Source organism: Trachurus trachurus (genome assembly GCF_905171665.1).
Source record: "Trachurus trachurus genome assembly, chromosome: 23".
NCBI classification, from domain to species: Eukaryota; Metazoa; Chordata; class Actinopteri; order Carangiformes; family Carangidae; genus Trachurus; species Trachurus trachurus.
The window spans coordinates 20,323,625-20,467,803 of NC_139912.1; the positions used below are offsets into that span (position 1 = coordinate 20,323,625).

The 144,179-nt window shown below is 41.5% G+C and overlaps 3 protein-coding genes and 1 pseudogene across 4 annotated transcripts; 3 read left to right on the top strand and 1 right to left on the bottom strand.

Moving 5' to 3' along the window:
• Window positions 1-13,541: 13,541 nt before the first annotated feature.
• glt8d2 (glycosyltransferase 8 domain containing 2) lies at window positions 13,542-22,613 on the bottom strand (the record flags this gene model as incomplete). The annotated part of the gene is made up of 10 exons (XM_083999154.1): window positions 22,500-22,613; window positions 19,565-19,608; window positions 17,858-17,950; window positions 17,509-17,698; window positions 16,733-16,850; window positions 16,554-16,638; window positions 16,018-16,130; window positions 15,188-15,354; window positions 14,132-14,244; window positions 13,542-13,720 (listed from the first exon to the last, which is right to left on the bottom strand). Exons 2-10 carry the CDS (start codon window positions 19,581-19,583, stop codon window positions 13,542-13,544), a joined length of 1,077 nt encoding a protein of 358 aa, XP_083855280.1. The 5' UTR covers window positions 19,584-19,608; window positions 22,500-22,613.
• A 1,580-nt stretch (window positions 22,614-24,193) lies between these two features.
• ankrd16 (ankyrin repeat domain 16) lies at window positions 24,194-30,660 on the top strand. Its single transcript, XM_083999295.1, is given in 8 exon segments — window positions 24,194-24,493; window positions 24,495-24,647; window positions 25,486-25,706; window positions 25,883-25,925; window positions 26,821-26,929; window positions 27,022-27,183; window positions 28,066-28,144; window positions 29,662-30,660. Coding segments are annotated over 8 exon segments (1,101 nt in total). The 5' UTR covers window positions 24,194-24,311; the 3' UTR covers window positions 29,814-30,660.
• A 724-nt stretch (window positions 30,661-31,384) lies between these two features.
• Window positions 31,385-42,610, top strand: gdi2 (GDP dissociation inhibitor 2). Its single transcript, XM_083999188.1, has 10 exons — window positions 31,385-31,530; window positions 37,327-37,434; window positions 37,774-37,873; window positions 38,197-38,331; window positions 38,479-38,677; window positions 38,784-38,915; window positions 39,162-39,261; window positions 40,351-40,522; window positions 40,692-40,891; window positions 42,111-42,610. The coding sequence occupies exons 1-10, from the start codon at window positions 31,486-31,488 to the stop codon at window positions 42,261-42,263; spliced, it is 1,344 nt and encodes a 447-aa protein (XP_083855314.1). The 5' UTR covers window positions 31,385-31,485; the 3' UTR covers window positions 42,264-42,610.
• A 1,938-nt stretch (window positions 42,611-44,548) lies between these two features.
• Window positions 44,549-58,452, top strand: LOC311006592 (annotated as a pseudogene). Its single transcript, XR_014596508.1, has 12 exons — window positions 44,549-44,661; window positions 45,777-45,964; window positions 48,585-48,957; window positions 49,673-49,864; window positions 49,964-50,127; window positions 50,719-50,752; window positions 50,838-50,918; window positions 52,991-53,178; window positions 53,284-53,440; window positions 54,237-54,371; window positions 55,640-55,831; window positions 56,951-58,452. The product of XR_014596508.1 is annotated as an uncharacterized misc_RNA (transcript).
• The last annotated feature ends 85,727 nt before the right edge of the window (window positions 58,453-144,179 follow it).

Below are 144,179 nucleotides of genomic sequence, written 5' to 3' on the forward strand. Positions count from 1 at the left end.
TTAATTAGCTTCATTCAAGGTCATTCTCAAACTTTGCCCTGATTCAGAGAGTAACAGCTGATTTCACAGGCTGGGAATTGATTGTGCTCACATGATAAGTGAACATGTAGAATTACTGAACTCAGCTTCTCGCATAACAGTTCACAAGATCAGTTTTTATATCTTCAAAAAAAAAGGAGGAGAAGTAAAGGTTAGGAGTCAAATGAGATGCTGTGAATGCAGCTGTGCAGGCAGCACAGTGTGTGACCTCCACAGCAGCTACAATAGTTACAGTGCTGCTGAAACACACTGTTACTGCTGTCTATCAGCAGCCCGCAAGGATAACAGGGCAAACACACAACTAAGTGAAATTTATTTTGACTATGACTGAGTGATCCAAAGGGACAAGACTGTAGCTTGTCAGTTAGCTACGGTTTGATACACTGTCTGTACCAAATAGGACAAACTCGCTCACTGCAGATTTACAGAACAGTGTGCGTAGTGGTTATCTGTCAGCTGACAATAATTTGGGCTGTAACGCTGAGATAAGTGAAGAACCAGAGATTGGTTTCAAGGCTGTATAGGGCCTGGTTCTTCTCAGCTTCCAGAGTGTAATTTATGTGGTCTGCACTGATTTACAACGTGTGGGGCACCATCATATGGCTGCTGGTGAACCTTGACATACTGTAGTTATAATAAAGCAGTGTTTGTAGCTGTAAGAGTTTTACTACTTCTGCAGTTTACATTTTTAGCATTTCGAGGAAAATTCCAGCCTCGGGTACTTTAAAGTTGTCATTATGGTGAACATCTGAACTAGAATATGTATTTTGCTCTATCTACTTTCTCTCAGCACCTCCTTGTGTGAATCCTTGCAACCACTGGCAAACCCAGTATTGGATTCATAAGCCTACTCATCAGTGGAAAAGTTGTAAATGATGGTGAAAGAAACTAAATTTCTTATGTCTGCATCAAGCTTTCTGAGTATTGGGGTCAAATCAGACCTGCAGTTTGATTCTAAGGGCTAGACAGTGTTTACACTCACACTTTGGATAACTAAGAATTTCTGCAATCGACCTCAATTGTCCCAGTGTGGGAAGTATTCAGGTGTGACGTCACTTTGACCGCACTACAAAATTTATCTACTGAAATACCACAAAACCAGCCTAGAAACCCAAACACTGCATTCATCTCCCCACGGGATTCGGCCACAGCAGACAGGATACCCTTTTATGGGCTGATTCACCTACAGTAAATTACACAACATATTTTCTCATTTACCTAAGGAATCCAGCGATCTAGAGGATTTAGGTGTTTTTGAACTCTGCATAATGGAGGTGTATGGGAGGTGCACACAGCATAAAGAATGCATGAAAAGATGAACAGCCATGTCTTTATCCAGAATGAGACTTTAAGACCTATTTACTTAGAGACTGAGTTTGAAAGGAATTCATTTGCATTTTATTAAAATATACCACATAGTCAGCATTATTATTATTATTACATTTGGAGGAAAAGGTGCTTAATTTGCTAGGAGCTGTCTCAGGGTGCTTTCACACAAGCAGTGTTTAGGTCGACCCAGTTGAACTTTGGGCCAGTACAGTGTGGGTGGGTCAGTGTGAACACAACCAAAACGGCTGCACTGAGACCAACCTGCAGGGGTAGTCTCGATGCAGCTGCAGTCGAACTGTGGTGCAGTACGTTTGTTGTGCAAAAGTGGCGACACCTCGGTCTGCACCAACTGCCTATTAGCATACGCCATAAGTTTGAGCTAAAATGGCTCCCGTAGTTTGCTCCCGCAGCCCTGCTTCATTTTCAAAATCTATTATTTGCAGAGAGCGGTAAATACAAAGGATATCAAGGAAATGACCAGTGCTACAACCCTCGTATTTGTGTACTGCATACATGTGTCTCAATTGTTAGAGTTTAGCATTACTTCTCAGTGTTTCATTTTACAATCAGGACTCATGTCTACCACGCGTCTTTTCCCACTCAGTCGTCACGAAAACATGACGTACACACGGTTTGCCAGTGGTGCGGCGTTTGGACCTAAATGAAAACAAACATGTATTACCGTAGCCTACTAATTGAAAAATGAAACTATGTATCATTTTTGCTTCTGGTGTACACCCATAGTCCACACCAGCATGTGTGAAAACACCCTCAGAGGACAAGCAACTTGTTACATGCTAACAAGCTAGCCGCAGTCTGGTTAGACATCTTGTCATTTTCCGATAGCGAGTCAGTGTAGCATACAAGCTACTACCCAGATGAAGGGCAGTATTGTGGATGGGAATATGTGATGGGTGAAACTGCCAAGACTAGCGAATAAGCATTTGCGCACAACTTGCACCAGAGTTAATAACAGGAGGTTATGGTGTTTCATTCTCTCCTCTCTATGACGCCTAGTCTAATCACATACCACAACAACGGGTCGCAACAATGAACGTCGCAACAATGGGTTTAATATGGTCGGAACAATGGGATGTCGAAACATTGAGATTTCGGAGCGATGGGTAATTTTCAGAATAATGGGATGTCGGAATTATGAGCGACATAGCTGATCTTAGCATTAACATTAAAGCTGTACAGAAAAGAAAATTTAATTTGAGCCCACTGTGGGTCCTAACATTAGTGTAATAACGCATCTATCAGACAATGTAGCCCAAACTTTGTGCAAAATTCTATTTTTGAGTAAATCAGGGATTAAAGTGTGGTATCTTTTTTCACATAATGCAGGCGCACAAATTATGCGTCACACTGCTCACGATTCACCAGCCACTGATATTGGATCCGTCATCCGTCAATCAAACGTCTGAGACACACACCGAGCTCGGTCTCGCCCCAAGCATTGAATATCCCGCCCACTCGATAACGACCAATCAAATTCGTTTTCCTTACTCAGGTAAACTCGTGCGGCAACTTGTGGAAACTTGGCCATTTCTGAACACCTTTAAATATCGTTCCAAGAGCTTTAGTCATCGTGTTGATGTGTAAAGGAATTAAATTTGATGCTGAACTCAAAATGTTTGTTCTAGACTAGTCAAAGTAAAGTTTTTGAAACAGTTGGTAATGCTAATGTATAGACCATTTAGCCCCTTATTTCTCAAAGTTTTAGTTGCTGGAGTGGTTCAAACAAACAGTGGCGTACTTTACATATTTTTCTGTTGCATTGGTTAGTAAACAAAAGAAGTAAAAGTAAAAACCCCACAATCTAGTTGCATTTTTTCATCTCTCCAGACTAACCTTTATGCCCTTTGGCCTAGTTAAACTGTGGCTCTGCTTCCAGGCATCACGTTGGGTAGTTATCTGGTGTCAGGTGGTTTTCGCTGAGACAGAAATATGGCAGTGAGTCACCGACTTGAGCAAGAAGTGTTATTACTACAAAGGAGGAAGGGCACGTATTTGAAGAGAGAGGTTAGTATCCTGGGTAATCCACAGTGAAATTACACTGATCCATGCAAAGCCTCACACACCTACGGAGAATGTCAGACAGAAGAATTCAGAATGTCATAAGCAGTGGAAAAGAAAACTCAAAGAGGATCACACTGGGAGTCTTCCTGTCATTTTTCATTTGCTTTGAATGTATACAGACAGAGAACAGACGGCGGCTGCCACAGGAGACATACATTTTGGTTGCTATGAGCATAAACATCATTTACCTCCAGTGATCACTGTTTTAAACTTGGATGTGTGGGGTGGAAACAAATATGGGATGTAAGTCACACGTTCCCACCGGGAGGACATCTGAGACAGCTCATGTTAGGGAAAAGTAGACATGACACTGCAATCACATGTCCAGGCAAACATAGCTTGCGTGATTTAAAAGAGTTGTCTGCCTGGCCCACATCGCAGCAGCTTCACAGTGATTGACTGTAATAGTGTGGTGTAAATTTAGACATTGTGTAGGTTAACAGGTTTTCAGGGTCCGGGAGAACTCAGCATTCTGAGGTCGTATATCACAGCCTGCCAGAATGGCTGCATTACATAACACATAATAGGAAAACCATGAGAGAATGTATACTCAGGGAATATATGGAAGAACATCAAGTTATTGTACAGTAAGGTCTGTGTTCCTCTTTATGTTGAGGAATGCAAAACGATAAAGATGAGACAGATGTTATTCTATATTTTTCCTATTGTCAGCAAATTCCACAAAAAGATGAAAACCAGCAACAGGTTTGTTCCCTATTAATGTTGACTGACTCCTGCTCCCTGTCTGAGGGACTCGGCTCAGCTTGTATTTTCCAGATGAAAGAAGTAGGTTACAATTTTATATTTTCCTTTTTAAAAAGGAAAATGGTTGACACAACTAATCATGTTAATTAGCTTGCATCCCAGACTTGTATCTTGGCAATGTGCAATGTGCAGAATTGTGTCAAGTCGGCAGTCATATAACTATTCCCACCTTGAATGTGTCTAGTCCATTATAGCCACCAATCAATGTAGTGATTGATGAGTGAAACAATTGACAATCATGGAGTAAGTAGGCAAGTAGGCACCCCCACTCTGCTCTGAGTGTGATATTCTTTAGCAACTTTCTGCACACAAAACATATTTTCTGACCCTGATCTTACTAAACCTAACCCTAACTAGTTATGTATGCCCATGTAAGAGTTTTTTTGTGATGTAGTATCTATTCAGGTTTTATGTCTCTATGCAACACATTTCAGAAGCTGAAAGAAATGTGTTCATAGATAGCCCGTTTGGTTATGCTGGGACACTCACAGGGTTATGGCTGGGGAGAGAGGATCATGGTCTTGGTCTGAAGGCCGTAACACACAAGGAGGTGTTACAGTGAAATGACACCGACTTTGCAGGTCTGGTTGTAGTTGACTCTCAGTCAAGAAACTAATACTTTTTGCTGGAATAGCTGTTAACTTCCTTCTTGTCACCATTACTCACTTAGAAGTTAATGAGTAGGGAAACTAATTGGACAACGAGTCCCACATTGCAAAAGACATTTAAATCCAATTGATTCCTGTCTCATCTGTCTGCATGAGTCATGTGGAGCAGTTGCACCTCTGTTAATGATAGCTTCCTGTGCTTTAGACTGTCTGGCCCTTTGTCCCCTAAAGACCTTTACTGCAGGCCACAACCAAATATTTTAAAGAAGCACAAAAATGCAGTGTTATTACTGACGGCTATACCGTTGCTTTATGAGTACCTGATATGATTTTGCCATTTTCTTGTGATTTAATTTAGAAGTTCATTACTGGATAAATCAAGCATTTGAGAGAGAGAGAGATGACCTGAGTCCTGACGGCTCCGTTTCTGAATAAAGGCTGTGTGCGTTTCTCTGTGGACTGAAGCTTTGAGACTTTCACAGTATTAATATAGAACCTAAACCTGCTTCATGATCTGTTTTTACAGAATGGGACCTTTAACTGTTGTCTGACCGATACTGAAAGCTGAGTTTGGGAAATATGCAAATTGTATCGGACTTTATAGTACAAGAGTAACTGGTGCAAGTGGTGATTTGCAGTATCAATAAGCATTTACATTTTACCATTGGGCCAGGTGTGCACATACAGTATGTGCATGTCACCTAAATTTGGTTGAAAAGTCAGGATGCACTCAAGAGTTATGCAAATGTATCTGAATTAGGCCACTTTATTGACCAATAATACATCAAATGCAAAGTAATGACTCTGTTCCTGGCAGCCCATCAATTTCTACTCTATAGTAAATCACATGGTGTCTGTGAATGGACTTTGTGGCAGAGCAAGGGAACTGGATCTGTGGAAAACCCATCAAAGAAGCAGTGATGTCACCCAATCTGTAGACTCCATGAGCCAAAGGTAAACGTGACTCCATGCACATACACACGCCACACACACACTCATCCTCTGCTGCTGCTGCCCCGTCAGCCAGCTGTATCAGCATACGTGCAGTCTGACACATAGACTCCTCTCAGGCCACAACCCTGCTGCTCTCACACTAGTTCCTCACACAAGACTTGGATGACTCCACACTCTGCTGGTCTCCATGGTGATGGTGTGAAATACAGATGTCATGTCACTATCATGGACTCGTTATCACTGCACAAGTTCAAGAGGACAAAGTTTTCCCTCAGTTTCTCTTTCGTTTTAGACTTTTGTCCCTTTTTTATTCCAACATCAAATTATTTGCATTAGACTCTGGGAGTATTCAGCATAATGTGACATGGGTGTTAGTGTGCTTAGGAGTGGCAGTACACACCTCTGACTATTACACACCAGAGATGCTGGGTACATGTGATAACACTGAGTGAACGTGCTCATATAGCCAACCCATGGTGGCTGCAATATGTAGAACACAAGCAATCTGTACTGACCTTCCGCCTGCACTGTGACAAGTCATTATGTAGATAAAGTGCCTTACTGATCTCTAGGAAGACTCTACATAACAGCAGTCATATGACACATATTCTGGAAAAAAAACAGCATATGGATTGAATTATCAAAAGAAAACTAACAAACCAGACATATAAATATATATAAATAAATCAGCAACACTCATACATACAGCTCCTCTTAAAACTGCCAAAAAAAAACAAAAAAAAATAAAACGACCCCTCAAACTTCAACATGCTGATCAGATAAAATACTAACAATCATAACTCAATTTATAGCTATTCCAGAAAATCAAAGTGAAATGAAAAGTGCTCAATAATCCCCCCCCCCCCCCCCCCCTTTTTTTTAGGGTGGGGGTTAGTTCCCAGAGTTTCTCTTGGCAGACTCTCCACTGGACTCCAGGAAGTCCCTGCACCTGGCCAAGAAACAGTCTACCACAGAACTCTCAGTAAAACAACAACTTTCTGTTTTCTTTTTACACTTTTACACACAAGCAAAATATAAATGTCGAACGTTGACCTGCAGGGGGGGTGACAGATGCTCTGAGCAGTCAGTCCCAGTCTGACTCCCAGCTGGCCAGACTCAGTTTCCTGTCTCTCTACACGGTCCTGTCAAATAAAGGCATATCAAGGTGCTGGGAGGTGGCTGCTGTTGCCTTTGGGAAATGGCAGTAGGAGTAGGTGAACTAACACAGGTTCATTTATTTGCCTCAGTGGGCAGTTCAGAGAGTGAATTTTGAAAGTCTTCAATGTCAGGAGTTGTGAAGTTCAGTAAACACTGAGTCATTGGTATTGATCACTTATATCAATAGTCAGTTTGCACCGTGGGACAGAAAAACCAACAATTTGCCAAAGATGTTGAATTGTAATGTAGATTTAAAACTGTCCCGATGATAACTAAACTTGGACCCATCGGTTTTCAGGCTGCTGAAGTGGTGTGTGTAAGGGTCCAGCAGCTGCGCAACAACCTAAACTGACGTCTCTCACACACACGTTTGTATGGCTATCTTTGTGAGGACACTCATTGACCTAATGTTTTCCCTAGCCCCTTACCCTAATCTTAACCATCCAAAACAAATGCCTAACCTTAACTATTACTGTTAACCTAACTTAAACCTAATTATAATAACCTAGAAAGTGAGGACCGGCCAAAATGTCCTCACTTTCCCAAAATGTCCTCACTTTGATGGTTTAGAACTAAAACGGGTCCTCACATGTATAGCTGTACAAGTACACACACACACAAACATGCGTGCACACACATACACACTCATCTCCACCTCTGATGCATGCCAGCATCAGCTCCCACTGTACAACACGCTTTAACAGATTCCAACAGGGAGAGACGGGAGTAAGGCTTTAAACACACACACACACACACACGTTTGTATGGCTATCTTTGTGAGGACACTCATTCACCTAATGTTTTCCCTAGCCCCTTACCCTAACCTTAACCATCCAAAACAAATGCCTAACCTTAACCATTACTTAACCTAACTTAAACCTAATTATATAACCTAAAGTGAGGACTGGCCAAAATGTCCTCACTTTACCAAAATGTCCTCACTTTCCCAAAATGTCCTCACTTTGATGGTTTAGAACTAAAACTGGTCCTCACATGTATAGCTGTACAAGTACACACACACAAACACGCATGCACACACATACACACACCTCTCCACCTCTGATGCATGCCAGCATCAGCTCCCACTGTACAACACGCTTTAACAGATTCCAACAGACGGGAGTAGGGCTTCACACACACACACACACACACACACACACACACACACACACACACACACACACACACACACACACACACACACACACACACACACACACACACACACACACACACACACACACACACACACACACACACACACACACACACACACACACCTGTGACCTTAACTCCAGATTGATAGATGTTCAAAACAGTTTGACCATGACGCAGCGCTCGAATAACATCATTCCTGAAATATATAAACATGAGCACATCAGCTCTTTAAACTAATGAGCAAATCGCAATAATATGTGTAACTACCTCTCTACATGTACATATAATTTGTGGATCTAGGCACATTCCCAGGCAATTTTAGTTGTTGTCTTTTCAGGCAAGAAAGCAAAACATTGAAATAAATCTGAGGATTTAAAACAGTAATCTGTGACGTCAGAGAGAGAGAGAATTTCTTGAACTGACAGAAGATCAGAGAGCATGAGTCCCATAGTTTCTCTTTAGGTATGAACGGTATTTCCTTCTGAAATACAGTTTTACCATTTACCATTTATTTGATCATTAATGTCAGTTCTATGGTTTCATTTAAAAGAAAAATGGAACAGTCAATATCAATTCAATGACACTGAAGCTTTACTGTTACTCACCCTTGTGGGCACAAAATCCATATGCATAAAAATGACATTATCATGGTAAAATAGCGACAAATACACAAAATTATAGAAACTAAATATACAAAGTGAATAAATTAGTTGAAAGAGTCAGTAAAACCTGAGTCACATGAATAGTTGTGATTTGATTTCACCATTTCATAGTGAAAGTTTTGGTGATTTCATCATGTGTTATTTTGCAGTCTTGGCCCACAGAGAATTCCTGACTTTGCCCACAGATGGATTGAATTATCCAAAGTGAACTCCAAAACATAATGTAGAGTTTGCAATTCTGAATAAGGGAAATGATTGTGTGTGGTTTTCTTTTCATTTTCCTGCAAATTAAATTAAAACTAGAAAAAGCATTTCCAAGAATGGAAATGGTGTGACTGCTGATAGCAACTGAATGCTGTTGCAGAATTAGCAAATAGTGCAAGCAGTGATCACCATACAAATGTTTGACCAAGGTCGGAATCAAACCCACAACCTCATGGTCATTAGACTTCCATTCTACCTCTAGGCCACGGTGCACACACAGTTGCAGAGACTGTTGTCTGTTAATGATCTGCACACTGTCAACATCAAGAAAGCTTGAGAGTCAAGCTTGAATGACTTAGAATGAAAATTTCTGTGAATTTCAGGCTGAGAGCAGCAGTTTCAACATGAAGCAAGTTATCAGAAGTCAACAGAGGACAACTGGGAAAATAATTCACTATAATTGTTGTTGAGGCAAGATGTGAACCAGCAACCTTCAAGTCTCCAGACCAGCAAGCTAACCACTAGGCTACAGACAGAGACAGTATTTGAGGGGTAAAGAAAACGCTGTTGCAGAATTAGCAAATAGTGCAAGCAGTGATCACCATACAAATGGTTGACCAAGGTAGGTATCGAACCCACAACCTCATGGTCAGCAGACTTTCACTCTGCCTCTAGGCCACAGTGTACACACAGTTGCAGAGACTGTTGTCTGTTGATGAACTGCACTCTGTCACACTCTGAAGTTAACAAGCCCAAAGCTGTAGTTCCAGTGCAAATCAATCTTAGTGCAGTGGTATAAACAAGAAACACAAACCAAGATTAGGTGGGGGTGCATATGCATTATCAAGTTTGATCTTGTGACCAGACCAAATGGTATTGGTTAAAGGTCAAAGTGGCTGACACACTAACAAGACTGCTCAGGTGGGATTTGAACCTGTGACCTTGTGATTGGATGGCAGGAACCTTATCCACTAGGCCATTCCAACACTTCTGATGAAGTAGAGGTTGAGAGTTTGATGAATGTGAAATTTTTCAATGATGCTTAAAGTCCCACTCCCGCGACCCTTTTCGGCCATTTTAAAACCAGCTCATTAGCCATGCATATTAGCAATTCACCTCTGGGGGGTGGGCGGAGACTGCGCTGTTTTGCACCCGCCCAGCCACCTCCTCGCACCCCACCCCCCGGTTGCTGACAGCTGGACATTGTATAATTACAGATTCAGCGCATTTAGACTGGAGCATAGTCCTTGCTCACAGTGCAAGCTGCTCTACCAGGTGAGCTAAACCTATTATACCTTGACAGCTACACCGAGATGCCAAGCCTTTCACCTCTGAGCCAGATGAAGAACGGGGCGGGAGCTTGTAGCACTAGTGCCCTCCCCTGGAGCTGTGACACGTCAGCTCCAGTCTCCCTGAAACTGCCAGTTTGAGTCTGCCATTGGTTCACAGCAGTTTGAAGGCAGAAAAACTCAGAAATGCAATTTTGCACTTCCTTTTCTGCTGATATGTGCTCTAACACAAGAAAAATGCCACAGGAACATGTGAAAAGCTCAAAAAACACGATTTTCACGGGAGTGGGTCTTTATAAAAGCATCATAAATGAGCCATTAGAAGTTTGTCTACAAATCAGAATTTGAATGAAGTCTCTAGCAGAAAGTACAACATGAATGAGGCAGGAATTGAACCCATGACCTCATGATCAGTAAACCTTTACTCTGCCACTTCGCCACAGAGAGCACAAACATAAGCATGTTGCCATTGTAATGTGATGATGTGCTGCAAACGGTGGCACTAGCAATTAACGCGTCTCTTAACGACCACCTGTAACCAATTGAGGGTGATGGAGGGGAGCAGAATTCAACATAACATAACAAGAGTGCTGAACCTGGATTTGAACCAGTGACCTTGGGGTTGGCAAGCAAGCACCTTACCAACTGGACTACAGACAGAGTTGTGAAGATGAGAGGTTGAGACTTTGATGAATGTGAGATTTTTCAATGATGCTTAAAATAAAGAGAAATGAGTATAGATTAGCCACACCAAGTAAGAAGAGGACTTTTTTGTGACCTGTGACTATTTTTTGGTGAATTAAAATGATTTAAAAAGCACTTAACAGCAAGTTACAAAGTTGAGCTCCTTCTCCTGCTGCTGTGAAAAAAATGCATTGAGCTGGATGAGAGCAGAGAGCTCCCTGGCTGCATTTAAAAAATATTTTAAATTATTATCTAAGTCTCTTTGCATTTTTGACCAGAATTTTAGCCAGAAGACAAGTGTGGCTACAAAACTGGAGAAAATAATTTGTCTAGAGTTTAATTTGTGGCCGTGCTGACAGTTTAGCCAGAAAAACTCTAGAATGTTTTTTTGCCTCTATCCACTCTGACACCACTCTGGCTCTGCTCGTTAGACGCAACACACACACATTATAAAGCTGAAAAAAATCAGAAAAAGTTAAATATTTTAAAAAGTATAAATAGTTAAAAAGAGAAAAGTAATGCCAATAAAGTTCAAAAAAAGCTGCACGTTTTGATATATGAATTGTTGAAATAGCACAAAGTATGAAGAACTAGAAGAAGACCGTAAAAAGGCGGAAGAAAATGGCCAAACAGAAGAACAATAGTGTGACTGCTTCAGCAGTCACACTAATTAGAAACAAAACATCAAAATTCTTTGGAGCAGCTTTTGCAGCTCGTGAACCTTCAGCCACTGCAGCAGTGAAACCTCAGTGGCTCCACTGAGGATCTTTACTTCTGCTCTGGCGCTCCCCAGTGGAGCAGGACCGACACCGCACACTCACCCTCCGGAGACAAATGGACTCTGAAGTGGTTCTGTCAAGATGAAGTCAACAAATGAAGTCTTTCAAAAATAACATTTAGTGTATCTGAATGAGCTAATGGTTGTTCTGTACTCAGTGAGCACTTATGACAGAGTCTAGAAACAATTAATCCGCACAGAGCTCGTATCACTGTTACAAGGCAACAAAAAAAAATGTCAGTGAAGTTACAGTCAGTAAAGAAGTATGTCTGTCTTGTTTTGTTTAAAGCAGAAGTAAGCGATATTTTTGTGTTAATATAAGTCTTAAATAGTTATATCATCCGACAGCAATCACTTACATAGAGTGTTTGGACCGAAACACGGGTCTCTCAGTCACTCTGCTCTGCTCTGAGCCGAGGAGAAAACTTTTCTCGTATCCTACAATTTTTATCCAATGAGGAGAGAGAACGGCATGAAGGGCTGTGTGTGCAGCCAAGGGATGCGCCTGAATGTGGTGACGTAGGGACGAGGACCAATAGATCCATGACGAGGGCGGGGGCTGCTAACTCCATCGGCTGACAAGAAGTTATGGTGCGTTCAGGGCAGCCCGTAATTCGTGTTTTTCCGTCCTGTGAAGTGGTACCAGTTCGATCTGGTGCGAGTTCACGGGTTGGAAGTTACGAGTGGCAGTTATAGTGAACTTTCACAGGTAAAACAGGTCGGAAAAACACGAGTTGCGGGTTGCCTGGAACGCTACAAAGTCGTAAGTTGTGACTTGAAGCTGTAACTTACGGTTTCAAAAGCCTGCCTGGAACGCAGCATTAGCCAAAACGACCGGATCGCTTACTTCTGCTTTAATTTGAATCATGTATGTAAAGCACTTTGGTCAACATCTGTTGTTTTTAAATGTGCTGTAGAAATAAATATCACTTAACTTGACTTGACAATAGATAATATGGCTGTTTCAGGATTCAAAGTCAAATCTGCTGGATACACAACCAGTGGTCAGTCCCAACCAGTTCAAATCTGAATTTAAAGAGAGCAAACAATCTGCACATAACGAAATGGATGTTCCATGCATCTAAACCAATGAGCTAAAACAGACCTATTTGATTCAGTGTGTGTAAACCTAAGAGTCTAAAGCAATGCGAGCAGCTAAATACTGCTGCAGTACTCCACTCAACAGTTAATGTTAACCACATTTAGTTTAGCATGTAAGGCAGTAATTTCAGCTTTAACTTGAACGGCGCTGAATAGACAACCTACGTCATTTTTGACATTTTAACCGCAGTCTGCTGCCATTCTGGCTGTAAAGTGGCAACTGTAGCTAACTGTAACCAAACAGGAGCCTGTACTTAGTCTTTATAGTGATGTAGGCCTAAGTGTAGCAGTATCATATCTTATCATAGACAGTATCATATGTTATTACAGAATACATTTGAAGTAAGAATGTTCAAAAAATAAAGACAACAAAAGTTGAGTTGTGAAAATGTATTTTAAGTTACCATGAAAACACAGTTTCTGTAGTTTACCCCTTTGTTATTCAAAGACAAAGATCTTTGACTCAATCTGAATACATGACTGATATTCTAAAGTCTTCACAGGTGTCTGTCAGAAACAGATTTGTCACATTTTCTTGCCGTTAGCAACACACAGATCACCGACTCTACCAACACTGACTCTCATGTAATGTTCAACAGGCTTTCAGCTTCAACAACGTTCCTCAGTATGACATTCACTGCATGGTTCCTATTATCCCCTTCCCCCCTTTTGTCCAAGTAGGTCCTCAACTTCACATACTTCATGTGCCCCTCCGGCGCAGCGGCTGACATCAGCTTTCACTATCAGGTCGTACCAAGGAGAACCGCTGAGAGGGGTCAGGGATGAACCACCGCTCCCACAGATCCAAGTGAACAGCAGGATAATTCCAGGGTTTGAAGGGGCCGTTCCAGTGCAGCAGCCGAGCCTCCTGCAGGAAGCTGTCTGAGTAGCGGGCATCTGGACTCCAGCCTGGAAAACAGGAAAGCTTTTTGAAATTGATCTGTGGGTCACACTGAGACATTATAGTTTACAATGTAGGACAGATAATGAATGCACTGTCTGTGCTTTGAATAGCTGTAATTGACTGATTTCTTATAGAAGATTTAAAACACCTGAATGAAAACTGAGACAGAAATGAAGTGAAATGTGATACACACTTATTCTTGTGCATTTGCCATATAATGACAGCTAGTTAGCCTTTTGTTTAAATAATTGAATGAATGGCTGTTGGTTTGATATCAAATCACAAGACAGAAACCAAAAGCAAAGGTCACAACAGGTTTCTGTCATACCAGGGCATGATTGTACTAACTATGTATGTTTTAATTATGTTTTTTTGTGTTGTGTTTTTCTGTGTAATGTTTAGAGTGAGGGTCTCACCGAGGTGTCTGACGTGCCACAGTGGGTCCAGTGTTGTGTATTTGTCATGAAAAACTATCAGCATGGGTGGAGTGGCCACACCTCCTGCCATGGCACTGCTGTATATGTTCTGCCTGGTGGAGAGAGAAAGAGGAGGAGGGGGTTTCTGATGAGTCGGTCTTTACATTAGTCTTCAATAGGACATACTTTTTCATGCCACATGCATTAACAATGGTACTGATAGAGGACAGTACCTCTTCATATCACCTCATTTAATCTTGTTTTGTACTGTTGCTCTCAGCGTTAGCTAAACTTAATTTGGTTGTATGCCCATAATGGCGGAAAAAAAAAAATCTCCTGTCTTATATTTGCAATGTTTACAAATCCAAAGTAATGTATTTTCATATTTACTTGATAAGGAAGCTATTTTAAAGATTTACAATTGCTACCTAGACAATGTTAGCATGATTAGCCTACTAATTATGTTTGGCAAGAGAAGTGCTAGGCTATTTATGAGCAGCACTTCAACAGGGCAGCTAACTAGTTAGCATGCTTATTTATATAGTATAAACATAGTATTAAAAAAAAGAAAGACATGGCAGAAAAAGAAACAAAACAAGAGTTAAAGTAGCACTATCGCAAATACAGCAATAATAGCAATAAAAAAACTGAAATATGCAATAAATAGGTCCAGGGGAGCCATAACTATCTGTACACAAAATATAGCCAACGTTGTAGTGCCTGTGGAGCAAATGCAGAATTCCTTTTTGTTATGAGACAAGCCGGCCTGGCGCTTGATGTTTATATCTGATACGCTGCACCACCGGCCCCATCTAGTGGCCGAAAAAAGTACTGGAATTTGCCATAGTGCTACTTTAATAAGTACTGTTATTGGTCCATAAAGTATTTAAGAGACCCAGATGAGGTCAATGTAAATATTTTCTTCTCATCACAGATGATCACAAACAGTATATTGAGTGGTTCTAAAACACAATGTCCAAACAGGGTCTGGACATTTTGCACTTACAGTTTTCTACTTACTGTCCAGTTAGTGAGTGATTCTTCACCAGAGCCTACCTGAAATTCTCCTCCATCCATTTCTCCAGCTGTTTGGTGATCTTTTGTTTCTTCCACTCACTGATGTCGGCCACAAACACTCCAGGGTTGAAGGAGCAGTCTCTGGGGTTGATACCCAGGTCTCTAACTTCCTGTTTCCTGTAGTCCAGGAAGCCCATGTAGGTTGTCTAGGGGACGAGCTCAGAAAGACAGGACACTACATTTCAGGCTTTATAAAAGACTCCTGTCAGAGGTCAACTGAGACAGATGAGCATCAGTCTCGAGTGAAAAATTAATGATTCATTTCTGATGAATGACAGCGTCTCCTTCAGGTTTAAGATAATGCACATCATGGCTTAAAGGAGACATATTATGGGCATATTATGTCTCCTTTAAGCCATTTTCCACAAATTAAAATAGTTCCCAGGTGTCTTAAAGACATGTCTGTGACATGCTGTTATCAAAATACTCCAAGGATCAAACATCACAGCTCTTTTCATCCACTCAAAACAGCCCTGTTCAGAACGGCTGGTTTCAGTGCCTGTCCCTTTAAATGCAAATGAACTACTGCTTGCCCCGTCCCACCCCTTCTACCGGTCCCAGGTAGGGGTGGGATTATGCAAATTCGAAAACTAATGACATCATTGGAAGACAACTGAGGAAACAGTTAATAAAACCACATGGATTTTAATCTAGGGAGCCTGCAAACTACAGATTATTTTGTCAATTCTCACATTTTGGGGGCCGAAAGACAAAATAAATATATGTTAAAGAGCCTTCAAAAAGTGATATTTCCATAATATGTCCCCTTTAACACACAAAACAGTAAGACATATGAAATCAAAATCCACCTGCATGCCAATGCTGCGCACCATCTCATGAGTGGAGGGCAGGTCACAGTCGGTGGCGAACGCAGCAGCGTGTCCTGGCTTCAGTTTGATGTTATACAGCTCCTTGATGTCACCTTGAAATCATTAAAAACCTTTATGTGGTGTACTACAGCCAACACACACACTCTCAACTCTATTCATCATCTGTTTCTCTTATCTAATTATCTTTTCATTTATGCCGTTACATTAATTTAGGCTAATTGAAGTTAGTTTATTAGACTTTAATTAAGCATTTTTCACTTTTATTTATCATATATAACCATTCAAATTGAACTTGTCATCTGCAGCTGCTGCTCTGACTCACTAGGCAGGATTTGGTTATATATCTACAATGACAAAATGCCTTGTGTCAGCAATATTTTCCATATGCAGACATTTTTGTGCTATACTCCCATCAGACCCAAACTATTTTTCCAAACACAGACTCTTTATGTGCCTTTAAACACAGCTGGATGGGATCATGAACTTTACTGGATTCCCTGATCACACATACATACCCTGCACGATGACATCATCATCTAAGTATATCACCCTCTTGTGGTTGATGTCGAGCAGAGGTAAGTAAAAGCGCACAAAGTTGAGCTGCAAGATAAAAGCAGAACTATATGTGAGACCCACATTCAGTTGGAACTTTATGTACACTTCTTTGTAACGCTGCTTGAAGAGCAGAACTCACTGGATGTAACAGCTCCGGTCGAGCTGAGTCTGGCTTCACTTTTCCTCTGAGAACCATGGGGTTAAACTCCAGGATCTTGTACTGGATGCCTTTCAGTTTAGTTCTCTCAATGTACTGCCTGAGAGAGTAAGATTAGATATAAGAACATGAATGTCACCATGATGAGCAGTAATACCGGGTTGCTGTGACCCTTTCGTATCACTGAAGACTAATACATTCACAGTGTAAGAGCACACCTCAGCTGTAATATGAATTCATTATTTAAAGGGATAGTTCAACATTTTGGCAAATTGACCCATTGCCATAATCCCTATAGTTTTAGGAGTAGGTTCGTTACCTTTACAGTAATTGTCGGTGCAAGCTATTTTTAGAACGGCGGAGCAGAGACGCAAGCTGCTCAGAGCTACACTACGGAGGCTCATGGGATTTCTTGGTTTCCCTCATCAAACTCATCAAATACACAATCCAACAACTTCAAAACGCTCTCGTGGACAAGTTGTGTTCTCTATCGTGGACAAGTTGTGATCTGCACATTCACCACGGTATGAGATAATAAAGGAACTTTACGAGACAGAGTTGTTTTCGAGGTAAATTCATGCAAAACCGCTGATGTGCGTTCCCGTTGTCTGCTCCGCCGTTCTAAAAATAGCTTGCACCGACAATTAAAGGTAATGAACCTACTCCTAAAACTATAGGGATTATGGCAATGGGCCAAAATGTTGAATTATCCCTTTAATGCACTCTAATGTGGTTCACAGTAGAAAACAGCGACAAACCTTGTCAGTTTCACAGCATCGCGAAAAGTAACAATATAGAAGAAGACATCAGCATCCGTGTTGCTATGGATGCTGTTGATGGTCGCCATGGTTCCACCCATTCGCTCCTCAGATGCACAGATGATGACAGGGATGACATTATCCACCGCTGCAGGAGCTCGAGGAGCACTTCCAGGGCTCTTCCTGTGATCTGAGAGTTCGAGGTGGACACTGGCATCAATATTATGATGATGACACCCACAGGTTACACAACTTGTTACAAGATAAGAAGATTGATCTATTTTGCAGCCATCAAGTTAAATAAAAAGACCAAAAAAGACATGGGTGACACCTGTGTGGATGTACGTACCTGAGAGTTTGTGCCGGGTGGAGGTTCTGAGCAGTGTGTTGTGAATGAGCAGACACAACATGAGCAGCAGCAGCACAAGGAGGATTTGATTAACTGCAACACAGGGAGAGACAGAGGATGATACTCATTGTCTGTACGGCACGCACATAAACTTTTCTACTGGATGTAAGAGATTTTGCGCGTTTGATTTTTTGAGAGAAATTGAAAGAAGTTTTTTCTTTTTCACTTTGTTGATATCATGTCTTACATGTTTTTGAAGCCAAAATTAAAACGGATAAATCTTTTCAAGTTTTTCTTGAGAGACTCTCTTTCACAGAAATGCATTTTTCTCAGCTTTCTAGAAAAAAAATAGTCTTTTTGGTGCAACCAGGCTCTATTCAACTTAAGATAAATCAAGAATGGAACAAGGTACAAACAAATGTTTTTTTCCCTAGTTAAATAGAGAGTCTCCTCTTTCCTTTGAGCTGTTTGGTGTTTTCAGAGTCATAGTACAAAATATTCTGTGGGTCTTGAAAAATACCCCAAAACGCTGGCACATGGCACTGACCATTTTATAAAAGGGCTGGCACTCAATGAGTTAACATGGCATTCATAGCCATTTGAAGCAGCTGGCTTCACTTGTATTTGAAAAAATATATACCACTTACCTCTAATCCTGGCTAATAATTGACATGTGGTATTTCTACTTACAGTAAGTGCATATAAAACAAATGAAATACAATGTGGCAATTAAAGCACTTCCACTTCTTTGAGTGCTAAGCCACGCTAATTGCCTCCAGGCTCCATAAATATACAGCCACAAGAACGTACTATTTAAACTCACAGCTTGAACAATAATGGCTTAATTCCTAATGATAAATGTTGATGATTAAGTATTATTTGATGAGCTGTTGAATTATTTCAGTGCTTAACATCAGCTGAGTGAACCAGGCTGTTGTCACACACTGCTGCTCGCTGGTTTTTTACTGTGTGTGGAGAGTTTCCATCAGCTGCCAGGCAGAATCAAATACCCATCTGAAAGCAGTTACAACACACTGCTATCATTTTCAGCTGCTCAGCCAGGTACCATGACTGATTCTGGACAATGTTACAATATTAATTTCAAGAGATTTCTCCATTATTTCTGTTTTTTTTTCTCCCTACCATAAATGTTTAACCAGCTAAAACTTACTGTGTCGTCAGGTGAAATTAAACATGAAACTCTTTTTTTATGTGAATATGTTCTGTTCTGTTGCCAATATTAAAATGTGCATCAATTTTTGGCACAGTTTCCACTTTTGGAGAAATGCAAGTCTGCAAGTATTTGTCTTCAGGGCCAAGCTGCTGTTCACACACTGCATGGAATCATACACTTTAACTCCTTACAGCTTGTCGTCTGGTTACCTCATCATACCCTCCCCCAGCACACACACACATTTGGTGCACATGCATGAAGGCTGGATATTTTCCTCTTACTATCCCTGAAGAGAAATGTAGGGGCCCTTCACTTACTTGCAATGCAACCAACTACACCCTAACACACCCAACACAAAGCAAAGCAAAGCAACATAAATGACCCAGCAATTGAGCCTCTTATTAAATTCCGTCTAAAAGGACCAGAAGACACAATTGAACATTTTTCTTTATTTTCTCTCTCGTGTTAATATGTGTCATCTGAGACTATAAATCAGTCATATTACATTCATATCAGGCTTTATTTTCACTTACTTTTTCTCAGGAGAGGCATATTTCATGTTTGGTTCCAGCGACATCTGCAAACAGACACACAGAGAGAAGAGAAATAGAGAGCTATTAGGTCACTAAGAAGAAGTTAACTCTCAGAAAGATAAAGATGAAGTACTTCTTGGCAGATTTAGCTGTTCCCTGAGTGCAGTATTAACCTGCCAACACAGCTGAAGGTGGTTTAAAAACGGTTTCATATTATAAAGTTGACGTTTGATCAAACTTCTAAAAATCACATTCAGTTTCCAAAGCAGTAACTTAAAGGTCCTGTATTTACACTGACACAGTATCTGGTTTGATGTTTGATCTGGAATTAGATCTATTTGTGATTTTAAGAACCAAAAACAATCTCAGGGTAGTTTTACATCTCCTCACTTGGCTGACGGTTTTCTGTGCGATTGAATGAAAATATAGCAGATTTCAGGTAAAACAAGTTTTGATGGTGCGTCCAGGTGGGCAGGACTTGGAGCATGGCAGAAAGTGCGGACTGCTTTTTGTGACATCACAATGTTACAGAAGTATTAACCTCAGTTTTAGAATACAGGCTGTATGCATTTCTCCGCGGACTGAGGCTTTGATAATTTGTACTTTGTTTATGATGAAAAAAGATGTGGAAATATGAGTATGCGAGTACTTGTTGCTGGTAAAACTATAATAATCTGATACCTCTGTTAAAAATAATAGTCTGGTTGTGGTTAGTTGTGGTTTTGTGGATGAATGTGAATAACAATAACTTATAAAGTCAAAAAAACAGAAACAGAAAATTGTAAAAGTGCAATAGGAGAAACATAGACAACTTTTATCTGCCATTTTATCAATTCTCAGTCAGGTATTGTTCAGCCAGACCTAGCTACATATTTATAATTTATTTCTTGGTTTATTCATCATCCTGATGTTTCATTTGAACCTTACCTTACCGTACCTGCTGGATTTCATACAGTGTGGTTGGCTGATTGGTTAATATTTGAGTAAACAGGTGTACCTATAAGAAAATGCTTGGTGGCTATATATGAGGAGGGTTGGCTGCTGATGCCCTAAAGCTGTGATCACGTTTAAACTAAACAATGAAAGAACTCAGACGGATTTTGAGACTGTGACAAATGGCCAGTGTGACCTGACCTGCAGTAAACTCACTGAGCCTCAAAGCCAGAAGACACTGGAAAACACATATGGCTGCATTTTGTCCCAAACCTTCCACCATTTCCTTCCTTCCTTCCTGATGCCAGGGCTTTATCCACGCATCTGTTATCCTGCCAGTTTTTTAAACTTTTATATAACCATATTAATAAAAATAACAAAACGTACATCCCAACTGTCGCAGAATCTAAACAACGTATTGCCTCATTGTGATCAACATGAACTAAATAGAATCTGTACGACGTAACCTTCTTCCTCATTAGATTAAGTGTGACACTGTCCCGTTTTGGTTCTTCTCACAAATCTGGAGTCTCAAACTGATCTACAACAGTTTACTTTGTTTGTCCCTGCACTTTAAAACATCTGGAACTAATTAGATTCAGATACACCCCTCACAGAAGGCAGAGCAGCTGAACATGCTGCCCCCGGCCTGCACTTTAACGATCTGTAATGGTGTCAAGACGTATTACAAATGATCTGCTTAGCATATCATATGGCCACCAGTCCCATTGCATTTACAGATATATAATCAGTACTTTACAGATTTGTCCCACTAAACATGAACGCTCATTTTGTTTAATTTGTTCATTTTGTTCTCTGTTTTTTGGATTTTTTTTTTTTTTTTGCGCTTGTCAAATAAAGTCCACTGTGAGTGTTTTTTTCATTACTTTCCTCAAATGGATTTTTCAGCGCACCAGGGACAATGCTACATGAATCATTTTTGATTACGCAGCAGCCAGCTGTCATCCAGAAAACCAGTCTTTAGCTCATCAAAGAAGCTCATAGGAGTTTGGCAAATAATTGTGTGTGTGTCAGTTTGTAGCCCTCATAAATCTGTTAACACAGTCACACTGCGAGGACTCTGTGTTCTTCTGGGGACAGGAAGAAAATTTTCTTTAATGATGTCAATCATCAAATTTTAGCAAGTGAAGAGTGAAGACTTCGTTAGGATTAGTTGAAGTTATGGTTGGAGTTAGAGTTAAGCCAGAGTGATTTTACTTAGGGCGAGGGTAACTTTCCAGGAAATGAATGGCAGTCAATGTAAGTCATGTAACGTTCGCTGAAGTGATGGAAACACAGCTGTGTATATGTGTATGTGTGTGTGTGTGTGTGTGTGTGTGTGTGTGTGTGTGTGTGTGTGTGTGTGTGTGTGTATATTTGTGAGAATGAGTGTGGGGGATGGGGGTCCAAACCAAACCAAACCAAACCACATAAGTCATCACGCTCCAAAAAACACTACCTTGGACAAAGTGGTAACTTTTTCATGACTAATATATATTCCTATAAACTTTTTCTTTTTAGACAAAGGAGAAAAACTGGAGAAGAAAATCTCTAAAAGTCTGAAACAAGCTAAAAGGGAGTAGATCTTAATCTGTGTAAGTTGCAGATTTCTACAATTATCTGACACTTATCTCTAGAATAATATAACATTTGGTTGAAAATAAGTGAAACTGAGTCATGCATCATGCATTTCACTAGTAAACTAATTTGTTCTTAATGATAACATGGGATTAGACAGACTTTTAAAGATAGATTTTTTTTTTAGTGTGTGAGGACAAAAAGTTCTCTTCTCTTTTTCACACCCCAACAGAGTTGCATAAAAGAAAGTCACAAAGTACAAGAAACACATTTCACAAAACACAACAAACATTGCTGCAAAATTAGATTAGGCTATCTAAGAAAATATACGTTTTAGGCGACAGGGACGATAGGAGGGGGTGTGTCACTGTCCTGTAGCTTTATTTAAAGCACGTTAATTAAAAAGTGCTTGAAATGTACTCACCAGAAAAAGAGGGTGGTGGTTACACACAGTTTCATCCCCGGTGTTCGTGGTCCATGTTGTAAAATCTCGGAGGACTAGACTCACCCTCACCAACAGCCCCGCTTTTCTTCTCCCCCACCTCTTTTTCTCCGTCTTCCCTCCAGATGTGACTCATCCTGTTCACCAGCGCTCTGACACCGAGCCAGACTCTGGATCAGCTCGGCCCATTTCACAGAATCACAGCAGTGACACTGAGATTGATATCAGAACAGACAGAGCAGATGTGCTGCTGATGCTTTTTAACTTTAGCAACGATATAAGAAACAAAACAAACAAATAGCCTAATGACCATCAGTAGAAATTATAAATAGGCTATGTCGCCTTATTGTAACCATGATAACAAACAGACATCTACCTATTCATCATGTTAATACACGGTGAATTACTATTGATAACACATCTGTGATAACTAGCCTACATGATCAAAAACACTCCTATATAAGCCCTATGATCAAGCCGTAGCGCATGTCCCCACAAAAACTACATTTCCCATAATGCCTGCGGTCTCACTCTGCTGCAAAGGACAACTAAAGTTTATCCCTAGTTCAAGTTTGGCTCATCACATAATCTTGGATGAGGTCATGGGCACTTTGGTGTGCAGTGAATTTTCTGATATTGATCGATAAGTTCATAAATGATCTGATGATAATAGAGTATTTTTCCAATCAGTAACTTGTTTCATTAAATGAGTTTCATAAATACAAAAAGGATATCATTATCACAGCTGTCCAGTCATGTTTAGCCACTCAATAATAATTATAGGTAATAAAGATGATGATCAGTGTTGGGCACATCACTTAAAAAAAGTAATCTGTTACTAGTTACCTGCTTAGTAACTGAATTACTAGCCTACATTATAAAAGTAACTAATTACAAGTAAAAGTAACTATTGCGTTTTTATAAAATGCTCAAATATGTCAAATTACTTGGACTTGCCCCCCTAACCCTCTAACCATAACCCCAAGTTTCCGTTTATCTGGAACTAACCAACTCACTTCCTCTGCACAGACAGGCTCCGCGACGAGTAGGTTAGTTCCAGACAGCTTTTTTTCAAACTAGTTGATGGACTGAAAAAGGTGTAGGATATAACACTGATGTAGCCTATTATATTGTGATGGGACTTCTTGAGTCAAATAAGTAACAGCGCATTTTATTGTCTGTAACGGCATTATAACAGGGGAACAGTAGCCTAACTTAAATGATTTTGTTACTGAAAAAAGTAGCGCGTTAGTAGCTAACGCTGTTATTCCTGTCACTGATGATGATAAAAACCATCTTTCCTATTTTCAGTGTTTTATGCCTCTCTGCAGCGGCGCTTCTAGACATTGTGGAGGCCCCAGGCAAGAGGCACCTTGGAGGCCTCCCACCATCCCCACCATCCCCACCCCGCAGCCAAAAGAATTAACTGTTATCCAAAACCATTGGTGATTAGGCCTACTTTTTATTTTTATTTTACAACATCATGTTGTCATTGATATAGAGACTAATGTCAGCTGCCTCTGGGCCCCCCTTCCAGTTCGGGGCCCTAGGGGAAAGTCTGAGTTGCCTGCCCTGTTGCAACGCCTCTGCCTCATATCGCTCTATGACACAGTGTAAGGTCATGGTTGGCCAGTTAATTTTTTTGACAACTCCACGGGAAAACAAACCAGCAAGCGCTTGTTTCCAGCAGCAGCAGCATGTCTTCAAACAACTGAGAGGAACTGCTCTCTGTGAATGAGGCCGGTCTCTCTGTGACTCTGTGCCCCACAAACAGCCTTCAAACTGCGGCTCAGCATGGACAACGGCCGCCTGAAGCTGCTGGTGAAGCTGACCCAGGACGGACAGCTCGGCTCTCTGCAGGAGCAGCTCTCGTCCGGCGGCTCAGAGGCGCTACACGCCGTCAGCAGCAAACACTTCGGCCGGTCTGGAGACACACTGCTGCACTACGCCGCCAGACACGGACACTTGGACATCGTGGTATCTTATCAAGAGTGTAGGCGTGGACGTGGAGGTGTACAACAACGACTACAAGAGGCCGCTGCATGAAGCTGCATCCATGGGTCACCTGGCCTGTGTGAGCCACCTGCTCCGGGAAGGAGCCGCGGTGGACAGCCTGAAGAAGGCGGACTGGTGAGAGACAGGGGCTCGGTGTTGACCTATTTATGATAATTAGCACAGAAATGAACTCAGGGCGCCCTCTGTTGGTTTTAAAACGTCACTATCAGCCATGTGATTTCAGCTCCCTTCGATAGCTCAGTTGGTAGAGCGGAGGACTGTAGTGGCTTTACGCTGAAATCCTTAGGTCGCTGGTTCGAATCCGGCTCGAAGGAGACATACTTTTCGACCTGCGAAGTGAGAGTGAACCGAAAGCTCAGGGGATAGAGCCGTGTTGAATATATAGGATATAGAGCGAAATAACGACAAAAAAAGGCGAATCAGCGGTAAAGCGTCTCTTTGCCTTCACTCGCTCATGTTGTCATTTTCCTTCATTTCATTCAGCGCGACGTGTTTATTTCCCTGAGCTGTGGGTAAACAGGTTTTCAGTCCTTTGTGTGTTCTCATCGCTGGTGCGCGATGTGCAATGTCCCACCTTGATATAATGATATCAAGAAAGATATCAAATTAAATCAAGAATAAATTGCCTCATGTTTAATTCTTCTATACTTGGGTACATGATTGAGTTGTAAATAGTACTGTTTCAAAAATGAAGGCTGTTTCATAACAAATAGGATTTTAGATTTCTTTTCTGTTTTCTATACTTTGTATGAACATGAATAAAAATATTTAAGGCAACAAGTGCCTACAACTTTTACTTTTGTACATTATTGTAAAAATTGCTTCAAAATATATTTTCCATATAACTAGAAATACAAATTTGTATTTTCTCTTATGCGTGTAATGTTAATGCCAGGAGATGCTGCTTGGTTGGGGCTTACAGGTGACAGTGTTTCCTCTTGTGTCTCCTCAGGACTCCCCTGATGATGGCCTGCACTCGGAGGAACCTCGACGTGATCCAGGAGCTGCTGTGTCACGGTGCCGACCCGGCGCTGAGAAACAAGGACGGCTGGAACTCGTTCCACATCGCCTGCAGGGAGGGAGACCCCCTGGTCGTACAGCACCTGCTGCTCACCACACCAGATGTCTGGAGGACAGAGAGCAAGACGCGCAGGACGCCGCTGCACACTGCAGGTGAAGGACCCCCGCTTCGTCCATATGGATGGATGTGTGACATGTGATATGTGGGAGGACACCCCCAGGATTTGTATTGATATCCTCCAAGATCTAATAGCATTGAGTGGGTTAAATATTCAATAATGTGTTCAAAAATCTAATTATAACTCCGGCTCTCTCTGTTGATCCGACAGCAATGCACGGTTGTGAGGAGGTCGTCAGGGTCCTGCTGGAGAGGTGGGTAGAAGTTTCATATGAGGAATGCTCCCAAAAACAAATCATATCAAAGTCAAAATAAAACTAAGATTCTTAAACGTACCTCTGTAATGTGTTTTTAAATGATCCCAGTTGGAGGCTCAGAACACCCTAAAATAGTAGGAACGGAGGAATAACTCTCAGTTGTGACCGAGGGTTCAATCCCTGGCCTGGCAGAATAAATCTGGACTGGGAAAAAGTGGAAGGACTTAATCCTCTCTCACAGCCAAAGAAGAGGTGCCTTTGAGAAAGGTCAACTACTCCAAAGGAGGCACTCCGACTTGCAGCTTAAAGGGATAGTTCAACATTTTGGCAAATTGGCCCGTTGCCATAATCCCTATAGATTTAGAACTACGGAGGCTCATGGAATTTCTTGGTTTCCCTCATCAAATTCATCAATCCAACAACTCCAAAACACTCTCGTGGACAAGTTGTGACCTGCACATTCACCATGCTATGAGATAATAACACAACATTATGAGACAGAGTTGTTTTCGAGGTAAATGCAGAGACTGCTTGCCGAAAAACTGCCCCTAACAAGAATGCGCATCAGTGGTTTTTCATGAATTTACCTCAAAAACAACTCTGTCTCGTAACGTTCTGTATTATCTCATAGCGTGGTGAATGTGCAGGTCACAACTTGTCCACCAGAGCATTTTGGAGTTGCTGGGATTGTGTATTTGATGAGTTTGATGAGGGAAACCAAGAAATCCCATTAGCCGCCGTAGCGTAGCTCTGAGCAGCTCGCGGCTCTGCTCCGCCGTTCTACAAATAGCTTGCACCGACAATTAAAGGTAACAAACCTACTGTTAAGACAATTTGCCAAAATGTTGAACTATTCCTTTAAATCTAACTGACTGACTGGCCTTTCCTCCAGCTGTGACTACACCCCAGACAGCACCGACAGCTGTGGAGTAACTCCTTTGATGGACGCCGTCAGGAATGGGCACATCCCCGTGGCCAGGCTGCTTTTAGACAGTCACCAGGTAGAGTACGTGTGAAATCACTAACTTCTCAGCGCTGATGGGACAATTCTGATATTTATCTGTAGTCACGACCTGACGTGTGTCCTCTGCAGGCGTCTCCGACAGCTGCTGACAAACTCGGGGCTCAGCTGGTGCATCAGGTTGCTGTCACCGGCCAGGAGGAGGCCCTGAGGTTCCTGGTGCAAGAGCTCAATATAGACGTGAACCAGAGAGCCACTAACATCCAGCTCACGGCACTGCATTATGCTGCAAAGGTTAGACCATCCTCCATCCGAGAATGAGTAAAATGTATACATGTGTAAATTGAAAAATATATCAGCTGTAACACACAAGAGCAATAAGCTGAATAAATAAGTGAAGGGATGAACATTTTAAGTAGTTATTTAAACATAATGGAGAAACACGATACATAGTTATAAGTAGGGATAAAAATATTAACTGATTAAAGGGATAGTAGCATTTCTTTTAAAGTGGGGTTGTATGATCTCCAAATAGCCCCTGAGTACTTTAATTGCAGTAGAAGACTCTCTGCACTCCTCCCGTTAGCAACGCCAGCCCATAGCCCTGCCCAGAGATTTACAACATACAGTGTTGTGAACAGACCCAAAGAAACGGCCTATTTTCGCGGCCTAAAAGAGGTTTTACCTGAAAAAAAATACAGAGTTCCTTTGTTCGCTATAATATAATTTTTTCCAGCCCCTCAAAGTGCAGGAATAACACAGTTTTTATTTGGACCTAACCAACTCACGTATCCCTCCGCCCAAGGTTAGTGCCCACCGATCAGCAAAACAAAAAACATTCCACTGATATCTGCTTTAATGAGTTGCAATTTTACACTTATCTGTGTCCTTCTATTGGAAGATCATTGCTAAAATAATGAACATCAACTGAATCATGAGTTAGTCATGAATCATCTCAAGTCAAGTTCATTCATATAGTGTTTTACTGTCTGTGCCACAAACAAGACCCTCAACTCTGAAAGGGAAAAACAAAGACACAAGTGCTACTCCAAGATCAATGGACATGATGAATACATCAATACCGAGTAGACAAAAGCAGCTGGTGTAGAATTATTCATGTAGCCACACACCCAGTAAATTACTGTATGCAAATAAACTCTGCTCTGTCGTGTTCAGGAGGGCCACACGTCCATTATAAAAACACTGCTGGAGCTGGGAGCAGATCTTCATGTCCGGGACACAAAGGGAAGAACAGGTGAGCAGGTGTGACGTGTGTCGTAGCTTCAGCTGGTGAACTGGTGCTGACATCATTACACAAACAACACCTCCACTGTCCATCGGCACATTTTGAACCCTGATTGGTGCTAATGTACATAGTGAGATCCCTCTTCTCTCAAGACCAGTGAGAATAGAACAGACACAACTTTCCAAACCTGTTGTAGCTTTGGCAGAAAATAGTGTGATACTGTAATGTTGAGGAGATAGGTCCTATTCACCGTGTTTTGGAGATTTAAAGGAGACATATTATCCCCCTTTTCCACAAATTAAAATAGTTCCCAGGTGTCTTAAAGACATGTCTGTGACATTCTGTTATCAAAATCCCCCAAGGATCAAACATCACAGCTCTTTTCATCCTCTCAAAACAGCCCTGTTCAGAACATCTGGTTTCAGTGTCTGTCCCTTTAAATGCAAATCAGCCACTGCTTGCCCCGCCCCACCCCTTCTACTGGTACCAGCCAGGTAAAGGTGGTAGTAGTACGCAAATTCGAAAACTAGTTGCATCACTGGAAGACAACTGAGGGAACGGCTCATAAAACCACATGGATTTCAACCTAGGGAGCCTGAAAATTCTCGATTCTGACAAAAAAGCAAGACAAACACCCGAATATGCAATACCTGTCCAAAAAAAAAGTCACACACTCTAATATTTTGTTGGACCGCCTTTAGCCTTGATTACGGTCTGGACTGTGTGTTCACATTGGACCACATTTCTTCCTTGAAGATGATGGTTCCCCACCATCCTTCCAGTTTTGAATAATGTGTTGGACAGTTCTGAACCCAATTTTAGTAGCAATCTCCTTAGATGTTTTATTTGCTTGATGCCAATTATTTGACTCTTTTGAAACAGATTTACATCTTCTCCACGGCCACACGATGTGTCTTCTGACATGGTTGTTTAAGAAATGAGACTGCATCAGTTAGAGTTAAATAAGTTGTTGCCAGCTGAAACATAATAATCCATGCAGTAATTATTCAGTTACCTATTAATTTAGTTAAATCCAAGTGGTGACTTTTTTTCTGGATGGGCAGTGTATGTTAAAGAGCCTTCAAAAAGTCATATTTCCATAATATGTCCCCTTTAATGTCATTGGCTGCTGTTCATTTTAGAAACTAGCAGGGGTATGAAACCTGCTGCAGACAGATTGTGAACCACTGAACGGTATTTTAGTCTTTCAATGTGTGATCAGAAAACAAAACCACAAGAAAAAATATCTTAAAAAAAAAAAAGAGGTTGTCACCAGCTGAGTGTCAAACTTTAGATGTGGGATCTTCTTCCTTTTGAATGCACCAAAAAGCAGAGAATCACTTTTTCTTTGCTGCATCACCTCTTTCACGTTCTGAATCTTTGCACACTAACTAAAGATCAGCTATTGCAACAGTGACAGTAAATAGATATACACAGACTGTAAAAGGAAATGTCACTGCTCAGTATCTTATAAAAGGAATCAGTTAATATGGTGTTAACCAACCTCCTGTCTCCTCTCTCCTCAGCTCTTCATATGGCCTGCATCGGGCAGCACGCTGGAGCAGCTAGGACGCTTCTGCAGCTCGGACTCAAAGATTCAGAGGACGCTACAGGCGCAACAGCACGGCAGTTCGCCAGGAAACCAGACGTAGTGCGAGTGTTTGAATGTGAATCGTGAATGAAATGCTTTAGGACATATTTTCAGTTGGTTCAGTTAATTTAAGCAAAGAAAACACCCAGAAACATTAAATGCGATTGAAGCCAACCACTTATGGTTGTGTGGATCACATTAAACCTTTAACTGCATCGTGTTGTTCAGTGTGTAGACTTTAGGACTGCAGGCGTAATATTATTATTAGTCACAGGACTTGAATTGAAAGAGTTAGATGGATGTTTTTGCTGTTGTTACATAAGCAGCATTAGCATTAACAGCTGTTTACTTACCAGTGTAGAGTAAATGTTGGGAGCATCAAACCTGTCAGGATTTACATCCAGTGGCAGATCACTACTGATATTAGCATGCTAAACAGCTATGCTACATGATCTGGCCTGTCTTTCTGATAACCATTAATCCAGGCTCTATTGGAACCCCCATGCCTTGTAAATGCATTGATGCCTGAAACAAACATTCAGATACAGAGGAAACCTACGTACAGTGACAGTATATCCCACTTATAGTCTTGATGATGTTTTTGCCAGAGGGCCAACCACACAGCCACAGGAGAATAAGCACTATGTGTGGAAATGCAGCGAGGTTTCGACATGATTGGACACGTTTAAGATAAGCGTATAATGTTTATGTGGGATTCGGTGTGATTGTATTTTGATATCATCATAAACCCTCTGGCCTGCCAGCGCAGCTGCTGGGATGTCTGACAGAGCATAACATAAGCCTTAAACATCAATAACCACATCTGTTAGTTTGCAGTCTTCGTGGCTGGCTGGTGTGTTACTGCATATAAACACTGTGTATGTGTGTAAATGTGTATGAAATCAATGTATCCAGTGAACATAAAGAATTATGTTGCAAGGAAACCTTTTGGAGAGATTTTCTTAACTTGAGGTTTTAGCTTTGCCTTGATCCTCTTAATGAATTTGGACTCCTCTTGTAGCTATTCCAAAGAGTGAACTCTTTGGAATAGCTGCACCACAGTTACCATTAGTTCATTTGTCTAGTTTTATGGCCCATAACCAATCCTACGCAGACCGACGTGGGACTTGGGTGAATTATGCTCCATGTTTGATTACTTAACAGGCGTGTCCATGCTTCCAGTGCAAACAGTGAAGTGAGACTACGTTGCACTGGAGGTCATTACTCTTCCATTGTTAGTGGAAATCTTAATCTGAAATGATGAGTTCCTGATAGAATAGTATTTTTTTCATTTGGAAGTTTATCTCAGATATTTGAGTGTATTCAACAGCAACAACAAAAACCATGTAAATACATAACTTTGAATAATACTTGCCATTATAGACCATATGGTTGAAGCAAACCAATACAAATTTTAAAATGCCTCTTCAGAAAATGTAAACTAATGGTAGTGTGAGCCCTGACGCAAATGGTTTTCAAATCTTGTAATATTCTAGCTGGCTGTGCATGGTCTCTCTTTATTATAAATCTATGCAGGAGACCAGGAATAGTAAGAAACCAATCTGTAGTATTTTACTTCACGTACAAAGCCGAGCTGTCAACCGAACGCTTAGCACCGCCTCTCCCAAGTGACTGACAGCGGAGAAGCCCCGCCCCCGAGGCGCCTGACGCTGAACCGCAGCCCCTTCTCATTTCCACTCCCGCAGGTCTCCATTTTCTTTCCCGATATTCTGAAGCCGAGGAGAAAAGATTTGGAAAAATGAATGAAGAATACGACGTTATCGTCCTGGGCACCGGACTCACGGTGAGAAACAGTCGAAACGTTGCGGGCGGCGGCGCGGGGGCGATTTGCAACCTGTTAACCGACGCAGTTAGCGCTTGACAGCCTGCGCTCCGGGGCTAACTGGGCCTAATCAGCAGGACTGGCGCTAAGTAGCTAGCTTAGCCCGCTAACCCAGAAGCAGCGTTACTTAATGGAAACTGTGAAGCAGCGGACGCTAACTGTTAGCTTTGTGCTACCTGCAGCCTGCTATCAATGCCCGGAAAGGTCCGCGGTACCGACTGTTAACTCAGACCAGAGTTAAAGCCCTCTGTCTGTAGCCGTGGTTAGTGAGCACCGTGTCGGCCGCGGACGCAGTTAAACCCGGCTACTCAGCCGGTTACTCGGAGGTTGAGCGCCAAATCGAGCAGCTTTTCTCTGTCAAGATAAGATTATAACGCGGATGATTACCGTAGTCCGCTAACGTTAGCCGACCTAAATGAAGCTAACTAACGAGCCTGTAAAAGAGCCTGTAACGACGTGTCACCGCTTCATCGGTGAATCCTTTATTCACTGGGTCTGTAGACGTGGTTGCAGACTGAATGTGTATTTTTAGGTGGGGGGAACCACAAAGCAGCGACCTAACTCGCTCTGTGTTCAGTTTACGTTTAGGCTGACGGGTTGAATTGTTGCACACAGGCTTAATGTAGCTACTGTCGCAAAGCTGAAGAAGCCTCGGCTCTGTAGTTTCCCTTAACAGCGAGGCATTTTGGGAAAAGCACGGACTGGCTGTGTGACAGTAGACTCTGAATAGCTGCACTCATGTGGACGACGATGCAACTGGTCTTCACAAACTTCAGCAATAAATTATTGACCCGTAACTTGAAGTTGAACTTCATCGCACCGTTTCAACTGAACGCTGAAAAGTAAATGGTCGGTGGCGGTGTGATATGAGGTGTGTTCACTGTGCAGTGTTTGAGCTGTTTCCCCGTGAATGTAACGTTTTGTTTACCCGGAAATTAATGTCGTCAGCGTGAATCATGCCACAGCCTCACAAACAAAAAGCATACTTCCCAACAGGCCTCCTGACTGTCAACTCTACATGGCTGAACCGTGTCGTGGTAGTCCCGTGATGACTTTTATTGCAGGCCACTGGTCAGCTTCCTGTCAGCTCTCAGGGACTAGATTCTCTGCAGTTTTTGAATTTCTCATATTATGTGGAGCATTGATACACTTTTAAAATGAAAAAACCGCCTGCAGCTCAGGTGTAATTTATTCTATCTAGAGAGCAAACATTGTTAAGTGTAAAGTGCTAGGCGCAGGCAATGGAAAGGTAGCAGGGTAAAAACAGCACAAAAAAAGGAAAGAAAGAAAGGGGGTTGGTTAAAAATTTGGTGGGCCGGGTGTTGATGTAGCTCACATTTGGGTGTGGTTCCACCAAGACTGAGGAACCGAAAGTACAGTCCGGACATACACTGCAAAGCGAGCCAGAGCTAGACTGACTGGCTGCCAGTTTGAAAAGCCCCGCACACAGAGGCTGAGGTGTTGTAGTTTACCCTTCACATGGTTTTAGTTCCCTGATGCAAATCAGTGACTTCGCTTCTGTAAGTCTGACAACTTCCCCATTCATCTTTCACTACAACACGAGCGTTGCGATGTCACCACACTACACTAACAAAACAGATGACACATCTATAACACCACTGTTCCAGCGTAATATGTGTGAGCGCTATTATTCACATAGATCATACTCTGAGGTGACATCCACTCATTTTGTCTCCTTTTTTATCTTATACTGAATATAATCCAGAAGTAGTGACAAGGTACCACCTCTTTTTAAAATGCATCCCTCTTCCTTCTGTATAGTAGACTATTAGCCCATCCTTTGTTTAAGCTGATGAAGAACAAGCGAGTATGGCAGCATTTCAACAGATGTGCTGACAGTTGAGTATCAATCACAACAACTGCAGTACTAGAAGGAAATCAGAACGGATGCTCAATGTAGTGGTAATGTGAAGATGAAGGTGATGTCATTGACATTTGTAAAGGGAACATGGTTTTTTTCTAACAGGAAAAAACTGCAGTGCGATAATATTCTACCAAATGTATAATTTCTGTTTTTACAACCACTCTAACCGTAACAGTCTGTTAATTGATTAGCTGATCTCCAGAAAAATGTTATAGGCAACCGTCAATAATTGATAAACCCTGAAATAATTTATGAAGCATGGAGGACTTTTTACCTCTCTTTATGTTATGTGATATTAAATTGATGATCTTGGGGGGGGGGGTTAGATCTCTGGTGGTCAGACAAACCCCCCCCCCCCCCCCCCCACTGTTTTCAAGTTTTCTACATCAAATGATAAATCAAGAACATAGCTACTGCTGGCTTTGTGCCCATCAAAAGGAGGAAGCGGCGTTAAGGACAATAGGAACGAAGCTTGCCTTTTCAAAACAGAACAAATAACAAAGGGCAGTATGTATAGAAACTGAAATCGCCCACTGAAATACATTCATGATACAGTCATAAAAAAACAACTCTAGAAGCCAGACAGTTCTTGAGTGCCACAACAGATAAATGCAGTGACAACAGTACAGTACAGTTAAACTGCACAAATCACAAAATACAGATATTTGATCATAGCCTCGCAAGTTAAATCTGTATTTACGCATTCAAATTGTTTTTTTCATGTTGAAACAAGTGACAGTTTTCTAGATATTGACGCTGATGTCTGCAGGGAGACACTGATGAATGATGACTCATCAGTCAATTAATTCTTCCTCTCATTGCTGCGCTTTTGATTTCAAATAACGTCTTGCTCTGGTGGGTTTGGTGCTTTGAAAGCAAACACATTAGAAGAATAGTCCTCACTGAGGTGAGGGCTAATGGGGACCCATAATAAAACATTCTTGTGACCTGAAACACTCAAGAAACAAGTCTGTTGGAGATTTTAGTTAAAGCTCATATCGTCATGCTGTGATTGTGATGTCTTATCATGTGACTGTGATCCTTTTGAACTGCGGAGACCCATCCAGCTGTGGCTCTGTGCGTTGGACTTTGCCGCCTCTCAGATTTTTTTATGGGTCTTATGTGTTAAAAATTGAACAGGGCCTTTGCCTCTGCTCCTAATTTGGCTTAATTTTCTGCCTGAGTGTATCCTGGATCAGTTTGTTTTCCTCTCCGTCAGCATGGCTACTACCATCTGGCTGAGGTAGTGATGACTAGGCTGCCCCCGGCTCTGTGTCCAAGCCCGTATTTATATAAGCAGCAGCAGCAGCAGCAGCAGCAGGCCAGTTTGTCACATGTCAACCACAAGGAGCGACAGTGACACATCAGGACAGCTCCGTCTTCCACCGAGACTCGTCCGTAGCCATACTGTGCGTCCTTCAAGAGGCTGCTATTGCAGCGTCATACAGTGGATGAAGCATTTACAGACAGACGTGATCAGGTTTCACTGCAGTGCGTTATTTTTGGGACAGCACCTATGTAGATGTTAGCTCTGAGGTTCACAGGGCCACGTCCTGTCAACTGTGAGATCACGTTGAGAATGCAGCAAAACCATAAACAGGCTTCCTGAGCCGAGGCTCTTGTGCATTGGGTGTAAACGTAAATACAAGAGGATGACAGGGTGAAGCCGGCCTTGAGAGCACAACATGATTCCATTGAAATTGGATGATAGTGCCATAGCAACACGACCACAGTGAGAAATATTTACTTAATTAACTGACATAATGATATTTTTAAGTGGGAACATTGATGTTCAGACCAAGCTTTGTGACGGATGTGACTTCCCATTTCTCCTCTGTACGGATGTCGTGTGAAGACGAGAGCTGCTCTAAAGACTGATGACGAATGGTTGGGGTTGACAGGAAGGTTTACTCTGCCTGGAAATGCAGCATATACACAAATTGTGCAACACACGGTTTCTGTGGTAAACAACAGCTCTGACAGTGCCCAGGTGTTGGCTTCCTAGTGTCTACTTGTCTGTTGCTTAAACTCTTTTCAGTTCTTCCAGAAAAATGTGATTATGCAAATTCAACGCATAATCAGCCAAAGTCCGCACATTTACACATAAGAGCAGCCATTTTCCTGTTGCTTTGGGGACGTTATGATGTGACGTCATGGGAAAGCTGCAAACCCCGTAAAGAAGACATGATGAAGTCTGCAAATCAGAAAAGTCAATCATTTGCCAACAAAAATAGACCAAGCAAATAGCTACTTCTGTAAAACAGGAAGCACACGTTCAATTTTATTGTTTAATTTATTCATTTTTACAGAAGTTGTAGCGTATTCTTATTGTAAAGCTACAGAACTTGTTTGAGAAATGTTTTGTTTTTCATTAGAAATGACTCTTCACATTAAGGTAGTAGCCTAGTGAGAACAGAGTGTTGGGGGAATCACTTTTTTTTTCTTATTCATCAAACTGCAATTTTTGGAAATTCCTGCAATTTCATTGCATTTTTTAAGAAAACATGGCGCATAATCAAGGATTTTTGCCGGCAACAATCACAAAAAAACATTTTTCTGGGAGGACTGTCTTTTCTCTGTGTCCAGTTTACCGTTTTCTACATCAGTTTGTGGTCATGACTGGTTGATTTAATGGTTGAGGTGAGAGTGGAAAGTTTATGAATCAGGATTGTGTTGTCTGTAACGCAGCTGCTGCTCTTAAAGCTCACGGTCAGCAGTTGACATTGAGCCTTTAACTCATAGTATAATAGCTGTGGAAACAAACAGATGTGAAGAACCACATCACTTCCTGTTAGAACATATAGGCCGAGCCACGTTGACCTTTGAATAGTAAGATGCTTTGTTGTTAGTTTTTTGTCATGTGAGGAACAAGTTACACCACATACTGTCAGGAAGTATAAGCTGCTATTCAAGTAGTAAAAGTTTTAAAGTCCACACACAGTCACATGACACAGCCGGCGTTTCTCGCATCCACAAACTCACGGGATTGTAATCGGATTAAGGCCTTTGACCGCTGGGAATTCCAGACTCTGGCAAACATGCCGATTTTTCCCGATCATTACCGAGCCTCTGGAACCTGAACTGTTTGATCATCCTCAGCTCCTCTGAAACATGGCTGAGTGGGTGTGTCAGACCTCAGTTCATAGCTCCTGCTCCTTTATATAAAATAATAGTGATAAGGCCTTAACTCAACCATATCCATATAGTCTGATGATGCTGATCTAGTGTTAAACTGTTGGTCAAAACCTACAATGTAGATGTCTACAGTAGATAATTCCTTGTGAGTATAAATCCAGTTTTGTGTGGTTCTGTTGGCTAAGAACAGATAACCATGTCTGCTTGTGGCTAATCCAGTGAGTTAAATACTTGATTTTTTTTGCAGTGTATTATCTGCATTGGACTGTCTGTGTTATAGAAAGACATAGGACACAAGGGGAGAGAGACGGCTCTAGTGGGATAGTCGTATCTGTAATGTTTAACAGAGATGAGCTGCTGACGGAAACAGTATTCTGTGACTGTCTGCAGAGGACTTTGCACAACAGTAGTTGCTCCAGTGATCTGTTCCAACTGGACCGAGCCCACCGAGGACAAAACTTTTCATCCATACAGATGAGAGGATTAAACGGCACAGGCGCGCCAGACGGGGGATCACGGCGGTCCAGTTGTTTGGATGTGGTGGACGTGGCGATGAGTGGACTGGAATGAGTTGAATGCATCTAATCGCAGGAACAAAACCTAGACTATTGAAAAAAAATCTGCCCGGTGTTTAATCATAGAAAGAGATGACTTGCCATACCAGTGGGATGCAGGAGAGGCAGACTTTGATAACCCGTTGATCTTTGTCTTGTTCTCCGCGTGTCTTCTCCCAACAGGAATGCATTCTCTCGGGCATTATGTCGGTGAAGGGGAAGAAGGTTCTGCACATGGACCGCAACTCCTACTACGGAGCTGAGAGTGCATCCATCACACCGTTGGAAGACGTGAGTTCACCTCTTAACACCCTCTGCTTTGGACTTAACACATTAACTATTAAATGATAAAGTATATATATATTTTTTTAGGAATAAAAAGGTACTTTATTTGTCACATATACAGCTAGTACAGTGAAATTCTTTCTCTGCATTTGAATAAACACGATCCATAACTTTTATTAACATGATGGTTTATTCTTGAGCAGCCTTGTGCTGGAAGACCATACATGGACCTTGACCATGAGCTTAGTTAAACATTTTTGCGAAATGTTATTTCCTGAAAAAGTGCTGATTTAGTGCAGTAAGCCCAACTCTAACGGTTATCTCTATCTTTATGTCTCCCTGCAGCTCTACAAGCGCTTCAACATTCCTGGCAGCCCTCCTGACTCAATGGGAAAAGGCCGGGACTGGAACGTGGATCTCATCCCTAAATTTCTTATGGCCAATGGTAAACCGACATCACCCACCTGTATATCACACGCAGCTTGTGACCCAGATCTCAGATCTTTAGCCAAAAAGGGCGCCATGCAAAGTGTCAACCAAATATGTGCAAAATGATCTGTGAGTTTTAGCCCAGTTGGTTGTGTATGTTGTTGATTCTTTACATCTGATGTATCATAGTACAATCAGGAATCACAAGTGGCTCTTAACTGCAGCCAGAAAAGATCAGTAAAGGAGTAAAAATGAAAAGGATGTTAATGTTTTGATAAATAGTTTCAGGATTTCATTTTTTTTGGACAAGTACAGATGATGTTTGTGTGTGTCTCTCAGGTCAGCTGGTCCGCATGCTGCTGATTACACAGGTGACTCGCTACCTGGACTTCAAAGTGATCGAAGGCAGTTATGTGTACAAGGGAGGCAAAATCTACAAAGTCCCCTCCACTGAGACTGAGGCTCTGGCATCCAGTAAGTTATTGGAGAACACAGAAAAATGACTAAGCAGGGATTATGAAGGCTTGAAACAACTTTTGAAATTCATTTTTGTAAGGCTTGTTTTTCTCCCACTCTGCGTTGGCGGTGGTTCATTACAAGTCTTCTCCCTGTCTTCAAAAGGTCTGATGGGTTTGTTTGAGAAACGGCGCTTCAGAAAGTTTCTCATCTTCATCGCCAACTTCGACGAGAACGACCCCAAAACCATGGAGGGCGTCGACCCGCACAAGACGACAATGAGGGCCATTTTCCAAAAGTTCAGCCTTGGCCAGGAAGTCATCGACTTCACCGGACACTCCCTCGCCCTCTACCGCACAGACGAGTCAGTGTTTTTTTTATCGATACGTGTTGTGTCTATACTTTTAGACCTTGTCGTTGTGTTGCCGTCCTTCGGTAGATTCTAACAGTCTTCATCTGTCTTCACACAGTTACCTGGATCAACCTTGCAGCGAATCAATAAACAGGATAAAGCTTTACAGTGAGTCCCTGGCCAGATACGGCAAGAGCCCATACCTCTACCCACTGTACGGCCTGGGAGAGCTGCCACAAGGCTTTGCCAGGTATGATGACGTGTGACACTTGCATTTGTCGTGTCTGTGCATTGTTTACACAAGGACATTTAATTGCTTCAAGTCACATCACAAAATGAAATACACATATCAGCTTTCACATTCAGCATTATTTATGTCAATTTATTGAAGAGCACAAGAAATGTTCATTCCTGTGCTGAATATGTGAATGTTTTCTGAAAGTGTAAAGATGTAGACAGTCATTGTCATTGATATACGATTGTGTTTCCTTTCCAGGCTGAGTGCGATCTACGGTGGAACGTATATGTTGAACAAGCCCATCGAAGAGATCGTGATGGAGAACGGGAAGGTGGTGGGAGTCAAGTCTGAGGGAGAGGTGAGGGTTCATATCTGTGTACAACACTTATCACTGGAGTGTAAAAAAACAACACAAGACACATTATGAAACCTCCAGTTCAGTTTCCTCCCTAACCCTAAATATGGGGAATCCTGGTAACACTTGCTACCAGTTGTCGTCTCTGCTTCATGGGTCCAGTTGTGTTGATGGCAACTGACCAGACCATCACAACTCAGTCCTATGACTTCACCACTTGGTTTGTTACCATGTGATTTGAATCACAGCACAGAGATGCAATTCAGTCACACTGGATTCAGCATCCCAGTTGGTTAACCAGCCATGTGTCCACATGGAGTTTAAAGGGATAGTTCAACATTTTGGCAAATTGGCCCATCGCCATAATCCCTATAGTTTTAGGAGAAGGTTTGTTACCTTTTAATTGTCGGTGCAAGCTGTTTTTAGAACGGTGCGGTAGAACGCTACGGAGGCTAATGGGATTCCCTCATCAAATACACAATCCAACAACTCCAAAACGCTCTGGTGGACAAGTTGTGACCTGCACATTCACCACGCTATGAGATAATAACAGAACGTTACGAGACAGAGTTGTTTTTTTAGGTAAATTCATGCAATACCGTTGATGCGCATTTCCATCAGGGGCAGTTTTTCGGCAAGCAGTCTCTGCATTTGCCTCGACAACAACTCCGTCTTGTAACGTTGCGTCATTATCTCATAGCGTGGTGAATGTGCAGGGCACAACTTGTCCACCAGAGCGTTTTGGAGTTGTTGGATTGCACCAATCAAATGAGCGTTATTGACAGGGCCAGACAGAGTCACAGATTTCTGCACTTCTGCAGCTTTTACAAAATAAGAACACAGTTCACATCAGTCTGCTGGAGATATGTACTCACTGAGCACTTTTCAAACACCATAATACAGCTGGGCGGGGCCTCAGGGCTTCATGTCAGTGATTCCATGAGAGCCTCTGAGACTGTGCTCCATATTGACATGACAGCATCACAGCATCTTTCTCCATCCTGATGTTTGATCACTTTAGGTTGTACAAGCATAATCTGCATCATCATACATTATTAAAGCTTGTATTTCCGTGACCTTTGCCCACCACAGATCGCCAGGTGCAAGCAGCTGATCTGCGACCCCAGCTACATCATGGACCGCGCCACCAAAGTGGGTCAGGTGATCAGAGTCATCTGCGTCTTAAATCACCCCATCAGCAACACCGGCGACATCAACTCCTGCCAGATCATCATCCCCCAGAACCAGGTCAACAGGAAGCACGGTGAGGACACGGAGGACGGAAAACCACCTTCATACTCTTTAGTTTTATTATTTTCACAGTAGAGGGAAACAGATGAACACTGTTAAGCTCCTGATGAAAACCAGATACTACTCCTCCACAGTCACACCAGCAGTGTATTTACTGTAATTTTCTCTCTCTTTCTCTCCAGACATCTACGTTTGTATGATCTCCTTTGCTCACAACGTGGCAGCACAGGGCAAATACATCGCCATCATCAGCACTACAGTGGAGACAAACAACCCCGAGAAAGAGATCAAGCCGGCCCTGGACCTACTGGAGCCCATCGAGCAGAAGTTTGTCAGCATTAGTGACCAGTACGGACCCACTGACATGGGCACTGACAGCCAGGTAAAACCACCGACACTATATGAAACACAAAGGACCTCACTACACTTATTGCAACAGAACTCCCGACAGAATCCATTTGGATGAGATCTGAGAGATGTTATAATTATTTTTTATTATTATGTTATTATTATATTTATCATTATTATTATTTTTTATCCATATATCCCACCAAGGAATTCAAATTAAAGGACAATTCCAGGCGAATTCAACTCGGGGGTGTATTTTCCTATCATTTTAGGTCTAACAGAAGGAATCTGAAGATTTTCAGTTTAATTGCTCCTGTTTTGCGGTAGTTCCGTCTGTCCCCGCATCGCCACGGCAGCAATGAATGGGAGCGGATGTAAGTTCCGCTGTTTAGGCTGTTTAGAGCCCTCAAAGCCGCAATTTTTTTCCACAGACAGCGTCAGGTGGCGACTCAAACATGCGCCGAGAAGTTTTTTTTACTTGAAGCAAGTCAAGAGTTGATATTCCTGTGTTTATGACACAAACGGTAGCTTTCCCACTGCTCCTGAACACACCGCGCACGGCAACTGGGTCTCGCACGAGACTCCGGGAGACTTTGAATTAGATCTAGTTTAACAAACATGTCGGCTTGCTTGAAGTAAATAAACTTCTCGGTGCATGTTTGAGTAGCCACCTGACGCTGTCTGTGGAAAAAAATGCGGCTTTGAGGGCTGTAAACAGCCTAAACAGCGGAACTTACATCCGCTCCCATTCATTGCTGCCGTGGCGATGCGGGGACAGACGGAACTACCGCAAAACAGGAGCAATTAAACTGAAAATCTTCAGATTCCTTCTGTTAGACCTAAAATGATATGAAAATACAGCCCCGAGTTGAATTCGCCTGGAATTGTCCAAAGGACATCATATAGAAGTGTAGTTATTTAGATAGTTGCACCTTTCTGTCAATGCACAGCAAATCCATAACAAATATGAATCTCATTCTACTAATACTGCATCATATTTTGCATGTGTGTGGAGTTGAGTCATCATCATTATTATTATTATTATTATTATTATTATTATTATTATTAGTAGTAGTAGTAGTGGTAGTATGTGTAAAGTAACAGATGAATTTACTGATGAACAGGCCATATTTGCAGCTGTTTTGCTGCCACCTTGTGTGCACTTGGGAAGTCGTCAGCATTAGTTCTGAGAAAGTTTCCATTTTAGAGGATTGGAAACAAACCAACTTCATGTAAACTTTCTGTCTCTTCAGATTTTCATCTCCCGTACATACGACGCCACAACTCACTTTGAGACCACCTGTGACGACATCAAGGACATCTACCGGAGGATGACCGGCTCAGAATTTGACTTTGCCGAGATGGAGCGCAGGAAGCAGGACATCTTCGGCGACGCCGCAGAGTAGAGGGGCGCCCCGCATCACTTCTGATCATCATCAAAGACAACGCTGCCGACAACTGAAATCTTACAAAAAATAGAAAAACCTACACAAAAATGTACACACCAATGGGCGGGGCTGATTATCCAAGTATACGGCCCGCCCATTGAGGAAATTCATGATATATAGAGAGATATGATATAGAATTGTTGGATAGGGTTCAGGGAGGGAGCTATGCTTTTTTCAAATCACATTCAGGTGGATGGTTAGGCCTAACACACAGTAATACCTGACATTATACTGCTTCATCATGTCAAGATGACGCATAGTCCAAAGATGCCAAATAAAAATGATAACTCATAATCAATATCGGACAGAGCGTGTGTGGAGGGGAAACTATTTTTTTCTGTCATTGTATAAAAGGTGTTTGGAAGAAATATGATACCTGCACATAAGTTATTTTTCTCTCCAGGTATTTTTCCATGTCAGGGTGTGAGAAAAGTGGCTTCGTTTTCGTGCGTCTTGAGTAAAATCATGACTAGCTGAGTGTTCCTCGCAGGGTGTGGGCCACTCGAACTCATCTAGGCCCATCAACAGTGATCAGCTGTGTGAGGCGGCACCTCCCCCTGCCCGCTTAAATTGTCAGATTTTAGGAATTAAAAATGGTTTAGTGGTGTGCGTGTTTGATATTTTTGTGTGTCTTTATGCCCCCCAACTCTTCAGCACAGCAAGACGGTAAACTGTAAACTACACCACAAGGTGACTATAGTCCAGCATAAACTACCTGAACCTGTTTTCAACAGTCAGTTAATATAACGCATAAGTGGAGATGTATTAGTTCTTGTATTATGCAAAAATGATGGAAAACTCGAGCATTGACAGCAGATTGATGGGAAGTGTGGTTTGACTGTAATTGCTTAAGAAGGACCAAATGTGTACTGCAGCAGTATTGAATTGATGGGAGCCCTGTGATATCTTCTGTTTTCAACAACTGTTAAAAAAAAAACATCGTGGGCTCAAATGATTTCTGTACTGCAAAGTAAAAAACAACTTTGTCAAAAACAAAATCTGTGTTTCATTTATTTGTTCAATCTGTCCTTAACACATGAGTGTGCACAACACAAATGAAAAGATATTTGTCCGGGCAGTTGCAGACTCCTTCAGATGAGTTACTGATTTTTTTTGTTTTTTAAATCTGTGGTGCATATTGTAGCCTCCCACCAGTTGAAGATGTTCAGCATTTTTTTTGATATTACATATTGCATCTTTATTTGGAGATGTTGGTCACTTGTTTCTAACAATAAGTGTTTTAATCCATAAATTAAAAACTGATGTTTAAAAATACCACTCTTACATTGGCTGCAGATGTTCAAATGAAAGCAGAATTCAAAATGTTTTCAAAAATTCAGTTTTTGATATTTGCCAAACTTCATCAACCATGACACCAAAATAATTGTCAATTATTTTTCAGGAAGAATTAAGTGGCTAGTATAATATGTTAACAGTACAGTTTACAGCCAAAGGTTTTCATGCACTATAGGCTCAGTTTTTCAAATATCAAACACCAGGTTTTTGTGGAGGACAGTCTGAAGATGCGATGTAGCACATTTGGTGACAATAGGCTTTATGCACAGCTGCACTACTTCCTGATCTTATGCCAGCTCCTTTATTTCCTGTCTTCCATTATTGGACAAACTGATTAATCCAGGTGTGTCTGACCTCACTACAACGGTCAGAGTCGTCAGACACACCTGGATTAATCAGTTTGTCCAATAATGGAAGACAGGAAATAAAGGAGCTGGCTAAAGTTCAGGAAGTAGTGGAGCTGTGCATAAAGCCTATTGAGCAAAAATTGTGAGACAAGAAAGGTTTAATAAGTTTTACAGTTTTTGAAAGAAGAAAAAACAGTGTTGTCTTCATAATTTGCACTGGATTTAATCGTACAAAATATAGCCTAGTATAAGGGCTACATTCTGGTTGAAGTTGCAAAATTGTAGCAGGTAGCCTACAGTTGATTTGTTAGGAATTGTCAAAGTTTTGTGCAAAGTTTGGTGATTTTTCATAGGAATGGGGAAGTAGGATTTCCTAGGAAGAAGATGATGACATCAATTTTCAGTTTTTTACATTCAGTTTTAACATATTGTGTCCCAGTCCCACAAGTTGAGGACCTGAGAAATATGTCAACAACACTGCTGAGTGGTCAGGACACTTGTAGGACTACGAGTCCCACAATTCCCCGCTGCTGTTGCTGCCGCTGCTGCTGCTCCTCCACCCGGCGCTTGTAACGCTATACCCCCGTGCTGCTGCTCCTGTGTAACGGTAATGGCTGTGAGTGTTGAGACTTACCACCACCACCACTGACCCGCGGTAAACTGTACCAACATGGAGATGACCGCAGCGCGCCGCTCCTTTCTGTGCGACATCGGTGAGTGTCGGAGCTCTCACAGCAGGGAGTGTGTTGTCTGTCTGAGCTGTGTGTGTGTGTGTGTGTGTGTGTGTGTGTGTGTGTGTGTGTGTGTGTCCACTCTGTGATGTTGTTCAAGTCTCATGATGACACACACTCTCCTGCTCGTGCCTGCCTGGCTCGTGCTGCCACTACTGAAGAGCAGAGATTCAGCTCAAAGTAACGACAGTAACGTAGGAGTAAAGAGTGACTAATAATAACATCTATAGCACAATTTAACTAAAGTAGTTCCTGAAGTTACTGCTGAGGAGCTAACACAGCTACTTTAAAGTGGCTATTTTAAGCAACAGGCTGCATGAAGACATAAGTAACCATTTATCATGTTTTTTTTTTTTTTTTTTTTTTTTTTTTACAGTGAGTGAACACTTGGTGAAAGGGTATATATCGGAATTTCTTAATTGAATAAATTTTAATTATTTTAGAATAGAATAGAAGGACTTTATTGTCCACCATAGTGGACATTTGTTGTTCTTTTAATTTAACTGTTATTATTCATAACTATTATTACTATTCATATTGCTAATGGGCCTCTAGACTTAAGTATCTATCTATCTATCTATCTATCTATCTATCTATCTATCTATCTATCTATCTATCTATCTATCTATCTATCTATGTTTTAAATTTTTTTTTTTTTTTACATTAAAAAAGAGACAAGCAATATTAAAACAAGGACAAAATGGTATAGTCATGTTTTTGTTTTTTTAAATTAGTAATTAATATTTGTTGTTGGCCTTCTGTGTGGAGTTTGCATGTTCTCCCGTGCATGTCTCTTCCTTCCACAGACCAAAGACATGCAAGTTAGGTTAATTGGCAACTCTAAATTGCCCATAGGTGTGAATGGGAGTATGACTGGTTGTCTGTCTGTATGTTCACCCTGTGATAGACTGGGAACCTGTTCAGGGGTGTGTCACGACCCTAGTGAGGATAAGTGGTACAGAAAATGAATGAATATTTGTAGTTTATTGCAACATTTTCACTCTGCATTTATTTAGAGTAGACAAAATGATAGAACAGCTGAACAGATCTTGGTGATATGTGTGTATGTGCTGCTGACATGTTGCTGTGTGTCTAAGGCTTCTGGGCGGACCGGACGGCCCTGCATGAGGCGGCGTCCCAAGGCAGAGTCCTGCAGCTGGCACAGCTGCTAGAGAGCGGAGCCTCGGTCAACATGGTGACGGTGGACAACATCACTCCGCTCCACGAGGCCTCCATACAGGCTCATCCAAAGTGTGTCCAGCTGCTGCTGGAGGCCGGAGCCCAGGTGAGACAAACCCACACACTTCAATCACAGCTGACTTGTTCAGATACAAAGAAATTCATTGATTGATTGATTCTATTTGACAGTTTGTTATAAAACATGATACATCTCTGCACCATAGTTAACACAATAAAGCCACTAGGCTAATTTCCATTGTGGTCCCAAAATAAAACATCAGACATCCTGAAGATCAAAGGAGTCCATGAAAAGTAAATAGGCTACATAAATACACTATGATTCGTGTTTGAACCCAAGTAACTGACTGAGTCTTTGGCATTGATTTCAGTGTCTCCAACTAACTAGATGTCTTTTTTAATTTCATTTCTTTGATCCAAACAAAACCGATTCAGTTTTCCCTAGATGAAGTGATAACCTGTCAGCAACGTTTCAACGTTTTCCAGGCCAAGGACCCCCAAACTAATGGAGGGATGAAGCAGGGACCCCTTACTTTATATTATTATAAAATTGTGTATTAAAGGGACAACGAGGAGTTTCTCCATCGGCAGAACGAAAAATTCCGCGACAATAAAAAAGTCTCATATTAATGTGGATGAATCTACGTTACCCACACTTGTTAATGGGCCCATTTTCGATAAATATATCATTTTGTCTCTATCGTTATTTTGTTATTATTAGTGATGGCGGAAATGCTGGGCGAGCCGACCAGCGTTTCCTTACTTTCGGTTTTGCGGACGCTGCCCGGCGAGTCATGAGAATAATGCCGCCGAATCGCCGTTTATGGTCGGGACTACGATGGTATATGATCGTCTTCGAACCTCTGACTTTAATTCTTGATAAGTGAAAACATGAGTCTGTCTTGCGCCGGTCAAAGAATTTCACGGTGCGCGCGGAGGCTCATAAATGTTGTGTGAAAACGCTTTGCTTTTCCAAAACTCCTCGTTGTCCCTTTAAATTAAACTGGGCCTAATACCATGTATAAACATACCCTAGATTCAAATACTAAGCTATTCAAACAATACACAGGTTCATATATTCATGTTTTTATTTTAAAGGTACAGTGAGTAGGATGGCCGTGCCACTGTCATTTGTAAACATACCTTCTTATATCAACAATGTCTGTCACTTGCATTAAAATCATGCATACAAGCTATTATAATTGATGTTTTTATTTAAGCATAAATGTGGAAACTAAATTATATAATAAATAAAAAAATTTCATGACCCCCCTGCAGTACCTCTGCGGACCCCCTAGGGGTCACAGACCCCCTGTTGAAGACCTCTGCTTTAGACTATGTTTTTATCTTTGTGAAACTACTAGTGTTGAATCATCCGCATATAAAAACGATTCACATGAACATACAGACAGGTCAGGTCGTTTATATATAAAAGAAATAAAAGCAAGATAAAATGCACAAATAAACTGGGACACCTTATCATAAGCACAGGTGAGGCAATCCAACAGAGAATAAATACTCTCTTTGTGGGTTTTTGGAGCAAACTGCAAACCAGAGGTGGGTAGAGTAGCCAAAAATTGTACTCAAGTAAGAGTATAGTTACTTTAGAATAATGTTACTCAAGTAAAAGTAAAAAGTAGCCATTCAAACATTTACTTGAGTAAGAGTAGAAAGTACTTGGTGAAAAAGCTACTCAAGTACTGAGTAACTGCTGAGTAACCTCTGATTTGTTCGTTTAATGATCAGCGCATAAATGTAGGCCTAATCAAATACACAAAAATATAATAGCAATGAAAAATTCAGATATTGCCAAAGAACAACATTTAACAACTAAGACAATAGCCTAAATGACATTTTTTTTTTACGAAGGGTGTGTGTGCAGGGGGGGGGGGGGGTCCTATTATTGGTTTCTAGTGAAACCAAAGTCACATGACCACACCCCGAAACTGGAGGGGTGGTCATGTGACTAGGGGTCACATGGGGAGGAAGAAGAATAAGATGACCTGGATGACTGAGAACCTTCACCAAAGACGATTTATATTGAATATCTTTGCCTTCACGGACATTATCCACGACATACCAGGGCTGACGTCATCCTAATCATTTACTACTTACTAACAGTTTCTCAAATTTGGGGCGGAGTGGCCACCCTGTTTACCGCGGAGATTTTGTGTGCGGTCATGTGACTGCCTGGCTCTGTCTGATTGGTTAAACGAAGGGAAACGTCGCGAGTGGCTACATCTGATTGGTGAAACGCAGTCATGTGACAGAGGCTCGGAAGTATCTCCAAAACCTCTATGATTAAAACATAAACAAACAGATCGCACATTGGATCAATAAGAAAAAGTAGCGAGTAGCGGCCGGAATGAAGCTCAATGTAACGGAGTAAAAGTACCGCTTCTTCTGAAGAAATATACTCAAGTAAAAGTAACAAGTATGCTGCATTGAAACTACTCTTAGAAGTACAATTTATCCAAAAAGTTACTCAAGTAAATGTAACGGAGTAAATGTAGCGCGTTACTACCCACCTCTGCTGCAAACTCAAATATTACAATGGATATGGCTACCTCAGTCAATTTAAAAATGAACTGGATTGCACACGTGTTAGTATGTCTGCCCACTTCTCTGTATCAGACAAATTCTGCTAAAGTGTGACAATATAGAGATAGAAATATAGAGATAGAAAAACTAAAGTGGGACATTTTCAGGTGGATGTGCGGACCATCCACGGCAGCACCCCTCTCTGTAACGCCTGTGGCGCTGGCAGTCTGGAGTGTGTCAAGCTGCTGCTGGAGCATGGAGCCAAAGTGAACCCGTCCCTCACAGCTCTCACTGCCTCACCTCTCCACGAAGCCTGCATACGAGGTAACACCTCCAGCAGCAGCAGCCAGAGAGCCACTCGTATCAGACCTCTTCTCTTTGAATGAAACTGTACCTTCCTCTCAGGCAATGTGGACGTTGTGAGGCTGGTGATAGCCAGCGGTGCCAAGCTGGAGGCGTATGACGTCCACTTTGGTCCTCCACTCCACATCACTTGTGTTAAAGGACACCTGGACTGTGTGAGGGAGCTACTGATGGCAGGTCAGATTGTATTTCACACATATTTACCCACTACCATGTTCTCTGCTTCCGCCAGTTTTACTTTTGGTCGAGAATGTCCTACATTTCCCACAATGCCCACATCAACTCACTAGGAAGAGGCCTGCAGGTTTTGCCAATATGTTATGTTCTGAAGAAGCTGAATGCTCATGTAACTTCTTTTTTGGGGCAAAAGTTGTTGCTTCCTCCATTTTGATGTGTTGAATGGGGAAAAAAAGCTCTTTCATCATGTTAAAGGGATACTTCACCCAAAATCAATAATTCACCAATTTTCTACTCACCGTCATGCCAAGGATTCAAAAGTGAGCTCTATCTGCCGCCATTATATGAAAATCCGTTGCCAGCTGGACCCCCCCCTGGAACTCCAAAAGCGTTTTGATGACTCAGAAAGTTCTCTGAACGCTTCCTTGGCATGACGGTGAGTAGAAAATTGGTGAATTATTGATTTTGGGTAAACTATCCCTTTAAAAGTTGCCTCACATTTTAACACAATGACCTTTGCCCTTTTAGAGACTAATGAGAAAACTATGGAAAACTACATGCTGGACAAAAGTATACCATGCTATAGGACCATGAATACAGGCTTATTTGCAGATGTATAACACTGTATGAGTGTGGATAGATTGTTTGAGCTGTAATGCTTCCATAAATGTTTAATACCAAACAGGCCTGAGCTAGTTTTTGCACTTTTTTGCAGGTGCCAACGTGAATTCAGTGAGATTTCATGAGACAGCTTTACACCACGCGGCACGGATCCACATGGTGGACATGATCGAGCTGTTGGTGGAGTTCGGAGCCAACGTGTACGCTAGCGACAACGATGGAAGAAAACCCGTAGACTACGCAACACCCGTGTCATCCTCTTACACCTGCCTCATGTTTTATGAAAGTAAATCCCTGAATTACCTACAAGTCATCTCTTCTGACAAGTTTGCCTCTGAGTCATGATGATGTGCCTCTAACCCCCCCCCCCCCCCCCCCTCTCCAGGTAACCCCCTGAGCCTGCAGCAGCTCTGCAGAGTGGCTGTGAGGAGGATGCTGGGTACCAGGGCCTCAGAGGTCATAGGTCAACTGAACATATCCCCCCGCATCTGCAGCTACCTCCAGTACTGTGACCGCCCCCCATCGCTACACAGGGACACACTGATGGATGTATGAGAGACTGCAGCATGGACAGCATGGACAACATGTCCGCTCCCTCATAAGTCTTAAATTCAGGCTAAATGTCATGTGACCCAAGAGAATGGCGCCATAATGTCATCTTTAAATTATGTCCATGTTGTTGTATTGTGAGATAATGACGTGAATTATGTATCATTATTTATTTTGTCAAGAAATAAATTGTGGTTGAGTGTGCCGTTACCCGTCTGGCGTTAAGAACAGGGTTCTTACGGATCTTTAAAAAGTCTTAAAAGGCATTGAATTCATTTATCTAAAAACAAGGCCTTAATTGGCATTAAAATGTCTTTAATCAAATTTTCAAAAGTCTTAAAAATGTTAACACATGGTAAGTGGTATTTTATGGTTGTAATTAGTCTCAAATCTCAAAATAATTGATTGGATCACATAGGAAAGTGGGTAAAATTGTCCCTAACCCTATGTAATTGATGTGGTGTTTTTCTTTTTTCTTTTTCTGCATTTGTGTTTATTATGAAGTCGGTCTTAAATTTAATTTCAAGTGGCTTTTAAAAAGTCTTAAAAAGTCTTAAATTTAACTTGGCTTAAGCTGTAGGAACCCTGAAGAACTACAAGTCCCAGCATGCACTTGGACTCCCAGGTATGACGCTCGTCCTGCCCGCTGCCGCATGTAAACACTAGCAGAACGGCTGTTTACAAACCTCTCGCGCCTCGCTGTTTGTGAGTTGACGTCGCTGTTCCCGCCCGGACACCGAGGAGGAGGATGGAGGTTGAAAATACTCAGCCGTATTTCTTCGGAGACATCGGTGAGTGAGAGTTAAAACCCAACATGGCCGGTGAGGCTGCCGGTGTTAAAGCGGAATATGACCCAGTTTGACAGCTAACGTGTTGGGCTGCTCCCCCGGCGTGTTGTGTTGACTGTGGCGAGCTGTCAACACTGTAGGCTACTGTGGACTGTGTGTGTTGTGCTATTAGCCTCACAAATGAATGTCGTACCGCTGTAATAGCGTTTAGTATAGAGAGTTAACAGTGCTGCATGTTGGTAAAGTAGTGGTACTGACATTATGCAGTATAAAGCTTAAACCTGTGACTTCATTTAATTTCCTTATGATAGGATATGCATTGGTATGCAAAAGTTTGGGCACCCCTGGTTCTGTTAATGTGAACAGTTGAGCAAGTGGAAGATGAAATGATTTCCAAAAGTGCTGCTTTGCTTCCCTTTTTCACTTCAAAAATAATACACTGATATTGCCTAAAATATTCCACAGAGTGTTTCATATTTGACTGTATGTCTTTTGGAGATCATTTCATCTTCCACTTGCTTCACATTTCAGTTCACATTAATAGAAATTTGCCCAAACTTTTGCATGCCACTATATGCCCAGTAGACACAGGTGTTTGAATATTCTAATCTATATGAAACCTGTTAGGAACTATTTTCATTAATTGACACGAGTTGTATCTCACCAGACAGTGTCTTTGACAAAATGTCTGAGAGCTTCTCATGAGTCACATATGCCTACTGTTTACAATTGTTCACCTGAGGGTCACATAATATTATAAATGTAATCTAAATGTAAACCAACATTGGCTAAAGAAACAGACAATCTTCAAATCCTTTTTCTGGGTTATGACTGTTCTGTTATAGAGGAGTTGCTATCACTGTGTGTGACCTAGTAGGCCTATCAGACTGAGGGAGGTGGTATTTGAGTATTTTTGCAGTTAGTGCAGATCTAGTGAAGCTACTATGCTAAAAGAGATAGTGAGCCACTGGTAGTTTGCTAGCCACCTATACACATTAGAAATTCTATATCCACCCCATACCCTGTCAATACATGCTGATATACAGTCGGAGGCCTACTTCCCAGAAGTCATCTATTGTGTATGTGCTGTTTTAATAAATTGAATATATTGTTCACATTCTTGTTAAAGCAGATATCAGTGGAATGTTTTTGTTAATATAAGTCCTAAATAGTCCTATTTTCCGTCAGCAATCACTTACATGAAGTATTTCAGCCTAAACACGAGTCTCTCCGTCACTCTGCTCTGCTGTAACCCGAGGAGAAAATTTTCCTTATGGGATACAAGTGTTATCCAATGAGGAGAGAGAACGGCATGAAGGGCTGTGTGTGCAGCCAAGGGATGCGCGTGAATGTGGTGACGTAGCACGAGGACCAATTGATGCCTGACAAGGGCGGGGGCTGCTAACTCATGGTGCGTTCAAAGAAACTCGTACTTTGTGTTTTTCCTTCCTGTGAAGTCATACCAGTTCGATCTGGTACGAGTTCACGGGTCGGAAGTTACGAGTGGCCGTTATAGGGAACTTTCACAGACAACAGGATGGTAAAAACATGAGCTACGGGTTACCTGGAACGCTACCAAGTCGTAGTTGTGACTTGAAGCTGTAACTTACGGTTTCAAAAGCCTGCCTTGAACGCAGCATTAGCCGAAACGGCCGTGAAGCTGATATCTGCTTTAAGAACATGTCACACCATATGAAAATTCACATTATAGATGTTTTTTTTATTATGTACAAACAGATTTGACTATTTCATATTTGTTATAAATGTAGTTCCTCATGTATGCAGTGACAACAATACATCCAGCTCAGTTTCCAGGGGAAATAGAGTGGCAGCTTCATCAGAGATCCAAAATTTTCTAAATTAAGACTCCAATTAGTAAAAGACAGACTGGGTTGAGGTCTCAAAGGACGAGGAGCAGAAACCACTTCTCAGGAGGGAGAACAAAAGCTTGTGCTGGGCTAAGAAATAACAGCGGTTCACAGTGGATGAGTGGGAAACAGTTTGAGATCCATGGCAGTGTGTGTATGAAGAGAAGAGCAGGAGATAATATGAGTGTGTGATGTGTTCTCCTGCAGGCTGCTGGTCAGAGAGAACGGAGGTGCACAAGGCGGCGTCACTCGGCCAGGCCTCCCAGCTGCAGAGTCTCATTCAGGGCGGAGCTTCGGTCAATGTCGTGGCTGTGGACTCCATCACGCCGCTGCACGAGGCCAGCGTCCGCGGACAGGCCCAGTGTGTCCGGCTGCTGCTGGACGCTGGAGCCCAGGTGAGGCAGAGAGCCTGTCAGAGAGTTTAGGGGTCAGCGTGATGTTGTAGGACTTGGTTGCAACTTGCAGCAGTTTCATATCTATAATCCTATGTTCCGTCTGAGGTGGATGCGAGGAACGTGGACGGCAGCACCCCGCTGTGTGAAGCCTGCTCAGCTGGTAGTTTGGAGTGTGTGAGGCTCTTACTGGAGCACGGCGCTAAGGCCAACCCTGCCCTCACCTCTCGCACTGCCTCCCCTCTCCATGAGGCCTGCATGGGAGGTGAGTGTTTAAACTTGCATCGCACATCCTTTAAAGGGATAGTTCAACATTTAGCAAACTGACCCATTGCCATAATTCCTATAGTTTTAGGAGTAGGTTTGTTACCATTAATTGTCTGTGCAAGCTATTTTTTTTAGAACGGCGGAGCAGAGCCGTGAGCTGCTCAGAGCTATACAATGGAGGCTAATGGGATTTCTTGGTTTCCCTCATCAAACTCATCAAATACACAATCCAACAACTCCAAAACGCTCTGGTGGACAAGTTGTGACCTGCACATTCACCACGCTCTGAGATAATAATGGAACGTTATGAGACAGAGTTGTTTTCGAGGTAAATGCAAAGACTGCTTCCCAAAAAACTGCCCTCGACAGGAACGCTTATCAGCGGTTTTGCATGAATTTCCCTCTAAAACAGCTCCGTCTCGTAACGTTGTGTTATTATCTCATAGCGTGGTGAATGTGCAGGTCACAACTTGTCCACCAGAGCGTTTTGGAGTTGTTGGATTGTGTATTTGATGAGTTTGATGAAGAAACCAAGAAATCCCATGAGCCTCTGTAGCGTAGCTCTGAGCAGCTTGTGGCTCTGCTCCGCCGTTCTAAAAGTAGCTTGCACCGACAATAAAAAGTAACAAACCTACTCCTAAAACTATAGGGATTATGGCAATGGGCCAATTTGCCAAAATGTTGAACTATCTGTTTAATTTCAGTGGAATCAAATTTACCCAGTTTTTAAAGGCTGATGTTCATTTTTATGAGTAAAACATGTCAGACACAGCATTCTGTTGTTTGTATTTCAGGTAACGCCGACTGCGTGAAGCTTCTGATTAACACGGGTGCTTGTCTCGAGGCGTATGACCTTTACTACGGGACTCCACTTCTTGTGGCTTGTGTTAACCAACACATAGATTGTGTTAAAGTGCTCCTCAATGCCGGTGAGTGTAAGCGCAGAGTAAATAACAAAATATTACATTGCAGAAAGGAAGTTAATCTAAAGACAAACAAAACACAACAAAACCAAAAAGGGTGGAAGTTGCAAGGAAAAAACAAAGAAGATGTGAAAAGTCTTGCCAAAATGCCAGGAGGTCAAGGTAAGATGTGAAGGAAAATTGTTTTAGGAAAAGTTATATTAGTAGTGGCATAAAGTCATTTTGAGGCAGAAAACCCTTTTTTACTCCAACACCAAAAGGTCAAATACAAGGAAAAAACTTTATGTCACTACAGAAGAGAAAGAAACTGTTTCACAGTGATGATGAAAAAGAAACCAGGTTCATAGATCACAGCTCCATATCTGAGCAGATTCAGAGGCACAAATGCCTCTACAAACATTTCTAGGTGGTAGAAAGAGCCTCTTTTGCTTTTACTGTGGATTATTGATACCAATCAGACAATTGCTTTCACCAGAGGAGAAAGGTTGTTCTGTAGATGTATTTAAAGGTAGAACAGACAGACAGGCGACACTCAAACAGGAAAAGACAACAGAGAACAAGCAAAGTGCATCATGTAGTAGATTCACAGTGAGGCTTCCTGCAATATATTGCTATGACAGGGCACAACAATGAGTCTGAAATAGCTGTCAATAAGTCTTTAAAAACTAATAAAGAAAAAAAAAAAAAAATCCCACAATGGCTTCTACGACTTCTTCATGTCTTATGAAAATAGAGAATTTTCTCTTAAAGGTTGAGCTTTTCAATGATTGATAGGCCGGTAAGACTAACTTGTTATTGAACTCCAGTGTTTGGCTGTGGTGTATTTAGCTTGTAATAATCAATAGACAGTGATTTCCTTATCCTAATTTCATATCATATTCAAATTAATATTCATTTAATGAAGCTCAGTGGGATGACCTCATGGTTTTAGATGGAAGTGGTTGGTAAGATATTCACAGCAGTATGTTTGAGTATGAATATGAGTCAAAACATTGAAGCTGACAGTCTTTCTAAGGCCTGCGACACACACTGGCTGTGAGCCGTGTGCATTGGGGCTGCAGAATGTCGACCTTTTGGTGCCCATGGTAACAGCTTAGACAGGACACACTGCCTGTGTGAGGTGGTATGTGATATGTGTGTGAGGTGGTGTGAGACTCAAGGCTGTTGTGCATCATTATCAGAAATTGTATGCATATTTTAGAATTTCTGGACTGATCAGAAATGTAACACCACCTCCCTCCTCCAGACTTTAAAGTCCATCTGTCTCCCTGTAGGAGCTAAAGTGAACGCTACCAGGCTGCATGAAACTCCACTGCACCACGCGGCGAAAAACATGGGAGTGGAGATGATCGAGACGCTGGTGGAGTTCGGGGCCAACATCAACGTCAGAGACCAGCACAACAAGAGACCTGTGGACTACACAACACCCGGCTCGCCCTCCGCAACCTGCCTACAGTTCTATGAGAGTAGGTTACTCACAAAATACATAATCACTGATTAACATGAGCACCCTGTTCACGTTGCTGCCTTTTATCTCCACTGTACCAGCAGATGGCAGGCAACCATCACTTTTCACTCGCTGGAAGTCTCAGCTCAGTGACCGTGATGTTTAACCATGATGCTCATGTGTATAGGTTTAGGTTAGCCACTGTAACTGATGCATATGAGAGGGGGATGACTTGTACATCTTATGTCCAGTACCAAGTGGAGGATAAGCTTTAAAGGGATAGTTCAACATTTTGGCAAATTGGCCCATTGCAATAATCCCTATAGTCATAGCAGGCCATTTTATTTGTATAGCCCGTTTTTACAAACAGTTTGTCTCAAAGGGCTTTACATGGCAACATAACAACATCCTCTGTCCTTAGACCCTCACATCGACTGAGGAATAGCAGTAGGTTCATTACCTGTAATTATCGGTGCAAGCTGTTTTTAGAATGGCGGAGCAGAGCCGGGAGCTGCTCAGAGCTACGCTACGGAGGCTCATGGGATTTCTTGGTTTCCCTCATCAAACTCATAAAATACACAATCCGACAACTCCAAAACGCTCTGGTGGACAAGTTGTGACCTGCACATTCACCACGCTATGAGATAATAACAGAACGTTACGAGACAGAGTTGTTTTCGAGGTAAATTCATGCAAAACCGCTGATTCCCGTTTTTCGGCAAGCAGTCTCTGCATTTGCCTCGAAAACAACTCCATCTCATAACGTTCTGTTATTACCTCATAGCGTGGTGAATGTGCAGGTCACAACTTGTCCACAAGAGCGTTTTGGAGTTGTTGGATTGTGTATTTGATGAGTTTGATGAGGGAAACCAAGAAAATAACTTGCACCGACAATTAAAGGTAACGAACCTACTCCTAAAACTATAGGGAATATGGCAATGGGCCAGTTTGCCAAAATGTTGAACTATTCCTTTAAGTGAAAACATTCCATTTTTGTCATCCTGCTGATGTGATATTTGAAGCTCAGATATGAATCTAAGAAAAAAGAGACTTGTCACCTTCTGTTTTATCATCGTGAAATATTTAGCATCATTATAATGACATACTCAAACCTCTAACACTTGTTTCCTGTCTGTAGCCACTCCCATGAGTCTGCAGCAGCTCAGCAGGTTGGCTGTGAGGAAGAAGCTAGGCACCAGAGCTCTGAAGGTCATAGGTCAACTGGACATACCGAAACTCATCATCAGCTACCTCTGCTATCAGTGAGAGCTGGATCACTGCTCAAAGAGAGACTGGACATTCACTGCTTTCAGTTTTAACAGTAGATTTAAAGGTTAGTGATGAGCACACAAACACAACAGTTTTCAATGACCTGAGCTGGGACTCCTGCCTGCCCCGTGGAATATCTTAATATGGAATATGAGTCTAGCGCAGCAGTGGTTCCCACAGTGGTTCCCGCAGTGGTTTATCCTGCTGTTTCCCTTTTCCATTCTCTTTTAAAAATAACAGATGAAACATTTCGATTATAGGTGCCCTGTGGAGTTATATCTACATTACTCATCAACATGTTGTGGGCATTTCCCCTTTCCTCATGTTAATATCCATTTCCACCAGTTTGCAGTCCTTCTGTTCCCAGGGCATCTTCAGGTATCAAACATTAGATTCAGTTTTGCTGCAGGTGACAGCCTGACAACTCACAGTTGCTGGTTATCACAGATATAAAGGCTTCAGGCTTTGCTGCTTGTTAGTTTTTTAGTTGCACAGAGATAGTGACTGCGATGGAAAAGACCTGAAATAAGGCTTTAGAAGGCCTCAGCACAATCTAAGCCATCCAAGTATGAGCGGACCTAAAGAATAACACTAAGTCTACGCTTATCAGTTTACATATGACAAAAAAAACAAGACTAGAAGGTTTTGGAACCACTGCATTAGCTTAATCAGACAGAGTCAAGGCACTGAGGAACAACACTTGTGGCACAGCAGAAGACAAATGATGCAGCATGTGGGACATCCCAGAACAGTCTGTTGAAGATGCCAGCATGGTACTGTACACTGAGTTTCTTTCCTGCCTGCTTTGACATCCTCTGACACTGACCACAGGAGCTCAGAGCACAGGGACTCAAAGTCAGAGATGACTGGTAGAGTCTGATGTTTTATTTTCCCACCATTATCGCTGGAATTAATGACTAATATAGACACATAATCTGACTCAGTGACCATCTTCAGAGGCAGAAATAGAAAAATGTAGGCTGGTGCACATAATTGTATGACTTTATTCTGGTTTTGATCTTTTCACACAAACTGAGCCGAGGAGTTACAACTTACATTGTCATTGTTTTATTATGTATAACACAAGTACAGTGTTTCCTGTCTGCTGGCACTCAGGACTATATTGATATTGACACAATCAGGTATCAACAAACCATGTAAACACTACAATCAAACAATAAACTGATCAGTTTATTATTGATTGTGTGACATGGAAACTTTAAAAAAAGGAGCAATGGAGCCACCAACATGTAATTATGGAAGAGGATTAGTCGCTGTGGGGAAGAAAAAGTGAGTTCTGACTTTTTTCTCAGAATTCTGACTTTAAACTTTCTGATTCTGAGAATAAAAGTTTAAAGACAGAATTCACTTTTTTTTCTACAGTGGCCCTAATCCTCCTCCGTATCTAATCTTATCCATACATTGAACATAAAAGTCTTAAATAGCATTTAATAAGGTTTGTCATCAAGATAAATATAAAGAGATTATACTATTATATATATATATATATATATATATATATATATATATATATATATATATAATATAACAGATGAGTGTAGATTTGTTTTTAATTGAACTACAGAAGGGATGGTGCAGTTTTGGGTAAAAGGAAAAATGAAGAAATATGTCCTTGGTGATCAGACCACATTGTGATGTCATCATTTGTAGAGGATGGTCGCTTTATATGGTCGTGTATGTTTAAAAATGGCCAACATTTCCACTTCCTCCTACTATATAAAAATGGAGACAAAAGCTGAGGTAACTGAGGCCCCACCTCATACCTGTTTGACCCAATTGCAACGGAATCACACACTGTCAATCATGATGTCAGACTCCTGTTTTATACCTTCAGGTAACTAATTCAAACCAAACGTATCAGAAAAATGAACATACACTATATCCCATGTCGCTCGTCTTTGTATACAGTCAGTGGACTAGACAGAGGTGGGGAGGGGTCAGGAGCAATGCTGAGGATCTGTATGGCTGTGATGTGCAGCAGAGGTCAGGCCCATGGACTGGTTCTGGTGAACACGATGGAGGAGGGCTGCAGAGAGTGGAACAATTTTAAATGACATTTTGACCGCTACAAAAGATCTGATTGGTTTAACCAACCACAGTCATCTGATTGAGTTGGGGAAGGGGAAACAGGAGGGGAGAGGGAAGGGGTGAGATGGTGGTGGGGGTGGGTTGTCTTTTCCAGGATTTTCTGGGAAACTACAAGTATGCATCTTAACCCACAGATGGACTATAAATACAGCGAAGCAGCTAAAATATGAAGTACTGCTCAGTAAGCATTCCCTGGATGACTTCAAGTGAAACATCCAGAGGAACACCAAGTAGTGATGTTGTCACAACAGCAGCACTCAGAGTGAAGTTCTCCAGATGCCGCTTCAGATTCCTGTAATTCAAACCCCAAGCCTGGCGACAGACAGCGTTTGATCCAGACGCTAAGTACCCCCGGCTGCCTATTTATAGCCTTGTGTCTGTTGCAGCATTAAATCTGCTCATAGATACTTGGTATTTGTAGAGGGAGGTGCAGGAAGTCGTTTTATGAACTCCACAAAGTCCTTTAGATTGCCTTGCTGGCTCTGTTCAAAGTCGACATGACCTGGTTCAGAGGATTTATATAAAAGATTTATCTAAGGAGGTTGAATCAGGCCAAACACACTTGATGATGTGACAGCAGAACATTGAGAGGAAAGTGTAGAGAAGCTCAGTGTTTGTTTCTGGCTTCACATTCTGTATCAAAAGTCACTGATGTTTTAGTTCAGGTGTGATCTGTTTTCTCAGACAGAACATCTTCACATCTTCACATCTTCACATCTTCACATCTTCACATCAGTGAATCAAACTTCAGAGGCATTTTCTAAAACAATAATTCAGATTCTGTCTTAAAGGTCCAGTGTGTAATATCTGTCAAGGTTTATTGGCAAAATCTGAATATACTACCAATGAATGTTTTCCCCTCATTTTACACACTGGACCTTTAAAGTGAATTCTAACTTCATGACACTCAACATCTCTCATACAGTGAGAGGATCTTACCTACTCTGTACAAATGGGTGCAAATGGTCCAATGATAGGTAGAGACACCTCCTAGGCCACAGGAAGTCATAGATTCAAACTTAAAGGACCATACCGGTGTTTTTGCTGTGACTGCTTAAGGACAGGAAGTGTGTGATTCTGATATTACCTTAGATAAGATATAGAACACCTTCCTGTAATCATTGTTTTTACAGATACTAATATATAACTAGTACAGAATTTAATATTATATTTATTTAAGCCTCTGTCATTGATAAAGATGGAAGTCATGAACAGAATTTCTCAGGAACACCTTATTTGGCACAAATGTTCACTTGGATTTGAGGAGGATATGATTTGATCTTGAAGGTCAGAGGTCAAAGGTCACTGAGACCATAAGACCATCTCCAAATACACGTAATGTGTTTTATTTCATTCCATAGTCATAAATATGAATCTGGACATGAATATAATGTGACAGACTGGTGGAAGCAGAGAAAGATGACTCCTTCTTCCAGCTTTAAGTTTGTGTCACTACATCAAGTTCAACCATCATTTCTGAGGCTCGTTCACACTCACCAGTTAAATCTTCACTCACCTGTTGATAGAGCTCAAGAGAGAAGCCTGAGCCGAGGAGATGTAAAACTACACAGATGTTGTTTGGTTCTTCAAAGCACAAACACTTCTTATGGTCCAACACTTCAAATAAAAATATTGGAAAGTGTAAACTATGGAAGCTTAAACCTCGGGCCAAGGGGGCGGAAACTGATTTTCACAGCGAGCTGGAATCACAGGAAAACGCTGCTCCAGCTGGTATTATGGTGCGCTTTCAAAACATTTGGTGGTAATATAAAATAAGTATCATGCATTAAATGAGGTGAAATATGCAAAAGCACTGATATGGTCCTTTAAAAGCTAATTATGGCAGAATAGAAGTGAACAAGCGCAGTAAAAAGCTGAAAACCTGCTGAACTCTCTTTCCCTTGTTTCCCATTTGATATATAACATTAAAAAGTCCACGTGCAGTTCGCTGACGTCAACCCTCTGGATTTTTTAGGTGTCTAAGTTCACAATTTTCAACCCCCGTGCCTCTGTGTGGAGCTGCCAGCGGGCAGTTACCTCGCACGGCTTTAAAGAACAAGAGGCCATCTGTCAGCTCTCCTAGACGTCTGCACCTCCATGTTTATTGTTAAATGACAGATCCTTACTAAGCGCTCAAAAGCAATATTTCATGCCTGCAGAGCTGCATCCAAATCTCTCAGTCCACTCCCGTGATTTGGCGCTCTCCCTAAACGTGCCCGGGCTGCACGATGCTGGCCTGAATATGAAGTTTTGACTGCTGCACCCCACACATGAGCCAAATTGTGGGAGTTTAATCAGAATATAAATTCCTATGAAGTTATCTTCCATGATTACAGGTCGTTTGGACTAGTTTCTGCAGCCTGGTTTGTTACAGTCTTAGCCTGTAAATAATCTTGAAGCACAGATCTCTCCTTCATATGGAGAGTTCCTTTTAAGAGCATTTTCAAATATTTGACCCTGATACCGATGGTGCTCAAAATAACCGCTACAAAACAAACTTTCAAAGCAACAGAAGGGACACGAGAAAGGAGGGCAGACGTATATGACCAGTTATCTACCATGAAAAACGGCTCCTGCTCCAAATTAGGAATGTTGAACTTCAGGTTAAACAACAAAGCGGTTGGTTTCCTCCCGCTTCATCAGATTAAACAGCACGTGCTCAGTTGAAGTGTTCTTATTAAAGTGAATAATGTCAACTTGAATCTGCTCAGAAGTACAGTACATATCTGTTCAAGGTGCTATGAAAGCCATCCCGCAAAATGTGTCAAAATATACAGTATGTCTTATTGAACTGTACAGAGATGTTGATTTATTGAATAAATTGTTCTGTTGGCTTGTTTGTTGCTGTTCTCATGATTGTGTTTTTATATATATATATTGGGCTTTTTATTGCCTACAGTGGAGAGAGAGACAGGAAATGAGGAGGCAGAGAGGGGGAATGACATGCAGGAAATGGCTGCCCGATGAAATTGAATGTTTTCATTAATCAAGAATGAAAGTCTGAGGTCAGATACCGTCGTAGTTCCGACCATAAACGATGCCAACTAGCACCCGGTGGCGTTATTCCCATAACCCGCCAGGCAGTGTCCGGAAAAACTAGGAAACCGGGAAATGCTGGGCGACTTGACCACTAAATAATAATATCAAAATAACTATAAAGACAAAATTATATATTTATCGAAAATGGACCCACTAACAAGTGTGGGTAATGTAGATTCATCCACATTAATATGAGACTCTTTTATAACCAAAAGCAAACTCCTCGGGGTCTCTTTATCACTTTTGTCATTACATAATAAATACACAATGAAAATCAAAACAAATGCCTTAAACGGAGCTCGATATGTAAAACATAAAAGGAAAGATGTCATGCACACACACGCTCATCAAAACACACACTGTTCACATTCATGCCTAATATTGTGTTGGTCCCTTTTGCTGCCAAATACGCAACAAACTGCGCTGCACTGTGTATTCTGCTTTCTATCAGAACCAACATGAACTTGTTCGGCAGTTTGACTAACAGTGTCACCACTGTTCCTTCCTTGGACCAACTTTTGATAGATCCTGACCACTGCAGACCAGGAACACCCCACAAGAGCTGCAGTTGTTCAGATGCTCTGACCCAGTCGCACCTCGTCAATCTGGATCAAATTCTTCCTGTTTCTAACATGTCAACTTTGAGGACAACATGTTCACTTGCTGCCTAATATATCCCACCTACTAACAGGTGCCATGATGGTGGGTTGTTCACTGTTACTCACTTCATCTCTGTCAGTGTTCATAATGTTAGGTCTACAACAAGGATAAGAATGAGATGACCACAGCTAGTATATTGCACTTGTATAGAAAATTGATACATACTTGGATTGCAGCCATTTATGACAGAAAACATCACTAAGTGTCACTCAGCGTCTGACTATAATGCTATGGTGAAAGAACATGTCATTTTGTGTGAAGTGTTGTTGAAAAATCAACATCAACAATTGAATCAACTGAATCTCTAGATCATTCAAACCTGTTAACATAAAAACCAAGATCTCCTGCAGCTGCCACGCACACGTCACACAGCCAGCGCGTATGAGGAAAGTAGACACAGCCAAACTCTGGCCGACGGGTTCATCACTATGAGCGACATTTACTGTCAGTTTTCAGTGCCTGTGCAGAAAAGTCCAAAACCGTTATTAATGATGGCTAAAATGTGACTTTGGATTGTTCTGAAAGCAACTTGTCCTGCACGAGATCCTGCAAAAACATGTTATCAGTCTTTTTCTTTCTTTCTTTCTTTTGGCGCAATGGTGTCCTATGAAAACACAACATAATTTCCCTCATCCGAAGAGTTGTGGTTATTCCAGATGAGAATTTTTTTTAATGTTTTTGTTTTTGTCTTTGTTGATTTGAAAGATGTGGAGTTGAAAAAAAGACGATGTCATGAACCTCCATGCACCAATCAGAATTTAGCAGCCCAGCCCAAAGTTTAGGGGCCTCACGTGTTGTATGTAGTTTTCTTTAAAGTTTTGAGTTGCTAGATCATAATGGGGCATTTGTAAAGTAAATAAGGGCCTGCTTTCATTATTATTATAGAAATATGTTTGTCAAACACTATCTTCTTGTAGCTGTTTTTGAGTTCAAAACTCAATCTCAGGTTGAGGAAAGTGTCCCATAATGAGCTTTTGAGTTTTTCTCACTTACCACTAGGCTGTGCCATAGATAAAGAAATCGTTTGTCAGCTAGATGCTCGTAGTACTCGTGGGCCAACAGCAAACAGTGTTTTTTTTTCCAGTCAGCATATGTGTTCAGGCCTCGAGGGCACAAAGAAAACAAGCTCCTGTAATTGTGGTCACTCTCTTGCTTGTGGCCAACTAATCACACCCTGTCAGGGAGCAGTTGTCTCTGCCTCGTGAGAAATCGATCTTTCTCGTTGCACTATGAACAGACAGGGGATCTCATCTTGGCAGAACAAGAGGAGAAGGGGAGAATAAGAAGTGGAAGGCAGATTGGGAGGGCAGGTTGTGTATTCGAGAGTGTTGTGCAGACAGGAAGTGGGACGATACACGGCTGAATGGTGTGATGCTCAAATGGCAATGTCCCAGTTAGACACTCTGAAGTCAGCAGCAGTTACTTAGCATAAGAAGTTCAAATGTGCTCACACAGCTCTGCAGATCCACACACTCTGGTTTGTGTTAGAGTCAGAGTGTCTTTAGGAAGATGAAGAGAAAGTCCAAGAAAATGTAGGACTTGCTTCCAGTAAACCAAATCTCTACGGATAACAGTGTATTTCTATGGAAATATGAGTGAGCTACCATGGGGAATGGCTGATAAGGGCTTAGGAAGAATGGATATGATATGGTATTTTTCATTAAAGTGTGGTTCAACATTTTGGTAAATTCGCCTATTGCCACAATCCCTATAGTTTAGGTTAGTAGGTTAATTTGATAACTTTAATTGTCGGTGCAAGCTGTTTTTAGATCGGTGGGGCAGAGACGTGAGCTCTGCACGGCGCGAGGTACTTTCGCCTTTCCCTCATCAAACTCATCAAATACACAATCCAACAACTCCAAAATGCTCTCATGGACAAATTCTGACCTGCACATTCACCACGCCATTAAATAATAATGTAACATTACGAGACAGTGTTGTTTTAGAGGCAAATTCATAGCAAGTAGTTCAGAGTATTTGCTTCATGTGTCGTAAATATTACATACGTTATTATTTCATAGCGTGGTGAATGTGCAGGTCATAACTTGTCCACAAGAGCATTTTGGAGTTGTTGGATTGTGTATAGTTTGATGAGGGAAAGGCGAAAGTACCTCACGCCGTGCAGAGCTCACATCTCTGCCCCACCGATCTAAAAACAGCTTGCACTGACAATTAAAGGTAATTAACGTACTCTTATGACTATAGAGAATATGGCAATGGGTGAATTTGTCAAAATGTTGAACTATTCTTTTCAGTATTGACTATATCATCCTGTCATGACTGAGTTTATGGATCACAGTGACATGAAAATATGTTCAGTTGTGTTACTTACAGAGGGAACAGCTTTATATTGATAGCTCATGATCCCTCTTATTATGTCAGTACATTGGTTAACTTAGCTTATCTGAGCAGACTTGACACAAGGTGAAGCAGCTCACCAGATCCAAAGTTCAAACCTCCACACGCCTCCAAGCCCGTCTTAAGTCACTAACAACCATGTTGGGCCTTATTTATTTCCTAATGTAGTGATTGACTTGATACATTCCACTGCTCTGCTGAAGGGATAGAAGAATACTTTGAGTGTTTTATTTATGTGGACCACAGACATCCACAAACTAAGATACCTGACACAGCAGCTGCTGTGGTTCTGTCATTAAGAGATTATTTGTAGTCTCTGACCTTTGAGAAAAGAAACTAAAAGCATTGATCAGCAATGTGTTTCTGATCAACTCTTGTTCCAAGCCTTTATTATGGAGAAAGAGAAGGCCATGACTTAGACTCAAACCCATATGTGGCCTATTGCTCTACCAGGTTGGCTAATGAGGTGCCTAAACTTTCTTAATTTGTTTTTTTTTACTAGTTGTACGATCAATCGATTTGTGTATAAATGTATGTAAAACGAAAGATCAAATAGAAGAGAATAAAGGAAATATTAATCCAGTCATTCAGTTCCAGCTTGTTTTGACAGTTTCCTTTAATCAACAGTCACAGTTCAGCTTCCATTTACATGCACCGCATAGAGTAGTTGTTACATTGTGACTTAGCTACAGGATTTCTACATGAGTGGCATTTCTAAAACTAAAATATCCACTCTCCTGTTTAAAATAAAGAAATGCAACAACAAGCAAGTTTCTTTGTTGCGAACAAAAAGAACCATCATTTATCTTGATCTCATCCTTTAGCACACTGTCTGGTCGACGTGAAATGAGAACTCCTGGAACATCTGATAGCGAACATCCGGGTGCTCATAACGTTGACCGAGTTGAAGAAATATTGCTCCCCCACATACTAATTAATCTACATTTGACTGAACCTCTACACCCACTGTAACATTTTGCAGAGAACCAACTGAGGGTTACGGTGGCAGTGACTTATTCTAAGATACTACATTGGTTTGCAGGGCGGAGCGTAATTATAAATTAAAAAAGGGTTCAAATGAAACGGAACGTCATCCGACAGTTCAGCTTCATAATATCAGAATGATAACATATTATTATGGTTTCAAGTGTTTTGGTTTGTGTATTCTTAGTTGTGTTTTACTTGAAACACTCGGGGGATAATCATGTGAGCTCATTTTTAGTATCATGATGCGATGAATCACACATGTCTTCCACTGAGACCTCCTGCAGCCTTATCAGGGCGAGTCTGAGGGAGGACAGTGTGGTCTGACGAAACCCTGTTTCATCAGAAATTCCATAGACAAAGCACCAGCACCACCCACATACAGTATAGTGCATGTAAACCCAGAAAACACACTTCATGTTAATTATAACATGAAGAAAACAGCAAAGGAGTTTGGTAGAAACAGATGTAGGTCATTAACACCGTGATTATGATACTTTTATTGATTACGGCGCTAAATTAAAGGCTTCTGTAGACGGCTCTCCGACTGAAAGTTAATTGTTTTCAGCAGGAGTCCAGAGGATCCCAGTCTGTCTGAGTCTGGCCTCCGCCCTCCTCCAGTCTGCTCCCACACTTTGGTCTTTTTTCGAAAATAATATTCACGTGTCTGGAAGTCAACACCCAGGGTTACGTGCACACACACACACATACACACACACAAACTGTGCAGGGACACTTCAAAAGCAGCGAGATGATGAAGCCATCTGGTTGTGTTTTGTGAAGGGAGTCCCCGGTCCCAGAGTTTCCTCAAATATAGCCGGCCGCTCCGGTGTGAATGAAGTCAGCAGACTTTTCTGATTTGGTTTCAGCTGCTGTGACGCATGGCTTCTCAGCAGAAGCCCACTGGACGACACACTATGTTTCCAGAGAAGTACCAGACGGCCTGGATGGACACAAGCACTGGGCAGCTTGCAGCCGTACTTTGGAACATTAGCTTCTTATTATTTCTTATTTTATTAGGAAAAGTGCTTTTACCAGTTTGGGGTCATTGAGCCAGGAGCTGAAAAGTGTTTTTAAATCCCAATCCTCAATAGAGCTGGACATATAAAATAATCATAGTTCTCTAAAAGGCCTCGTCTAGCCCCTGAAGTGTGATTGACGCTAAACAAACATCTGTCCTGAAATGCTCTGAATTTGGCCTGAATGATCTAGATTTTGTTTTTGCTGCTTGCTCCGATCTTTGCCACACTTAAGAGGTAGATACCAGAGTTTGGATTTAGGTGGAACTGGATGTGGGCAATCAACTGTCACACACCATGGAGGCTGCAAAACACTTCTCTCTCCAAGCTGTGAAAGCACGATCACATTTCACTTCCACTTTTACATTCAATTCTGTTGAAACTCACAGAATAAATTCAGGTGTTGCTCAAGACACAGCGCCAGAAAACACTTCTGTAAACACTGACCAAGCAGATGTTCTAAACACACAGATGAGTTATCGTTCCCAGGTGTGTTTTCATTATATTCACAAAAGATGTAAAATGAGATCATTTCCTTTTTCAGAGGCCAGTGAAGGGAAGTTTGGTTCAGTGGAAAAACAACAAAACTGTAAAATTTCAGTAGAAATCTACTGACACACTGACACAAATGTGTCCTACTAAACAACAGCAAACTGTACTGACAGTGGAAACCAGTGGAAAAGAGCTCAGAGAGGTCGTAGCTTATTAATTTATTGATAGAGACATTTGTGCTCATATATTTAATCGTGGTGCGTTCTGCTTGGTCAGTTATTGTGGTTTTGTATTGGAAGGCCATAGCAGCTTAAGCACTATAGTCTAGGGTAGACACACTGAGCACGGATGTTCGCACACACACTTGATCACTGTAGATTTCTAAAACTGGAGCAATGGAAGGGAAGCCCTTTGCTTAAAGGGATAGTTCAACATTTTGGCAAATTGGCCCATTGCTATAATCCCTATAGTTTTAGGAGTAGGTTCGTTACCTTTAATTGTCGGTGCAAGCTATTTTTAGAATGGCAGAGCAGAGCCGCGAGCTGCTCAGAGCTACGCTACAGAGGCTAATGAGATTTCTTGGTTTCCCTCATCAATCTAATCAAATACACAATCCAACAACTCCAAAACACTCTTGTGGACCAGTTGTGACCTGCACATTCACCACGCTATGCAAAACTGCTGATGCACGTTACCGTTGGGGGCAGTTTTTCAGCAAGCAGTCTCTGCATTTGCCTCGAAAACCTACTCCTATAGGGATTATGGCAATGGGCCAATTTGCCAAAATGTTGAACTATCCCTTTAAGGACACTTCAACAGTGGCAATGAAGGAGTAGCTGGCCAGATTGACCCTGCCTGCCCAAAGAATAAACTGACAAGCTTCAGGTCATAAACCTACTTGTTGTATTGGGTAGATTCTTCATCAAAATGTGTTTTGTGTGTCTATTTAACTGACTCTAAACTCAGTGACCTCGCAACCCATTTCTTCATAAGATAAACAGTCCTGAGAACAAGCTGACATATTGTCAAACTGCAAGGAAGCAGCAGCAGAGAACACCGTCTTCTTAAACATTAGCTGGCTGTCACTCGTCTGTCGTCTGCCTGAATACCTGAGGGTGAAATGTAGCACACTCACACAGCCGGAGAAATCAGTGCTAAGCATCTGCAGAGACTGCATAACATGTGCCTGTTTGCACTCAGTGTTCTACTGTGCAGCTCACACTTGTAGTCCATCAAAACCAAATATTCATTTGGCAGCTGAAGGTGAGACAAATGAGTTGTATAACTACCCTGAGAATCTGTTACACAACCTATAAGTGAAAAAGAAATGTCTGACAGTCGGACACGACAGGAATCTAACGAATGTGCCGCAGTGTTTCTGTGTTATTGGGTCTTACTCTTTAATCATTTATAATCCAAGAATAGATATGAACAGCCAAAGGTCTAAGTTCAGATTTGAACTTCCATGACCTTTAAGTGTTCGCTTGTCCTTCTCTATTTTGAGCCCATAAACACAGATCAGACCCCATTTTAGCTGATGAATGGTCACAATGGCTAAATGGCTACTGTAGCCTGTAGCAACTACAACCTTTCATCCCAAAATTTATTATTCATTATTTTAGCTTGTGTTAAATACTTTGACTGTTCATCAGTTGATTTGTCTTATTATTTAAAGCATGTATCCTTTCACTTTTTGCAAACTCATAGTCTCCATTATTTTTTCTGGTAAATCTAGCTATTTAGCTGTTAAAATTGTGCCTTTAGTTAAGCTCATATTGTTTATTATTTTAGCTTATATTAAACATTTCAACTTCAAGTCATCAATTACTTTTAGCTAACTAGCCTAATTCAAGCTAACGATGTATCCATGGGGTCATTCCTATGTTCCCACAGCCCTATGTTCCCTCAGCCCTATGTTCCCACATTTCTAACTTTTGTTGTCACTGAAAATTAGGCCCTATGTTCCCTCAGTCCTTTGGTCCCACCATTGGTTGGGTTTAGGCAATTAAAAAAGGAGTTGGTTAAGTTTAGTAAAAAGACCATAGAGGCTAGACAGGCCAGATAGATAGAGTCCAGGTAGAGAGAGTCCAGTGGGAACATAGGGCTGAGGGAACATAGGGCTGTGGGAACATAGGCACGCTTCAGCCAAATATTTGATTATTCATTACTTTTTGCTAAATATTAATAAATTATAAAATATATTTTAACCTCTCTTGCTAGCTAGTTGGTTAACACAGTAGCTAGTGTGACTATAGCCTATTGCATAAAGTAGTGCTGAAATCAATTTGATCACTGTTGTCGAGTCATAAATGTGTTAGCAGCTCTCATAACCTCCTAACAGCAGCGGTGTTGATCTGTCTGGGATGGATGCAGGTCATTCCTCAACCTGAACAACAGCCGTAAAGTACAGAATGTGCTACAGGTTGTGCCGTGTTTTTCAAAACGGCTGCTCTGTCTACCTGACAGCTATTAATTAGGCCTTTATCACCCGAGAGAAGACATGCTGAGACTTTGACACACACACCTATATTTCGCTGTTGTCCAAAACAAGAAAGAACAATGTTCTTGCTGACGATGCCAGATAGGAGGAGGCCTTTAAATGTTCGCACTTTAAATACCATTTGAGGCACAACGTGTTCGTTACTCTTGCATGGCCTAAAGCTTTGTTAATTGTTTGTGTGACTGTAATGTCAATACAAAGCTGGGTAATGTCTGACCCGAGTTCAACTGTCCAACACTGAACTGTAAGAGACAGTCTCTCAAGGATCATAGAGGTTTTATTATAAAAAAGAGAGACATAACGAATCTTCTATGAACAGTACACAGCACTTTGTCAAGTGTTTTGGAGTAAAAACCTCCATGTGTGGTTGTCTCTCGTGTCATGTACTAAAATATATTTGTTCTCACCTTATTTAAATGTTCTTGGTCATGCCGTATTTCTTTTTTATACTAGGAAAGGCAAATTTATTTGCATAACCTATTATACACAGAAATAACTCAATGTGCTTAACAAAAAATAAAAGAAGCATAAAAATAGAGCTGAAATCAAAGTAAGAAATCAGTATAAAACATAAATAATGAAATAACAAATGGTGTTGGCTTGTTTGCATGCACTTTTTCTTGCAACTTGCAATTAAGTGAAATTGTGTTAGGTGTCCTTACTCTGATTCTAAGAAAGTTTCTATTGTTAAAGCCATTACATTTGTGGCTTACTGCAAAAACATGGGAATCAGAGCAGCAGAATGTGAGTGCAGGACAGGAATGTGAATGAACATGAATTCAGAACATTGCTATACATGATAAACATGTCAGAGAGAAATAGTGCAGTGCAGCAGTGGCTGATTGAATGCACATGCGTGTCTGCATTTACAGAAAAACAGTGACACGCAAGCTTCACGGAACCCCAGCCCCATTTACCGTATGTGTGTGTGTGTGTGTGTGTGTGTGTGTATGTGTGTGTGTGCACGTACATGTGTCTGTGTGAGTGTGTGTATGTGTATAGATGTGTGGGTCCATCACGTGGCGACAACAATCAAACAAAGCCTCGCAATTAATTTAACAAAGCACTTTTCTGTGGTACTAAATCACTGCTGCTCTTTAAACTGTAATAATAGTTGATAGGAAGATGAGATTAGCCGGAGCACAGCAGCCTGGCGCCTGTGGGCTGCCTCCAACACTCACGTGCTTCAACCTCTTTATTTTGGGCTGGCAGGTAAAACTGCTTATTTCACTGTCATGAGTGTTTATGGGCTGGTGATAAGGTGAATCTGGGTGATGAACATTCCTACTGAGGCGCAATGCTCTCACAGCTCATCTTCAGCAGGAGGGTCTCACAGACTGAGGAAACTCTCAGGGTAGTGTGTGTTACAGTAAGTTGTTGTGTTTAACCCATGTGAGGCATAGTTTTGTACTTTCTGTTGAGCTCATTTTTTTTCCTATTTATTGTCAGCTAAAAAAGGTTTTTCTTCTTCTTCTTCTCTCAACAATATCATAGCTTTATTGACATTTTTACTATTTCAAAAATAGATAGAATTCATGTTTAAACACACTTCCTGCATGCATTTTCCTCACTGCCTGCTGCCTGTGAAGTTAGCACTGGTAGAGATGAATATGCCACTAAAATGGAAGTTTGTAGCAATGGTAAATTATGCTAAATGAGGCTATAAAAAAGTTAGCTCTCCCACATACAATAGTCTCTCATGTACTACTAAAATATGTTTTTACCTTATTTAAATGTTATTGGTCATGCCTTGTAACTTTTGTATACTAGGAAAGGCAAATGTATTTGTATAACATATTAACAAACACAGAAATAACTCAATGTGCTTAACAAAAATAAAAGAAGCATAAAAAGCCCTGAAATCAAAGAAGTAGTCAGTATTTTATAGGTTTTGTAGGTTTCCTCTACCTCTTAATGAGGACCCTTGCTGTGTGCAGGGGTGGTGGTTAACACCTGACAAGAGCTTCCGCCATTGTTGTCTTAATCTTGCAGGATGTCATAATTAGCTGCCATAACAGTGCTATGTCTTCAGGGCAAATTGGAGGCAACACTGACAATTAAAGGGAAGTGAGGCGATCGTTAGCATGCTAACTTTAGAATGCTAAAGAGATGTGATAGATGAGATTCAGCACTGGCATTACCTTTCAACACAAGAGACAGCTGTTGGCGAGTTACACTGAACTTGCAAAGTTTCTTCTAGACTGATGTTGTTAATGCTAACGCTAGCTAAGCAGCAACTTAGAAATAGCGCCTTTAATCATGATTTTTTTTTTTTTTTTTAAGTTTGGCATCCTGTTTATCTGCTGCACATGCACTGACTTGATCTTTGGAATGAATTGAAAGATGCTTTAATAACAAAATATATGTAAACATTGTGTCTTTAAATAGTAATAGCAACATGTGAGTTTGAATGTCTTTTGGTCCTACTCCGGTGGTATAGCCTTACATTATCCAACCGTGCATGCTCATCTGTGCTAATTGTATCTTTGAGTTGTAAGCTAATGCCTCACTCACACTAATGGCTCCATAAATATCTCATTTATAGCGCAGGCCTTGTGCAGTGTCCTCAAAACGTTGACCTTTGGCCGTGAGCTGAAGAGAGCTTGACCCGCCACAGGCCTCCCACCATCCATCTCCCTCTGCCTCGATCTACAACACTTTGAGGAAAGTTAAATTCAGATCTGTCATCACACAGTTGACACAGCATTTTTATTTTCCCTCTGTCCTACTGTTTCTCATCTGTCTGTTAACAGTAGCTTCAGAATCCAAATTACGATCCTAAATACTGTTTTCCACAGGAAACACTTACTCATACTTTCCAGGCTGGCTGTGAAAACTGGAAAAATCAGTGATGGATAAGAGGGCAGGGAAGGGGACGGGTGTGATTCCTGGACACTGTCCACACCACCACCACCAACACCACCGCTGCCACGGCTGATCACTGAACCAGTTCTGGTTCGACTCTGACCCTGAGGTATGTGAGGTTAGTAGTGTGAGGTGGAGAGAGTAAGAAGGTTAGCCAGCTGGCCCAGACATCAGGAGAGCTGGTGGGGGGTATCTGCTCTTTATCTTACAACCCTACACACACACACACACACACACACACACACACACACACACACACACACACACACACACACACACACACACACACACACACACAGACCTGCAATACACAAACATAGTGCTTTGTTACAGTCGAATTTTGAACTTTGACACACAAAGTTGAAGTGACCAATGTTTTAGATAACAGTTGCTTATTTCCACATCCATCATTTACAGGACAACATTTACAGTTTAAGTGGAGTTGTCTTTTCAATTAATACAAGACTTACAATCAGGGCCGTTGTATAGGGGAGAAAGGTGATGATAATTCTAGGGGCCCAGCGCCCATAGGGCCCACAAAAAACCCCAGTAGTCTAATTTTTGTATGACTGATTTATTCTGCATAAGACCCTGACTAATACACATAGTAATGCTGCATTAGCATCAAAACAAAGTAGGCTAAATAAAAAATGATAATACGTAGTCTAAGAAAAGAAAAAAAAGAAAAGTCAGGGGGTAGGGGCCCACTTTAGTATTCTTTAAGGGGGCCCAGAGTTCCTAGCAACGGCCCTGCTTACAATTACTCCATCTGTTAAAGCAGAAGTGAGTGATATATTTGTGTTAATATAAGTCTTAAATAGTTATATCTTCCGACAGCAATCACTTACATAGAGTGTTTGGACTGAAACACGGGTCTGTCAGTCCCTCTGCTCTGCTCTGAGCCGAAGAGAAAACATTTATCGTATCCTACAGTTTTTATCCAATGAGGAGAGAGAACGGCATGCAGGGCTGTGTGTGCAGCCAAGGAACGCCGTGAATGTGGTGACGTAGCGACGAGGACTGTTATGGTGCGTTCAAGGAAACTCGTATTTTTCCGACCGTGAAGTGGTACCAGTTCAATCTGGTACGAGTTCACCGGTCGGAAGTTACGAGTGGCCGTTATAGTGACTTTCACCGGTAAAACAGGTCGGAAAAACACGAGTGGGTTGCCTGGAACGCTACAAAGTCGTAAGTTGTGACTTGAAGCTGTAATTTACGATTTCAAAAGCCTGCCTGGAACGCAGCATTAGCGAAAACGACCGGATCACTCACTTCTGCTTTAATTATAAGTCCAAAATTCTGTCTCCTTTTAGCTCTGTTTAGGTCTCCACCAACTCACACTCTAATACTGATAGTGGGAAGGGAGCAGCTTTTTCACTACAAACTGATGCCTGACGTTGCTGGAAATGGGTTTTATGACAGCTAAACCTGGCGTAAACAATCCAATTGTGGACCACAAAACCAAAACACCAGAAGCAGATTTGGATGAAAATCCTCTGTACTGTAGGTTCTCTCAGCAGGTTAACCTGGTGAAACATACACACTGGTCACTGCTGCTACATCCCATAATCTCTGTGAGTGACTGAGTTCAGCTCAGTTTGCAGGTTGGCAGAACTTCCTTGTCCTACTAGTTGTTCTGATTTTCAGATCTCTCTTGCAGCCTCTTTTTTTTCCAAAGCAAACCAAACCACAACTAGCTACAGTACAAACCATGGCCACACTCAGTACATTGCTATGGTTTGTTACCCATAGAAGATAGCTGAGAAGTGACTGCTGGTTGCCTTGTAGTCTTAGGGTTTTAGTAACTATTCCATACTTGTTGTTCTGTTTCACAACAGAAACATGTGAATTCAGCTGTTTTGTGATCACACGTGAGAGCATAGACAGTAGGAGAGGAAAGATTACGGAGTCCAAGATCTTAATCAGACATTGATCTGGAGAATCAAATTTTCCAATTTCTCTTTTGGTCATTTTTTATGTGGAAAGTCGAAGGACCCTCTCTCTTCCTTGAAAAATCACTTTCTTGTTTTTGGCTGGATGTACACTGACTCTCTGAAAACTAAATTCTAACCACAAAATAAGTTCCAGACATGCATTGAACGTCACAGACTGGAGATATTTAACAGCGTAAATGTCCACTGGTTAGTTTTTTCCCTTTAAGTCATTCCTGCAGTGTCATTCATATCTGTCCTAATAAATCTCCCCTGGGACTTAAAACCGCAGACCTGTCGAGCCGTCGTTGGGTGTATTAGCATGTGTGTAAATGAGCAGCATGGATCCCCCCGGACCCTCTCAGGATATTGGGTAATGTCTGGATTGTGCGTTGTGGACGATGCAATGCGGTGCTTGCTGTCTGCTAAGGCAATTGTCGTGGTGGTGAAAGAGATTGGGATTGTTGCAGCCAAAACCTGAAATAACGACACGAACGGACGACAGTTTTCCATCGAAGGCGTTGAGAACGTCTGCAGCGAGGGGCTCGGAAAGCAGATACATGAAATAAGAGATGGAGTGTGTGTGTGTGGGTGTTTTTGTGTGTCTGTCTGAACTGGCAAATGAAGACAGAGACTGAACAGTTTTGGTGTTTTAGTATGAAGGGGACAGCGTTTTTTGTGATCTGTGTAAATTTGTGTCTTTTGTGCGCATAAACATGAAGCATATCCAGACCCAAAGCCTGTGTGTATGAGTAAGATGCTAACTCACTAGCAGCCTGTTATACAACAATGTGATGTGATGTGTTTTTGTCTGCTTGTGTGTGTTTTCCTAAGCCTCAGTGTGTTGATCCCTCTGGGTCACCGTAACCTAAATTCAAGCATAGGCAAGTGATTTTCCTTCCACCTGTTTTTCAGTGCAATTTCGATTTGCACATAAACACTTTGACTATTAAAACCAAAAAAAGCTGAACTAACACTAAAAGTGCTGCTATTTTGAGGATGTGTGAGAGAGAGACAAAGAGAGAAAGAGAGAGAGAGCTGAATATGGAAAGAGAAGCAGGGAGAGGACATTTTGTCAGCTGGCAGCGTTAAACGTCGCTGCTGCGAGTTTATTGTCGAGTGTCAGCTTTCTGAAGGAAAACCCTCTATGAATATTTTACAAGACAATTAAAATTCTTCAGGCTCTGTCAAGCAGATCAGTTTCAGGGAAATTCATTCGCACGCCATTGAAACTGTTGACAGTGATTTTTTGGCGGCCTTGCAAATGTGTGTCTCCCCGGTGGAGGTGTGCGTGTGTCAGGTCCGCTGTCCTCGGGCCTTTGCAACAAAAGGTCAGAGGTTGAATTCTTAAAAAACAAGCCGGTAGCAGAGAGAAGGGGGGGTAGGGGGTCGGGGGACTGACAGCTTGTCAGAAAGTTGCAAACTTAGCGCAGCTGACATCCGCTGCAAAACGTAAATAGACGGAGGAGGTCAAGTGGACGTGGAGGGGGGAAATCTACCTGGAAACACTTCAAAAAGAGTTGGAAAAATAGCTCTTGGCTTCAGTGGGCCCTTTTTGTTGTTGTGCTGGTTAAATGTAGAAAAAGGGACATGCAGGATATCACCTATTGAACAGGTTAAAGGAAACCAGTACAGTGACACATTTAAACCTGCTTACAACCATTTTTTTTTACCACCTGTGGTTCACCACATAGAACAAAACCCGCCACAGATCAGATGTGTCATGCAGTGGAAGGTCCCGCTCTCCGTTCTGTGCTCCTGATGGTTTTTAAAGGAGATGGGATTGGATTACATCTCTCCTGGAATGACAGACTCTGTTTCTTTTTTTTTTTTGTGCTGGCAACCAAATCCATCTTTTGTTACTCTGGTTATATAATCCCTCTGCAGACACTCGGTCAGAATCAATGTCTGTGAATCTGACTCAGACTGCTGTGTTTGTGTCTAAGCTGTACGCTCTGTGTGTATCCATCTTTACAGATTATTGGCTTTGTGTGAAGTCACTGACTGTGTTTACATGGACTGCCTTGTTTTTTTGCGGTTAATCTGTTTAGGAAAACTCTGTTTACTTGGGTGTTTTCTTATTCAGTCTGAAGGGCAATTTACAATTTAGATTGAGACAATTTCAAACATTTGTTGTGTGGACACCTTAAATCAAATGTGAGTGTGTTTTTGCAGCATTTGGCAACATAACATAGTATCTCTGTCTCTGTGTGTCAGTTCCCCTCACAAAAGGTTTCTCTTATGTCACCAATGTTGGGTCAATAAAACACTGTTTGCGAGGAAAGAATATGATCTGTTAAGACTCTGAATAATCACGTAATACTTTAACCATAACTAGGCAGAACTAGCCCTGTCATGCTTTGGATTTCTCCATGTCCTGAAACAGTGTACACAGCTTTCAAGTACACGTAATCCTCAGTATACAAAGAGCGATGGTGGTAACTTTCCAAACACTCTTTATTTGGTTGGGGATACTCCATTAGCCTCTATGCAACCAAGGAGGGATTATGTATTAAGAAAACAGCTCATCCTAACTTTCCCTTATCATACTGTAGCCTAAGTAATAATAGGGTTCATTCACCCAGACACAGCACAGTCCTGCCCCTTTATTTATTTCCATGTATTCTACTGTGAGTCATCAGCTCTTTTAGTATGATGTCATGTATACAGTAAAGAATTATAGATTTAAAATGAGTCAACTGGTGAAAGTTGTCAATTATGTCTGAATCCGAAGGAAGTGAGACAGCTGCTTTTGTCTGCCACAGTCTGAAATTCAGGGATGCTGTTACAAAGATTTAGTAAATTGATTAATTTAATAAACTTGATAATGATTGTTTGACTGTGTTCACTGTTCTTACCTGTTTTCTAATACTTTCTTTATGTAAACTCTTGTTCTTCTTTGTTGTTCTCTCGACACCATTGTAAATGAAGACCTTCCTCAATGGGCTTCGAGAATAAATAAAGGTTATAATAAACCTGCCATCTTTATCACTATAAGGCGTAGAAGTAGAGTAGGGATGTCTCTAAAAGGTGTTTTTGTCCTCAATCCCAACCTGAGCCCTTTAGATATCCATGTATGATAAATAAATACTTGCATCTTTATTGATTATGAAGCAGGTCTTAGAACTTATGGTTCCTAGTTCCATGTTAAGCCTTGAAATGAGGCTTCAGGACTTTGTTAGCTTTGTGATGTCACAACAAAGCAACGTCACCAAGCCCCGCCCACTCTGACCCACTATCCTGCCTCACAGGATTTGGTTTCTCTGAGTGTTTTACCTTAAATCTGCTGTATTTTTATTCGATCAGTGAGAAAACAGTCAGCCAATCAAAGGAGAGAATCCGAGAAGTCTGTTTTTAACTCTGCCAGGCCCTGAGTCTGAGTGACTCAGCAAAGAAGAGGCAGTGTAGCTCCAAAAGCTAAGACACTATAGACACCAAAACCTACAGTATGAATGACTCAGGCAGCAAACACAAAGTACAGCAGCAATGACAGTGTCCACTCATGCTAAATCAGCATTCAGCTAATCTGACCTTCACCAGCTTGTTTGTGGTGTGAGTGTAGCTCAGTGACATGTAGAGCATGAATATACTGTATCTCAGTACATCATCACACATCGCATGTTACTCATTAGGCGCTTTAATATCTATGCACGAGCTTCCTACATAAATCAGTCTTAACAGATTACAGAAACCTGATGAACATCGGTTAGACAGCAGATTTCTTGGCCGTGTTGAGCAGGATTTTAATGGAGCTGAGCAGGATGGAAACAGTATAGCTGCGGTAGAAGTGTGCCTGCAGGGACCATGCAGGCACCGACTGCGTAATGAGCTGCTACTTTGTAAATCAACCAGTAATTACATGCAAACTGCGAGTGCAAATTGATTAAAGACCCGGCACATATTTTCACCGCACCTACTGAACAGCTACGGCAGATCTGGACCTGTCTAATTCGAGCCTTCCAAAAAGGACATTAAGCTCTGATGAATGGATTAATGCTGTCAATACCAATTCTGTTGTGAGGAGAAGAGAACATGCTGAACTCCATTTTTCACGGCTTGTACTTAAAATTTGGCAGCGCGTGGTAAAACAGGAAATTAAAGACACCACTGTTTCCACTCTCGGCTGTTGTGCTCAGATTTGCAGTGATTATTTTTAAAACATGTTTCTAATGGACACAACATTTTATTCTATAATCTAATATATGTAAAATATACTGAGTGTGCATAAAAACAATGAAAATATATATGAAAACAGACCAGTTGGAACATTTTCACATATTACACATGTATTATGTAACTGCATTAAGTACATAAGACTAAATGTATATACAAACACATGTAGTAAGTGGATGGGGGGAGTGACAGGACATAGTTAGCTGGGGGACTTAAGGAGGATAACAATAGAGCTTTCTCTCTCCCACTTAGACTCTGTTGTTTTACTTTAACTCATCAAGCCTGCAGCCCACAACAAGAGTTGTTCTCAGTGCAAAACATGATTGGATTGGAATGTGTGTGTATATATACATATATTCTTATTCTTTTTTTTTTTTGCCGCTATTACCATTTGCTATTTATTATCTGTGCTATACATTTCTTTGCTGCTGTCTGCTGCTGCAACTCCACTGTGGGACGAATAAAGGATTATCTTATCTTATCTTATCTTATCTTATAAGGAAGGAAGCTCCAACTTCTCCAAATGGCTATTAGAAATAAAATAATATCTATTTAGAGTTGTATATCCTGTGTTAACTTATGTTATGTTAACTTATGTTATGTTATGTTATGTTATGTTATGTTATGTTATGTTATGTTATCTTATCTTATCTTATCTTATCTTATCTTATATTACCGTATCTTATCTTATAAGGAAGGAAGCTCCAACTTCTCCAAATGGCTATTAGAAATAGAAGAATATCAATTTAGAATGGTCTTAGCCTTGTAGATAGATTTTATACTGAACTGATGGTTTAACCCTGTACTAATGAAAGAGGCAGCACTATTCATCAGGTCAGGGACACACGGCCTGCGTGACATGCACGTCTCATGATCTACACATCCATGTGTCTCACAGTGAAAACAGAAGGAGAAAAGACCTGTTGTTGTCACGTTGACGTCGTAGCAGCAACATCACATGAAACTGAAACCTTCTAATTAAGTTATTCACGCCTAGACGTAATGTAAATTAAAGTTTGAAAACATACAAATATATTTTTTAGCCACTGTGGCAGCTGTATGTGGAGACAGAGTTGTTTTAGTGACGTTTTCTGTCAGAAATAAGTCAGAATTCAATTTATAATGACGATAAATCCAACATCCCAGCGGTCTGTAAACTGTGTGGTTGGTGTAGCTACTGTGTAGTCTTTAGCAGTTAGGTCAGCAGAGCTAACCACAACACTATTGATGGGAATTCTTAGTCACAGGTACAGTAGAGATCAATAAAAGTCAGGAATGTCTTTCAGTCTGAGGTGTTTGTGTACGCTGAACGTCTCGTGCCCCTCACTTTCCATCCAAGCTGGTACACGGGTCTTTTTTTTTTTCCTTCCTGGCCTCGCACCTCTCACCATCTGATCTGGTATTTCCACAGTTCAATCTCTCCCCGTCGTCCACCGTGTCCACATGTTAAAGATGGAAAACAGCTGCCTGCCTGCCTCCTCCTCCTGGATTTCCCAGCATTCCGTTGTTTTTGGAAGACTCCTCTGTCTGTCGGGCCTCACCTGCAGCTTTACACACTTCACCGTCTGGGCGGAAACAATGAGAAAACGCAGACGGATCCGCTGCAGTCCCGAGCCTTTGATCCGAGGTTTAACACCTAATGCCTGACACATGCGCAAGGTGTGTTCGCTGTGCACGCACACACACTCACGCCGGTTTTCCAGGTCTAATTTGTTACAGGGAGGAGAATTATGTCCTGTGACTCATAAGGTCTGACCCTGACCCCCAGATGATGGACTAGCACCACTGTTTCACCTCAGAGTTGAGCGGTTTAACAGAGAAAAACCCTCACTGTCATTTTCCTTATTTATGGCATCATCAAAAGGCAAAGTCTGACTATCGCTCATCTCGAAACGAGACAGTGACTTCAGATTGTTTTTCTAATACGCCTCACGTTCTTATCCACGCCGCACATTAAAGGCACAGAATCTAACTTTGGCCTCTGGGGGTCTCTCAATCAAAAACAGTAATCAAAGACAAGTGTTGGGTGATGTCATGAAGAGCGTGGGATCGTGGTCTTCATCACTGTTGCCATCGGTTTCTTTCACTTTGGATTCCTCCAGTGTTCAGGAGGTTTTTCCTGGGTGGTCCTCTCATCCTCTCTGAATCAAACAGACGCGGTGATTAAAACCAGTAAAAGCGCTGAATGAAGTCCACATTTAAAGTCAGTGTCTCACCAACAGTGGAGCTGTGGACACAAGACCTGAGACTGCTGCTGCCATTTGCTTCTATTGTTTCTCTAATGACCGAGGAACCAGACGTCGAGGAGGTTTTTAATGGCAGCTGAATTATCCACAGAGGTGTCCTCCTCTCTGTAACAAATGAACCAGGGGATTCAAACCAATAGAAACACTGAATAAAGCAGTTTTGTGTGTAAATCAGTGATCTCAGATGATTTAAGATGCAGACGTCTGATGACTAAAATCCTTCATCTGCTGAAAATATAGTTGAAAACGACCCAGGTGAATCTTCTTCATGCTGGATAAAAGTACACTCTGATGCCTCTGGCAGAGAAACACAACAGTGACACATGCACATGGCAGCCCTGTTTATTATTGTTCAAGGCATGAATGAGTTATGTGTTTCCTGACTGTCTTATTCTTCCCGTCAGAGAAGTGCTATAGACGGCTGTGCTGCACGGGACCTCCAGGGAAGATATGGTGGCGTGGAAAACAAAACTTGCATTGGACACCAATGAGCAGATTTAAAGGGATAGTTCAACATTTTGGCAAATTGGCCCATTGCCATAATCCCTATAGTTTTAATTGTCGGTGCAAGCTGTTTTTAGAACGGTGTAGCAGAGCCACGAGCTGCTCAGAGCTACACTACGGAGGCTAATGGAATTTCTTGGTTTCCCTCATCAAATTCATCAAATCTACAATCCAAAAACAGCTTGCGGCTCTGCTCCGCCATTCTAAAAATAGCTTGCACCAACAATTAAAGGTAACAAACCTACTGCTATGACTCTAGGGATTATGGCAATGGGCCAATTTGCCAAAATGTTGAACTATCCCTTTAAATTAAAGAACATTGGTTAATTCAAGAGGGGAAACAAAATCAATTTGGTTAAATAATAGAGAAGTAATCACTAAAACTCCATGGCAGTAGCAGAATAAGTGCAAGGAGATAAGGCAGTTCACTTCAAGTGCACATAAAGTGCTGCTTAGGCATGTCAGGGTGTTAGGAGTGTCAGAGGAGGAGGGGCTCTCTGAAGAGATGAGTCGTCAAGAAATTCTGGAAGATCGAGAGGGATGCTCGAGTTAGAGGGATTGAAATGTCATATTAAAAAAAAGAAAAAGGAAAAAAGTCCCAGGCTGGAATCAAACGTGGAACATCATAATTACAGGGTGAAGCTCTAACCACACAGGCCATGGGGACATCCAGAAATTTTAACCAAGTCCTATGAGAACCAACACATAATTATAAAAAAAAGTTAATTACACTTGAGAACGGATATTGTAGGAGAAATGAAATATGTGAGCACCACCGGGAATAAACATCTTATGACTCCACAGAGACATTAGCTAAAAGGCCTCTTTGTTATGAATGAAAAACAGAATCTGCCATTTAGGTAGTATTTAAATGTGACCTTTAAAAAACAGTGTTGCATATTACAAAACGAGGTGGCTGAATTTTTAGAAACTTTGGGGATCTTCACCACACAACTCTCTGGAAAGCCGAGCTCTGGTCCTCGATGTCCTCATTTCGGGTTAGGAACTTCGTCAGAACTTCAGTTGGACGTAGAGAGTGACTTTGGCATCATCGGCCTTGCAGCCACCCGACTAAAATATCCCAGTGGTTCCCATAAGTTCAGAGGCATATAAATGAGACAGACCAAACTATGCACCAACATACACTCACACACCTCATTTTCTCTCCTTTCCTGTTTAAATTTCTACTTCCAGGCAGCAGCAGCAGCAGCAGCAGTTACACCCATTTTTCTCTCCCCCCTCACACATCCACATCTTTTCAGCCAGCAGCCTCTGTCTAACATCTGCTTTGGCGAGACATTTAATTTCGCTTGTTACGTCAGCCACGCACTCTGACTTCCAGGAGAAGCCATTAGAAACACGATGCTGGACGAGGTCTGAGGCTGCGAGACAAAGGAGGCTTTTCACAGCAGGTCTAGGCCGATCCACATCTCCGGCCCCCCTATCCCCCCACCCCACTGGAGGTTATAACAACACTGCTGCAGAAAACACACACAGAAATGTACAACTCCTGATGATCGTGACCATGAATATTTAAACAGAACTAAACAGGAATTTGGAGCGTGTGCTGTCAGGAGAGTTGAGTTTTTATTTGTCAAGACAAAATAATGTAGAGAGAGAGTAGGTAATGTGAAAGGTGAGACGATGGAGTTTTGTCCAGAGAAAGTTTAGTCATAGTAGATCATCGGTGTTGAATGATGGGTGATACTTCAAACTTTGATTCTCGTTAAAAACATAAACAGTCTTGAAATGTCTACATAAGGAATCCAATCTGTTTTTCAGCTGAAACCTGAAAAATGTTTTTGCCCTGCTTTCCCAGAAGTAACAACGAGACTTTGCTTATTTGAAAAACCAGACCAAACTTCAAAGATTAAGGCAACATAAAAACAACATGTTTGTTTAATGAGCCTTGTTTTAAGCTTTACTGGTGTTTTATTGGATTAAATCCATGAAAAGATACATTTGTGGTTTTCATCTAGTTTACATCTACATTACACTGCAATGGATGGTGGATCCAGGTGGGCGGGGCTTAGGGCATGGCTGAGAGGTGACTGCTTTGTTGTGACATCGCAAAGTTACGAAAGTACTGACAGCTGGTTTTAAGGCCCAGTGGCAGTGTGGATTTTTTCTTTGTGGACTGAGGCCTTAATACTTTCACATAGAAATCTAACTTTATACTGTATGGGACCTTAAAAAGAAATCAAGATACAACAACACATTTGTATAAGGCTTCACTGTAAAACACAACCTTTAGTAGAAAGTGGAAGTGTGATAAATATCAAGTTATGTCACCATAACTTAAAGCAGATATCAGTGGAATGTTTTTGTTAATATAAGTCCTAAATAGTCCTATTTTCCGTCAGCAATCACTTACATGAAGTATTTCAGCCTAAACACGAGTCTCTCCGTCACTCTGCTCTGCTGTAACCCGAGGAGAAAATTTTCCTTGTGGGATACAAGTGTTATCCAATGAGGAGAGAGAACGGCATGAAGGGCTGTGTGTGCAGCCAAGGGATGCGCGTGAATGTGGTGACGTAGCACGAGGACCAATTGATGCCTGACAAGGGCGGGGGCTGCTAACTCATGGTGCGTTCAAAGAAACTCGTACTTTGTGTTTTTCCTTCCTGTGAAGTCATACCAGTTCGATCTGGTACGAGTTCACGGGTCGGAAGTTACGAGTGGCCGTTATAGGGAACTTTCACAGACAACAGGATGGTAAAAACACGAGCTACGGGTTACCTGGAACGCTACCAAGTCGTAGTTGTGACTTGAAGCTGTAACTTACGGTTTCAAAAGCCTGCCTTGAACGCAGCATTAGCCGAAACGGCCGCGAAGCTGATATCTGCTTTAACATTTATCAAGCAGCCACTTCTTGCATAACTCACTTAAAACTCCAAATGCACTACTGGCAGTCAAACTATTATTGATTTTATTTTAAATTTTTTCACAGTGAGGGTTTAAAGAAATCCAATAGTCTACATGATAATCATATAACAAGCCCCCTTTCATCCCATCATATTGCAGTTATTATGAAAACTCTATAAACATTGGTAACATTTTTGAAAAAAGTGCTACTTCAGAGTGCAGGCAACCTGAGACAGGGCCAGTGGTTCACCTTTCACCATGACACTGACCCAGAGCTTAGAGGCAAGACGAGGCACGCCTCTGACTCCCCTCGAGTGGCCCTGTTAAGCCCAGACTTCAGTCCTATTGAACACCTGTGGAAAGACCTGAGGATGACAGCTGCCAGATGTTTCCCATCTAACCTGATGAAGATTGAGAGAAGAAAAATGGAAGAAAAGTGGGATAAACTGGCCAAGACTCAGCCAAAAGCACTGGAGGGTGTCGCCAATAGGACATCTACAATGAAATGAACAAACGTCTGAATACTTTTGTGAGTGGGAGATTTCAGTTTTTGATTCTTTATAATTTTCCATTAATGTTTTACGTTGTCATAATGAGGTACTAACTGTAGATTAATGTTCATATTCTAGCTGAGACATCCCTCCTACCTCCCCCACACTCTTCAACGTGGAGCTGGATCTCTCTGGAGCAGCTCTGGCCACGTTGCCTCTAGTCTCCGCCGCAGCAGTCCTGAAACTTCTCCAGTGGCTTTTAAAGCAGAAACTGACACCCGGTGACACGGCGGCGAAAGATAACACCGTCTCAGGATGTCACTTAACACAGACCAGGGGAAGGAACTGAGCTCTGAGAACATCTTGTTTCATATTTCTGCACAGCAGTGGGTCGGGAGAAACAGCCTCACTCTCTGTTAGAGGAAAGAATCTTTGATATTCACTATTGAAGATTATGATACATCTGAAGGACTGAGACAACTTGGATGTGGCTAGTGCATCAAGATCGTACAGCAAGAGAGTCCCTCATTTTTGTATGTGGATAAAATACTGTGTACACATTCAGTACAATCACCAGAAAGATCTATTCTATAGAATTTTTTGACTTATTTGAGCTTTTAAAAAAAATAAGGGTTACACTTTATTTGACGCCTATCTCTATAACGCATTATAACTATACTTATAATGAGTTATAATGCAGTTATAGCACTGTATAACTATAGTTATAAACCGGTGCATATTCTCATTTGCCCAGGTCATAGTATTTCAAAGGAGGTTAAATCAAAAGCAACTGGACTTAGTTATTTGTCTAGGAAGACGTTTCACCTCTCATCCAAGAGGCTTCATCAGTTCATGTACGCATCTGACCAGGCTGGGACTGGTCCTATAGTTATAAACACTCATGAACGATCATAATGCTTTAGAACAATAATCATAACACACTATAAAGCATTTTATCATGACTTATAAGGTCAGGTATACCATTACGTTATAATGGTTAGTAACTCGCTGACAATACCCACATTGATAATGCATTATAAATATAGTTATAATGTGTTATAATTGGCTTATAAACGTTTATAATTATCATTATAAACACTCATAAATTATCCTAAGGCTTTATAACAATAAGCATATCACATCATAGAGCATTTTATAATGTATTATTAGTTATAATGCTCTATAATGTGTTATACTTATTGTTATAAAGTCTTACGATAACTTATGAGTGTTTATAATGATAGTTATTCATGTTTATAAGCCAATAACAACACATTATAACATTATTTATAATGTATTATCGATATTGTCAGCAAGTTACTAACAATTATAACGTATTATAATACCTGACCTTATAAGTCATGATAAAATGCTTTATAGTGTGTTGTGATTATTGTTATAAATCATTATGATGTTTATAACAATAGTCATACAGTGCTATAACTGCATTATAACTCATTATAAGTATGGTTATAATGCGTTATATAGAGATAGGCATCAAATAAAGTGTTACCAAAAGGGGTTGTTCAAAGTTGCAGTAGCCTACTTTAGAAATGTAGTGGGTGGATAGTCCACAGCAGTAAATTGCCTCTGTACAGTGCCACACACTAATTACCCAGGGCAGTGCTGCAGGATTTAGTACAAACTGTGTTGTGCAAGACAACAGCAGTGGCAAATTATTTTGTGTGACTTACTGTATATGTGTGAGCTGCCAACAGGAAGTCAGTCAGTGTTGTGAACATCTGGGCCCAGATGTGTGGAAGGAAGGAGGAAGCCCATGGAGACTTGGACATCTCTTTTGCATGATATGCATAATTCTGAATTTAAAGTAATTTTTTCCATGGCTCTTTGTGTCAAAGAGCTCTTTTTAACTCAAACAGCGGATCTGTGGCTGAACACAGCTCTTATGTGTTATACAGGAATACAGACGTTATTGTCAAAAGAAAGCTCTGTTTGATGGTAGGATCAAACTGAGCCTGCTGCTGCTGCAGACTGGGAGAGCGATGACCCACATGCACACTGACTGTGGGTGAAGTTCCTGTCATATAACCTGCACACTCACTTCCATGTGTACAGTATTTGTGTGTTGGTGCATGTATCCTCATGCACATATATGACAGATATGTGAGCGTGTGGGTGTTTATACACAGTTGGTGGCTCCTGTGCACCTGGTGCACCCAGGCCGGCTACTGCGCTCTACCTTACATAGTGTTGGATAAAAGCAATGGAGGATAAATTCATCATTAATCCATGATCATCATCTATAGTGGCAGCGGCTCTGTGTGCAATCCCTCATCGGATTTATCAACAGCAGCATAAATAAAGTCCATAACATTCACTCCATCATCCAGTTGTTTGACAGTGTTTTCATTACAGGCCACAGGCAGAAGAGACGGTCCATCCTCTGGCCTTTATCTGGAGTGGACACACCCGGTGACGGTGCACGTGACACCTATGGGTGCTGGAACATCTGTGAGGCTCACAAGAACATCTGGGAGGGGGGAGGGAGGTGAGATCACACACCACCGGATGAAACTGAGAGATATAAGGTTTTGAGAAAGTTCTCAGCTGTGGTCCAACATGTAACCAACGGATGATGGGAGGACTGTGTGTGTGTGTGTGTGTGTGTGTGTGTGTGTGTGTGTGTGTGTGTGTGTGTGTGTGTGTGTGTGTGTGTGTGTGTGTGTGTGTGTGTGTGTGTGTGTGTGTGTGTGTGTGTGTGTGTGTGTGTGTGTGTGTTTTGAGAAGGGGAGGGGAGGGGGAGAGGGGTTCCCTCCTGCACAGGAAATGATGGACCAATTAAACTGTGCTGTGTCAGGCTTATTAGTGCAAACTGTGTTTATATAGGGAGTGTTGCAGAGACAGGAAGCAGAGGAGTGTGAAAAGGAGCTGAGCTCAGCAGTGGAGCTTTAACACAGTAACATATGCACACACCAAAACGGATCCAAATATGGGTTAGTGTGACTGACACACTGATATTCAGAGTGAGGAGTCCATTTAGAGTCCAACAGAAAACACCAAGGTTTTAGTCTCATTCATGTCACATAGCTCTGGTAGGTGCCTTCAGGACCAGAAGCAGCTTTCTCAGTAGATAGAAGAGAAGATGCAAAACCGCTGATGAGCGTTCCCGTCAGAGGCAGTTTTCCAGCAAGCAGTCTCTGCATTTGCCTTGAAAACAACTCTGTCTCGTAACGTTCTGTTATTATCTCATAGTGTGGTGAATGTGCAGGTCACAACTTGTCCACCAGAGCGTTTTGGAGTTGTTGGATTGTGTATTTGATGAGTTTGATGAGGTCAACCAAGAAATTCCATTAGCCTCCGTAGCATAGCTCTGAGCAGCTCGCGGCTCTGCTCCGCCATTCTAAAAACAGCTTGCACCGACAATTAAAGGTAACAAATCTACTCCTAAAACTACAGGGATTAGGGCAATGGGCCAATTTGCCAAAATGTTGAACTATCCCTTTAAACGCTAAAAGTTAGGCAACATTGAACTTCCAAATTGTAGTCTGACCTCTGACCTCTTTCCTCTGACACAGTTTGTCAGATCATCAGTATAAACACAGTGAGGTTGTAAACGTGACTGGATCAGTTTTCATGTTGGCTGTGATGACGTCTCTGACAACCTCGGTAGTTTCATGTAGACACTTGTCAGCAGCCGGCCTGTTTTAACACATACAGTGACATGCAGAAGTTTGGGCAACATTTCTGTTGATGTCAACAGTTCAGCAAGTGGAAGATGAAATGATCTCCAAAAGGCATAAAGTTAGATGACACATTGCCTATACATTTTAAACAATACAATTTATTTTTTGTCATCTTTTACATTTTCAAAATGACAGAAGAGGAAAAGAGCCTTCGGCAATGGTTTGGGCCTCCTGTATAGTTAGTACCTAGTAGCCCCCTAGTGTGTAAATAGTAAATATCTTGTCTGATACCTTGGTCAAAGTTAGAGCTCAAGTCTCCTGGGTTTCCCATTCTTTTGCAGGCTGCTGCTTTGTTTCCCTTTTTCACTCTACAACTGTATAAAACAAAAATAACTCACTAATATTGCTTAAAATATTGCAAAAGAGTGTTTCATGTTTAACTTTATGCCTTTTGGAGATCATTTCATCTTCCCTCCAGGGGTGTCCAAACTTTTGCATACCACTGTAAAAGCTTAAAGGATCAAATGCTCTCACAGACATTAAATCAGTCATCCAATGACACACATAAACCCAGCCACCTTCTACCAAGAGACCTGAAGAGCTACAATACAACTAATTCCCAGATTTCAGGCCTCATCCTGAGCTGATGCAGCTGCAGGACTATGGCTCTGAAGCTCCGATCTGCAGCTTCTGGAAGAGCTTGTCTGAGGTTACCGCTGCCAAAGGGAGCTTCAACCGGTGATTAGACTCACTCACTTTTTCCAGCAGCGCCGTGAACGTGTAACGGCTGATTATAATTGTTCGAGCGCTATTAGCTTCAGCACATTGTGGTCGTTTGGACTCGGGGGCCGCGAGATGAAGATCAGATCACGTTTTTATGAAAAGTTAATGCAGTAAACCAGCTAGAGAAAGATAATAACTGTGTCTGCTGATGCTCATGGAGGCGTCCAACATGTTGCTCATGTGCAGCCTGAGCCCTGGCCGCCTGCCCTCCACCCCGGGCCACCAGGGATCACTTTCACAAACCGTCAGCTGGAGGCCTCACGTTGCTGTTGTAGCTGGCTACTGTGAGACACAACCACAGAGAGAAAAAACATATTTAAAACTTTTGGGATGGAGCTACACACATGTTAGCACAGTAGCCTGACAACAACTGCTTACACGCACATACACACACAGAAAATGCCTGTCGGGATTACTCAGTCCCATGATTACAGCTCCGCAGTCTGTCGGACGCCAGCCATTGTTCAGTGTTGCATGAGAGTGCCAAGCTACTCCAACTGAGGACCTAAGGGAAGACAGCGGGGAGGTGGAGGCGTAGGGGTAGGGTACATTAGTTATGCCTCATGAGGGTGGACGCAGAATAGAGTGATTGTTAAAACCACCCGGCTGAGGTTTGGGAGGATTCCTGGATATCCACTCGGAGGAGCCACGTGTGTTTAAAATCAACATGAGAGGAGACCAGACTGACACGGTTTGGATCACAGATCAGGCTACACAGTAAATTCAGCTTATTGACCACCGCTGCTTCCAAACAGCCAGAGGATGTTATTTTGTTTCACTGAGGGAAAAGCGTTTTTTTTTTTTTTTTTTGGGCAGTCTAAGTAAAAATGTAGTCTGGAGTTCGTACGAAGCCACCACCCACCACAAGTCTTTTATTCCAATCAAACTCACCAAACCCTGCATTAGACAGCTTCACTTAAGTACTACATGTTAACATGGTTTCCCCACATAAAAGTGAAAAAAACTGGGTTTGTAAGCACATCCTCATTTCCTTATTGAGGAATTCTGGATGAGGCCCCGAGCTTCGTCCACCACGTCCCACACGTAAATGTAATACATATATGCATACAATAAAGTTCTATATATGTATACATGATACAAAAAAGCACATATAACAAGTGAAATGGAATCTACAGTATTAGGCATAAGAACCATTTGCACATGCATATACGTATGTACATGTTTGTGTTTATGTAGGATTATGTTAAAGGGATAGTTCAACATTTTGGCAAATTAGCCCATTGCATAATCGCTATAGTCTTAGCAGTAGGTTTGTTACCTTTATTTGTCGGTGTAAGCTATTTTTAGAACGGCGGAGTGGAGCCGTGAGCTGCACAGAGCTACGCTACGGAGGCTCATGGGATTTCTTGGTTTCCCTCATCAAACTCATCAAATACACAATCCAAAAACTGGGCCAATTTGCCAAAATGTTGAACTATCCCTTTAAAGCTTATATTTTAGACCTACAACATATATAAACATACAGTATACCTGTATACAAACATATCTGTCAATGTAGAAATTATAAACAGTGGGTTCTAAAGTCAAATAGACAGACACACCCAAACAGTTATGTTGTTCATTAGTACGCAACTGACAGTGACTAACACATGGTATCTGACAGTGGCACGATGTTAAGTAATGCCTACTCTCACTCTCTTTACTAACAGATATGGGACTCGATGTGATTGGCTCCTTAGGTTTCTGATGTAGCTCCTGTATGTCTGAATTATGATGAGTCATTGTCACTGCAGCTCTAAGGTGCAAATACAGCCATGACAGATGACAAACGAACGAACAAATTAACTAACGAACTAACTAATTAAATAAAGTACTTAATTATGGTTAAATCCTTACCCATATGCATCTAACAGCAAGATATAGAGCTTTAAAACCAAAACAATGAGCTGAGGGATGCTAAAAGGCTGTGGAGTGATCACTACTGGTGACAGCTCTGCCTATTTGATCCATCTATGTTTTGATCTATGCATAATTCGTGCTTTCACAGTTCATGCAAATGAAATGGAAAAATATTTACCACCTTTTACAAACTGTTTGTAGAGAATGGGCCAAAATATGCAAACCTGCAGACCTTTAATGTTGTGCACATGTGGGTATAGGTTCAGCTGTTGTTAACATCTGCACCCTGTTTGCAGACCTGCAGATGTTGAACCGTGTTTCTTGCACGACCTTGCTGTTATGAAACTCTTTTAAATTGCCAAATAAAAAATCACGCCAAAGCAAACACAACCAGTGTTCTGCCGAAAGATAAAAGGTACGGTACACTCCCACACCTGTCTCCACAGGGAAAAACACTGCGCAACTCCTCTAAAGTGCAACCAAAGCAAAAAAAAAAAAAAAAGCAGAGCAACCAAAAGACAATAAAAGCTGTTATACAAACGCACTGGCCTTCATCATGGATATTAAAGGGCCATTGTGGCCAGATTAAAACATTACAGCTTTGTCTAAAGATCAGCTCTATGTGCTGTAACCTGCTGCCTCGCTGCTCTGATCCTAAACTCACCTCAGCTTCTCTGTGAAGGAGGCCATTGTTGGCCAGGTATTTTTTTGGCACGTCGCAATCTGAGCAACGACAGACAAATGGTTCCCCTGGCTCACCTGCTCCAGTTGCTCACAAAGGGAGGATTTTGTGCGAGGAGTTGAGCTCCCTGCTTGGTTTACAGCCTCCAATTGGGAATCAGGAGAGTGAAGCGAGGGAGGCAGAGATCAGCAGATGGTATGGAGCAACGCGGCTTATCAGATGATGCCGTTTTTCTCCCGGCATGTCATTACACAGCTGGCATGAACAGACAAACTGATTTCCACTGGTTGCATGCAACTAAAACGATGCATGTGGAGGAATCGCTGCAGTGCCAGGATCTTTTTTTTTTTTTTTTTTAACATCTTTGACATCTTTTAGGATTAGGTTGAGCTTTTGGAAAATATACTTGAAACTACCCACATGTCTGTATGCAAAATGTAAAGCTATAGTTGAAAAACATTGGCTTAAGCTTGAAATATAAACTGGAAACAGGTGGAAACAGCTAGCTTGGCTCTGTCCACACAAAATCCACCTACAGTACCAACACACTCAGCACACGGAGCGGCCAAGAAATAGTCAAGAACATAACCCCCTGATAAAACCACAACATTTTTACCTTTTTGTTTCAGGGCAGGTTAAACAAACATGGTGCGTATTTAGAGCAGCTTTGTGAAGGATTAGCTTTAATGTTACTCCTCAAAAGAGAACAGAGCCGCATTTTGGACGGGTTGCAAGGTATTTCACCCACTTTCTCTACGAGGTTCACTAGCAACTGTATAAACCAGGGCTCTCAAGTTTTGAACTTAGCTTAGAGTGAGATTTTTTTTGGGTGGGGGAAACATGTATACATATAATCGGTGATCACTCCATGATGAAAAAATGCATTCATGATCAAAATGAAACCCACAGTGCACCAGGGCCTCTTTTTATTAGGAGCTGCTCTACCCAACTGAGCTATACAAGTTATACAACGCACAGTTTATATTGAGTTTTCCACTCTTTTTCAGAGTTGGCCGGCCATTAACCGGCCAGCCCCGACCCATGATTTTTTTGCGGCCGCATCATTAAGTGGCCTTTGTGGCCTTTGTCCATATGGCCCTATGGTCAGTCCGTCACTGTCTAAAACCTGTGTACGCATTCAGAGCATTTGTGCGCATTCGTGGGACCCGAAACTCAGACTTTTTCTTTCTTTCTGTCGGGTGGAATTGAGCCCAAGATGCACCATAGCCTCATATTATAGGGGACTGTTTTAAGTGAGCTTTACAACGCCCCAGTATCACCATCGAGTTTTCCACTCTCTTTCAGAGCCGGCCGGCCCCGACCAACTGTTTTTTTTTCTTTTTTGTGGCTGCATCATTATGTTACACCGTTGTGGCATTTGTCCATATTGCCCTATGGCCAGTCTGTCACTGTCTGCAACCTGTGCACATATTCAGAACATTTGTGAAACCCATTTTCAGACAAGAAATACTATTTTCCCAATGGCTGATAGGTTGCTAATTCAAGACAGCTGTAGCTATGGATGGACTGAACAGAGCAGTTTGCCTTCGCATCATCCATTCATAGATTACTCATTTATGTGCGGCGAGTTTTATCACTTCAAAGCGGGAGAAATGTCATCAGTGACGAGTGAGCGTGTGAGCCCTGGTTCCTATCATTGCCAGGCTTCTGCTCATGATGTCTTGCATGTCAATACCTGGTTAGCATTAGCTGTCTCTCGCCTAGTTGTGGTGATAGCAAAACTAGCGCTGGTGTCTGTCTGTACAGCAAAAGAATCCTGTACATTAGAATTTCTTGTTTTTGGTAAATACATATTAAGGTAAGAGAATAATAAAATGTTCTCGAGCAGATCTTTAAAAACCAACCAAGCCAACTCTTTACTTTTCCCAAAGACCTTGACAACAAACATGTGTCCAAATAGAGTCTCCTGACAGGTAATCACGCTGTTTATGTTGTTCTGCCAGTAATTTAAATGTACACTGAGCCCTGCTTCTGCTGTGTCTATTAGGCTACCCCCTAGTCTTGTTTGGCTGATGTTACTGGTTCGTGTTAAGGCTGAATCAGAGGTAATTGGCCTTCATTATATCCCCGTGAATCACCAGAGCCACTGCAGGGGGAGAGGGGGTTAAATTTGGGACAACAACCTGTGATGAACCTCCGCAGGATAAATGGAGGCAACATCCTAGAATACACCAGGGAGTCCATATGTAGGCTATACTCGTGCCAGGTTGACAGGTCACAGTGCGCCGGGTGTGATGGGGGGGCAGAGGTCACCTCGACCTGCCGAGGAGGCAACTGATCTTCTTACAGCAAGGACACACACGTTTCCTGCACCCGAGAGGAAAACGAAAAATAGACATGTGCGGCAACAAAGGCACATGAAACACACATTAATATAGTGCTGAGCTTGGCCAGATTGGAGCTGCCAAACACATGGCCGGCAGCAACAAAGGAGAGGGATGGAGAGAGCAAAACAACACGGAGCGAGGATCTGGAGAAACTCAGACACAGACAGGAGAGCAACACACTGGTCTGCAAGAAGCTGCTCTGAGAGTGTAAACATGCCACAGGGTTCTGGTTCAATCAGTGCAAACACAACATTACCGAATACTTTGGTGTATAAACCAGCAAAGATTCATTTGACCGCCTCGGTTAAGGGAGGTTATCTCTCTCCGGTTCCCCTTTTTCCAGTTCCCATGAAAAGGCTGAAAGGAAATGAGTCCTTATAAACCTGTCATCTTGCGATTTCTTCATCCGCAGGGCACGACGTCTAGAAAACGTGCCCCTGTGTGACGCGTGTTTAAGAGATCTCTGTGCTGCATTCTTGCCGGGGAAACCAACTCCACCATCAGGAAACTTTTAAAGACTTCATGCTGTTTTATGACCTCTAACAATGCACAGTCTCAGCTGGAGAGGTGGAAGGTGTTTTTTGTGGTATTTGTAATATCCATTTACACTTTGTCATTTACACCCTATGCTATTTATACATAGAAACTAAAAGTGGTTGGCCTTGACTGTGATACCATACTTTGAATATAGCTTTTTTTAAATGAGCATTTGTGTGTATGTATTTTGCAGGGAAGATTAACATGTTAATTTTTATTTATTTTTTAATTGTGAATTGATGTTAGTTTATAGGTCTAATCAAAATGACACCCTGCCTCAGCTATGAGCAGCCACCACTTTGAGTTGTCCAATGTTGGGAATACCTGCACATCCTTAATCTTCCCATTGTTAACTTTTATTCCTGAGGCTATATGTCAATTGTTTGTGTTCCAAGGAATGTTTATCAGCGAGAAAATAATGAACATATGTTAGCACTTGAGAACTCTTGTCAGCATGGCCTGCTAACCTGCTTTTGCAAAAATGCTGCTGAGCTGAGCCCTAATTAACTCTTCACAGTGCAGCATGTATACAGTATGGATGTTGAGTGGAATTCCACCTGTTCTCAGATTATTCACAGATTCATTTTAAGGGATAGTTCAACATTTTTGGCAAAATGGCCCATTGCCATAATCCCTATAGTTTTAGGAGTAGGTTTGTTACCTTTAATTGTCAGTGCAAGCTATTTTTAGAACGGCGGAGCAGAGCCCCAAGCTGCTCAGAGCTACGCTACGGAGGCTCATGGGATTTTTTGGTTTCCCTCATCAAACTCATCAAATACACAATCCAAAACTCCAAAATGCTCTCATGGACAAGTTGTGACGGGAACGCACATCAGAGGTTTTGCATGAATTTACCTCAAAAACAACTCAGTTTATTTGATGAGTTTGATGAGGGAAACCAAGAAATCCCATGAGCCTCCGTAGCGTAGCTCTGAGCAGCTCGCGGCTCTGCTCCGCCGTTCTAAAAATAGCTTGCTCCGACAATTACAGGTAACAAACCTACTGCTAATTATGGCAATGGGCAATTTCGTCAAAATGTTGAACTATCCCTTTAAGATTATACACAGTAAAGTCCCAGACAAATAGGACATTTTATTGTGCCTACTTGTCCACCACCATCACAATTCACTTTTCCCTCATCAGGTTTTTTATTACAGGGTTTGGAGACACGTTTCTTCTTCTCCTGCATGGTTAGCTTTGTTGTTTCAGCTCTGTACTGTAGGTTATCGGGACATTTTCTACATGAATTGTTTGACCAGTGACCTTTGTTTAAAACTCACAAAGAACCTTTATCTGTATATTCGATGAATAACACTATAAATGTCATCGTCAAGTGTGTATTACATATTTTATATGGCCTTAAATCTCATTTGTTGAATAAATAGCTCGTAGCAGGTGCTCATTTTACCATCAGACATATTAGATTAAGGGAAAGCGTGAGTGTTGTAGCCGCTGCACCTCAGCTCCAGGTTTTTGTTAGGGTTTCGTTTCACTGCTTATGTTTACAGTCAGGGTACGGACAAAAGCCAGCAAATGCCAGACATTAAAGAGAGGGTGAAAGAATAAGAGAGGCAGACACAGTCTGCACAGTCATCATCTGAGACGTCCGAGTAGAGCTTAAACATATGGGACTTTTGGCAGTGAAAAGAGACAAAGGTTCAGCGCATCAGTCAGCCAAATGTGTGCTATTTTCAGGCCAGTGGAGAGGAAATAAGATCTCATGAGTGAGTGACAATGGAGGAGATGCAGTCAGGCCAGTAGGGCTGTCTAAAGCTGTGGAAACCTAGAAGCAGAGGAACCAGAAGGCAGCAGAAGAAAGTCCAGTCCTCTGGGTTCTGTTGGAGAAGTGGGTCGAGAGGAAAAAGCCGCCGCTGTGCAGAGTCAACTCAATTCAGCTTTTCCTCAGGAAACACTGGAAGGGAGGGAGCTGCACGTTGACCCCATACTCTGGCCTTTGGATGAAGTGCTAATTGAGTCCCGTGGTGGATGACTCTCAAAAATAGGCTTTCCTTTGTTCCTAACACCCCCTCCTCAAAGGCTTCCTCCTCACATGGTTCAGCAGAGAGTGTGTATATGCTCTGCTGAGTGCAAAGGTTATGCAAAAAGCTCTGCAGATGCTAGAGCCAGAGAGGCTTAAGAAAAAACACTGAGGGAGCTTTTCCAAAACCGCTGCACTGAACTACTTTCAAATTTGGCACTTTTCACTTGTGTCAGCATTCATAGGACCCCAGACACACACTGCTGCAGTGGATTCATGCATCAGAGAGATTCACAGTACGTGAAGCAGAAACAACCTAGTGCATACATACTGATGAAAATGTATCCTCTGACTGAAACCCTATGTAATTTTTATTTTATTTTTTACTTTATTACATTGTCTGATTATTCTGTTTTATGTTTTGTTTCTTGTTTGTTTTTGTTGTTTTTTTTCACAATTTGGTAGTTGTTTTTTATGTTATAAAATCTTCAAAAGATGCAAATAATAATAAAAATAAAGCAGAAACAACGCAAGGAAACATGTGATATTTTTAAAAGCATACTTAAGTTTCACTAGTGTGTGTACAGTAGGTATTGGTATTGATCAGCACTGACTCTGATCGGCAGTGATACAAAAGATATTTTCATCCCTTTTCTGCTCTGTGACTGTCAGAGCACAAACACTGTCTAGGCCTGTCACAGTGCAGGGACACCACGGCTACACTGATGAAAAAGTTCACTGCACCTTTAAAATAAGTTTCAAAAACATCGATGTAAATGTCAGCAGCATACTATTATACTATTTGACTGTGTGCTCTGGAACTGCATGCATTGCTCACCTCAGCTAAAATGAATGGTCTTTTTAAATAATCAACCCATGTACCTGTCAATTTGGTGTGAGACCAGTTATGAAATTTGATTCCAGCTGGTTTACGAGATGTGTCTGCTCCATTTGAACCATTTTTAACCATAAGTTGTTGTTATCCCCATTCAACCATTCACACACACACTTATACATCATATCCATATTAATTGTTGGGTATCAAACCATCAACCTTCCAATTAGTGAAAGACCAACTACCTAGATCAAACTCCTACAGGTCTTTACTCCGGTTTCTTGAGATACAAAAACCTCTTCATGTTGGCTGGGTCACTGTTTATGGTCTTTGCTTTGGGAGCGAGCTTCATTTACAGTGATGTTACAGTGTTTTCACGTGAGCTGCTTGTATTACAGGCTTTGAAGGATTTTAGAGAGCTCATCTTGCTCCCCCAGCTTTGTTTACAGCAGTGTCATCTGTCTGCAAATGGATCAAGCTGAACTCCAGGTTTTAAAAAAAGCTGCACCGCCGCTGCTTGGGTGGCTTCTTGTCTGACTGAACTACGAGGCCGTTTGTACCTCCATGACAAGAGGCCCCACTTTGGGACGAGCAGCTGAGTGCGGAGATCAGGTTTCAGCAATAAAAAAAAACTCTGTTGCCCCCTCTGTTCTTGTTTCTTTCTCCACCGGCCCCTTCACTAGCACCCCACCCTCTCCCCTCTGTTCTCAGTTTATGTATCGTCTTTTGACCCACTTTGTTAGAAAAACCAAAGGCTATGTCAACATCACAGGCAGCGGGAGTATCATTGTTAGACTTGGATGGAAAGAATGAGCCAAAACAGTAAAAGCAGGGAAGTTTAGACACTTGAGACGGTGAATTTGAGAGTCCATGTCATGCTTCACATCCACACAAGACCAAGTGTCCACACAGCCATGGTGAAAGCTCTGTGCTAAACTTCAAGAGAAATGGCCTAACTATTTGCACAAATGACATTTTTATTGAGCCTATTAGTGTCTTACATAATAAATTAGCACTAAAAACACAGCTAGGCATGATGGGAATGTTATTTCAAAGGAAAGCATGGGACATCTTTAAATTCTTACATGGACAAGGTGGATGAGTGGGTGGTTATGTATCACTACTGTGTCTAAAAACAATCAGTCAACCTTTATGACAAATTGAGATGCTTCAAAGTAACTCAGAATATCTTGGAACTTTCTAGATGCTCCTACCTCACATCAACTGGGCTCTGAGTGGCTATTTAACTCAGGTTCATTCCCCTTGGCTTGGCCTTCCCTGTTTGCTATTTCTGCCCTGCCTGGAGAGATCACAGTGCAGATCTCCTCTGGATTAGTCAGGAATGCAGCTTCATAATGGGGCTTCCAATGCACTTTTCATTTCCAAAGTGCTCAGCCTCTATCAATAGCAGGCTCCTGTGAACCCAGCGCCTAAAAACAAACTCGATGCTTAGGCTGCGGGACTTATCACAGAAGTGGCCCGCTACTGTATGTACACGCCCCCGCTAAAACTAATTTCCTCAACACACATTTTCCAAAGCTAATCTTAACCCCAACCCTACAACTTAACCTTCAAAAAGACCTTTAAAGTTGTGAGAACCAGCCAAAATAGTGCGCACACACACACACGGACATAAATATAGGCCCAAAAAATACACAGACATGGTTAGAAGGAGCCATTAATCAGTACTGTTACATAAAGTACAGTTTATTTAAAGAAAGCAGGATAACCTTAAACGTGTAGTGCAAACTTGAGTACAAACTTAAATTACAGTAAAAGTAAAAGCACATTCAAAATCTACAGCATTAAAGGGACAGTATGGGACTTTATTGGCTTTTTATTGACAAAAATCAAATATCGCTTTCATAAATACGTATTTCACTGAAGTGGAATCGCGCCCGCATACAAACGAGCGCTTTCTCGTACCTTAGAATGTGATGTTACAAGTCGTTACAAACATACAGGGGGGGGTTCACCGAACCTTCTCTGCCATGTTGAATCGCCATGTTTTACGTTCAGTGTCAGCGTGGCTGTAAGTAACCTCAAACTCGGGCCGCCGGAGCTTCTCGGCTCGGGGAGAAAGTTTTCCAGACAGCGCCTGTTAAAACTGTCACCACCGTGTAGCTAGTGTGAGGAAGGACGGAGGCACTGGTGTTGCCTTCAGGTGCAGTCAGACACCTGAATGACGCCGTGAGTGACGCAGTGAGTGACGCCGTCGGCAAACCAACTGGATGTTATTTTACTCGACGAGAGAAAGCCGGTAAAACGTGGGTCAGGTAAACAATACGACATCACCATGACAACATATTGTCACGCCTGTATTGTTTTGCCTCGTGCTGGCGGACCGTTTGTTTACATAGAGGCTTGTTTATCCTGATACATGCAGCGTGTGTTGTTTTTCTGACTTCTGCCCGAGTTTACGTAAACGCAACAGCAAGAATACGTGCCGACATGCAACCGCACCGCTAGATGGGGGTAAATCTCACATACTGTCCCTTTAACATCAGTTTAACATTTTAGTTTTGACAGTGTAAAGATCAACATAGGGCTTTAATACAACACAGGGTCAAAATGTGAAGAAATCTGCTACTGCACTGCTCTGTGTAAGGCCACACCCTCAGTGAGTTAAAGGGATAGTTCACCCAAAATTGAAATTTCACTCATTATCTACTCACCTTCATGTCGACTAAGGGCTGGGAGAAGTTTCAGAGTTATCCGTATAGCTTCTCTGAGTTCCAGGGGGTCTCGGCGTAGCAGTGCATGTCCATATAACGGTTGCAAATGGATACCAACTGTCTTCGTAACAAAAAAACACACCAAAAAACATCCAAATACCTCCATGCTGCTCCTATGTAATGTCCGTCTTGTATTGAAGTCCCGAAATGCGAAATTGTTCCGAAAAAAATTTAATAAGTCTATATTTCAAGCTTGTTTGTAGCGGAAGCTCCCGGTTCGTCCAATTTGAACGAACCAGGGTCCGTCCTCTTCCCGGTTCGTCCAAATTTGACGAAGACAATTGGTATCCATTTGCAACCGTTATATGGACATGCACTGCTACGCCCAGACCCCCTGTAACTCAGAGAAGCCACAGATAACTCTGAAACTTCTCCCAGCCCTTAGTCGACATGAGGGTGAGTAGATAATAAGTGAAATTTCAATTTTGGGTGAACTACCCCTTTAAGGTTGCAGACATAGATGCTTGTTTATTTCACAATGGGGTTTGAAAAGCCAGTGAAGTGACAAAGGTACTAGGTTGACAACACTGCCTAAAATGCAGGTTTGTGCAAATTGATATGAAACAGCAACAGCCAATGAGGAGACTCCAAAACAGGCCTGATTGACCAGTGGGGTAACTTTGTCACTCAGTCAGTCAGTCAGTCAGTCAGTCAGTCAACAACCGAAAACAGCCGAAAAAGGAGCCGCACACATGAAAAACCAGAAAAAACACAGAAAGGTATTGTCTACTGGCAACGAGGAAAGACTCAAAACATCTATTTTTGGTGTAATTTTGGTCTAATACACTACAAGCAAAGCCACGTGTTGGATTGTATCATGCATCCTGACTCATAACCTCCTCAGAGATCCAGAGATCCCTCCTGGCTCCAGGCTCTCAGAGAAAAATAAGAGCCTTGGAACAGGCTTCAAGATGAAGGACCAGAACAGTTTCTGGGTCAAGCAAGAAGCAAGGAACAATCAAATAAGAAGAACTGGGATGTCTCCAGTCTGACTCTTGTTCAGACATGATATTAGTCAGACACTATGAACCCAAACGACCCAAATACAAACGTGCAGAAAAGCAATCTTCTTAAACTGTGGCTCAGTCCAAAGAAAGCAACCTGAGACGATGTTCAATAAGACGTTTGAAAACATGTCACAATATTCTGGACTCATCTCTGCAATGCATTTGTCAAAATTATTGGTATAAGACATTCTGTTGTATTTGAGTCTAACAACTGTGGAGACAAAAGTCTTATCTGTGTTTTCTTTCCCTGTGAACAATAAGAGGTTTGATGGTTGCACTGCTGTTGTTGGGCCGTACGCAAATTACAGTGTCATTTAAAAAAAACTTAATTTGGAGTCAAAATCAGTTCATTTAAACAGAATCATCACAATCAATGGTATTTGTTTGTCGAGCCAAATCAAATTTGCACCGAGTTCAATTTTGGTCAAGTATGCAAATTCCAGCCACTGAGCAGTTGCAAATTGTCCTGACAGGATATGAGATATGGAGATGGAGCGCTCATGTCAGCGGTGTCACGCTATCCAATTTTATACAGTGTAATCCTGTTCTGCCAAATGAAACACAACATTGTTTTGTGCACCGTGAAAGATGTGTTTCTCTGTTGGAGATAAGCTGATAATCAACCATTCTGTCCATTTGAGTGCAGAAACTAAGATTTCACAAGACCAGGAGAAGTGGACAGCCACTTATTTCCCCACACTGCACATTTTCACACACAACAGCTTGGGGACTGGGGCAACTTGTTCTTTTTTTTTGAAAACATAGAAAAAGCATGCACATCCCAAAATCTGAACGCTGGGTGCCGGACACAAAAAGTCAAAGATGAAAAAGCAATAGTTTATTATCACCCAAGGGGGGAGTGTAACGTTTCGGGCTCAAGGACCCTTCCTCAGACTGTTCTTTTTCTTGCCCATGGACACTCCAACACGTGGCAGGAATCAAACCACCGACCTTCTGATTAGTGAGTGACCTGCCCGACCTGACCTCCTGAGTCACAGCTGCCCTAATGTCACTTTTCTGAATTTAGCCATTGAAACAGTTGACTGCACAGGTGTTAGCTGGTGCACTTGTGTTCATCATGTTAAATAGTTCCATTAAAATCCCTATAAACAGGTCTAGGTTCTGTAGCAGGGGTGGACAAACGTTTTGGCTCAGTGGCCCAAATGAGTTTTAAAATTTGATGGCTGAGCCAGAATCAGATGGATGGAGATAATATAAATTACATGTTAAAGTTATAACCTAAAAGTGAAAGAAAACTTACATTCAAATTACAATCAGTTTCAGTGGGAGCAGTGTTGTCGGTCACCCTTTTTTTTGCCAGTGCATCAAATTTTGCAGTCTTTGCGATAATTTTCTACCAATATTTGATGGGCTGTATATGGCACATGCCTGTTGTATAGTGATACTGTGAATGTATCAAATCCTCGATCCACAGAGAAATATGTCTTAAAACTACCTGGCAAAATTTCTGTAACTTTGTAATGTCACATGGAAGCAGTCACCAAGCTCCGGCCACCTGGACCCAGCAGTTAGCCTCATAGAATTTGGTTTTCTCTGAGTGTTTCATTTGAATTCCATTAATAATCCATAACATTTTTTTTGGATCAGTCAAAAAAACATTAAGAGCATGTACCAACCATGAGTTCAAGTCCATTCTACACCTCTTGGACCCATAAGAATTGAAAAGAAAACAGTCACCAAATCCGAGCTCCCTCTCCTCTGATTGGCTCACTGACTGGCTGTTACTAGAGCCTGAGACAGGAGTTGTAAAACTACACTGAGATTATTTTTGATTCCTAAAACCACCAAGATGTCTTCTTCTGGATTAACTATTCAAATAAAACAGTGGAAAAGTTAAGCTGATGTAGCTCTTCAAAAGAGAAGAAAGTAGGCAGAAGCTACAGACAGACTTTGATCGTTCCCCTCGATTCAACTGAATGAATCACTCATAGTAAACAAACTTTTCTACACATTGTTCTCAACACAGTAGGTCAGTTTACTCACTGGCTACTCCCTGTGCTAACCAGCTATCTCTGTGTTTACAACACTACCTGTGGTGACAGACAGTGTTATGTCGGGTGGCACAGGTGCTGCCCAGCACTGTAAAAAACATTCATGTCCACAACTCATCAGACACAGTTTTACCTCTGATGAAGACGAATTGCGTCGAAACGTTAGGTGTTGTGCACCTGTATTATTATTAAATATCTGCATGTATCGAGTGCTCCAGTCGTTTCTTTGGGTTCAGTCTTCGTGAAGTGACCCAAGTACACCTTCCTTCTCATCAGAGACAGTGTTGTGGTTTGTTTTGTCAGCTACAAAACAACACACGGACAGTGTTTGTGTTTCTATATTAAGCTGGTTATGAAGCAACTTCCGTTTTTATATATCGATTAAAGCAGAACAGGAAGCTATAAATACAATACTGACATAAAAGGTTGATGAGAGGGAACCTAAGCTCCAGCTTTACTAAAAAAAACTAAACAATAAGCTTTAAGAAGATGTGGATTCATCACTGTGGAAAACTGCTTTCACATCACATTTATTCAAATGAACTGACCTGAGCAGCTTTTACAGTGTTGTTTATCATTGTAAACATTAGTTCTAGTTGCACTGATGTTTTTTGCAGTGTAACACGACTTGTGTTCCGGTCAGTCTTTGTTCTCCTGTTGGCTCTGCTGCTCTGAAACCTGTTAGCCTTTGGCCCAGTGAGATAAGAACGCGCAGGTCAGTTTCCACCTAACACCGAAACCTCTTCCTCCTCTCAAGGCCGAAAAAACACACACCGGTACTGTGAGAAACTACTCCCACCTCCAGCAGACTCAAGTATGGGACACAGCAAAGACAAACAACAGACAAGCCTCTTTGCAGAAAACATCAAAAGCCCCTAAACTGAGATAAAATGAAAATACTCTTGCAAGATTTTGGTTAATGATTAAAAGTGATTTATATGCAATTAGAATGTGATTAGTAAGGTAGAATTGATATGGACGACCTGAAGGACACTTGTGCAATCATTCTACAGTCTTGCAGAAACACTATACCATCTAAGTTGGTGGTCAATGCACTGATGTGCTGGCATATTAGAGTAGAACATTACAACTTAATTTATTTTTTCTGCCTACAAATAAAAGAATAAGCCAACTTTTGCCCACACTGTTGAGCTCAAACAGTTTTCTCAATTCAACCACACTGATGGAAATTAAATTCTCATTTTAGTGTTTGCAATATTTCATAAATTGGCTTTGAGATTAAAGAGTGGTGATGTGTGAGCCAATCAGGCGTTGTTGGGGCACTAACCTGCCCTGCAACAGAGGGAGAGCACTTTGGTCCAAACATGGCTTTGTTCACCATCTCAACCCTGATGATCAACACACAAACTCACCCTCCCCTGATGCAGTGAAATAGATCTGGCAGATGTTCAGTTAAGAGGGTGGTCCTTCCCTATCAGTGTTTGGATTAGCCCCCATTACTCCGCGGCTGAGGTTAATATACAGAGTGTGATGGAGCTGCAGTTTACATGAGCTCATACCTTTCAGCTGATCCAAACTGGCTCACATGTGAGCGGTGCTCAGGAGGGGGAGGTTGAGGAGGGCAGTGGGATACGAGGTCACGCAGCTCCAGCGCATCGTTCCCACAGCATCATCAGCAATAATCTCACTGTTTTATCAGTCGGTGCACAGTGCAATCTCACTTCAACCTTTGCAACACCGGTAACTGTGGCTACGGTTGTTTGTTTTCTCAGACATGTGCATGAGTGGAGCACACAACTTTGAATACAATATACTTCTTATAAACATACTGCAAACAAAGACATGGATTGATACCTAAAGTCTTAAAGGGATACCGGTAGTTCAACATTTTGGCAAATTGGCTACGGAGGCTCATGGAATTTCTTGGTTGACCTCATCAAACTCATCAAATACACAATCCAACAACTCCCAAACGTTTTTGTGGACAAGTTGTGACCTGCACATTCACAGGGCTATGAGGTAATAAGGGAACGTTATGAGACAGAGTTGTTTTTGAGGCAAATGTAGAGACTGCTTGCTGAAAAACTGCCCCCGATGGAAACGAGCATCGGCAGTTCTGCATGAATTTACCTCGAAAACAACTCTGTCTCGTAACGTTCTGTTATTATCTCATAGTGTGGTGAATGTGCAGGTCACAACTTGTCCACCAGAGCGTTTTGGAGTTGTTGGATTGTGTATTAAAATGAGTTTGATGAGGGAAACCCAAAAATTCCATTAGCCTCCGTAGTGTAGCTCTGAGCAGCTCGCGGCTCTGCTCCGCCGTTCTAAAAATAGCTTGCACCGACAATTAAAGGTAACGAACCTACTGCTAAAACTATAGGGATCATGGCAATGGGCCAATTTGCCAAAATGTTGAACTATCCCTTTAAAGAGTAGAAGGAACAACTCCATCCTGTCTCCAAGAAGTGTTACATAAACTGTTATCTGTAATATACATCAAAACCAATCTACACATTCGTCAGACCACTTATCGGAGGAACTGCACCTGACAGCACACTGGTAACACCCGAACAAGTCAGTCACATTAGCACATATGCTTATTTCTATTGTCTTTGACTCTTTGCACTGTGCTGTTTAGTCCTCAGTTTTTAGACTTTAATTGAAGTGGAGAAAAAAAAACTCTTCAGGCTAACAAGCTAGCTAATTGCTACCTGTCACTCGGTGTGCTTACATGCACAGCTAGGTCGAGCTCTGCTCTGCTTGGACATCTCCTCGGAATTCTGTCCCTAACTGTCCTAGTTCACATGCAACAGGGAAACGCGAATAATTGACAGTGTCTACCTCGTCAACATACAACGTCAACAACATTTCAGAGGGTTAATACGCACTCCTTTAAATAACTTGATATAAATTACTTAGAGTTCTCTCAGGGACAGGTTTGCGTTGAAAATATATACAAATGAGTCGGGTCGGGTCAGTCCAAGCACTTCCTTTTTTTTCTTATAAAACATATTTTCTCACTGGTTGCACTGTGTGCTTTTTTTGTGCACATGCATTGTCCAGTTTCAGTCAGATTAAGGCGTAAACATGCAGAAGAAAACCGGTTAACAATCACCTTATCTGGGTGTTTTAGTCGGATCTGGAGAAGTGGCACTTTAGTTGTCCACTTATAATCGGATTAAGGCCATAATTCGTTTTTTTTCAACTGTCTTGTAAACGTAGAGACTGTAACTGAACTTATTAGTTAGGCCACTAAAGAGCTAATCAGTTCACATGTTTACAAGATGTGCAGTAGAAATGACTCATGTCTTGTAAAAAACAAACCTTTATACCTCAGTGTAGGTTGAATAAAAGTGAACAGTGCAACAAGGCTGATAAGCTCAGAGCTACCTTGGGTCAGTATAAGCACTGTAAAGACGGCACACGAATGGCTGGAAGCCATTTAACTCATCATAGCAATTTCATTAGTGTGATCTGATTTCAGTTTTCAGCTTCAACCTGACCAAAAGTGAGATCATGATATAAACGTGCAGTGTGTTCTAATTAAAACATGTCATAAACAATGAATTAGAGCTAAGACAAAACAAAAGTAAAATAAAGGCTTCTACAGAGAGCGATGACGTCTTTGTGGTAAAACTCAGAGTTTGGTAGATTTGAAATCGCATCTCAAACAGTCTGTGTTTATATGGGACTGCCAGCAGCCTTCCTCTGCCCGGTAGGTACGTGCCTCTCTGTACTGTACGTGCAGCCACACACTCCCAGCGGCTGTAATCTCAGTCATATCTGTGCACCTGTAGTGATAGTAAAGTTCGATAGGGCAGGTGTGATGTCTTCTACCTCCCATGTCATTTCCTTTCTTTTTCAGTCTGCAACATCAACAACAGATAAAATCACGAGTGCAAATTAGGACAGAGAATTGAAAAGGCCCATAATTACCTGTAAACAATTAAACTGACAGTGACAACAGAGTCGAGTGAAATGTGTGACATAATAAACTCAGTAGTCCTCCCCTGCCTATTTATTGAGATAATTTTAATGCAAATAAAATAAAATAAAATAGTGGATTTCATGACGACTTATACAAAACTTACTTAAAGCACTCCTGTGTGTTTATATTCTTTTTTTCTTTTTTTTAAACAATCACAGAACACTTGTTATTCACTGAGCAACATTTCCCCTTTGTTTAAACTGCCCATTTCCTTTGTGTGTTGTATAGATGGCTACATTACTGTATAGTTCAGCCCATTCACTACAATGCAGAGAAAAAATGTAGAGAAAAAAAGGTGAAAGACTACTATGTAGAGTCTTTTTTTCACCATTTGGAAATGTCTGCATTTTTTGCACATGTAAAAAAAACTATAAAAGTTCCAGTAAAAAAGGAGAAGAAAATATAAAAACAGCAGACTGAGGTGAAAGATGTTGGGGTTGTTAGTGATAACCCTCTGGGGCTCCTCACGACGAGTCTTTCACATGACACATCATCACTCAAGAAGCTATAATCAATATAAATGTATTGATTTGAGTAGTTTAAAGAGCTTGGGACTCATTAACTCTATGAGATTCATTAATCATTAAACATGCTGCATTCATTATGTGTAAGGAACAAATTATTCATCAGCTTTCTTTTACTTTTGTTACACAGTAATTGACTACACACTCCCTGACAGCCTGGATTTGGGCTTCATTCTCTGAAGTTACAAAGCAGACAGATGTCTGATTTATAAAGGCAAATTCTTCAAACGTCTGAAAGGAAACCTGTCAGTCTCCTGCTTCGTCTTGTTAACTGACTCAACAAAGAGAGTGGTGAGTGTGTGACAGCACAGCAGCTCTCACTGTTCTCTGCTCTTGATGAATGAGACGGAAAACGAATGATAAATGCCCCGCTTCACCCTGCAAATACACACCACATGTGCATTCAGTTCAATCGGACCCGCTCACGTGAGCCACACACAGGAAGGAAAGTGAGTTTGTGTGTGTGTGTGTCTGTGTGTTTGACTGTGTGTATGTGTGTGTGTGTTTGCACAGACACAAAAGGGCCTTTGTCACCCAAGGCACCACAGGTGAATGACATCATCCGCCCGACTGTGGGACGACAGAGAGTTGAGATTAGAGGCGAATGTGTGTGAGTGTGTATGTTTGTGTGCATGTTGTATGTTTGTGTGCTTGTGTGTGTGTGTCATATCATTTTTCCCATGAGAAAAAGTCACATCAACTGCCTCTATAGGTGATAAGCTCCCATGTAGAACATGAGACTGAACACATGTAGAGAGTTCACAACAAAAACATGTGACTTCATGCATGTTGCAGCAGCAGATTGGGTTTCACGCTGTAAATCCAGCTCCAAACAGAAAAACAAAAACACTTCCTTTCCATAAAAGTGACGAAATAATAGAAAACAGAACAACTCCAAATTACAATTTGACATTTTGGGTTAATTCAGCTGCTGAGAGTTAGATGCTGCTTTCATTTATGTGCCTTAGGTTAAAGGTCCTATAGTGTGCAGTGTTTTATGTGAAGTGTTAATCCATTAAAGATATATTTGTAGTTTTAAGAACCATCTCAGTGTAATTTCTCCTCTCTCAGTCTCTCAATGAATATATTTAAATGTATTAGAGCAACAATCAAACCTATTACAGCATGTTGCCTTATAGGTTAATCGAAGGTGGGAATTAGGAGGTGAAGAAAAGATAGTTGTGTGCTGCTCATGCAACTTTTTTTCAAATTATTTTTTTCCATTACTGAATTTTGCCAAATGCAGATTGGGAGTAATCTAAGTGGGAAGCATTTTTCTAAACCAGTGAACACAATGATGTATTTATCTGAACACAGTTGTCTGTAACTAATATACCGTCTCACTATACAAATGACAGAACATTAATCACATCGCTCAAACACAACAGCGTTCCTGGACAGTGTGTACTCAGTTAAACCCCTGCTTCTGTGCTTCCTGTTCATGTGACACCGCGATGCATGACTTACACTCTTAAGCTATTGTACCACAGATACACCCACAAAAAACACACACACCTATGCCCTATAGGTTTGTTTTTGTAGGTGCTGTAGCTGTAGGAAAACACAGAGGAAATGTATGTAGATAAATAAAATAAGATAAAATTGATTGATTGATTGATTACATTTATTGTTATTACACATGTTAACAAAATGCAAATTGCATCCAACCAGAGTGCATACGCAGTATACTGTAATGAATAGCATACATACATACATACACAAGTGCAAGGAGATGATATATAAATATAATAATGTCTTTTTCTATATACAGATGTGCTGTATGAATATACAATAGTGCAATGATACAGATTAAAGTACAGTTAATGGTGATCTATCTGGTATGATGATATGTGATGGTAATCAGGTTCTAATGGAACAAACACTTCAATTATTGTTAAACCAAAGTTTTTGTTAATTAATACAAACCAGACACTAAATAAAATGAATTTATTTGCATGAAATATGACAAAAAGTGAGATAAATAAGAATAAGACATTGACAAACATTGATAACAAATCACATAAATTAAAGCCGTATTAAACTGTAAACTCAACACTGCACCTTATAAAGTTGGTAACAGCTGCCAAGTCACAAATCCAATAGACGTTGAGCAATATTTACATTCATCTGGAGTCTTGTTTCTGTTCACCCAAACCTCATTATTCACTTTCTTTCCAGCTGTTTTGAACTTCACCATCTCCTGATAAAAACATCTGGCTTCTTAGCTGCTGAGCTCAAGGATGATGGGAGCCTGGAGAGTGAAATTAAAACAGTGATCTGAAGGACCATGAAATCCAAACAATGAGCTGAAAGATGCTGAAATGCATCCATTTCCATTTGTGGATTTTTTTTTTAAGTATTTGTGAGTTCAGCTTTAAAACACACCACAGCGACACAAGCCCAGGGTTTGCATCACGTGAGTATTTGGTGCAGCGCAGAGCAGTAGTAGAGAACAGAGGAGTGATGGGTATCCCAGCTTTGTCACAGTGATCTGGGTTTATTTACTCAGTCAGATAAGCTGGTGACAGTGTTTACATGCCGGCTGAAATGACTGGTACCTGTATGTCGCCTTAATCGCGTTACAGTGAAAACATCAGCGTGCATGTTAATGTAGTGAACAGCACACTGTACACTGTGTCTGGAGCGGAGGAGTGATGTGGTTGACTGAAGCTCCTGATGACAACAGCAGCTGCTGCTCTCCTCTCTGACTCCCTGCAGCCCGTAACTCAGCAGGAGTCACACTGATCCCACATCAAAGGCCCTGACACACACACTTTAATCTACTGTATGGGATTCTCCAGTGTGTGACCTCTGCCCGGCCCGCTTTTAAAACCTGTTGTATACATTAAGCCTTTTTTTTTCAGGCATTGTAATGTCTCTAATCGTCGTTTAAAACCGGACTCTAGTGGATGCAGAGGCCTGGATCTACAAAGTAGGCCACATCTTATTAACACAGACAGGTTTCAAGTGCAAAACCACTTTGCCCCAGTTCCTTCCTTATTTTTAGGTGCTCAAAATGCCCCTCCACCTGGTTAGGAGATCATATCTTCCATTTAGAGAAGCAAACATGCATTAGTAGTTTGAAATGTTTGGACAGTCTCACTAAAAAGTCCAAATCTTCAACAGGCCTCAACACTAATCACTCAGTGACAAACAATTGAAGGGCTGAGATAACAGTTGAAGAGGATTCAAACGGAGCGGGAGACAAATTAACCTGCACTAGATTAATGGGAGGAAGGCGGCTCACCTCTGGCCTAGACCTGCTGAACTGGCTTCAGAGACGGCTGCCAGACCTTAAATTTTTGGTTGACAGCTGTGTACAATCCACAGCACATTCAGTTCCCACACGGGTGAGGACAGCCACCTTTCCTCAGGCTGAAAGACATTTAAGTGTTTATGCAACATTGTGTTAGCTACATGTGCTACTGTGTGCACAGAGTTTCCGGGTGAACAAGTTCTTTCATCTACGTAGTTTTGGTTTACCTTCACCTTTCACCTACCCACTGTGACAATGTTGCTAGGTTAGGTGAATGTTAAAGGTCCCGTAGCTGCTCATGTGTAGTGTGATTATGTAGCAGGTCTAGGTTCTCTAGACCTTCATCTTAATACTGTTAAAGTATTAAAGACACAGTCCATGGAGTAATTAGCACAGCCTAAATTGAGCCTTAAAATCAGCTGTCTGGACTTCTGTAACTTTGTGATGTCACAACAACATTCCCCAATCCAATTGACTTACTAACCTGTTGCTGTTGGAGCTCCAGACAGAAGCCAGAGGAGAGATTTTTTTTTATTTTTTTTTATCTTTAAATCACAAACACATCCTCAACTTTTAATACTTTTGTTTATTCCAAGATGGAAAACTAATATAAATGAACTGACATTTTAACATTATCCACGTCTTTGCTTGTGTTTTCCTTTACAGACAAGATTTCTTCACAAATTTTCAAAAATTCATACAGTAAAATTAAGAAATTGATATAATTTGGCAAATTTTAAAAAAAAGTCAGAGAGACTTTGACAGAAATCCTCTGTCGGACAAAACATCTCATTTAATTTTGGTCTTCAAAGCACACACAAAGAACATAAGATAATACAAGATATTAAAGCAAACAGTTCAGGTGGATAATACAGTATACTACACACCACCACAGAAAAGGCTGCTGTCCTCTATACTTTGCAAGCTCCAGCCGTTACCAAGGCAACAAAGTCACAACCAAAATAACAGAAACTACCGATAGTTTAGTCAGTCAAGCCATCTCTGAGTCAGTCAAGTCACTAGGCTGCATATTCCATGACGAATGCACACAGGCATCAGAAACTTGATGGGATTTACCACTGTTATGAGATCAAATACGAATACGAACAAGATATCGCTTCACACTTCAGTATCGTTCTCTAATCAATGTTTATTTTAACCTCTTCAACATCATACCACGCATATTACAGCGGTTTCATACAGGTGAACAGGAGCAATGGTGCTGAACTTGGCCAGACAACAATTGAGTCCAACAACACGTGTTGTGGCCGCAGCATGTGTGGGCTGTTTTTGTCTTGATAGATTATCACAGGCGATAAAACACAAGTTCCTCTGTTTCACCCTCATCCCCTCGCAGACTGTACCTATTGTACTACATCAGCAGCCTGGGGTCACCGGGGCCGAGACGTACCTGCAGCGGCTGCAGCAAGACGGGGACGGGGACAACAACGGGTCATTTGTGAAGTGGCAGACAGCAGAACGATGAGGAGGAGGATAAGAGACAGAGAGCAGAGGAGGAGCACCTCCAGCCCGGTGACAACACGGGACAACTTGTCCATTTATAAACAATGATCTATGCACATACAGCTTGGTGCTAAATTGTTGCTGTGCTGGCATGTGTGTTAAGCGCCCCTCAGGGAGTTTATTGTTCTACACCACCATCCTAATACAAGTGGAGGGCTCTATTAAAAGAACAAGGGGAGTTTTCAGTGTGACGTAACCGGCTTTTCCAACACAGACACTGGTGCCATTGGAAAGGCTAAAATCAGCAGATGAGGTGTGTGTGCCTCTGTTTGGAGGTGTATTTCTACTGGTGTCTGTGCTGAGAGAATGATTCCAGAATAACACAACACTTATTTAACGGAGAGAGAGAGAGAGACAGAGCTACGAATAGAATCAACGTCACACTGCAAAACCGCTGCATCTTATCAAGTTATTTTGGCAAGACAAAAATGAAGTCATGTTGCATGAAAAAAATCACATCACACACTCTTGTATCTATGAATGCTTACATCAGTATTTCATTCAACATGCAACTACTAAAATTACACTGTAACCATGGAGTTTTTTCAACACAGCAATAAGACAATTCATGCAGCTGGAGGACAGCTGTCTTGCACAAAGACTAAGGACAATAAATAACTAAAACTGTATGTGTGACGTGGAGGAGTGTCGGGCCTTGTCACGACTGTTATTCTAGTAATGAGTTGTGTTGTGTTCTTATGAAAACTGTTGGCTAATAAGCAAAGACAATTAATCTTTGTTTCTGTCTCTCATTGCCAGTAATGATTGTTGCAATATCCTCGTGGGTGGATGGTTAAAACAATTCAGGTAAGGAAGTTAATAAAGTTTGATGAAGCCTTAGTCACCCACAGATTTCTGAAGAACAGTTTTGAGCTGGGAGTGGGCTGATCTGCTGTCACCATCTTTTCGCCAAAACGGTTTTTGTTCCAGGATGTAAACCTATTTAATTCAGTCGATACTTTAACATGGAAGTCTATGGAGATTGATTCACTTTCTGATTTTCAGTTCCGAGTGTATACGTTTTTAGATAATGAATAAAGATGGATGGTTTTGAATCTCAAAGTGAACTGCCAGTACAGTACCTGACGCTCTTGAAATTCCAGTTTACACTACACAAGGTGGTTCTAAGGTTCTTTTATTAGTTTTTACCTTGACCTCTGACCTTAAGGTCCTCCAGTTCCTGTTTTTTTCCAAGTTTTTTTCCAACTTTTCCAACTATTATCTCATAGCGTGGTGAATGTGCAGGTCACAACTTGTCCACCAGAGCGTTTTGGAGTTGTTGGATTGTGTATTTGATGAGTTTGATGAGGGAAACCAAGAAATCCCATGAGCCTCCGTAGCGTAGCTCTGAGCAACTTGCGGCTCTGCTCCACCGTTCTAAAAATAGCTTGCACCGACAATTAAAGGCAACGAACCTACTGCTATGACTATAGCTATTAAAATCTTATAGCATTAGGTTGTGTTTTTTTTTTACTTCTTTTAGTGTTGATTTCATTTTGCTTTCCTTTTACCTTCTAGCTCCAGTCTTTTCCTCATGGGGGGCCCTCCATGGAAAAAGTGAGTGAATGAGTGTGTGTGTGTGTGTGTGTGTGTGTGTGTGTGTGTGTGTGTGTGTGTGTGTGTGTGTGTGTGTGTGTGTGTGTGTGTGTGTGTGTGTGTGTGTGTGTGTGTGTGTGTGTGTGTGTGTGTGTGTGTGTGTGTGTGTGTGTGTGAGAGAGGGGTTGTGTCTTTTAACATTTTATATGTATGAAAGGTGCTAAATAAATAAATAAAGTTTGAGGTTTGAAAGAAGTGGAAAGTGGCAGACATACACTCGCCCACCTGTCACTCAAAGAGACCACACCTCCAGTTGTGCAGAACTTTTTAATGGGTGAGTTACATAAAAGTTCGTCCCTGTGGATTCGTCATGAGGAGAGAATTATCTGTGGACTGTTTTTGTTCAGGGCCGTAAACATGTTTATTTCCGCTGTAAAGTTGATTTGTTTGTTTTATTGTCAACAGGATTGCACAGTGCTGAGCTGCAAAGCACTCAGTCAGTACCGTGCAATCCTGTACTCACACAAGAACCACTTAGTGTAGTAGTGAACCGGGTCATTGACTTTGGAATTGAATTCTCATTTCTCTTAAGCCTAGTGTCTGTTGTTTGGCGTTGGCCTTGCCAGATGTTTCCACTCGCTGGGTGTCCCACTTATTTATTCATTTTTCCTGTGGTGTTTCGGTGCTAAAAAGCTTTCAGAGCTGAATTTCCTTTGACTGTGAGAATATTGGAGTCTTTTCATGTAAGAAACAAAATAAGGTGGTGAAATATGAAAAAACGACATCAATGTGCAAATGATTAGGAATATATCTTTAAAGTCATGGAAACAAAATAAAAAACCAGACTTGATGATTCAATGCAAATCACAAAAAATGAACAGAAAAAAGACAACACAGTGATTTTACATGCAGCTTTAGTGAAAATAAGGATGTCACGTGTGTTTCCATTCTCAGTATCCAACAGACAAAACCAAAATTTAAAAAAAGAGAGACTCCACCTGGCAACCCAGAGAGCTAAGTGTGGGTAGGGAACGGTATGCTCTCTCCTCTCTGCCAGAACTAATCACCAAACCACAACCACAGCTCAGGCAGAGAAACCAGAGAATAACACCAGTGTGACGGTATGGAAGGCTTCTGGTGCGCCCCGTGAGCATTCGGGCTCAGCTCTGCCTGAAAACCAGTATTTTGACTCCTCGAGTATGAGGCAGGATAAAAACAGCAGAGCTACACACTCTGCTCCAGACGTCTGACATCCAGATAAATCCTCCCGTACACACCTGCAGTGGTGAGAGTCTGTGTCATTTGGCACATGGGCTGCAAAAAAACAGAGCATCCTGGTGTGAAGACACTGAGGAGTTTCACACAAGTTACATAACTAAACCCAAGACAGATGAGCGGTAATCAAAACCCGAAGCCAATTAGCCGACTGTTGCAAACAGTAAATGTTTGAGGAACATTTACGTAATGACCATGAAAACAGAAATCACTCTGTTAAATTCACTCATGACATTCAAGATGCTGAAGTCAAACTTTCCTAAGTCAACATCCACGCTAATTGAGTTTAGTTTTAAAGACTTTTAGGAAAGCTGCTGATCCTGCGTTAGTTTGAAAAGTCCGGGGTTATATCAGAGCCACTTGGAAAGGATGCAAGACACACATTCTAAATTCTGCATTTTAATGCTACAGCAGACTTGGCTATTGTATTTTCTGCAATTGATCAATAGCAGGGGTTATTTACTCTAGATTGTACAGTAACAATGTGGGTGTAGCATAAGCAGGAATGCATTCTTGGAAACAGTGGTGTAATGTTGAGCTTTTCTGATAGAGAAGCGGCTCTAGTTACACTGACAAATCAAAAACTGAAACCTTTTTAGGCCTGTCCCATGATCCCCATCCTCTTCTCAAGCTGAAAATCTGATCTGCACTTTAGAAAATTCTTTCCTAAAGTGGTGCTCTGCTCATTGTCAGTCCAGAGTCCTTCAAACCATGAGGACCCAGCTGGGTCCGGACCATGTGGTGGTTAAAGGCTGAGATATGACTAGGACTTTGGAAGAGGCATCGTCAGGCCATGTCTAAAGTCTACGAGTGTTTATCTGTTTATGCAGGCCACAATCTTTAACGGTGTCTCCTATAGGGAGGCCAGGGATGTACAGTACAGACAGGTACAAACAGTACAGGCTTTGTTACTGTGTGTGATCTTAAAGACAATAGGACTGAGAGGGAAATGTACAGACGTAGTGGTTTGAAGGATAAAACAAGAATGATTTAAGACCAAATCCTGCATATTTTCACATTTCTCATTGTGCAGCAGAAGTTATGACCTTGGGCTGGAAGAGGGTTGACACTAATTTAAATGTAGTCCAGGAAAACTGGGAGGATTGTAATCAGATTCATCATAAGACTTTAATTCTATTCAGGTTTATTCAAATTAAATTCAGTGTAAATGGAGCATGTGTGTATTTGATACTGAGCCTGTTGCATCACTTTGATAATAATATCCAAGGCAGAGGAGCTGATCCAAAGACCCAAATTTATGTCAGTGTTTTGAAGGAAATAGCACAAATACAGTGTAAATACTTTAGCCAGGGGAATCCAGTGGACTGCACGCTGCACTTCAACCTTGGCTCTCCCCTCTGTATGGTAAATTCTTGTATTGTTCATTGGAGGCAGCCTGGGATAGGAAAACACTTTCATTGCCTCGTGAACCTGCCACAGAACCAGACAGGAGCGTCTGTCAGCTTGGCAGGCCGGTGGTCCATTAGCTGCTGGAGCGAGATGGTCCAGAGTAGACGAAAACCTCCTCCTGCCGTCGCGGAGTGTCGGAGGGAACGGCCTCCGCTGCCTCAGAGTGAGAGGAGAAGATAAATAAAGACGTGTGACTGCGGTCCTCTTCCTGGCCACCACACTCCTCCACAAAACTTTAATCAAAGCTGTCAGAGGAGCCTCTGCTGTTACACAACACTTACATAAGCAGCGGCAATAAGGGGCAGCATGGGGGACGCATAGGATTTCAATTCAAACATTAGCCTCATGAGGACAATTGGAAAGCATACCTGTGTTAGTTATACCCCTATAAACTACACAATAAAGTGTGTGTACACAGGTTAGAGAAGTGTTACTGCTGCATGGTTAAGTACCATTTGGCTCCATTTCTTTTATACTTAAGGGAAAACCAGACTTGTTTCCAGTCTTTATGCTACGTGAGGCTCATCACGTAGAGACTCCAGTTTAGTGCCACTTACTCAACGCTCATGTCTGAGTGTTACATGAAATGTTTATCTATGTAGATTTTCTTAATGTCAGCGTTTTCCGTTTTAAAGATAAAATCCACCGATTACATAAATTCCTTGTCTTTTTAACCTCAATACCCTTAACACTCACACACACACTCACACACACACACTACGGTCCATCCACGTCCTCACACTCTCTACTCCAGACAGCGCTCGGCAGCTGCTGCTTCTTCTCTGATTTCAGCAGTAAACTTCAGCGGGGGGTCAAAGAGGCGACATCGTCCCAGAGTGGCAGGGGCAAAATAATCCCAGAGCCTCGGCCGAGCTCCTTGATCCTCCAGGCCAGTCAGACAGGAAGTGTTTTAATCAAGGCTTCCTGTGCTGCCTTGTTTTGTCTGAGGCAGAGGGGGGAGAAGGTAGAGTAATGCATCGAGCAGCTGCTGCACGAGGCTCCGTGTCTTGGCTGGACCAGAACATTTCAGCAGCTTGTCCTAGAAGCAAATTTAAGGAGGACAAACATATTTATTTTTCACTGGCTAGACTGTAGAAACCTGTCCAACACTTTTTTTTAACACATGCAAAATAGAGTTGTCCTCTTGTGTCATTATATGTGTCTTATTGTGAGGAACCAAATAACTTTTATGAGGCAGATCTTATCTGTGCATTTGTCTGCACTCTCTGCACAAAGCAGCACAGTTAAGTTACAGTAATACATCTCATATAGATAGTGCTGGAAACCTAGCTATATGAATGTATTAGTTCATACAATATAGACTACTTTTGTTTTTATGTGTTGAGTCCTAAACTGAAGACGATTTTGTTCTTTGTTCTTTTTATTTTGCACAAATTAAAAGAATACAACATAAAACATAATAGATGATAATGAAACAGTGCAGGGAGAGGCAAAAAACCACGGTGGGCTTATCTGAAGCCTCCACCTTATAATAATATTAATGTTAGAATTTAATGTACAAAAGCACAAGATAACATGAAAAAAATGATGGACAATAAAGTTTTTGAATTGAACTGAATGAAGGAGTTTGCATGGTGATGAATCACAGATTAGCCTAATCTAATTTTGCAGTTCACCTCTCTTTATGAAGATTTACCACAAGTTCCATATCATGGTTTAGCTGAGTGTATGAATACACAACCCTTTGCTAACCTGTTAGTCACATCACCTTTTGATGATATGATTGTTCACAGTGTATTTCCTGTGCAGAAGAGTGGCTCAAATCTGATAATAACACAATGGACTGAACATTTCTAGTTGTAGAGCTAGCAGGATGTGCTACATGCATGCTATCTAGTTGAGGCCCTGACTGGACTCTTGGGTTACAGGTGTGAGTCAGCTCGTTGAATCATTGAACAGAATCTGAAACCCGCAGTCCCCCCACCAGCCCCCCCGCCAGCACCACCACCCTGGCGCCAGAATGCTAGCAGCTCCATGGATGACAGTGCTAATGTGTGAGTTCACTATACCTCAGGAGAGTGCTGTATATAAATTATATTGCCATGAGATTTTATGGTTTCAGCACACCCATGCTCTCACTTATTTTGACTATCACGTCCTCCCATTGGGCCCTCATTGTTTTGTTTTGTTTTTTACATTTGGTTTGTCCGTGGTTTTTTCTTCAACATATTACCACAGTTAAAAGCCCACTATCAGTCATAAACATCTCAACTCATGTGGCAAAGACAAACCGAACAAAAGACATACTGTAGACCAGGCCGAGACATGAGCTCACTAAAAGGCACATTTATCTCCATGAACCGGTTTTCATGACACATGACACTCTGTTTCCTCATAACATTACAGCAGCATGCAGAGGGCCATTGTTTTTATGTATAGCTTTCAGAGAAGCCCAGTAGTACTAGGTAATGTTTATTATTTGTTATGGAATCTTTTATTATCTACTCAGCTTTCACTTTTGGACCTAACTACCCTCCTTATAGCCTACCCCCAGACCATAGTTGTTTGTCACTATGGTTCAGTGCAACAGTAAATCACTCTCAAGCCGGTGGTTCAACTGTGGACATGTGGGTGACCTGAGGCCATGAGGCGTCTTGCTCAGTCCCATTTACCTCAGTTAAAGTTCTGTGTCAGTACTTGTCATGTCTGTGGTGGTGAGTTGACGATGTCTAAACATTTTGGAAATAATGTTGTATCTCAGTAGCAGTTTCTCTGGAATTGTGAAAAACACTCAGGTTTCAAAGATCTACTGGGATATGCGGGGGTGTATCATGTTGACTGACAGATCAAGCTATGACACACACATTAAGTGGTGTATTTCTACCCTGTAAGCTCCACCTGCGCTCCGCCTTGCCATCCATGTCTATCTCAGAGTACATTATGACCTTAACTTAACCTCTACAGATCATGTGCAAAGATTTGTTAATCCTGAGGATAAATCTACAGTAGGCTACTCTATAGCTAACTCTCTTTAGATGAACATTCATGGTACACAAGAGGATGGTGAACCCAATTACTTTGGTGATTAGCTGGCCTTCTGTCACCAGCAGGTCTAACTGATCAATTATCCAGTGATAACTCTATATCTGCTCAACAGAACTGCACAAACATGTACATAAATGAATGTTTTCCAGATAATGAACCATGAAGATTTGATTGTATCTCTCAGTGAGGTTCATATCAGTGGTTTTATTGGACAAACTCATTCAATGAATTATAATCACAATTTGATGATCTATTAAAAGTTAATCCAACACCATCAGTGCTTTTATATATTTTTTTATACCAAATAGGCTACCTATACTAGCATTACCAATAGCCTAATCTGTGCCAATGCTAATAGAAAATGTTACCTAAAATGTGATGGTGAAGGATGCAAATACTATCATCATTATAAATATCCATGCCCTGATTAACGCTGTATAGAATCAGATGGTAACCTCATAATGAGCATGTTAGCACGCTATAATGTTAGCCTTTAGCTGTGAGAGTGGTTTCATGGTCCACAAGCCATTAGCATGACTGTATTTGTGCCTGTCACATGCTGATATCAACAGTCACCTTGAGTGTTTGTCTCCTTCCTAACACAGAACATCAAAGTACAGAGAGGAGAACAGAGTAACCCTGATTTAGTCTGAGGACAGAGACATTAAAGGACTGCTAGGATCAGGACCAGGACTGTGACTGTTCTGATCTCTGAAACGCACTGAGAGGAGTTTATCTTATCTGGTGATACGGAGGTTGTGGTTTTTAATGTCTCATCCTCTTTTTGTCTCTCGGTTTTGTTTTGTCTTCGTGTCTGTCACATCACCGTGAGTCACAATTGAAAACCACTTTTCACCCTTCTTCTTTTCTTATTCTGGGAAATTTGACCTCACACTACGCATCTGACAAATCCGCAGTGTGACCATGTAAATTACCTTTCAGTATTATCAGGGTCTTTGTTTACTCATTTACTGTAAATTGTATTTTCCTAAAGAAATTCAGGAGAATGACATATTGTAAGCGTAATGCTCTGTTAGACCAGTTCTTTCTTACATTTCTTTTTAATCCTACTCAACATTAACTTCTTTAACCTCATAGACAATATCTCCTGTGTCTCTCTAATACTCTAATAATACCTCTAATATTCTGGCAACGCGCAGCCAACTCATGGGTGATGTCAGTCCTGTTTGTCTTGTCAACTCTCAGCTCTTTGTGACGTATTTGTTTCACGTGTGGGAACTTTCCATTTTTTGAACCTCTATTTATTCAGTACTTAAGGCGATCTCTCTCTCTCTTTCTATCTCTGTCTCCTGTCCAGGCAGGAACGCCCTGATCTCTGGTTAGAATAAGGGCGAATGTGTGCGATTTCACAGTGTTTATATCATTGCAGCTGATGACCTTCTGGTTTCCGAGTAAAGCTCCCACAGCATTAGCACGGCCACATTCGCAGAAATCAGCAGAGTAAAAATATCAGACCACCATGAATCTGTTGACACATCACTGACTGTGCAGGTAGTGACGACGCGTCACCGCTGCACTCACCGTAAAGCAGAGGCCATGTGAACTGGAAAAGTCTGAGCTGGTCTGTACTACTGCATTTAGTGAAAGTCTATTTCCCTCTTCCCAAAACTGTGAAATGAAATTGGTAGCAATCTGTTTTTCTCTGTTTCTTTTGTTACTTCTGCAACAACTCTACCATTTCCAAGAGATTACAAATACTTTCACTTTTGCATTTTCTGTAAATGGAGTTTCAGTGTTGGTGAAGTGATGAATCAGTACTTTTCCAGTTAGACATACTGTACAGTGTTGAAGGCTGTAGTATAGGTCATCCTCAGCCTTTGCAGTGATATCTCTGCACTACACACAAGGGTAAGGGATTACAAACAGGATGTTCCTAGAGCTAAAAAACTTGTCACGCATTGTCACAACCTGTTGAGGAATGACACAGTATCTGACCTCCACCTTACACCCGACATATCAGCAATCGGTCCTTATCAGCTCCACAATAGACCTTCGTTCTCCCTCCTTTATCCTGACAGCTACGTCTGCGGCTGCTGCAGATCTGAACCGACCTGTTCCCGCTGCGACACTGTGGCATCGAGCTGAACGAGACAAAAAAAAAGAGAGGGGGTTTTCCCATGACTTTTCTCAGGGTGGTTATTCCACAGCGCCGAGGATTATCTTACAGAGGCCCGCCGCCGCTGCCGTGTCTCACAGATCAGCTGCACCACTCAATCATTGTTCGATTGCCGGCAGTTAATTCAGAACAAAGGAGGGAAGTGACAGCTCCTGAATGGAGGTCACAGGAGAAAGTATTAGAGCTACACTTCAGGGGAGGACAGAGGGCAGGAGACAGTGAAGAGTTTCAGGAAAATGTAGCTCTAAGAAAGCCATGAGGCCCTATTATGCAATCAAGTTTCATTGCAACACTCTTTTTGCCAATATTTAATCAGTTCCATGAGCAACAGTGTGACCATCTATTTATACTACAATGAGATACTGTTGAGCTAACATTCAGAGACTGTAAGATTTCACTATCGTCTCCTCAGACCAGAATGCAGTGAATCATGTGACGATTTAAAGTAAATGCATGGCATCATTCCTCATTTTCGCTTCCTCTTCCCACAAACACAATAAACAACAGCTGAGCAGATAAAGTTGCAAAGTGGGAGGAGCTACTTCAGGTTCCCCTCAGGAAGGTCCATTCATTTTTTTTATACCATGATGCGTGACTCACAGCTTTAACGCTACTCCAGCCTGGACTGGCTTAAAACTTTGAGGTAGAAGTCCCAAGATGCATTTCCACTCATTTCATAACAACCATTGATTGTGTTTAGAAGATGCTGATGATGGCCATAGCTTCAAGGTTGCACATCAGTCAAGTGTAAAACATTTGTTTTACTTATAGCATTTAAAAAAAAAAACATATGTATATTGACATTTTGATTAAGCTATACAGAGTGTACATAAACATACAACACAAACTTCAAATACCCCACCCACCAAGGATCTCATCCATCAAGGTCCACAAAAAACTAAAACTAAATAAGCAAATGGAAAATAAGAAAAAGTAATGATACATATAGCCATAAAATCAAACACACGGTGCAATGCCATTAAAAAAATAGAAAAGAAAAACAGATGCACAGCAGACAGCACAAGCAACAGCACAGACGATTACAGAGTCAGTGTAGAGCAATGAGATTCAAGGGTTAAGAGCACACTGCAGATCCGTGCGTTCAAGAAAATGTAAGAAAAGGCCCCAGATTTTATTGAATTCACAATGTCTGTTTAATATTATAAGTCAGCTTCTCTAAAGCCAGACACAATGATAATTCCTTCAGCCAATGATTAGGGGGACATGATATATTTTTCCAATACAAGGCAATGAGATGTTTTGAATGGACAAGGCAGAGATTAATCAATTTCATTTTATGTGATTTTAAGGAGAGATTTTCAGGATATAGGCCTAAAATACAGAATTTAGGGGAGATAGGACTGGGTTTGGAAATTATTTGGGAAATTATATGTATTACTTCTTTCCAAAATGTTTGCATCTTCTCACATTCCCACATGCAATGGAAGAGGGTGCCTTTATGAGTTTGACATTTCACACATGTGTCTGAAATATCTGGGTTAAATTTATTCAGCTTTGCAGGGTTCACCTATGGCATTTTAATGCACAAATAAAAATACCCACAGTGATAAACACAAGGGACTATGAAGTCATCACCCCACTCACTGTTTAAACTGAGGTCCTCTTGACTAAACCACAAGCTTATGGTGTTTGTCTGTGTTTGTGTGTTATGTAAGACAGGGTGTCTTTTTTTTTTTTTTTCCTAAAACCTTCTCCTCAACCTAAATCAGAGCAACTCTGACCCCCCCCCCCCATGCTGCAACCAGGGAAATGAACAATGACTACCTTGTAATAGTTGTAGATAATAACACCCATCAGCCATGACTTCATCTAATGAACATTTAATGAAAAACAACATCGCAATCTACGGGCCGAGAAATGAAAATCTCAGCCTCTCATTGCTGTTTTCCTTTTCCTGTTTTATGAGAGTCCTCCAGGCTCCTGTTAAAACACTGTACCCCCAACTGGACGCTTAAACGGCTCTGTGCTGTTGCTGTGGGTAGAGGGGAGGTCACTGTCATTAAACTGATGAGGAACTCTCGACTGCATCCGGTTGACTTGTGCCAAGTCGACTCAGTTACATCAGATATCCTGACTTAATAGCCTCATTATGTCATCCAGGTAATAGCCTGTGACATTTGGGCGATGGGGACGGATGTTGAGATGCAGAGATTTGGAGTCTGTTTTAGCTTCTTAATCTAGAAATGTAATGTGCAATGTATTCTTTCTAAAGGCAACAAGGAACGTGTTCTCAGTGTTCCTGGGCGTCCATAGTTTTATCCTGCAGACCTCTGTGTGCAATATCTGTTTATTGGTTAAGAAATGGAGTTAGTCAATTTGTAAGCCACATAAATGATCAGTGAACAATGGCTCTGCTGTCAAGTACAAGTGGAAAAAATCAGCTCAAGTCCATAAATTTCAACCAATCCTCCAATTTGAACAACCATGTAGGTAATGTTTTAAACGCTCTGATACGTAACATAGGAGTGTCTCCTGAAATAGCTGACAAGCCCACGGATGGGACAATAATAAACACACCATAGACCATATGGAAAGTGGCGCACCTACAGTAGCATTGTTTCCATGGGTACTGTTATTACCCTACTAACAGTTATGACTTGATTGGATTTGGAAAAGATCATAACTTCATATAGCGGTTAATATACAGTAGCTAAGCACTCCCTGATCATTAGATGATCTTTGTTGTCATGGCTACATTAACAACAATGTACAAATGGTCCTTGATTGCTTGATCCATTCAGTTTTGAGGTGCTTCAGTTTAACCAAGTGTTTCAGTTTTACTTGTTATTTTGTTGTTGTGGTTTAGTATTTGCCTGGTCAGGTGGACTGAAGCTGTTGTTGTTGTGATGTGAACGTAAATGTTGGTAAATGTGTGTCTAATCCCATGAGAGGTGGCTCATGCTGCGGTTGAGGAAACTGAAGTCACATGTTCATCTCTTCATTCATGGAGGTTTTTTTTTTAACATTGTGGTATTGAGTTTAAATTTAACTTCTTCCACCACCTATGATTTTGTGGTAAAAATTAACTATGAAAGTCTCCTGGTGGAGATGCCAAGGCAGTTAGCAATGATGACTGTGGGGGGTGACTTTTCTGTGTTGACTTTGGATCCAGTGTTAGAAAAGATTAATGTACAAAGCATGTTTGTTTTGAAAAACAGTAGGGGGTTCTCACAACTTAGATATGACCCAGTGGAAATAGGCTGATAACAAAGTGTAGGCATACAATCGTCATATTTGAAGGAAATACACAAGAATTATTTTTTTATTTTACTTTACTGATGTACTTTAAAGTAGATGTCCATTTGTTTTTTTGTTTTTTTATCATAAATAAGTATATAAATGCTGTGTAAGTATCAAAGCCTCAGTCCACAGAGAAATACACACAGCCTGTATTCAGAATCTAAAACGAGCCGTCAGGACTTCTGTGACTTTGTGATGTCACAACAAAGCAGCCGTTGCCCTCAGCCATGAGCCCTGCTATTGTGTTTTACCTGAAATCTTTTTTCAAATCACTCATAAAATATCCAGCCAATCAGGGCAGAAGTTCAGAGTGTCCTCTCTTCTGATTGGATGACACCAACCTGTTGCTCCAGAGAGCAGCCTGAGAGAGGGGATTGTAAAACTACAATAGAATTTTGGATTTTTGGTTCTTAAAACCACAAACACATCTACTCATCCATCAAATAAAACACAGGCGATGTTTAAAATGTGACATTTAAGATGAGCTTTCAAATGTATATTGTAATTGTGGCTTTGACATTTGCACTTAGTGTATGATCTCCTTTGTGCTACAAACAGAAACATACAGTATTCTTATAGTTTTATGGTGAACTGTTACAGTTGGTCTGAGCCGCTTTGCCCGAACTCGTTGGTGCTTTTTAAGGCAGGAAACCCGGTCACATCAAGGGCAGCTTAACCTCAGATAAACCACATGACAGCGCAAAGTGCTCAGACGGATCTCCAGTGGCGGTTTCAAAGGGTAAAAACTGAAAAACAACAGACGTTTTGTCTCCTCATGCGCTAGACTTTGGAACAACCTTCCTGAAGAGCTTATGGCGTGAATCAGCTGTCAATCATTTCTTAAAGTCAATTATCAATGAGGCAACAGCAGCACAATGAGGGTTAGCCTCCAATATGAGTCAACGGGTATGACGAGGTGAGCAGTTGCTGCAGGGTGGACAGGCTTTGATGAAGAGGTGTCAAATATTCACTGATATATTTCACAGTAGTTGAAGGGGATTATTGGAGGAATTCATCTCCTAAATCATTCCTGTTAAATCCAAAGTTTCTTCCACTTCTTCATCCTCCTCCCAGCTCCACATCTGATGAACCACAGGATGCCTCCCTCCTTTTCAAGCTAATCTCAGGCTTTTTTTTCCTTTTCTTTTTTTTATCTCCCTCCTGGTACTTACCTTGTCACCTGCTCTGTCACTTCAGAGAGGAGGAGAAATAGGTGAGCGCGCCGGCAGACAAAGGAGACATTGTTAAAACTTGCCCCAGAAACATCTCCCTAACACACACACACACACACACACATAAAAAAAAGAGGCCTGCTGGCTGACATCCAGAGAGCCGCGAGTACCACCACGCAACATAATCCAGGTGTTGGAGGTACAGTCAGAGCACGCCGCCGACTTCACCTCACGCAGGCTTTGAACTTCTCTGTGATGTCATGACTCCAGAGGCTCAGATGCAAACAAAAGAAATCTGCTGAGCGCACCAGTAGGAACACTTAACAGCGATCACTGGCGCGTACAACTAAATACTAATACTCTAGATCTTCTTTGCCGCAAATGTGATTTTAAGATTTGCTACGGTGGTTATTTGTTTCACAATCATGTCCGCCGAACTTCTCCTCGCGCCCGACTGAGCGCAACGCTCATTAGCCTGTCATGTCTTAGCCTCCAGATTCAAGCCTGGGAAAAACAAAACCCAGCGAATCCTCTCTCTAAGTAAATTGAATCCAGAAATAGGTCACGCAGTTGCAGAAAGAACAAACTGTACAAAACGTTATTGGATTAAATTACAATAATTACAGATAGAAAAAAAAAAGAAATCTATGAGAAATAAATAACACAGATCCTCATAAAGCACAATAAGGCCCGAGGAGAGCAGGACTGCGTGACCTGCCGGTTCATCTGTGTTTTATGACTTGGAGGAACTGTTGCATGGTGCGTGAGCGAAACAAACTGCATCCACTTATATCATGACATTTGGAAACAGCCTGAATGTCTAGACTCCTGCAAGGGGGTGTGAGCTGCTGTCTTCCGTTATGAAACGCTATACGGGAAAAGGGCTAGAGTTTTGTGCGCTCATTAGTAAATGTGGTAAATTCAGTCGATTGGAAGTGATCTAGGAAGACACACAGAATGCAAATATTTCTGCTGCAGGGAAGGTTCCCATGAACAAAGAGGCCTGCATCGTTCTTAGATGGAGGAGGGTTGGCACTGTAAGGACCCTTCCTCAAACAAACCGACCAATCAGGGCGATGGATCACTCTGAGCCCCTGGAGAAACTTCACCATCTGGCACCTGATTTATACTATTGCGTCTCATTGTCCCTGATATTTGCACGTTATGTCTTCAGTCTTTATGACTTGTTATCTGCATTATCACCACATGATATGAAAAGTCTGTGTGAAACTGTTAGATCTGTGAACTGCATGTGGCTGTAAATGGAGCAGTTGCCTAAGAGAGATGTTGATGATGCAAGAACTAGAGACGGATCATCTTGAGAAATGTTGCCAGTGTTATTATGACTTTTCTCAATCACACAGACTCATAACGCAATAATTTATGGACCCGTGTGACAGGTCTATTTTGGAGTGAACACACAGATGGTCTGTGTCAAAGTGCTGAAACTATCCAGACTCACAAAAACTTGAGAACTGTGTTTGATGACAGGCTGAGATTCACTGAAAATACAGATGTGATTGTAAAAAGGATCAGCAGCATCTGCTCTGCTTGAATAAACTAATGCTTTTCATTCATTTTATGGGTCACCCTTCTTTGTCAAAAGCACATGAACCAATGATGAGATGCAACTCTCATTTTGAACAAAGATACCTCACATAAGATTACCTACAGATTATCAACAGCCCCACCAGAGTCATGTGATTACTTGAGCTAATGATATAAAGATTGGCTGGATGTTAAAGGGATAATTCAACATTTTGGCAAATTGGCCCATTGCCATAATCCCTATAGTTTTAGGAGTAGGTTCGTTACCTTAAATTGTCGGTGCAAGCTGATTTTAGAACAGCGGAGCAGCGCCACAAGGTGCTCAGAGCTATGCTACTGAGGCTCATACAATTACTTCGTTTCCTTCATCCGCAAATGCAGAGTCTGCTTGCCGAAAAACCGCCCCCAACAGGAACGCACTTCAGCGGTTTTGCATGAATTTACCTCGAAAACAACTCTGTCTAATAACATTCTGTTATTATCTCATAGCGTGGTGAATGTGCAGGTCACAACCACCAGAGCGTTTTGGAGTTGTTGGATTGTGTATTTGATGAGTTTGATGAGGGAAACCAAGAAATCCCATGAGCTTCCGTAGCGTAGCTCTGAGCAGCTCACGGCTCTGCTCTGCCGTTCTAAAAATATCTTGCACCGTCAATTAAAGGAAACAAAAAACGAAACTACTCCTAAAACTATATGGATTATAGCAATGGGCCCTTTTGCCAAAAACAAATTGAAGGATGTTTAGCCGTTTGACTTTTGAACTTTGGTGTGTTGTGAGTTGTCAGCTCGCTTGAGGCATAAATAAAGTGCCTTGAATTGAACATTATGTCAGTGATCTTTACGTGACAGAAGTGACGACTTAATCTTTTTATTCAACTTACATAAAGCCTTATAAGTGCAGACAGTGGAACATTCAAACAGCCAAACGTCAGGAAAATAACAGGTTATATGAGGTTATATAATGCAGTCAAACCTGACTCCTTGTTTTCACAGTGGTGATCACCATATTTAAAGGCCTTTTAGAAACCTGATAAGTTTGCTTGTGTCTGGGCTTCTTGATGTGGCACCACCTTCGCTTTGACCTATTGTTTCAGAAGTTATGAAACTGTTTTGTTGGTGAATCATTGTTTTTGTGTTTTGTTTGGTGCTGCATGTACAGTACCGTCTGTCACTGGCGCGGGGTGTGTTTGCTGGCGAGGATCCGCTGCAGCGGCGGCGGTGGGGGGGGGGCGATCTGACATCTATTTGACATGAAGATGTTTTGAAGACATGTAAGTGTCTGAGGGAGGGAGGTAGTGAAGGTGTGAGTAATCCAGCACAGAGGTGAGTAATGGCTTGAATAGTACGATGTTTCCCTGAGGTGATGGAGAAGGTCCAGGTGGGTTAGAGGAGGCTCACACGCGAGCGACCAGAGGAGAGCGGGGTCAGGCCGATGCGGTGAGGGCGGGGCCGCTAAACTGCACCAATGTGTCGGGACGTGCTCACCCACTGAGCAGTTTTACAGCAGGTTACTCAGAGCCAATATACTGTCAGTTCGGTTCGTCAGATCACATCGTTCACACTTCCTGTGGCGGTTAAGTAACTGCACTTCCTGGTTTATATAAAGTGTGTTCAGTCAGGCACAACAATCACATGTAGTGCAATGTGTGCACGATTACGGTAAGTGCACAACAGCAGTTTCTACAGGGCAGTGCTGTGCAAAATCACAGTCTTTGCATGCAAGCACCACGTTTAAATGAAGGTTCTGCTGTCCTGTGTGCCACCCGTGTTGGTACTGATGATGTCTCCTCCGTCTTAGATCACCATGTCCACAAGTTTGAAAAAAATATGTGCTGGTCCCTTCTGCCTCCCTTCTGTTACATAACCATTATTGTGACCATTAGAAGTGTTTTGACAAGTTGGAGTGCACTTATGTAACGTGCTACGCTAGGTGTAAGAAAAGTGTTTTTGCTCGTTTCAGACGGGCACAGTTGTAATTCTTCCAGTGTGCATGTTGTTTTAAAAGCAAAGACACATGTTCTTATCTGTGCACCCATGGAGTGTGGGTGTTTAAATGAAGTGTGCAGTGTCGGTGAACTGCAATGCAATGGAAAATGACTTTCTCTGCAGAGCTGTGTGCAGCACACTGATTCACTGACTCAGACACATATTGTTTCTGTTTCTCTTTAATGTGTTTAATAGTTATTTGACTAAAAGGGATACTTGACCCAAATTTGATAATGCACCAATTGTCTGCTCACCATCATGCCAAGGAAGGGTTTGGAGAACTTTCAGAGTCATCAAAACGCTTTAGGAGTTCCAGGGGGGGTCCGGCTGGCAACGGATTTTCATATATTGGCAGCGGATGGTGCTCACTTTGAATCATCCAAAACACACACTATAAAACATCCAGATACCTCCATACTGCTCGTCCGCACTGTCCGTACTCTCGAGCATGTGCACAAACATCAACAGAGCCACTGGGAGCTACTGCTACAACAAGGCTAAAAACAGAGATCAAATTATTTTTTTCTGAACAACTTTTTCATGTGGCGGCTTCAGGACACTTTCCACCAGCCGGACCCCCCCTGGAACTCCAAAAGCCTTTTGATGACTCCAAAAGTTCTCCAAACCCTTCCTTGGCATGACGGTGAGTGGATGATTGGTGGATTATCGATTTTGGGTGAAGTATCCCTTTAAGTAAACCTGCACAATAAAGGCCTTGCAAAGCAATTTCAGGTATCTTGTTCAAATTATGTTTTTATAAGCTTTCATTGACTTAGAATACATACAGGTGGACAGGTGAACCTAATAAACTGCTCACTAAAGGAAATACCACACTGAATTCTTGTCATCTTGTGTGCAACAACAAAGCTGAGACTCGTATTTATCCGGTATTCCCAGATGAACAGAAATCAGATTTCGACTGTCTGTCACCAGAATATCTGTTTAAAATCTGCAACTTGGCAAAACGAGAAGTTTCCAATACATTGTGCCAATAAGCCGCTAATAAATCAGTGTTGACTCCTACTGGACACCAAATCCCTCGAAGGCTCAGTGCTGAGGTGTTACCACATCTGAAGAGCAGACGATGGTATTTAGGTGCTGGAAACCTCTGAAGTGACGCTTCCAAGACGCAGGTCAGAGAATGTGCTCGACAAATATTTATTACAAAAATATGAACAAAGACGTAAAAAGGAATTTAACAAGAAATCCTGCACACTGCAGCCTCATCAAGATGCTCCATATTATACTTCCTGACCCCTGTAAATGACCATTATACCTATGTGGAATGCACCACACACTCAAATAAGTATGGAGAGGGGAGGGTCCGTGTACGTTTCGTTAGTTTGATTTTTCCTTTAAACCGAACTGTCAGAAAACGAAAGTAAGCTGGTAATTTGGTTTTCCGTTTCAAACCAAAATCCAAAAAACCACAGTTCAGGCTGGTTTTTTCGTTTTTTGGTTTTTGGTTTTAAAACGAAAAAACGAGGAAACCAAAATCAAATTACGGTAAAATTTGGATTGTCTTTTTGTTTTTGATCTTAAACAACACATTAACGCCGATGACGGACCGGAAGTGTCGGAACTTCAAAATAAAAGCCCAGTGAATTGCGTTATAGCCACAGACTGTAGATGAATGGCCTATAAAATCTTTTTTTTTTCTTTGTAAATGTTGTGTCTTGAGCACATGGATACATTTTCACAGCTGTGCTTATTTTTACACATAGCGAAGCTGATCGTTAATTCATCATGTACTGTTCTCCTCGCTGCGCTGGGTCTCTGTCTCCATTGCGCACGCTGTAGCGCTTCGCTTCCACTCAGTCAGATCATTTTCACAGCGGACTTCTTTGCAGCCTGATCCACCTGTTTGTGTACCTCTGTGTAGGCTCCACCGTGCCATGAGACAAACATGCAAGAAGTAGCGCAGTTTATTGTGTTTCACCGGCGAGGAGCTGTCATTACGCGCGACCATTACGCACGGCGATTCCCCGGAAGTGGACTGTAGATGAATGGCCTATAAAATCTTTTTTTTTTCTTTGTAAATGTTGTGTTTTGAGCACATGGATACATTTTCACAGCTGTGTTTATTTTTACACATAGCGAAGCTGATCGTTAACTCATCTTCCTCATGTACTGTTCTCCTCGCTGCGCTGGGTCTCTGTCTCCATTGCGCACGCTGTAGCGCTTCGCTTCCACTCAGTCAGATCATTTTCACAGCGGACTTCTGTGACGGCTCCACCATGTCACGAGACAAACATGCAAGAAGTAGCGCAGTTTATTGTGTTTCACCGGCGAGGAGCTGTCATTACGCGCGACCATTACGCACGGCGATTCCCCTCATCTAAGCTGCCAATAGAGTGCCGTGTGCCGGGAAGGGAGCCTGATGAAATCCCGGACTGTAGCCGAGGTCTGGGACTGGATCTCATGTGACTGAAAAGAGTAGAAAAGAACCATAAAGGGGCCGCTGCCACCTGCCAAATATGCCCGGGGTTGGAGATCTCAGGGTCGGGTTGAGTCTCTGAGAAGAGCTGGTCTATCACCCAGCCCCATGTAGCATTATTCCATAAGGTGGCGAACGTTACTGCAGCAGATCGTAATATAGCTATATTCCTCAAATAACAAAACAATCAGCCGGTATTCAATTAATAGCCGGGTAATGGCGTTCAAGCCAAGACATAAAAAAAAAAAAAAAAAAATTAAAAACTATCTGCCGCCGCCTGGGACAAACTGAGGAGGAAATGTTCAGAAACTCTTAGTGGACTGTCTGTGAAGACTGACTGGAGTGAAGCTGACCTCATGTGAAAATGCTCTGACTGACCTGGGAGCGAAGCGCTGCAGCGTGCGCAACGGACAGACCGAGGCACGTGAGGAAGATGAACTAATGATGAGCTTCGCCGCTAATGTGTAAAGAATAAACACAAAAAAAAAAGAAAAAAAAGATTGCATAGGCTATTTATAGGTTACAGTACAGTCTATGGCTATAACTCAATTCACTGGGCTTTTATTTTGAAGTTCAGACACTTCCAGGCTGTCATCGGCGTTAATGCAGGACTGAAGCTGACCACCTCACCCTCTGCTTCAGAGAGGGACAGCCTGTCCCGAGCCGGGTTGGGACCGGAGACGGGCCCAGAACACGTTGTGAAAATGATCTGACTGAATGGAAGAAAAGCGAAGCGCTACAGCGCAATGGAGACTGAGACCCAGCGCAGCGAGGAGAACAGTAGCCTACATGAGGAAGATGAACTATTTAACGATCAGCTTGTCACTCATGTGTAAAAATAAACACAGCTGTGAAAATGTATCCATGTGCTCAAAACACAACATTTACAAAGAAAAAAAAAGATTTTATAGGCCATTCATCTACAGTCTGTGGCTATAGCCTAACGCAATTCACTGGGCTTTTATTTTGAAGTTCCGACACTTCCGGTCTGTCATCGGCGTTAATGTGTTGTTTAAGATCAAAAACAAAAAGACAATCAAAATTTTACCGTAATTTGATTTTGGTTTCCTCGTTTTTTCGTTTTAAAAACAAAAAAACAAAAAACAAAAAACCAGCCTGAATTTTGGTTTTTTGGTTTTTGGTTTGAAACGGAAAACCAAATTACCAGCTGACTTTCGTTTTCTGACAGTTCGGTTTAAAGGAAAAATCAAACTAACGAAACGTACACGGACCGGGGAGGGAGGGGGGTAACTTTCTACAAACCTAGATAAAAACAAGTGAAAACACACCCAGTGGGCTGACCTCTCCAACACTGATAAATCACCTTTCACAACCAGTTTATTGAATTATCAGTTCCTAGAAACTGGAGCTATTAATCTGTTTGACTGGAGTCCTGATGACATAACACACTAAGCAGTGATAATGTAGGAGAACAAATCTGATGTCCTAGTTTGAAATTGGTTAAATCCTGTTTATCTGATCACCGCTGACAAATCTACTGGATTAATAAAGTCAATATGACCCAGTCCAGAGCTACAGCCAGACGATGTAAGGCAAATAGGGCATTTATTTTAAATCCAAGATGAAATTAAAGCAGAAGTAAGCAATATTTTTGTGTTAATATAAGTCTTAAATAGTTATATCTTCCGACAGCAATCACTTACATAGAGTGTTTGGACCGAAACACGGGTCTGTCAGTCACTCTGCTCTGCTCTGAGCCGAAGAGAAAACTTTTCTCGTATCCTACAATTTTTATCCAATGAGGAGAGAGAACGGCATGAAGGGCTGTGTGTGCAGCCAAGGGATGCGCCTGAATGTGGTGATGTAGGGACCAGGACTGTTATGGTGCGTTCAAGGCAACTCGTAACTCGTGTTTTTCTGACCTGTGAAGTGGTACCAGTTCGATCTGGTACGAGTTCACGGGTCGGAAGTTACGAGTGGCCGTTATAGTGACTTTCACAGGTAAAACAGGTCGGAAAAACACAAGTGGGTTGCCTGGAACGCTACAAAGTCGTAAGTTGTGACTTGAAGCTGTAATTTACGGATTCAAAAGTCTGCCTGGAACGCAGCATTAGCCAAAACGACCGGATCGCTTACTAATGCTTTAATGACAATTATATTCCTATCCTATTAGGATAATACAACTTCAGTTCTAAAATCCTTAGTATTGAGAAACATTTGCTTAAACATATCTTTATTTGCTTGAATTGGAATCAGTAAAATATAATTCTATTAGAAACTAATTATACATGATGATGATTTGTTTGTTTGTTTTCTGTCCTCCCTTATGTTTGTGATGTTGATGGATTCTATGTTACTGCCACCTGATTATTGTGTCTTTTTTCTTAAAATGAAAAAAAAAAGAATGAGAAAGAAAGAAAGAAGAAAATGTTCCCATTAGGGGTGGTGGTGGTGGTGGTAGTGGTGGTTAATAATAATAATAATAAATTATACATGATGTTGCAATCCAACTCCCACGGCATAATGACCTGGGATACTGGGCAGGGACAGGACCTGTCATGGCAACTAGAACATATGAGTCAAAACACCAACAAGGCCGAGACACGTCAAGGTCAAAACACCCATGAGACAGAGGTCGGTACAAGTCAAAACACAAGACCAGCACAAGTCCAAGTCTTTCTCAAACAGTGAGTCAGGACAACAGATCCAAGACAACCAACACAAACACGAGATCGAGGCCACTCCATGTCAAGAGGTAACGGTCCCACAGGTCTGAGTCAAGTCAAAGTGGAGAAAGAGACCGACTCATGTACCATGTACAACCGACAGGGACGGGTCGCAGCTCGAGTAACACAACAACACAGCAGCTGGATCGCATCAGTCAGAGGAGAAGGTGCGTTCGCCGCCAGCAGACTCCGATGACCTGCACAGTCTGCAATGTGCCTTTAGATCAAAGTGACACTGAAACGGCTGATTACACTTCAAATTTCCCTCCCTGTGTTTTTGTGTACTCTGCGTTTGTAATTAGATCCTCGTCTGATGGTTGCAAAAACATGAAGTGGGCTGGCAAAATGAATGCAAATGAATGAGAACTAAATGGCAAATGAAAACACAACTGTGGGTCTGTGTGATGCAGAGCGGCGACCTCCCACTCACCCCCACACTGTTCTCTGCTCTCTACTCTACCACACACTGAACTGCTGACCAACGTGACTGATGTGCTTTGTTTTGTTTGCTCCACATCACTCACACCAAAACCTCAGAAAAAGCTACCACATGTTTTTATGAGGCCAGTAGGTCACAGTCCAGCTGCCGACATCAGTGCGGTTACTGACAGAGGCTGTTCTGTGCCTAGACTGAATCTCTGTATATATATACATATGAAATAAAAACATATGTGTAACAATTACATGAAAACCTATGAGAAATGGGAAAAGTTTCATATTCTGACATATATAGCCTACCCCACAGAAAATGCATTGTTATATATGTATGCTTATATTGTAGACATATGTAAACATATATCCATCCTACAGTCTGTCAGCATATTGATGATAATATACAGTGGGTGCTGAAAAGCTGAAAAGCCAAAAAGCCTGAGACCACTTTCCCAAGATGAGAAGATAGACATGTTATAATTGAATGAAGTCAATAAGTCTTTGTTGATTCAACCCCCCTTTTGTGGTTTCATCATAAGTGAAAAGTGTCCTGAGGTCTAGACACTGGTCTGAAGACAGGAAGAGGAGAAGCTGAAGATCTGGCAGTGATGATGACAGCCTGACTGCATATGAAGACTGGGGGTGGAGTGGAGTGGAGGGGCAAAAGCGCTGAAGTAACAGCTACAGCAGGAGAGGGGAGAACAGAATTCAAATGTAACTGGGACAATTTGATTGGCTGATTGAGATTGTTAGGATATCTAATTGTTTGGAGAACAGCTGAATTAATCTGCAGTGGGTGATGGAGGGAGAATAATGAGAAAAATGTTATACTGATTACAATAATACAAAATATTATAATTTACAATTGATATTTCTTACACTACCAGTCAAAAGTTTGGACACACTTTCCCATTCAATGTTTTTTCTTTATTTTTAGTACTTTCTACATTGTAGATTCAAACTGAAGACATCAAAACTATAAAGGAACACATATGGAATTATGTAGTGAACAAAAAAATCTTGAACAAAGCAGAATATGTTTTAGATTTTAGACTTTTCAAAGCTTCAGCTTCATGAGGTCGTCACCTGGAACAGTTTTCCAACAGTCTTGAAGGAGTTCCCAGAGGTGCTGAGCACTTGTTGGCTGTTTTCCCTTCACTTCATCTCAGTTGGGTTTAGGTCAGGTGACTGATAACACTTTTATTTACTTCATAATTCCATATGAGTTCCCTTATAGTTTTGATGTCTTAGTATGAATCTATAATGTAGGAAGTAATAAAAAAAAATAAAGACAGACCATTGAATCAGTGTGTCCAAACTTTTAACTGGTAGTGTGTATGTTATACATTTTTATCGTCCCATACATACTCCTAGTATATCCAGAGGATGAACAGTATGACATAACCTGTATCAGTAAATTTCCTCATGGTTTCCTCTCTGTAGGAAAACTACTGGTGCAGTGATCATTTCAAAACGAATAATAACCGCCTTTTGTTCTATTGTTCTATCGCAAAGTGAGTATTTGATACTTATGAATGAAAACTTATCCTCAGGTGTCACCACAGATAATCAGAGCCACATGCACACCTGATGTGACTCATCCTCATCACATTGTTTTTTATGCCCCCTCAAAACCTGTCTCACTTAATTACAAACAGTTGCACCTCAGGCATGATAACTTCCTCTGCACCATATAAAGTTTAAAGTGGGAAAGCCTGGCACCTGCCAACCTGCCCACCTACCTGGGACTGTCTCATATTACCACTAAAACTGCAACTCTCACCTCTTGACCTTTGACCTTGAGCCTGTGGGTCTGTGCAGCTGCAGCCATGGGAAGGCTCATCATCCACACCCTGCAGGCCAATGCTGAGGTGTGATGAACCAATAGCGTATCTCTGACTCTTTGACACAGGTTTTATGTGCTGATTTGTTTCCAACCCCAACAAAAGTTCACTTATTGACATATTACTCTTCATATGCAAATAATAAGAGGGCAAAAAGAGGCAATTTACAGTTGTAAATGAGTTTCAAGGTAATAAAAAGTCAAGTTATGAGATATAATTACAACCAGTTTGTACTCTCTGTTAGTCCACACCCTGAGGAGTGAATTGTTACGCTACCTGTACGTAACAATGGGCGTTCATTTCCCAGTGGTTTGGCATGCGGCCTTTAACAATACTGATCGACTAAATCACGACAGCGTTAGGTGGAGTTGCTCGCTGACAGGAGGTGTTTGGCGTCACTTTCCACCCACTGATTCCGTGTACTTCTTAATAACAGGTGGCACATTTGCATTTGTGTTGTAACAGAGCTCTCTGCAGGGTTCCCACGCTGCTTCGAAGAATTTCAATATGTGGACGCATTTAACCAAGAGTACACTCTTCCTCTTATTAAAGGCCCCATATTAGTGATATGTCCATTTCTGTTTTGTGTAAACATCAGTATCAAAGCTTCAGTCCACAAAGAGTTGCACACAGTCTATGTTCAGAAACTGGGCCTCAGAACCAGGGCCCAGTTGTGTAAAAGGTGTAACCTGTATCAAAATGATCCGGATTTTAAAAATCCCTTGTTTTGCCATCCAGGATCACGTAATCCGTCTTACTTTTGTCTCAGTTGTTCAAAGCACAGATGGATTGGATCAGTCAGATCCAGATACAAACTTTTAAAGATTACCAAATCTGGATAATGAGTCTAAATCGACTGCATCTCATACTGAAGGCTACAAGGTATGCAGAAAAAAACAAAAAAACAGGTAGAAATGAGGGGAAATGAGGTGTATGTATCGTTTTTTGTTTCTTCAATGTCTTTTTAACAACCAGACCTCACCTGGTCTGGCTGTTACAAATGCAAATATACAGTACATTATTGAAATATATTGTGAATATTTTGTTTTTCAAATTCAAACTTCAAATTACAAAATTCAAACTTTTAAATATCCAGTAGTTGGGGGAAAGTTCTTAATTTGTGGAATAATCAAATGTTAATTTTATTTACTTTATCACTGTAATGGTTTAGAAATCAGGTGCAAAATATGAATCAATAAATCACATTTTGTCCATGAAATCCACACTGAATCCACCAAACCGTTGGGATCAGAATAATCCTGATTTTTGTATCAAAGTTATCCCGGTCCTACTGAAAAAAACAACACGAACTGAGGGTTTGTTCCAGATTAAAACCAATATTGGATTATGTGATCTAATCCAATCTCAGAATTCATTTTTAGTTTTGAACAATCCATGTTCAAGATTTGATCCATTACCCAAAATCTGATCAGATTATATTTGAACAGTTGGGCCCAACTGAAAGGACCTCTGTAACTTTGTGATGTCACAAAGCAGCCACTGCTCTCAGCCATGCTGCAAATCCCGCCCTCATGTGACATTCATACAGTTTTGAAGGATATCTGGTGTCTATGAGTGTTTTACTTTGAATCTGTGTTATTTTATTTGATCATTTAGAAAACAGTCAATCAGAGGAGAGACTCAGAGCCTCCTCTCTTCTAATGGGCTGACACCGATCTCTTGTCACTAGAGCTCCAGAGAGAAGCTGAGAGGGAAGATGTATGATGTGTTCTTTAAACCACAAATATATCTTCGTATATCTTCATATAGTTCTGCCAAACTGACTCCCACAGTTACTGATGGCTGTTTTTTCCCACCTTGCAGTTCATCCATCGGCTGTTAACACCACAGATCAAGTACATCTTCAGCTCCAGTGATCACACTGACACTTTGTACTTTGATAACGTTTGAAAATAGTTCAAAATTAACTCACTATCAGCCCGAGTGCAAACTGTTACATCACTAATCTGCTGGCAATCTGACAATGAACCTGAAGCAGCTCAGAGGGAGAAAAGAGGCACTCATTGAGAGGGTGTGAGGACACAGAGGATTAGTTCTGCCTCCAACAGGGGTTTTAGAGATCTAGGTTTGAAGGAGGATCTGTGGTGGACAGGGAGAGGAGCACATAGTTTGACTGATAGGACAGTGGATCGCTTTGATGTTAGAGAGTAGAGCAGCCATCTGGAAATGGATCTTTATGTAACTCTCTCTTACCTCATTTAACCTTTAAGAGGGATGTAGAGTAGGGAGTCGTTTAAATAGCTCTCTGATCCCTGTCCCAGCTGTTTTACTAGGTCCAATGCAATGGTCTGAACATTCTTATAAAGCAATAAAACATTAATCTTTCGGGCAAATTTACGTAAACTGCGATCGGAGCGTTTCAAAATGCTACAAGTTAATGGAAAATCATCAATATGTCATCTTTGGTTTGTTTCAAGAGAGCTCTTGAGATATCCACCGACATAATATTCTTAATAACGCTGCGTGTTTATGGCCAGATGTGGAGAATCAACCTCTGCGTGTCTGAGCTACACAAACAAGGAAGAATCAGAACGAGCTGCTCTGTTATTTAAGTCACCAAAGGAAGCTGAATGAACATTGCTTGTTGTTTATTATCCACATAGAGGAACAGTACATTATGGTTTGCACTGTATTCTTGAGGGGCTTTTTGTTTTTGATATGTTGCAAGAGGCTGTAAAATGAGGAATAGGGAACTCTTAACCTTATACGTTACACTTTAACTTACTTACTTACCCTTAAAACATCATCTATCAACATTATGTAACTTTTCCAGCAGCTTTTGCTCATTTCCATTAAATGGTGTTGTTTACAGTTACAGTTCCACAACAGTTTTCAACAACAGGTCTTTAGTTTTGCATGATGATCACATGTTCAGTCATCTTGTTGTTGGTCAATTGACTTTTGTCCCTTGTCCACAGTGCCAAGAACAGCTGTTCAGATTTTCCTGTGATTCTTAAAAGATAATTACCGTTTTTTTTACAATCTGGACCTTATTTCTAGCATAAAATACGATCATTTACTCACCCAGATAACTTTGGTGTCATTACAAGTCGTTCCGACGAAATTAGCTCCAGCTGAGAGCCGCGTATATCCATATAATGCGAGTACATGGGGCAGTGCAATGCAGCCTCTAAATAACACATTATCCGCTGCGAAACTCATTCATTTCACCAATATTTTGTTATGATACACTAGTGCTATTTTCCTCTGAGTCCGGGGTTAGCTGTTATCAGCGTGGCCTGTAGGTTGACCTACTGACCTCTGACCTGGATGATGTCATCTCCGACCGCTGTCCGGCTCATTCTGATAATAATCATTCCGCTTCGGCATTCGGGTCCATTTTTATCTCAACTAGCCGGAGCTTTAGTGAGTCCAGGTTGAGGAGAGGAAGCCTGGAAGCTGAACTTCATCCAGCTGCTCATTTTGTTCTGACAAGTCGGAAACACGCAGAAACGAACCGTAGCATTAGCCGTAGCAACTTTCAGGTAAACAAGCCGCTCTGGGCAGCGGTCGGAGATGACATCATCTAGGTCAGAGGTCAGTAGGTCAAACTACAGACCCCGGATGTTGATAACATGCCACCACGGGCTCGGAGGGGAATAACACTAGCGTATCATAACAAAATATTGGTGAAATGAACGAGTTTTGCGGAGGATAATGTGTTATTTAGAGGCTGCGTTCCGCTGCCCCGTAGACTCGCATTATACGGATATGCGGCTCTCAGCTGGATCTAATTTCGTTGGAACGACTTGTAATGACACAAAAGTTATCTGGGTGAGTAAATGAAATGAAAAACGATAATTATCCTTTAAAATCAGTTTAAACCCTGGAATTAGTCAAATCTTAAATCCCTTTAGGGAAACTGTAGTTTCCCCCCATGTCTTAACTATTGTATATGCATATTTTATCGTAATTACACCTTTACACCTGTTTTATGCATATATACAGAACAAGGAACTGTTATTATCGAATGTGTCGAGTCAAGCCTTTGCATTCAGAGTTACAGGTTCTTAATCCGTGTCCACACAGAGGAGCAAAGCCCACTTAGAGCAGACACACTGTGGCTGGAGATCAGAGCCACATGGGATTAGAGCGGCGCTGTTCCCCTGGGTCAGTGCTGCTCTAACAAGAACTCTGCTGTGCACTGCCGAGCACAGAGGAGCACAGACGAGGCCTCCAGCACATTCTCTCTGTTCTTTTTCCAGGTCTGTATTTGCTGACGGGATCTCTGGGTTCTCACAGTGTTCTGACAGTGGAAATATTTTTTGTCCTGAACAGTGGAATAGCAGCGGTTGCGTCATATTTGATATTACTTAACACAAAAGCATCAACAATAAGGAGGCCAGGAGACATTTTTAGTAAAATACCTACTTCTTTAAACTTCTCCAGATCCTCCCTTCAGGAATGAAGACCCCTGCAGCGATTAGAGAGAGAATGGAATAAGAACCTTAAGGTGTAAATTAAGAATCAGGAATAATATACAACCAGCAGGATTTGTGGTGATATGGATCTCACCGCCTACTCTCTGTCCTCCAGAAACCTTTCCAGAAACTTCCAACACCAGTTTTGACAACTGGCAAAGACGGGGTGAGGGATCAGGCTGAAAGTCCAGCTCATAATTCTGATAATCAGCTCCTGTTTTGGTTCCACGTCTCAGCGTTTTGGGGGGTCGACCACACAGCGTGGGGAAAACACCACCGAACGGGGGGTTTCAGTCTTATACACTTCCTCCTGGGTCAGAGCGCTCAGATAGGGATCTGTGTGGTCTGGAGGGGAGGCATGACATCCTGCTCACGTCTGTAAATTCAGCTCCAGGTTCCCCCCCCTGTGCCTCTGAATATTTTGTCTGCGGGGTAATATTGTTTAAAAGCACGACGGATGGTACATTTTGTTCTAGAAATATGAGAAATTCCCTTTCTTCCTGTCTTCCTTAAGTTGGAACTTTCATTTCTTCTTTAGTTTCCTTCTTTAGTCTTGCCTGGAGTACTGTTACGAGTTTGACCTTTCCCCTCTGTCATGTATCTCAGTGATGTAATAATTTAAACTTATTATACAGCTGCATTCAGAGCACATTACATCACCTAAAGCCTCAAATTGGAATGTAAACGTTAGAGATGTGTTTTATTTAGGAAAGGATACGATGAAAGAAACTGGTATCGAACGATGAAATCATAAATGAGAGATGGAGAAGTGAGTGAGAGCTGTATAAGATTAGGACAGCGTTTCAGCTGCGTGCACGGAGGTAACGTGCACAGCGTCCTCAGAGGCCTCGCTAAAGCTCCTGATGCTGTGCTGAAAGGTGTTGTTCTCATCTGGATGCTATGAGTGGAGGAGGAGCTCCAGCCTGGATGCAGCTGCATGCTGCCTCTGCAATCTGTGATTAGCTTCTCAGCCAAGTTTGATTAGGTCATCTGAGCATTTAGTACAATTATATAATGTTAATAGAGCAGTGTGGCGCAAATAGATGCTCAAATTAGTGAGGTTTTTCGTGGCGACTGTTCATTTTTTCACTTTTACGAGTATGATTTTTCGCTGGTTTAACTCTAAATGGTTCCATTTCTCCCGTTAGGTAACATGTTTATTCATTTTCTTGCCAAAGTGTTGAGAATTATACTTTGCGTCTGTTTGTTAATTACAGAGAGGTCTGAAGATAATTAACTTATGGCCTAGAAATGAAATTAACTGCAGATTTCACACTCTGGGGCCTCTGATCGTCACTATTTAAAGGTGTTAATACTGTAAATGTATCAAAGCCTCATCCACAGAGAAATACACACAGTCTATATTCAGACACTGAGCCTTAAAACCAGCCGTCAGGACTTATGTAACTTTATGAGGTCACAACAAGAGATGACCCAAGCCCCGCCCACCTGAACCCACCATCTAACCTGCTTTATTTGTAATAGATCACCCAGCCAATCAGTAGAAAGGTTCAGGCTCATCTCTCTTCTCATTGACCTGTTGTTACTCAAGCCACAGAGAGAAGAGATGTCAAACTATACTGAGACAGTTTTTGGGTCTTGGAAAAACATACATTCTAATTTCTATGGATTCAATTGACCATATTTACAACGTTGCCATCTTTCCTTACGTCATCACTCGGGGTGGGTGATTTGAATTTATTATTAGCCGGCGTTAGCTGCAACTGCTAACGTTAACAGTAACGTCAATGTTGATATGACACCCTTGTGTAATGTAAGATAAGAAAGCAGTAGCCTGGGAGCCAACAAGCTTGTATTTTTTAGCCGATATCATTTCATTTCCTTTATTTAGATCTCCATTAGCTTAGGCTAAGGCCATCGCTATTCTTCCTGGAGTCTACCTTCACAGATTAACTATCCATTGCAGTTGATCAGATGTTGTGGTGAACACCGGAACGTTAAATAGTTGAGTCTTCCCACCCCGAGTGATGACGGTTAGCAAAGGACGCTGTGAA

Excerpts from the sequence above, each read along its gene's own strand:
- gdi2 (XM_083999188.1), top strand. The coding sequence starts at position 31,486 with ATGAATGAAGAATACGACGTTATCGTCCTGGGCACCGGACTCACG. Across the intron at positions 38,916-39,161 it reads CTGCCACAAGGCTTTGCCAG|GCTGAGTGCGATCTACGGTG; the intron begins GTATGATGACGT and ends TTTCCTTTCCAG. Across the intron at positions 40,892-42,110 it reads ACATGGGCACTGACAGCCAG|ATTTTCATCTCCCGTACATA; the intron begins GTAAAACCACCG and ends CTGTCTCTTCAG.